Source organism: Macrobrachium rosenbergii, chromosome 56 (assembly GCF_040412425.1).
Source record: "Macrobrachium rosenbergii isolate ZJJX-2024 chromosome 56, ASM4041242v1, whole genome shotgun sequence".
NCBI lineage: Eukaryota > Metazoa > Arthropoda > Malacostraca > Decapoda > Palaemonidae > Macrobrachium > Macrobrachium rosenbergii.
Window position 1 is genome coordinate 20644812 of NC_089796.1, and position 144179 is coordinate 20788990.

Below are 144179 nucleotides of genomic sequence, written 5' to 3' on the forward strand. Positions count from 1 at the left end.
TCTGTGAAGTTATGAATCATAAGTATTTATAATGCCTAAAAACTATTGATTGATTGATTATGAAATTTAGGTCTTGAAGACCAAGTGCCAGAACCCACCATTATTATTCATTATTAATCAACATTTCCTTAGAATTCCAATGACATTATTCACATACATGTACCAAACCATTTGACACAACCGAACTGAAGGGGACAGCCTCATAAGAATTCGTTTCTACAATAAACCTTGCCTACTACTGTGACGAAACTTGAAACATTGCCCATAATGAGAAATTCTAGACATTCACTTGCTCTTCTTCAACTAGGTTAATTTTGGATTTCAAATCAACTTCTAGTTTCTGCATTGCATCAGGATGACAGTTTCCAAAAACAACTGGCAATGTTTTGAGCTATTATTAAAAAAGTTTAGATGACATGAAATGACCAAATAACTTCTGATAAAAATGGGCAAACACTTTTTTCAGTACATAAACCTTAGGTAGCTCGAGTTCTCAGCACAAAATACAGCAAGAATACTAAAGGGTCATGGTAGCAACCTCTTCGGCCCATACATGAATTGCCTTCAAATTTAGTCAAATCTTTTGATCTTTATCAACCTATAAAACTGCCCTACTTTGTTTTGCTGCAATTCTGACCACTGAGTACCTTCAGGGCTGCTCTGTAAGGATCAAGAATTTAAATTGGAGTGGTATGAATTAGGCAACTTTTTAGAGAAAAGGAACCAAAACAACAAAGCTATTATAAATCTTTCATCAAAACTTCATTCATTTTTATATCTTGTATCTCAGGATTATATCTTGTATCTCAGGACAATCATACACAAATAAAACAAACACATTTATTTCAGGTACACACAACATAGGGAATGTCAAAGTCTTACATGTACCTATATTTAGAACTAAACAATTTGTCCCTATCTTGATCATGAATCTTCTTTTTTGATCCTGATAAAACATTTGTTTAATGCAAGATCATGTGTTACTGTATTTCAAATAAAATATTTTACATTATTTTATACAAGGAATCATGAACTCTGTATCTCAAACATGCTATCTTTAATGTGTGCTGAAATCATTAGTTTACCTAAAAAAATAAGTAATAATCATAATCTTATTTACAGTATGCTTACATGACAATGCCCTCTCAAAAAAAGGGATGGATATCAACTTTTACTCCTTTGTTCAGCATTGATAACAAACAAAAACTAAGAACCTAAGGAGAAAACACAAGGGATGGGAATCAACAATCCTAAGGTTTCCTAAGGACTCAAAAGAAACCTACAGATAAATAGACCAGACTTGAAAAAAGCATTATACTGTATATGTAAAAAATTATGTTTTGTTAAAACACAAATCATGATTAACAGCCTTTTTACAATCTGGGATACTATGTTACACAGATCTGTGGCCACTTCCATTGTGAACTAGTATTTCCTAAAATTTCCCATCTGGAAACGGTCATTCTGGTCCATGAGGGACATCGCCATCGAACTTATCGACTGTTGGTTCATGTGATGATGGGGGTTGTTTCGGACCATGTCCATTCCCATGTTTCCGCTGCTTCCTCTGCTGTCACTCATGCTGGCACTGCTACTTCCGCCCCATCTGCAAGGATATTTTTCCACCTTACAATTAAGTGAGAAAACTAGATTATCAAAAAACTTGATTATGACCAATTTTAACAAACTGATATTTGAAGTTTTGAGCTAAAATAATACCAAATTCACCAAGTACATGACAAGACACCCTAAAAACTCCATGAAACCTCTCACTAATAACTCACAGCAGCTAAATTACCTACAAAATTGAACTAATTTATTCACTAATAACACACTTGGTTCACCTCATTACCACTCATCCCGTCACACAGCCAAATTCACAAATACTGACTTATCCTACACTACTCCAAGGGTACTTCTCCCTTATAATAGTATCCTTCCCTTAGTGCAATACTCTTTGCTAATCAGCACCTTATCATAATGAACTGATCCCTTGCTAGCACCCTGGACATGACATTCTATTTATAAAATTAAACTTCCAATTAATTTCATTTTTATATATCTTTGATGGGATTAATACTCTTAACACTGGTAGTAGGGAGAATATTTTACCTAGAATTACAGTAATGCCAGACCCTGTCACTTCCCTACAAGCAGTTATATATGTAAGCATCTGATAAAAAACTGCCTGAGAGAGAGAGAGAGAGAGAGAGAGAGAGAGAGAGAGAGAGAGAGAGAGAGAGAGAGAGAGAGAGAGAGAGAGAGAGAGAGAGAGAGAGAGATATTTAGTCTGAATTTTAACCGTCCAACAGCCATTTGAAATTGTACTGCATTTATATAAAAATCATGTAGTTGGATCGGCCGTAACACAATATGGTATTTAAAATATCGTAATATCACTTTCATAACACAAACCCAAAATGTAAGGCAATTTCTGTTCAAAAGTTTTAAAACAATTCTTTCAATTCTTAGCATACTAGTCTTGCACCAATGCAATATCCAGATTTTCTGGCACAATACACGTCGATGCCTCTGGAATTAACGTTTGCTACTACTTTTCAATATTAAGTATGTCTGCAGTCGAGATGAAAAGAAGTCACATTGTCAAATAAAGCTTCACATAGTCAAGTGTTACTGATCTTTCGTACTCTCAGTTTATTACTATTCTTTTGTGTTCTCAGTTTATTAATTACTCTTCATTTCTGCACATCATATACACGTAAAATTTCCTTCACAACAATCGAATCAATAATGATAAACACTTCCATCATAAATGGCAATGACCTTATTCTTTGTTATTTATTCATAAAGAGTGCATTTGCAATGGTAACACTACCTGGACCCTTTAGTTTGTACAGTATCCATCAAACACCACAAACTTTGTGAACCTGCTGATCTGCAGCAGATCTGTTGGTCTATGTTTTCCCAAGCTCATTTCCTTCTGCTTGAGTCACTGGTTCTTCACGTACTTTAAAGCCTATCATCAAACTGTTCCAACCTTATAGTAGGTCCTCGCCTTACGACGGGGGATCCGTTGATTTCCGCCATAAGTCTACGTTTCTCCGTTATCGACGCCATAACTTGATGTTGCATCAAGTTACAGCGCCGTTAACTTAATGCCTATTCTTACCATTAGCGTCATCAATGGCTCTTGCCGCGCTGTAACTTGATGCAACATCAAATTATTGTGCTGTAAAACGCCGCTAACGGTGCTGAAAAAGCGCCCTATGATTGAATCTGCCTTAAGCTGGCGACGCACTGTAACTGCGAATATTGACAAAATCCCTTATTCCCATATTTTTTTCTTGCTCTAAGGCCAATATAGAGTAAATATACTTCATAATTTCCCTATAATTTCAGCTTTGTAAAATAAACTTCACGACTGTCAGTTTCTTTTTTTAGTCTTTGGCAGCCCATTATTACTTCCTATTATGTTATTTCTAAGTTTTGTCATTTTACATTTACATACTGGTTGGTTGCATGTTGTTGTTATTAATGCCAGCATGAAAGGTGTCCCTGCTATCTGTGAGATGTTTCATTTTGGACTGCATATAATGGTGGTTGTTTGTTCTAAACAATGGGTGGTAGTTGAGTAAAAAGAGTATGTCAGCAGACTTGCCTGCCTTGGCACTGATGTTGTGGGTCTGCCAGTCAGCAAAGGAGTCTTCTTGTCTGATGGACTGCTTTGCCTGTTCAGTGTTCTCCCATTCTTTCCGCACACGCCTGTAAGATGACTCACTACTAGCCATGTATGCTTATCACCTACCTCTGCCTGATGCCCAGCTCCTAACCAAACCCATTCCACTCTAGTTTTGTCTGGAGACCAACAAGGGTATCTTCTCCCGTCTCTGGTCATCTCAACTATTCAACTGCTTCACCCTCTGCCCCAAGTACCCCTCTCATGCATTGTACAGTATACTGACTGACCTGCCTGTTAAATTCTGTCTGCTTCATTTCTTACATGCTTGCAGACAGGCTTACTCGTTCATCTACTTCCTTGCAAATTGCCTAGTGCAGAAAAAAGGGGGGAGGAGACTAGGACGACGACTCCTTTATATTTCAATTTTCATGGGTTTTGCACCGATCAAGTCACACAAGTTACGGATGGTCTGTCTGAAGATGTGCCAAACCCCTCTAGCTTTTTCTCTTCACCATTTCACAACCTTCAGAGATGTACACTTCCAGAATTTCTTGCTACTACGTACATCTCACCTTTTAGTCTGATTATAGTTATACATATTCTAATCAAACTAAAACTAAATATGAATGTCCTACCTTATTCTTTTGGTTTCATCAACTCCTTAAGTAAACCACTTTGAATTTAAGAGCCTTGATCCTGGGCATACCAGTTTTCAATGAAGGATATTCAGCAATTTGGCCTCCCACTTGATAGCAATTCAGGCATTTATATGATATATGGGGTTGTCAGTGGTTGTTGGATACACAGCTGAGGGCCTAGATGGTGATATCATTGCAAGTGAGATCTTTATCGAAAAAGACTCATAAGAAACTACATTTTCATAACCAAAAGTAAAATTTAAATACATAACCTATGGCAAAGTACACTTTGCAAAAGCAGACGGTTAGAAATGGCTGACAAGAATTTCATCCAGGGTTTATACACTTTATAAACACTATATTGAATATCTTACAATAGTAGATTATCTCTAATCACAAAGCCCATCAACTTAAATTGACCTGTTTGTCATAAGAATTAAAAGGTAAAATTTCCTTTTATTTATGTTGAACCCAGTGAGACTGGCAACATAACTCATACCTAGTCCAGATGACAGTGGAGAAGTAACATGGAAGAAGAAACAGATATTCAAAAGGAAAAGTGGAAGGAGCCACAGAAAACAAAAGCATACAAAGAATTACACAGGTTGGTAGCAAAAGGAAAGAGGTGGCTGCCATATTCAGCAGTAAACTTATTTCCAGGATGAACATGAAATATGAATGAAAGAATGGATGCATCCAGCATTACTGCTCAAATTAAGAACAGAATTTAGTTCCTTCAAAAAAAAAAAAAACAGGACCTGTCAAATTTATGGAGAGTGGCACTGTCCTGGGTTAATATACTGTTGTCATTTACTACATCATTTTTATCCGCTTACAGATATTCATTTTTATAAGTGAAAAAAAAAAAATAAATAAAAAAGGCAGTTTTGGATATATGGAGCCTCTTACTAAAATCCAACTTGTTGCTGTATAAATAATTATCATCAATTTCGATTAAAATGAAAATGTGGCATTTTTTTACAATCTTTGCCGTATTTCTTAGTAACCTACAACACTATTAGGGTGAGTTGTGGCCCTTAAAAAAAAAAATAATAGTTAAGGATATATCTCTTAAGCTATCATCCTTAAATGGGTGCCACTAGAATCAAAGTGAGATTTCTTGATGAGCTGCTCACAAAACACAAGCTCCTACTGCAACATAATTTTATATTTATAGAAACCATGATGTACTGTCAATCATAAAAGATTCACTATCCATACAAGTTCTGCTTGGTATAAACCTAAAAATGGCATACAAGACTTTTTTTTTTTTAAAAGCAGTTATACAAACTGTCGAGCCAACAGGGTTAAGTAAAATCAACTTTATACCAAAGGAATGATATACATCTCTTGTAATCTCTAAGAAAAAGCTCACAGATCAAAACTTATCAAATGTTTATATGACTTTGAGATAAGCGCTCTGCAAAAGACAGTAATAAACTTCTATACTAGAAGGGAATTCCCTAAACTACAAAAAAAATGTTATTTGAAATTGAAAGAAAATATAGAGCTGTCTGGGAGCAAAAAGTCACTTCATAAAACTGATTTAAATACAATACGGAAAAATAATTTCAAAATGGCAGACCTAAAACCCCAGGTCAAAAAAGCAATCGACTTAATATCAGTTGAGAAAATGGCAAACACAGTCAAGCATTCAAATAAGCTGCAAGTAGATGATACAACAAAAGACATTTGTACAGATAAATATAAACTCATTTATACAAGCGATGTTACATCACCTGGTGAGGATTTTTACGCTATTTCTATACTGTAAATACTTGAATATTTCCAGTACTTTTACCTTTATTGAACATTTCTTTCTACTAATAAGTTTTTAAACCACATCTAATAGAAAATAGATAATAGTTCCTCAGTTTTCTCTTGTGCTCTCACATTGTGACACATTTTGTACACATGCACAAACACACAAAAACTGAATGAAACACACATAACAGGAGGCTAAGAATGGATCCAAACATCCCCAAGGGCGAAGAGAGTACTAAGATACACATTAGCATTAGCACCAAGACTTACATTATGGCAATTATTGATTGACAAAGATGGCACAATCAAGTCAGCTTTGACAGCAACAGCAGGAGTAAGATGACTGTGTAAACAAGTTAGTTGAGTAATAAAGTGTAGATATACGAAGTGCATACGGTGAGAGAGGTACAGAAACAGACAAGAGGACACCAATCCCTGAATTATTATTTACAAAAACATAGTAGGTGTTATCTTATTTTGTAGCTTTTATAAGCATAACTGGCATTTACTTCTGTGTAAATGCACCTATACAGCCTTAGGTATTTCAATATGACAATCAAGAATTCAGGAATACAGTGGACTCACAAAACGCACCGACTTACCTTAGGCGATGCTAGGCTGGGATAATTAACTATGCACAGTCCCATTATAATGACAAACTGAATTAGTTGCTTAAAAGAGGTTTGGAATTATTTCAAAATACCGCACTTACAATTACTCTTGTACGTAGAAATTCTCAATGAGTATCCTGGCTATATTTGTTATACAAAATTTTGGCATTTAACTTGGGAGTCCACTGGCAGTCTTCCTTATGCATGATACAATGGAATAGGGAACATGAAAGTCAAAATATGTAGGACTGAATCCAAACTGGGACAGATGAAGTTAAGGCTGGACTAGAATTAAATACCTGCAAGGATGCTACGTAATAAAACTAGACAACACATAAACATAAAAAATTGGGAAACAATCACAAATGCAAGACACATCAGAAATATTAGATACTGAAACAGAGAAATAAAAAATAGCAACTACTGCAAAAGCAAATATAATGAAGTGAAATTAAGAAAAAGAAAGTAAAAGCATAAGTAAAAAACTACAGTTCAACAGATCTGGTTCCATAACCCAAGTAAATGAGGGGCACTTTATTGTAAGGAACTCTCTTGGACTTGGCCCTGTATATACAGTACAGTATAAGGAAAATCCTACATATGATCTTTGCATGTTAAAACAAAAAAATCTGAATTCTAAGCAATCTGTAAGCAACTGTTTTATATCCAATGAAACCAATGAGCAATACCAATTGGTAGGAAAATGCCTGATTAAAAGGGCTCATTACAAGCAAACCAAATCTATTTTACATCTACAGTAATCAAGTTTTCTAAGAGGCCAAATGTACACAGTAATCAGCCTGATAAAATTATCAAATGTTGGAGACACATTTTCATTTGTATACAGTATATAAAACTCAGTTGCAAGGTTACCAAGTGGAAGAAACATACAATTAAATCTTTTAGTCCTCATCCTATCACCCATTCACACTATCCCTGACATTGTACAACCACCAATCACTCATTAGTACCTGACACCACACAGTCCTCTCTCTCTCTCTCTCTCTCTTGCACTGCATCAGCAACTAGATACATTTTAATTAAATTTTGTAAAAATAAACACCTGATTAAAGAAGCCTCTTCCTCTCCTAAATCCAAAATGTCCTCTCATGGACCCTCTGTTTCCGAAGTTATTCTCTTGAAGATTACCCTTCCTTTTGAAGTTGAAAAGACAGAGTATTAGATCATTTTGTAATATTAAAAGCAACACGTACACTATCTTTGTGGTTATTCATTTAATGCAGAAGTCTTGGACTCGTTTTTAGTTGCCCACGTTGTGATAGTCCAAGCCAAAGAGTTTTTTGACTGAAACCTGACAAGAAATCTTAAAATCCACAAAGCAATTAGGAAATAAGCTAAAATATAAACTAATATCACAACAAATGATGAGAGTAGCAATATTCATAAGTAACAATAAACAAAAACTCAAGGATGTGAAAAAATACCAATATGCCATAATCACAATTACCAATGATGAGTGAGAGTGGTTGGTTTTTAATCCTTAAGTGAGAGTGGTTGGTTTTTAATCCTTATAATATGCTGAGTAGGTTACAAGCAGATACCTCTTAGCCATTTTTTTAAAATTCATATTTTCAGCAACTTCAAATAAACTGAAGTGGTTATGAATAGATTCATGAGCTAGCAACTATTTAAAGATGATTTGTCTTTACCTTGTCCTACAAATTTGGCTCAGTTAAGTTTTCAAGATTCAGAATAAGGAGGACTATAGTAAACGACAAAATTACTAAACCCCCACTAGCACTTTCAAACAAAGCCTTCATCTGGTGGGGTAAACAAACCTTCCCACACATTTAAAAGTTAACTAATTTTATTCTTAATATTTTTCAAAATATCTATATTTAAAGTAAGTGTTTTTGTAAATAATATAACTGTAGACAGAGCACATAATGCACAATGAGTAAAGTAGAATCTGGTAAAACTAAACCATTAATTTACTGGCCTCTACAATTCTAAATAAATGTCTATCCTTCGAAGACAAATGTAATGCCTTTCCTTACCTCATAAAATATTCACTCCTCCTCATCATTTCCTACAATGGCATTTGGTATTCTTTTTAATAAAAACATCAACACTTCATTGCAACCTTCTTATACATATAGCGTACTGTACCATCACTGGATGTAAAGTATTAGAAAGTTTTAGTAGAGACTGACATGCAAAAAGGTTGGGTACAACTGCATCACTACAGCAACCTAATTAACTCTTTGGCTTGAATAACTGATCAATAATTGCAACTCTTGAAACAAGTGCTTGAAAATTCTACATAGTAAATTGAAAATTAGGCCTTCATCCCTCACACTGAGAAAAAAATATTACAGATCTAGTCACTCACACTTCATTTTTCCAAAATCACTTCAAACACTATGAGCAGTGCAAAGGAAGTTAGATTATTTTCCCAACAAACTCATAATTTACATTAATAGACATTCATAGTCTTCACAAATCCTAGACACTCCATTCCCAGTCCAAAACAAGATCCTTTTATGCTGGTTGGATAGCTGTACACAGTTTTATGTATGCATTCCTCAAGGACACGAGATCCCAGGCAGGTAATAACCTCCCTTGTGTGTAATGCTAGCTGACAACCACTTCTAATTTCATTCTTTAAATGTACCTCTCACAAGTCATGCAACCCACAAGTCCAATTTCATTAACCCTTTCCCACTTGAACACTTGTCAAAATTGGGAATCATAAGGAACTTAATTTTTCCTACTGTGGACTTTTCTCTCTCATTGGTGGGATTTTGCTGTCTTGCTCTGCCAAGTTGAACACTATTCACTAAGCAAAACATTGTAAGTCGAGTCAATAGTCAATATTTCATTTCACAACAAAATGCTACCTTTGTTTAGCCAGCACAATGCTTCCCAGTTCTCAAAATGTCTCTGGTAGTCGATACAGGGCTTGGATAGTGTTAATTACCAAGTGTTAAATGTGTAAGGTATTTTCTAGTTACTGCACCTTTCTCTGAATTTCAATTTTTTTGCCAATACATATGTTTTATTAATGTTTACCCTGCCAATACATATGTTTTATTAATGTTTATTATGGTACGCTATAAACATTTTGAAGAGAAATAATTCAGTTCTGGCTTTAGGATAGTTATTTTCAACTGTTTTTACCTAGCACACTAACTGAGTTCAATAGATATATGGCACAGCATTTATGTAACTCAATGTTTTTATTTTAGGGAAAGAAACCTTTGCCTTCTGTTATCTCAATGATAACAAACAGATTGTGTTCAGTGCTTGCTAACCACAGGAATGCTTAATATTGTATTCTATTCCATGTAAAGTAACTAACTGTATGTTTCTTTTGTCAGTTTACTTACAGCTTGAATTTGACTTTATCATTCAAATCTGTTTTAGTAAAGTTTTTAACAAAACATTCTAGAAACAATTGAAGTTTATTAACTTTGGTATTTCACAGATTTTTACAACAGGAAAAATTCTATAATTACCATTAAATTTAGTTATTTTCACAATCATTTGCTTCAAAATTTTGCACTTTATACTTTTTATCTTTTACTGCTTCTTACTGCTATGTTCAGCATACACTTTAAGAGCATGTCCAGAAAGGCCTTAAAGGTTAATAGCTGGCATTGTACGCACACCAAATTTTGACACCACTTGTGACTCCAGCAAATTTTTGAGGGTTTGGTACCATTTTTCTGAAGGACATGTTGAAGCAACAGCCAGACACACTAGATTTGCCAAATGTAAGAGCTGCACACAGAACTTAAGCTGGACATTTGGTCATAGTTTACGAGACCATACACCAGGACAAAAAAGCAGACAAGAACCCACAGGTCTCAGTCATGAATTTTCCTCTTCTGGCTTTTTGGATAAAATTTCAATGTTGTTCGTGACTCCCACAGTCGCTAAAGGGGATTGGCCATATATTTTTTTTTCTTAACAATCATGACATTTCTGCCATTCCTTAAGGATCTCGTGCATAACCTTCAAGCCATGAAACTTGAATCAGTGACCCTTGGGTCTGTGACACCATTAAAAAAAAAGCCATTTTGATGCAATTTTCAGAATTCTACTTCTCATATATTAACTACTTTATGTCCATGAAATATAAACTATGAATTATCTTTGTATACAGCTACATGAAATAACAGATTTTTTTGGTTAGTCATCATTTGCATATGATTTTGTAAAATTTATTTCTAAAAATACCCCTCAAAAACAAGGAAAAAACTTTTACAAGAGTCTACATTATACAGTATATAGATAATTTTGACAGCTCTTGCCATGTTATATAAGGAATTTTATTGTAATAGATACAATAATAATACACAATTTGATTGTAATAGATAGAATAATAATGTAGTAGGGTTTTAAAGGTAAATAACGTTTAGAGATACAACCTTTAAACGTTTTGACATAAATTGAATACAACCATAAAGAAATAGTATCAGGAGGTTATTTTTTCATATTTAATCATAAATAATCATCCCTAGACATATTTTCATTTTTCAAGTGCCTGGTTCCCTTTGTTGCTTCTTCAAGTGGCAAATTACTCTTCTAAAAAGAGGTGGGTTCAACTTTTCTTAGCCAATTCTCTATCTTTCTGATGCCTATTCTTTTTTGATTCATGCCCAAGAGAGGCCAGCAGAAAACCACCTATTCTCTCCATGACATGGTAAAAATTTGCTATAAACGTTGATAAACAGGATGAATACATAGATATGATCTTCAGTGAAAAATATGTACCAACCTTATCAATGTTTTGTTAAAGCATGAGGCATGTTTCTTCTCTTTACTGACGATAGAGTTGCCATTCACCATATTTCCTGATGTCTATTTCTATAGTAGTGATTGCACTACATTATAATAACCAATACATTACAAAATGTATGCATCACTGATAAAATATTTTGTAAGGATTCGTAAATGCCATATGAAGCTACACGAATTTTTCTAAGAAAACAAATTTTTTTGGATTCCAGTTTTTTAGCCAGCCAACCCCCTTAAGGATGGCACCCTTCTACCTTGACATTACATCAGAATTCTCCACCTGGGAATGATACTTCTAGCATCCTTCAACCTTAAAACCACCTCCTAAATTTCAATATGGTCCACTTTCCAGATTTCTTTCTTGGCTAAGCTCTTAATTCTGTAGAATCATACCAGCATCAGCAAAACTTCACCAGAACCCTTTTCTGTAACAACTGTGAGAGAGAGAGAGAGAGAGAGAGAGAGAGAGAGAGAGAGAGAGAGAGAGAGAGAGAGAGAGAGAGAAATGCCTGTTCTCGGAGATATGTATCTAATATGCTCCAGACTTTGTTGCTTAAAACACAAGGGCAGGGAAAACATATTTTATAATTATCCCATATGCTATTCAAGATTTTCCTCAATCCCCAAGAGAGGAGGCTTTTTCATGGCAGATAAGAGCCTTTTAAGCTCATATTTTCTTTTTAAATATAAAAAAGAAATCCCATATCTAAGAAGGTAACTGCTGTCTGGCTCAGGTGATTCTGAGGTTCTGTTAATAGATCTCCGTTTGTAGATTAAAGAGCAGAAGTTTGAACCATATTTACTTCAATGGCATTCAGACACAATCTTGAGTTCACTGCCATCCTTAGAGAGGGCATTTGGAGATATCATGCATCCCTCTCCCACTTTTATTCTTATGATGAAAAGCATAAGAATTCACTGGGAGGGGGAGGCAATAGTTGTGGTGGGCCTCATTCTTCAGAATGAGAGGAATAGAGGGAGTTCTAAATTTCCTCTACATTATAACTTCTACCACTTAGCACTGCCTAAAAAGTATGATCGATTATACATTAATAAGGGCAGCTTCTCTTCTTTGACATAAATCCTCATCAGTTTGAATGGTTAGGTTATTACCTTGGTACTCTAACCTAAATTCACCATCTTGTTTTTCAACACAAACCTATTAATCATCCTGGTATTATGCTCCTCCCATGCCCACACTCATTCTGTTCAATATCTATTAATACAACAAAATGAGATATGCTCAGGATCATCACACAAAGGTCTGAGGAAATCTAGCAGTCAGTACCTTTTTCCTGTTACAGCAGCCAACTGCAACTGGGGTTCCTTCTTGGAAATTAGGCATCCCATGACTAGTGGATTTGTATTTAAAAATTTTTCTTCAAGTAAATAAATTTTTTCAATATAACAAATGCCTTGTATCAGATGTCCTATTTTGCACCCCTGTTGATTACTCACAACTACACACTAAAATAAACAAGTTGCGAGGCTCTTACCAGCCTCAGCCCCAGATCACTGGGGCACATGCATTATACAGCCAGCAGGCCAGCAGAGGATCAATATCTTTTTGGATCGGGAATGGACTGTGCAATTCAACGAGACAATGAACGTGGTCTAATGTACTGAGTATGTATGGAAAAATGATATTTTTCCACATTTTTCCTATCATTTCATAATCTACCTTTATTAACCTATATATATGGATTATGATCTTGAGTTCAGCAGAGGATACATAAGATGTTTCTTAAAACCACTATCATCTGACAGCATCAAAATATCACTCAAAAAGCATTCAATTTCTAGATACTTTGTCAACTATCAAGTGCAGATGGAAACCAAAATACACTGCTACGTGAAAAATACCCACTGAAATACCTCTAAGAAACCATCTACCCCTGATTGAATTCAAACCTAAGTTACCATTTCACAACTCATTAACTTGAACCTACACAATTAATTTCCCTTTTTTCTTATTGGAAATCATCAGTTCCTGTAAAATACTCCACATTCAATTCTCTCCTTAAATTAGAAATAACAGGATTCCAACAAAAACTGAGGAACTGTATTAAATATGTCTCAGATTCTACTCAAAATCTAAACATGAAAAATTAAAATCTAATTGACTGGCAAGTTCTCATCTTAAAATAAGAGTAACAATATTACAACCCCAGAATTAAGTTACTGAAAGTCAATACCCCCTTCACAAGTGATAACACATTATCATGGTTTAGAGAAATGATGAAAGTTTGCATTCTTATTTGAAACCAAAATCTCAAGTAGAACTATTAAAATCAAAATATGAATGAATCTCGCACTATATATGTATACACCATACATATTATTGTAAGTACGGCACACGAGTCAATAATAATTGTCTGCAAAAAGGGGATAATAAATCCTTACATTCTCATGTTACTGTTGTGATAAAATTCAACACTAAAATATTATATAACTATAATAATTTTTATAACAATGGCAGCATACTAATGACAATATCAAAAATGTTATGTGAATAATAACGCTGTAATTGTCAACAACATTACAAGGTTGAACAAACAGACTAAGGAGTTACTCGATTAAACCTAGTTTGCAATAGCATCCTGACAGTTAATAGTAACTCCTGACAAATTAAACAGCATAAAACTGAGTGAAAAAATTCTCAAGGCTCTTGCCAAATCTATAACAATGCAATCCAGAGCTTTTGAATGCTTGAGCAAATTTGTCCCATTGTTGGCAGGTTTTCTTGAAACATTTTATCATATATACCTTAAAAGAAAGACCGAGCCTTTTAAATCCATGAAAGTGCTTTAAAGTATATAATTCCTCAGATGAAGTCCAAAGCTACCACTCATGAAAGGGTAAGTTTCAGAATAGTCTACACCAATTCCCTTCATGTCATAAACTGCAAAATGAATATACAACTGGGTCATTCAACTTCTTACTAATCAGTAAATATCTCCTCCCTAAAAATTTTTCTGAAAATATAAAAAACTAACCAATCTTGCCAGAAACCAGGACCTAGTTTGCATAAGAGGAAATTTATCTCTACCAAGTGCTACAAATCCAGTATTAAGGAAACAACATAAAAGCTCAAGTTGATAAATGCAATATGTAACCCACTTCAAGAACCACTTTTTCTTCAACCTCTACATTCACTCCAAATCACTTACTCATTAATCCCTTCAATAGCAGCCAGACTTTACTACCATAATACCATTTCCAACCTGTCACATGTACCAGGTGTGACCCATTTTCAAAAAGCTTCATTAATTTCCTAATAATGTAGACTGCTTACAACACTGCACCAGCAAAGCTAACATGGTATGTATCTTAAAATCATCTTAACATGCACCTTCAAAAATTATGAAAAATACAGATTCTATAGTGTCAAGACTGAAGATGTTCTGTACTGTCCCCATGACATACATCTTTTACTTTCCCATCCCAAATTCCATGGAATATTTGCTTTAATTCCCACCAATATGAAAACAAGGCTAAACCACTTACCTATCCCCACCAGCTATAGAATTGGACGGTCTCCAGTTTCCTTGGGATCCTCCAGCACCACGCCCCGTTGGTCCAGACGCACTTACACTGCCACCCATCATTGACGAACTACCACCATAACTGCCCTTACCTTCGCTCATGTCATTCATTCTCCAGTCACTGTTACTGCTTCCCCCCATGCTGCTACCCCCATACCTGCAAAAAAAGTGCCAAGCATATCAATTTCAACTTTAAAAAATATCAAATCTATTACTTTGAGTTTTCAACAGTTTAGAGAATAATTAAAAAGCAACTGGACCCCATTCTTAACACCAAAATTACAGGAAAACGATCTTAATGCTTAAAAGCTTAAAAAATGGAATGGAGTTGGGCAGACTGGAAATCAATGTAATCAAAACACAGATTTTGGAGGCCACAAAAGTAAGGGATAAAATAACCATGAAAGTGGTCATGTGGATAAAGGGGGGGGGGGGGGGATTAAGTACTGTGTGTGTAAAAACTTGTGGTTCCAGAGATGCTCAGGATTGCAATATATGTAAGTTTGTCACAACAAACAATGGGAAAGAAAAAAAAAAAAAAAGTAAATTACAGTAAACCCCCGTATTCGCAATCTCACGATTTGCAGACTCACCTATTCACAAATTTCTCTATGGAACTTATATACACATTATTTGCTGAAAGTTTGCCCATTCACGGTATTTTTCACTGAGAAATATTCACTAATTACTGTGTTATGTCATTTTCATGACTAAACGCACTTTTTGTAACAAAACTATTAAAATACTCAGGTACCTAGGTAGTGCTCGAGTTAGGATAATTCGATCTTGCGATGGGGTAAGCAATTAATACCAATACGACAATATTTATAAAATATTTTTAAATTTTGCGCAGGCAGCAGTGTACAATCAGGGAGCGAGAGAGACCAAATTACAATACCCCTGCTTCTTTTCTTCCATCTCTCTATCCCATCTTCTAGTTAAAAAAGTAAAAGAGAATGATAAAAGTATTGTTGGTAACTTTATACTCTTGCGTAAATGTGTACAGCCATAAACAACTGAATGAGAAACTGTTGTTCTGCTTATAACCAAATCGGATAACAACAGCCGTTTTGCTGGTATTTGACATCGTACGGGAATATACAATTACCATAGTTATAGTACAGATGGCTTTAAGTAGAATAGGACTGATATATTTTTACATTATACCCTTATTCGCTATGGATAAAAGATCGGCAGGGAAATATACTGCTAAATTTAAGCTGCAAGTTGTGACTGAAGCTAAGAAAACAATGTTCAAGTTGCTGATGACTATAAATTATCGTGCATCGGCAACATGAATGAAACTCGACAGTAATTAAAATTGAGATAAAGTATTTTAATCAAAACTACTGGGCATGAAAGGACACATATTACTACTACTTTTACACCAATAAAAGATAAATACGTAAAGCTCGTATTATGATGAAATCAAATGAAAATAGTGAACGGAATTTTATTTTTTTTTTACCACAAAATAAACATGCCCCCAAACGGCCGTCATCTATTAACGAAAAAAATAGCTAAACTAATTGCAAAACGAGACATATTTAAGTTATATTTTGACTAAAAAACACTTTGTATTAGAGAAAAATAACATTGCCCCATATAAATAAATTATCTAGAGATTCATTTCCGCTAACTAGAAGCAAGAAAGCACTCTGAACTGAGTAAATACGGCGAAATAAACTTACCACGTAATCGACTTCCAAATCAAAACATTGATCACTATGATCACAATTTATAATACAAATGCAATATAAGAATATATGCAATATTATTGGATACAGTGAATTAAAGCATAACATTTTAAAAGATCCATGGAAAAGATACATATTCGTGATGTTGATGTTTGTAGAATACGATATTATGTGAATATAGAGTACAGTATAATGTAGGCTAGGCTACCGTTCATGTATACAATATACCACAACGTAGGCTAACTCTTAAATTCTTGTTTTGTTATGCAATTTCTCTTTGTACCAAATTATCATAAGTCACTCTGCATGAACCTACAAAATTAGCTGATATTAATAATTACTATACTGTGTATGTATAGAGTTTACTTGATAGTGCAGGCTAGGCTACCATATATGTATACATGGTATTGAATACCCTACTGTAGGCTAGGCTATATGCGAGATATGCTTTTTCCAACAAAGGATGGATTTTTTGGAACCTAACCTGACCGTAAGTAGGATAATACCTGTACAAGCGTTTTTAGTTTTTTTTTGTTTGCACTTTCAAAATAGGCAGTTCTAAGTGTTCGCTGATTTTAGCTATTCATGGATGGGTGTGGTACGCATCCTCTGAGAATACGGGGTTTACTGTATGTTGTGGTAGAAGAACAAACCTTTAAAGAAGATTTTTGCCAACTTGTGAAGCTGGTAATAAGAGAGCAAGGCATAGCAACAGAATGGATGAAGTGAGGAGAGACTGAATGGCTACTGGTCCACAAAATGAGTGCACACTACAGCACAGACATAGGCAAAGACAAGAAATCGAGATCCAGAATTGTGATTTACAGTATGCCAAGATATATGGACAGAATGCAGTTGGAAGATAATGGTTGATATTACAAAATATAACAAAGTTGCTAAGAGATGAGATGAGGAATACCTAATTCAGAATTGTGGTGGACATGGCAATACCAATAAGAGCAAAGCTGGAAAGCCTTGAAATTCAAAAGAGAGAAGACCTAGAACAACAAACATTCAAGCAATCAAGTACACAAGGCACTGGAGAGAAGTAATTTCATGTCTAACCCCATTAATGGAAAATAATGTAACATTCTTAATGATAACTGTCAAGTTGGTCATTTTACCAAAAACTAACGTAAGATCCTCAACAATATTATCAAAAGAATTTTTTTTAAATACCATGTTCCACTATGGGGGGAGGATTAGGATTATGGACCCTTACATACATACAACGTTGTTAGCTTTCCCAAAAACCGTTCGAAAGAACTAACTTACCGTTCATAAAGAGCAATTTTACAAAGATTTTTTATATATAATTTTTCACTTTTTTTTTTTAAGTTAACCAAAACCTTTTGAACTTGAATTACACCAAATTTTCATCTACTTTGCCACTGACAACCATCTGTTACTTAGGCATTGTTTCCTTCTGACGCTAGCGCATCGTTTCCTTCTGACGCTAGCGAGAGTTGCATTAAAAATCTGGATACTCAGTGGCAAGTCTATCAATTCTGGTAGGGCATCACTGTTCTCGAATAACTATTATTCTCAACTTGCAACAATATTTACCTTTCTCTTCCTCTATCTCTTGACGCTGGAGGAGGGGGACCACCTCTATGGTCCCTCTCATCCCTAGAACCAGATCTGTCAACACGTCTGTCATCTCGTTCACGTATGTCCCTTCTCTCATCATATCGCCCACCACCACCAGCCGAACTGCCTACACCTCGCATGTCCTCCCTCCCACCACCACCTCCATGGCTTCCATGACCACCTCTGTCAAATCTTGCTGATTCCCCACCTCTTTCATAGCTCCTGTCTTCATATCTGCTAAGTAAAACACAGAGAAGGGGGGAAAAAATGTAAAAAATCTAAATATTCTTCAAAACAGCCAGATTACACAACTTACTCTGTTGGCAACAGGAATTTATAATTGAAAGCTTATAAAGATAAGTCTTATCATTGTTTACCAACCCTAAATAACTCAAAATGCATTCATAATGGCAGAATGATATTACTTTGAAAAGAAAAACCTCAAACTTCAAAATACTCATGATTTTAGTTTTTACTACATCACATATAATAAAAAATTTTATATTAGTTTTTCCCCCTCTAATGGGTTAGATATGAAATGAATTCTCTGCACCCTAATAGTTTGTTAACTTTTTGCTTGCATTCCCTTCTTGTCCTAATTTTCACCTACTCCTTTTCCGAGACTTCCTCGGTCTCCTACAGACTGTCATCCTGCTACTCCAATTTAGTATCGTTTTCTAACAGTTCCTCATCACCTCACTTTTACGTATACAAACTATCTTTACCTTCCAATTCTCTATCTTTACCTTCAAGATCTCAGTCAATTTTAAGGAAACAGGTCGCACCAACTTTCTGCCACTTCCTAATTTACAATGGATTTCAAAAGTAAATTGGCCATGAATCTTAGCACTCCATCACCAACCCTATATAAATTCTCCATTTTCTTTAAGTGTTATGTTTCTGCACATCAAATGGTAGACGCCTTCTGTATGCTCAAGTCTTTGCTTTGTCTACTTTTGGGATATGTTTATGCACCAGCAGCCTGGCAATCTGTTCTTTCAGGTTGGTGCTACTCTTTTCCGCCTGGCTTATTTGTAACAGTTTCACAGCCTAGTCTAGGTAACATTTCCCTCTTTGCCCAATTTACTTTTCTTAAACATATCAGGTATAGAAAATTTAGCCAATGTATAATCTGCTCAGGATACCTCCCCAGTGATATCGTTTGTTACTTATAATGCCCCGTATTGAGTTCATCAACATACATTTCCCCTTACACCCACCTTCATGATGGTAAATTTTCCTTTTCTTACTTTCCAAACATCATACACTTAATTTTTCTTAGGTAATGTTCAATCCTCACCTCTTAATTTCTGGATCTTTCTAGTATTTTTACTGCCTCTTCTTTAAATAATGCTATTAATGACTTTATGTCAGTTTTATAAGTTTAATCATTATTATTTTATATTCTTATTTTCTGCATCAGTGAAATGGTATGGGCATTACAAAATGTATAAAAAAGCACTTTTAATTTTATGTTTTTATGACAAAACATTCTTTATGTTTAAAAGTATCCGTTTGAGTTGTGACGTCGTAGGACGACAAATGGTGGGAGGATGCAAAATGTAAACAATGAAGGCTTACGGGATGACAACACTGGTGTGGTAGAGAGCGCTCTCTGATGATTAGGTTGTCAATTTTGGGTTTAAGTCTGTCTTTTGGTTTTTTGAACAGGTGGGTGGATTGCGTAACTGCAGCATTTTTGGATGGGTTAGGCTAGGAAAAACTTTCAATTAACAGTACGACAATTGCTTAGATTACCATTAAAAGGACTGAGCAGGTCCTTGCTCAACACCACCACCTGCCATATTTGCAACAGTTGTAACTCTAGCTCTTCTTTGTTCATACATGAACATCTATAGGCTTCATAATGCCTATCTCATAGTTTGCCTTAGTATAGGCAGTCCCTGGTTATTAGTGGAGGTTCCGTTCCCGACAGCATGACGATAACCGAAAATTGCCAATAACTGAAAATTGACAAACATTGGCACTTTTTGGCGCCAATAAGCAGGGATTGGCGCCAATTTTTGGTTATCAGCACCAATAAGTGGATATCAGTGATCAAAATCCAGTTACAGGCAGTCCCCGGTCAATGGCAGACTCGGTTAACAGCAATCAGGTTTTCTGGGGCTTGTCTAGCGACGAAAATTGGCAATTTTTGGTGCTGAAAATCGGCGATTTCCGCTTACTGGCACTGATATTTGGGTATTGGCGCTGATACATACCTAACAGAGGCGCCAATAACCGAAAATCTCTGCTTTTTGGCGCTGATAACCCCGAAAATCGACGATTTTTGGTTAGCTGCAATTTTCGGTTATCATAACACCCTCAGAAATGGAACCCCGCCGATAACCGGGGACTGCCTGTATTGTCGTCGCTAGACAAGCGCAGTAAAACCTTTAATATAAAGACTGTTGCTGTTAACCTCTGGCTCAGAGCAAACTAACAGTTTTCTATATTAACAATTTCTCCACCTTTCCTTCAGGACTCAATATAGATATACATTGAAAAGGACCTACCTCAATATATACACAAGTTTTCACGCAGTGTTATTTCTATATAATTTCCACACAGTAGTGCATATCATTTTCCTTTATATCCATCATGCTGTTTTCCCACTCTTCTCATCCTATGTCTTCCTTTGTAATATTTTCATATATTTTGATAGCTCAACAATGACCAGCTCACCAGCAGCTTTTAACATTTGCTAATCCTCACAGTCCTCATTTGTTTTTCACTTTTAATTCAAAAACAGTTCTTTACACCACTTCAGATATGAGGGCGCGGCGTAACAAGGTGGCAAAGCGCCACCGCGAAAACCGAACTAGTTTTTTTGTGACGACAGCTAAAAAGTACCCCAGCACTATCCTGTACACACACTTTGTCCCCTTATGTTACTGGCAAAAGGTTGAAAATCCCATGCAAAACAAAGAAATTTCCCATAGCGAGTTTCTCACTGCTACATCATAAGATTCGTCATAAAAAGGAGGCAGCGGCAGCCAGTGGAAGTGCGTGGGTGGATGTAGGGCGTGGGTGGGGTTGTCGGTGTTCTTTAACTCCCCCAGCGTGCTGGCGGACCAATCAAAACCTCTCTTTAACCTGCTCACAGTTCTGATTGGCTATCCGCGCGGCTAGGATCATCACATTGTTTTCTCCCTTCCCATCTGTGTGTTTATGTTTCATTGTTAGGCGCTCTACGATTACGCTTTCGTATATTTTTTCAATATTTACCTGTGTAATAACAGTGATTGCGGTATTTTTCATCTGGCGAATAGGCAAGATATCAGTGGCGTAGTGATGTGCATATCAGCAATGCTGATAGTGATTGTAAGTACTAGATGAGCTTAATGATGCTCCGCGTGAGGGTGGTAGTGGTTGTGGCGAAAAGCGAAGGCCAAGAAGGTGGAAACAATCCATTCGTGAAAAATCGTAATGAAGGAAAAGCGTATTACAGTGATGTGGCTAAAAGCCAAATGAAGAACGTAAAATTGGCCCCCATATGCGTGATCGTTGCTTGATAAAGTTAAAATGCCAGTGATAGAGGCTCTATTTAAAGTTTTTGGGACATAGGAAATCACGATGGCAAAGCGGCATGTTACAGAAGCTCGTAGGCGCCTATGCCATTGAAGCGTCGTAGGAAACCCGCGAAGTAAACCAAACGTTCATGCCGTTGTGTACACTGTAATGTAATAGTTCTACTGAGCACCAGTGTGTAAGGCAGGGGTTTTGTCAATTTTGGCATTGGCAAAGAGGCTAGTGTTACTTTAGCAAAGTAACAATGGGGAAAACACAGTGCCTGACCAGCGGTCGAAAATACGGCTTCAAAAATAGTGGTGAAAGCCGGGCAATGCGCCAAGCATATCCGGATGTTATAGCAATGTCCTCTCATTATTCTCGTCGACTTCCTAAGCGTCTGTATCTGGATTGAATCTTCGACAGTGAAGTGCTCACGACTTGTATTGTGCATTTATGAACAATGACCATCCAAATGTTGAAAAAGTGTCGTTTAATTACTATTCTAGTGTTTAGAAACGAGTATAACATTGCATTTGCTGCTCCTGTTGTTGATTCATGCAACATTTGTGATAAACTGAATTCTAGAATCACTAATTCTAAGCAGCTAGGTGCGCCACCAGAGGTTGTGGAGGCCATTGATCGTGACCTTAAAGCACATGTTGACCTTGCTGAAACAGGTCGGAAGCTGCTTGATGATTTTAATGATGACAATGAGGACATCATGGCTCTTTGCTTCGACTTACAGCAAACTCTTCCTACTCCTAAGCTCAGCACTAATGTAGCGTATATAAACGAAAGTTGTGGACCTATAACTTTGCATTCATAATCTACAGACGCCGCAGGTCGTCCTATGTACATTTGGGATGAAGTCACTGCCAAACGAGGGTCTAGTGAAATTATGAGCTGCCTTAATCACTACATTGACCATCATCATAAGGAGAACCACACTAAATTGATACTCTTTTTCTGACAATTGTGGAGGTCAAAATAAAAATATAAATGTAATTCTAGGATGCTTACGACTTCTGCACATGAAAAAATTCGTCAGGATTGAACACTTTTTTTTTAGTGCCAGGTCATTCATACATGCCCTGTGATAGGCATTTTGGTAACATAGAGAAGACTGAAAAGGGAGACTACTATACCTGGCAAGCCTGATTACATTGAGCTTATCAAGGGTGCTATCAACAAGGGCATTTGGCGTCGTTGATGTGCAACAGAAAGACATTTTTGAACTGGAAGCTCTTCAGTCGCACATAACAAACCGTAAGTCTAAGACAGCATCATTGCAGAGTGCCAGAGTTATTGTCTATGATGCCAGCTTTGCAGAGGGATTTGCACTTAAAGTCAGTTACAATGTAAATGACACAGCTGATGAGCATCGTGTTCGGCTCATGAAAGGGAGAGCCAAATACTCAAGCAAGGTGTTTGACCTTAGTGCTGTTCCCTTAACTCGCAAGTATCATAGCCCTATTCCTCTTGCACCAAAGAAGACCAAGGATTTGAGAGACCTAATCCCATACATAGCTCCTTTGGCGGCCCAGGCATATCTCAGATCTGTGGTCGACAGTCAAGCAAGTGCCAGTGCCACCGCCGATGATGATGATGACCTTCCTGACGGAGATGTGAACTCCTTTGAAAGAACCCTTGACTACCACAACTAATAATAAAAACCATAGCCTTTAACCTGAGAACTTTGGGAGCGGATTTTAGTCAGGAGACTGGTAAGTACAGCCATACTTTTATAATGATAATACTAATGATACTAATAATATTAATGAACAATGACAATCATAATGAAAATGTTTATCTTGATTGTTGTCATCATTATTATGATTATTATTATTATTATCATTATTGTTATTATTATTACTATTATTATTGCTAACATTATTATTATTATTCTTATTATCATTACTATGATTATTATAACAATAATAAAAATTATTCAATACAGCTGTTTATTCATTAGTAATAAGCAGAGTATTTTTCCCGTTTTATAAAATTTTTTTACAAAGTCAGGCGCTTAATTTTTTTTCTCTCTTATTATTAATAGTTTTTTCTTATTACTCTATCTTTAATGATTATACAGCATTACTATTATTGAATAATTTTATACCTGGTTTAACATTGTTGCTGTAGTTATTACTCTGTTATTAATACTCTGTAATGTAGTCTGTTTTTTTGGATACGGTAATTGTTTTTGTTTTATAATATTTTCATGGAAATTTTACTCAGATATGTTATAATAATAATTTTAGAGCATTATTAGGATAAATATTTTAGGTTGTTTTCACAAAAACATGCTTTAATTGCCGTATGAAAACATTTTCATTGTGTTCATTAACACTTTACAATCTTACATTACCTCACTTTTTGTGGTTGTGGCCGCTAAATGACAAAACATACTATAATGATTTTTGCATATGTAATAGGCGAATAAATTTCCTTTAAAATGAGGTATGATTCATAGAAATCGTTTGGCTGGTTTTTCTTTTATAAGCGTTTTCATAGTTGGCAAACTTTAAATGCGTTTTTATCATTTTTTAAAAAACGGCGCTTGGCACCTTATTACACTGCGCCACTCATATATCCTCTATTAGCCCGTCTACCATGACAATATCCTCCAGGTTCTGTTTCTTCTCTTCATTCACTTTCAAAATACAGCTTCAGTTATTCACTTCAAGTACCCTTCCTTTCAGCTTTGGTTTTTCCAGCGTTAACTTTTAAATACTGTGCCATTTTTTATTTTTTTCATTTTTCTGGGTGTGCATCAAATCTCCTGAATTATTTAGTGGGGGTGCATATTTAGTGGAGTGCCCAATCAAAATATGGTGCGGTGGTATGGGCAAGAGGGGCCATAAGACCACCACAAAATGGTTCTCTGCTTCCTGGGCACTGGCATGGGAAAATGAGGTCATCCAGGAGATAGCCATTCACAGCTTCATCACCATGATGAATTATGATAAATGCAAGAACACAAGAAAACTACTTGAATCATGCTCTAACTGTGAGGGAAGCTCAAGTATTTTAACTTACTAAGCAGGCACCAACAACCCAGAGAATAACATTGACCCAGTCTCTATTGAATCCACCTCCTCTCTCAAGTGAGGATGATGGGGAACAAAATGAAAATTAATTGCCAAAAACACAGAGATAACTACTAAATGATGTTCCACTTCCTCCATGGCAGCACAATGACAGGATTGCAAAAGTTAACTACACAAACAACAACCCAAGTATCTGGAGAAAAGGCACCAGAAAGCCCACCCTCTTATAGTACCATACCAAAAGAGCCACAAGATGGCAGAGAAAATGATGAAATAACCCTGCTAGATGTACAAACCACACCCTCTTGTGGTGCTGCTCCACAAGCGCCATGAAGCAGTGGAGAAATCAAAGAAATAACACCCCTAACTGTTTTAAAGGACCCCCTTCCTTGATGTGCCCTACCTGAGGTGCTAAGAAACTGAGAAAGTTATGACTAACACTAAAAAAACATAGGACGTGTGCCCTTTTGTTGCGCCAAACTAAGTGCCAAAAGGCAGTAGAAAACATGTTGACATAACACTAATGATCACATGGCTGGGGAGGGTACCTGGAAACATGGGAAAAAAAAAAAAAGAGGTGGTCCAGCGATGGCTGACAACTACCTCACAAGACCAAATGTTGTCAACTGAAAAGAAATCACCAATAGCAAAAGCTAAAGACAATACAGAGAGAAGAAATAACTTATGAGAAATGGGGTGGAAGGAACAGACAACGTTGAAATAGGTTAAAAAATATATAAGACATTATTACTATAAGAACTGGAACAAAACTGAGAACAATTCGTAACATAATAATACTATTACTCTCTTTTAAATTAGGAGCTTTGGCTAAGCTAACCTTCCTACCATGAGTGTCTGATGAAGGTACACAGACAGCTTGTAGAACAATTCATGTTTTCCAAAATGATTGTTTGGTGAGCAAGTCAAATGACTAAACTAATCAGGATAAAAGGCAGGTGTTAAGAGGTACAGAAAAACCCTGCCCCAAGAACTGACCTGGTTCCCTGGCAACAGTGTCTTCCAACTGTTGGAGGGCAATCCTCAACTGTTATAGACAGACAAGGCCACCAACACCTTTCTTCCCAAAAGGGGACTGCAAGAAAGAGTGCACATTATGGGGAATGTGGATTGGTTACTCAAAACTATAATTCAGTCACACCCCAAACAGGTTCTACAATTAGACTAACATCCTCTCTAATTTTAGCACAAGCTTTTCTAAAACAAAAGGGGAGCAGAAGGGTGAGCTGAGGTTGTAAGCTCAAGTCTAGTCAGAGGAGGTATGAGAGTAGGGGAAGGAGGGGGGGGGTAATTAGGAAACAGAAGGGCTGAAAATGAAACAGAATGGGAAGTAAAAGGTCTATCCTTGTCTAAGCAATTGCTTCCTTATTACTTCCTTATACTGTTGGTCAAAGACAACCTGCATGAACAAACTAGAAAGTCACAATGCAGTAAAAATCAGCCAACAGCAACTAGGGTGACCTTGGTGGAGAAAAGGTCAACTAGAAAGTTATCCTGGTCAGCCAAGCAATCTTTTATTTTGAATGCTGCCTGCCAGTGCAAAGATTTAACTATCTTTAAGGGTATGTAACAGCAGTTCTCACTTATTGCTGGTGTTGGTTAACGGCGTTACAGTTTTACAGTGCCTGGCTAATGACATCGTTAACCAGATCTTGAGTGAAGGTAAGCAATTTTTGGCATCAGTAAGGAGGTTTATCAGTGTCAGTAAGCAGTTTACTGGCATCAGTAAGTGGTTTATTGGCTCTGATAAGTGGTTTATTGGCTCTTACGATGTTGTTTATGCCATTTACTACCATAATTATCAGCGATTTTCAGTTATTGCCGATTTTTGGTTAGCGGCATTCAGCCAGGAGCGGAACCCTCACCGTTAACCAGGGACTGCCCGTATATATCCCAAATAAGTTTTTTTAATGTAAATTTTCAAAAGCATTGAAGTTGTTTTCCAAAAAAATTTCACTACAAAATCTCCAACCAAAAAATTTCCCAGTGTCACATACAGTGACCTCTTAGGGTTCTGCATTCCCCCTTACACAATACAGTACTTCACACAGTTCCTACATATAGCACTTTGTTGACTTCATCCTTTTAATGGATTGTAAATTTTTATCCAAAATTATTTACACTACTGTGTTACTCTACTTTTGTACTTTGCTAATCTCTTCCTCTGCTAATAATACTGCTGTAATTTTTGCTTTGCTTTCTCAGATCTTAATTACTTCAAATTTTACTAGTATAAAGGATATTATTTTACCACAGACCATCACTTTTTGATATAAAAGACAAAATACCCTTCACCCTTTCTGTCTGTTAAAATCCATTCTGTGCTTTTTCTTTCTTACTCTCTCCAATCATGCTTTCCTGCTATACATACCAAAAAATTATACAGTAATGATAAAATGTTTGTCATATGAAGGTGAGCGTGGCGAATATAATCCTGCAATCAACAGAAATTATGGCATGAATGCCGAGGACAAAATATTAGTTTTATGGCTCTATCATTAGAAGGTAAACAAGGTGCATTACAATTTGGAGAAAAATAATAGTTACTATACATAAACCTTTTGTGCATACCTTCTCTGTGTTGGCTGGACCTCTATGCGGCCTCTGGCATCTGGTGCTGGACGTTTGCGTTCATCAAAGAATTCTCCACGTCGATCTCTCTCATCTGCTGGACGTTTCAGAGTTGTTCGTCTTGTTTCCTCATATCTGAAAAGACAGTAAACTCCGGCTCATGCTATGGGTTTAGCCTATCTCTGAAGAGGTAATAGAAAGTGTTACTTACTTCACATAAACTGCGACAGCTACATAAAAAGCTACAGCAATCAGCATTATGTCAAGTCAATTTCTTTCGAAAATATACGCTTTTAAGTGAAGCATCAACATATACATGACTGATAATGGTGATTTCTCAAATTTATGACAGAAGCTGGTAAATTATGGGGCACCAACCGGAGTCTACTGTTTATTTGGTCTCATCAGTACAGTAGTATTTTCAGCATTATGTAATGTACACTTGGTTAAAAAAGAAAAGCTCATACTGGAAACAAAAGTATACTGACATCTACTCTAACCCTTACTTCAATTTTACTTAAGTGGAAAGCCTTAGGATATGAGGGTTCTGGGTTAACTGGAAATATGGAATAACTAAGATGAGCCTTATAAATTAATTAACAATCTGCAAAAAAATTACCTAGTTGTTCAAAACAAAAATATTTGGCAACAGTCAAATCATAGGTTAAATAGCTTGCAAGACCTAATTACTTACAATCTTTTTTTTGGTTATGGCAACTTGGTATGCTTGTAGTTTATGCTTCAAATCAAAGCCTTATAATACTAGTCAGTATTCTCTTCAGGAAGTAAAATCAAGTACAATGCAACAATAGTGTATTGCACATGCACATGTTAAGTATATTTTGAAATAAAAATTTGCAATTCACTGCAGATGTCAGTTACGATGGTAAAGTTCCATTGGATACTGTTCAACAGCTAATGACCATCTTGAAAATAGCCATAGTGTAAATACTAAATATTTGATGTCCTCTCCATTAGGGAAATCAAAAGGCAAAGTTACTATTAAACAGTTACATGACAAAATATTAAATTTAAACAGTACCATACATCACATAATGTACAAATTATACATATCAGTTACAGTACAAATTATGGATATGAGTTCTAGTTCACTAATGAACAGCAGTTACACATGGATACTAGGGCTAGCCTATTAGCTTTTAACAATTTACCCAGGCATACACTTATGAGACCTTAATGCAAGTTACTGTTTGTACAATACATGGTTTATTAGTGACTAAAATTTTCCTTCCATGTGTAATAATTTTCACAGGTCTACATTAAAAGAGCTGAAATACATGCACAAGACTAATTTGCAACTGCTTAAGGGTATTGAAGGGATCTCAAAATAGCAACTTTCTACCAATTTGGGCTCAACTGATTTTTTCAAGTTCTCATAGTTTAGAGTCTCAGCTACAGCCATACATAAAGCCAATGTGAAGCATTCTAATAGGCGAAAAAAAAAACTTGCAAAGCCCACACAGATGCTGAAAATTCTGTAGTTTGAGAACTTGCCATCTATTTTACCATTTTGAAACATCTGTTTTTCTCTTTTTATTACGCTTTGTTTTATATTGGTTATCTTACAATATGTTCTCCATTACACAAACAGATTTTTGCACAATGCCAACCCACTGCAAACCTTCATTTTTTGTTTCTGGTCTTTCAGCAATTTTTTTTGAAGATTTTTATGCATTTAGTCATACAAAATAAGCCTTACAAGATGTCTGATCACTGACGGTAAGCAGAGTCTAGAAATACTACAAGTTATTTAGCTAGTATATGAAAGAAGGAAGCAACAGCAACCACAACTTCTGTGAGTAAGATTCCATAAACACCAGCTTTGTTGCCATCACTCTCTTCTTCCTTGTACATGTTTTTGTAAGGCTCCAGCATTAGAATTTTACCACTCACTTAACAAATAGTATCTAAATGTTGATGATAATGATGAATCTGCATCTCTGATGAAGAGGCCTGGAGAAGAAATCAGTGCCTTCAGAATCAGCAAGTATCCAGGTGCCAAACTATGAAGTAACTATTCAAGTATCCAGGTGCCAACCTAAGAAGTAACTGACTAAAAGTGACCAACATAGTAAATGAACTTGACATCACGGCAATTAGTGATAAAGGGATTTTGACAAAGGAAAAATCATTTCTGAGGAAGACCTGTACTCTTTTAGTGAAATGGTTCCATTAGCACTCATTTCTGAGCATAAATATTTGCTAAATATACCAGAGAAAAAGCTATCCACAATGCAGGTTTACTACCGGATCGAACCTCGATAAGCGGTGTCGGCATGCACTAGGGGTGAGCGGAATCCACTATCACAGGCCTTCATCTGATAGATCTCTCTATTCTCAAATTCCCAAATATATTGTTACCTATGAAGAAAATACAAAACGTAGCTTGTAAGTCAAGTTGCAGTGATGTGGTTGCTCTACTCTAAAAGACTTGGCGTTGTGAAACAGTTTTCATGTTGACCTTGTTCTTCAGTGTAAGGCCCTGATACTTCATTTAGGCCAGAAAGAAAAGTTTACCTCGAGCCAGCCCCCTCAGGCATTCTAAAAAGATGTTAAATGTTCTGGTGCTAAGTGAGGAAGAAAGAGGGTACCAAGGGGAAATACAGAAGTCAAATTATGATTCCTAATACCTTAAGGAACCTCCCCACTGTCAGACCACTGACACACAATGTGGCAGCATAACCAACATGCCCCGGAGACCAAGACGAAGAGCAAGAGTGACAAGTGCCAAAGAAGAAAACTGTGGTGCCTTTAGCTGAGGACAGAGAACATGGAAAGGTACTGCTAGGAGTCTGTGGCCTCCTGGAAGGCCTAAGGAGGAAAAGACCTAGAGAAAGCGTGCTGCTCTCTGTCTACAACATTCACTTAATTCAAACATGTGCACCTTTTGGTAACCTAGCTACAACCTTCCCACAGCTCATGCCAGATTGGTCAGAGGAAGGAGACGACAGACACAACCAATTCCTCTCCCCAACATACTCGGCTTCCCTGTACTTATGGAAAGGGGAGTCACAGGGTGTGGCAAAAGTAAGGCTACATAGGAGGGAAGGCATTAGTTCCACCTTTGCGACAAAGGGGAAACCCCTCCAAAAAAAGACTATTAAATTGTGAGTATAATAAAGCTAAGGTAGTTGTTGTAAATTCCAAAAATCTTTCCACAATAGCCCAAAGACTAGCCAAATCTGATTCTAATTTTCCAACTCTTGTCTCCTGAACAAACTGACAAGATTTCATCAAAGAAAGTGAAGAACGTCTCGAGGGAGGAGGATTGCTGTGCAAAGGAGAGACCAACTATCCAACAAGTCATGAACACTACAAAGGCCATTCCTACTATTGCTTACTAGTCTAGTTTTAGGGGAGTCTCTTCCCTGATGTCTCCTATCCCTATTGGCTTCTCACATCTTCTAAGTACTTATTCATGACAATGGCCAATTATACACTCACTACTCCAGTCATCACATGAATAATTCTTGCTCCTGCATTGGTGACCATTGCAAGTCCACAAATAAAGGCAGGTGCTACATCAACTTGATTACAGATTCTAATGAATTTGACAATGTCTTCTTTAGAAGAAATCCTAATTAAACAAAAGCCAATCAATGTCAAAACTATATCCAAAATGATCTAGTCCAGCAACAAAACAGTGAATTAAACAAAAATTTTTCTACCTGTCCTCTGACTACAATAGAAACAAAAAGAAAAAAGATGCATGAACCATGGTTCACCCTGAAAAGGAGGAGTCAACAGATGGAATAACTAGACATTCTAGATAAAATCTTTACTTTATACTGTCACCTCTTGCTGTCATGAGATTTATAGCTATGTTAAGAGAGAGGCGATATTCATTTAAAAAATGTGTATCCACCCAAAAGGGGAGAAAGATAAGCAGCTACTCAGCTTAATACAAAAATACACACATAAAAAATAAAATAAAACGGGATGAAAACTTAGACCAAGGCATAGGTTGGCTCAAGACAGTAAGTTCATTGAAGCAATTTGGGAAAGCAACAAAAGCTGTCAATGCTACAGTTGCACAATTGAATGAGGGTAAATACAGAACTACAAGGGTGGTCATACAAAATGGGAGTATTCATGAAATGCTAAACCACTTGGTTTGACTGACGTGGTTCTACAAAGAATAAGGAATCCCAAGATTGATGGGTAGTATTTAACAAATTTGAGAGTACAATTTGTATGTACAATATTACTAAACTATATATATATATATATATATATATATATATATATATATATATATATATATATATATATATATATATACAACAGCATAACAACAATAATAATAACCAATATGTAATATATATATATATATATATATATATATATATATATATATATATATATATATATATATATATATATATATATATATATATATATATATATATATATATATATATATATATATATATATATATATATATATATATATATATAGATATATATATATATATATATATATATATATATATATATATATATATATATATATATATATATATATATATATATATATATATATATATATATATATATATATATATATATATATATATATATATATATATATATATATATATATATATATATATATATATATATATATATATATATATATATATATATATATATATATATATATATATATATATATATATATATATATATATATATATATATATATATATATATATATATATATATATATATATATATATATATATATATATATATATATATATATATATATATATATATATATATATATATATATATATATATATATATATATATATATATATATATATATATATATATATATATATATATATATATATATATATATATATATATATATATATATATATATATATATATATATATATATATATATATATATATATATATATATATATATATATATATATATATATATATATATATATATATATATATATATATATATATATATATATACTATATATATATATATATATATATATATATATATATATATATATATATATATATATATATATATATATATATATATATATATATATATATATATATATATATATATATATATATATATATATATATATATATATATTATATATGAATATTATATATATATATATATATATTACTATATATATATATTATTATATATATATATTATATATATATATATATATATATATATATATATATATATATATATATATATATATATATATATATATATATATATATACACAGCATAACACATATATAACATATATATATGTAATATATATATATATCATATATATATGTATATATATATATATATATATACATATATATATATATATATATATATATATATATATATATATATATGTATATATATATATATATATATATATATATATATATTATATATATATATATATATATATGTATATATATATATATATATATATATATATATATATATATATATATATATATATATATATATATATATATATATATATATATATATACACTTATAAAAGAAATATGATGGGAACACAAGTCAGGGATTGCCTGAAGTCCCTAAAACTACATTAATGTATAAATGAATAATGTATCAAATAATAATTTTTAACTAAGCTCTGGCACTATGGCAAACATTTACGTCAGTCAAATCTGGAAAACAATACCATCAGAATTCTATGCTCAAATCCAAATGGCCAGAAAATGAACAAAAAGAAACTTTATAGTAAAAGCATCAACTACTCTGGAATACCACGGAACTCGTTTTAGCAAGGTTCACCATTAAATCATTACCCATCACTCAATATCAAGATATAACAAAAGTACTTTGGACATTTTGAAGAGCAGCTGCTACCTAAAGAAGCATTTATAAGCACAAAGTCAAGAGCTTTTGTCATTGCACCATAGTTGGACCAGGAAGAAAAAATTACAAAAATTTATGGTACATTAAAAAACTTATTGCAAAGGATGGAAAATCAGCAACTCAGAAACTTCCAGTTCCAAACCAACAAAAGCTCATAACTTTTCAATGAAAGCAGACTTCCACAAACCTCATTTGCTGACGCCTTAACTCTTCACGTTCCCTCTCCAGTTTTTCTCTTTCCATTCTTTGGTGTTCACGTTCCATTCGCAACAATTCTTGCTTTTGCCGTTCTAACTTTTCCCTTTCTTTCATTAACTTTTCTCGTTCTCTGTTCAGAATAATGTACTATTATAAACTCCTGTTTACTCAAGCTACTATACACACATGTTAAAATAAGATATTACCCCTGTAATTCAGTTCATTACTGATGTGGTTCCACTCAAGTGTGTCTCATTCTTGGCAGTAACCCTTGTAACCATTCTACACTGATGTTTGCCATGACTTTTCATCCATTCCTTATCACACTCCCATATCCTTCATGGAATGCTCAGGAGAGAGACTGAATTTGACTATTTGTCCGGTTAAACTAGTTTTCAATTAAAAAATTAATATAACAGAAAATAATACAGAAGATGAAAACTTTTTAAACTCAAGCACTGACTTACACTACAAAGAGCTTTGGATAATATCTTGCTATAATCTACATTAATCAGCCTGTACACTTCTTTGTAATCTCTCTTGATTCCAGGTGCAAGTTGAAAGTGGAAAATGAACATACAGACTCCTATGCACCTTTGGATTCTCAAATTCCATGGAACAATTCCAGTAGAAAATAACTATACAAACACTCTACATACCTTTGTAATCTCTCCGATTCCATGCGCTGGCGTCTTTCTATGTCTCTTTGACGATCTTCATGCTCACGTCTTCTCCTTTCTTCTTCACGCATTTCTCTTTCACGAGCCCTCATACGCTGACGTTCTCTTGCCTCCACAATCTGCCAGTGTAAATATAGGAAGCCGTGCTACCATACCCCGTAATAACTATGTACATTCAAATACACACACACACACACACAGAGAGAGAGAGAGAGAATTACTTTTAATTTGGTTTGAGTCACATGCATGCGCAAATATACAGAGAAACAGAGAGAAAATTACAATAATTTTTAAATAAAATTTCCTTAACATCAAGCTCCCATAGTTATTCTCATTCAGCTTTATTATACAGTATACTGTAAAAATAACTGCTACCTAGGATAAAAGAAGGATCTGTAAAAGTGAATTACAAAAATTCACTTGCCCTGTTCTACATCTTTCAGAAACTTGCACCAAATTAATTATTTTTCCTTGATATTCTACAGAATGCTTTAAAATATAAATTCCGCATTTTATATACAATTGAAAAGACAAGACAAACCCACTCGCTTCCAAAACCACTGAGTAAACATTTTCTGTGAAAAGATTCATTACACTGCTGAAGCAAAAAGATATTCAAGTAGTATAACACAAAAGATTTCTTAATCAGTCAGGAAAAAAATTGACTTGAGACTGAGACCAAGTAGAGTCCAGATCTACATGTGTGTGTTTTACTTAAATTCTTTAGCAATCTTTCATGTTATAGAGAGTATTTAGTACACACATTTCTTATTTCTTTTACTTTATCTTCATTTATTCACTTCAGTTTAAACTAGACCATTCGGTTTGATGTGTACAAAACATTGTGTCTTGGATAAACTATTACAGTACTCTCCTACTTCATTTCTTTTAAGTCACTATATTTTCCTCATCTGTAATGAAGAAATGTGACTCTCATAAAATGTGTCTGTACAGTCTCTTTGAAACTTTGTATTGTCTCCTTAATTCATGCACATGAATAACAAAATATTTAATTACATGCAACAGTACAGTTAACTAACATTGACAGACACTTAAAGTACAAGGGATGGCATGATATATCTTTACCAACATTGGAATCGATTGACATAATAAAGGATCTGATGGCAATGCCACTTACAATACTGTGACACTCTCACTGTAAGAGTTCCTTATTAATTGAATGCATAAATTACGTAATACACTTACTATTAAGCCAAGGAATCAAGACATGGCCAACAACAACTGAACCCTTCCAGGTGGCCCGTAGTAACTCTTGCTTAAGAGTTTGTGCAATGCTAGAATCTCATTAAATAGATATACAGTATAACTTTGTTGTCATGTCTTTAACCTGTTATGCACCACCAATGTCTCAGTCGCCTGCCCATCATATCACACCTTCTACAACAAACTAACACTTTCTCCTTCTTTCAAGGTTGGTACTGCACTGATCAAGCTCAAAAATACACTTTACTCTTATACAAACTGTAGGAACATCATCTAGCAACACTATGAGCTAAATTAGGGGTAAATGACTTTTTTTTTTTTTTTTTTTTGGTAATGGAAAGACAGTCTGACAAAGGACATCTACCTATCGTCTCATGGTACACTTCAGACGTTCACTGATAAACGATTGATTTATTTTAATTTTGATCCCAATTAACCCGCATAACGAACATTCCAAAGCAAAAGAAAAATGTTTTACCTAAAAAGATATCGATACTCGATGAAGAGATTGACGATGACTACAAGACTCAAAGTAGCACCTGAGAAGCCGCTAATATAGTTAAGATTTATCTGACTCTAAGAAAAACCACAATTTAGATTCGAGCATCGCATTGCCAAAGTAACTGGGCAGAAACCAATAAGGAGAAAAGCCCCCTTCCTTTTCGTTCACCTGTGGAGTTTTTTGACAAGTTTTCTGATGACGAAGTCATGTAGCACATTGTGCAGATGTGCCAACAAGTTTCTAGATGAATATGTAAAAATTTTGCCTAGAATATCACGTGCACTAAAATGGTATGATACAAATATAAATTAAATGAAACTATTCATTGCTCTACTGGCTCTATGTTTCAGGGAATGTTATACGAAAGAATAATATCTTCCCCTTTTATGTTTCATGCATGTAACCTTTACGACATAAAAAATGCAAAATAGATTTTAAATTTTTTCTGATCCTATATTCTTTAATATCTTAACATGTAAAAAAAAAAAAAACATCAATGTAAAAAAGAACACATTATAACGCATAAAACTAGCAATAGACCAAATGACCACTCTGAGAGCAAGAAAATAAGTGACAGTTAACAGATAAATAAAATGTCCATGCTTTCAATGCATTGCATTATATACTTCTATTATTAATCAAAAACTTAGTTGACAAATGCTATTAATGTGAGGTTATGAGAAAAAAAAAAAAATTTTTTTTTTAGATGTGCTAATAAGATGGTCCTCAAAACTATACTGTTAAATCAGCTGTCTTCATATCAACAAGTATGATATTTGTAAAACTCAAATAAGACATCTCTTGTACAATATCTGCACATTACTGTACTTAGAGCAAATGGTGAATTACTTTCCAATTACACTGCTTCCGTGAATCTTGTGCTGTGCTTATGTGGGCGCTCAAAAATGTAACCGAAGTCTGATAATTCGTTAAAGAGCAATTGTACCGCACACAAAATGTAACTAACTGCACTGAAGTTCATGGGACAAATAAAATAACCCAAGCCCCTTACATAGTATAAACCATGAAAACAAAATCACAAAGAAACCCTGAATACCAACAAAATTTTTACATTTACACCGCATTTACAGATGTCTTCATCCTGCTACTTCAAAACCACATACTTTTCTGACTTAATGCTCCTTATCCATTATCATCAGTACATTCTAACCATCCAAATCACTCTGATCTCAAGAGTGTGTGTATGAATGTGTGTATGTAATGTACATTCATATACAATAATCACATACATATGTATCTCTAATAATTACTTCCAGGTTTCCTCATGCCTTTATGGGCAGTTATGTTGCTGTAAGCCCTTGGATCCAGACAGGAAACATATGAACAATCCCTACCCTGTGTTGTGTGTGTGTGTGTTTACAATACATATTTTTACCTAAACCCCCTTTTCCATTCTCAGTTGATACCACAAGGTGTAAACCTTCCAGTTCTAAGGGCACCTTTTCTAGCATGAGGTTGTTACCCCATATACATATACACTATTACACAAAAAAATCTTTACCTTACAGATCATCCAAAACAAGAATAACCATTGGCTTGCCTATATGTACCTTATTGTGTCTATTCATATTTCCAGCATGAAACACTGGTTTTGCATATGATTTTTGAAACAATAAATGGATTATGACTATTCAGAAATAGGAAACAATACAAAAAACTATTTTATGGGACGAATGTTTGTTGTGAATTGGTACAATTATAGGGTAGCTTTACCACATACTGTACACCAAAAGAAGAAAAACTGTTCTAGTTACTGACAGAAACAAGTTGCCCACCATAAGCAGCAAGAGAATTTATTACTACCCCTTACCTCCCCTGGATGAGAAAATAACCGACACAATGTTGACAAAAATGGTCTCATGCCTCCCATGAAAATTTTATTTTGACTTACACTTCTTGCATCAGTAATTCTTACATGTTTGAAGCTCAGGACATCTTGTCCATCATGTCTGCCAGTGCGATGGTTACCTCCCCTGTAATGCCCTCTGTTATCTGGCCGACGATCATATGGACGCATGGGCCTTCCTCCTCGGCGATCCTTGTCACGGGAATGACCACGAGATGAGGACCGACGTAGATCCTCTTTGGATTCTGACTTTCTGTCTTTCTTTTCATCTCCACTTTCACTTGCACTTTCTTTTTTCTCACTAACAGGTGCTTTTACAAGCTCCTTTTCTTCTTTCTTCTTTTTTTCGAGACCTTCCTTTTTAGAGTCTGAAAGCCTTCGACCAGAGCCCAGTGAAGCAGACTTGTTCCTTGTTGGACCTCCTGGTTCACCTTTGGCCTAATAATTAAGAAGCAAACAATGAAGCTACTAAATTTAATATCATGATAAGTGAATCATGGGTTAAAATTGTTGTTACAACTAAACTTAAGCAGTGATACCTAAATCTAATATTCACTAGTTCTTCAACATTTTGGAGTGTGCACATACACTAGGGGGCAATTTATTAAATTAAGACAGGAAACAAAAATATACAAACTCCCCAATATTACTGCTGTTAACTGGTAGCATAATAGTGACTATGTTACTAAAAAATAACAAACTCTAAAAGGGATGGCAAAAAAAAAACAATGAAAACAAACCCAGCAGCTAGGAAAGCTATGAAAATTGCTATTTAATTACATTAATTATTTTTCTCTCCCCATTTGCAAAAGCCTATTTATCTTTATGTTCTTTCCATGCGTACTTTGTTACCTCATTAAGAGGAGTAAAGTAAATCCCTCTAAAAATTAACCACCACCACTACCCAGTTACTTGTATAAACTTCCTATATTCTGTTGTATCTTACAACTAGGTGTTTTACCTTTTCAACTTGAATCATACGGCCATGGAGCTCTGTATGATTGAGATTAGATATACACTTGGCAGCATCATCACTGCTGAACATGGTGACAAAACCATAACATTTTGCGCCCGGGGTCTTGGCATTTGTGACAATTTTTGCACTTGTAACCTGAAAGAAAATTTTACAAAGGTAAAATTATGATAATTTCCCACACAGCACACAAATATTTCCATTTCTCTCCCTAATGGTTTTCAAGCCACTGAAATTCAAATGCTGAACTTCTCCATTATGAAAAAGTGAATGCTAAAACTCTACATTTTCGAAGGCAAAACTTGAAGTCACTCAAATATTTACACATTACATACAAAGAGCAAATGAAAATATCTCAAGGAAATTCCTTACCTTTCCATACTTGGAAAAGACAGACTTTAAATCCTGCGCACGTGTGGAAGATGCCAAACCACTAACCCAGAGATTCTTTCCGCTGGTTGCAGCACTCAGGTTGGTTCTCTTGTGATCTGAAACAATTTACTGAATATGTTTACCCACGAAAACTTACCATGGTTCATCTTTGCATACGGAATTTAAAAATAAATGGAACGCCATAATGAAACTGAAAAAATATACCTGTACTAGTAATCAATAGAGCCTATTAGTCACATTCATGTGGTATAAGCATTTAAAAGACCTTTACTGTCATAATTTCAAACAATTTCAAAAGATGTGTAAGCACATGCATAAGTTGAAAGAAGTTCTTATCCTCACTCTAACCCAATATGGATAGATTCAAATCCCATGACGACAGGTTGAGTTTTGTCTTATGCTTTATCTTATTCAATTATCATATATTCAGTGCTTAAAGAAATAAGCATACCCAAAAATTGAGAGAAAATCACATAGTTACAGATGTTTTTGTGTCTTAACATTATAATTCCACCCTCCCTTACATTACAATTATTTTTGTGGCATTGTTTTAATAAGGTGTAAAAACTGATCAGTAACGAAGATGTCGTTGGAAAGTGTAATTCATGTAATACAAAATAAGACCAAATTATACAATGGACCTGTAATATACTGCGATTTAACTTATGGTCTATCCACTTGATATCAATAATTTTGAATGCAGATGGCTTCAATAAATTAACAATCCAACTGACCCTAACATAAAAACCAATAAAAATATTTATTAATCATATTACAAGCCTAATCAAACCTTTGACAAATTTGCCCCTAAATTTCTTGGTGCAGACAGTATTGTTAGCTGTCAAGTCTTACCTCTTAATGCACTCTTTGAGAAGTCATCTTTTCTAAATTGCCTCAGTTAAAATGTGCTTTTAATTAAGTCACTTTGGCAATCATAGCTTCTCCATTCCACAGCAATGGTGGCAGGTAAGTCATCCATATCAGTGCATTAGCAGTTCTTGGCAAAGAAGAGCCCCTGGTCCACAACTCATTATAAGTCTTGTCTTCACTTACTATGATTTCAGTTAGTTGTATTCTCTGGTAAATATTAAAGTTGTTTGTCTCAAGTACCTCTCACTAACATCTTATCACAGCCTGAGTTATGGGCCTCAGCCTGAATAGACTTGTAATGCATGAACTGATAGAATCTTTGAGAAAGTCTCTTATCAAATATTGGTTGTCCCTGGAAGCAAGAAGACCTAATTGACCTGGAACAAGCCACTAACTGGGGTACCGGATCACTGGAGACCAACAAAATGGGAGTAAAAACAATTATATAGCTACCACAGCAATTACAATTCAATTTTATATCCCCTTGCCACCAGGTCTGTCTTGATGTGTCCAATACCTCCTAGTGGTTTACTTGACAAAAATAAGAAAAATGTGGGGAGCTTAGCCTGCTGAAACTCAAATGAGGAGTTGAATGAGCTGCATCAGCTGGAAAATTCAGAATTCCAATCGTGAATTAGATATGTAAAGAATAGCAGACAAACAGAATGGACCAAAGACAGGGGCAGGGGCAACATCACACAAAAAACAAAGGCCAGAACGGCAGCTGCAGAATCTAGGTACCGGTGACAGTAACAAAATAACAGCAGCAGAGGCAGCTGGAATAGCGGGAAAATGACAGTAAGAACCAAGTATGACAGCACTCACGTCCACTAACAAATTTTTCAAGTCTCTCAAACATCTAAATTCAATGTTTTGCCCATAACAAATGATGTTTAAGAGTATATATGCCAGAAGAACTCTGTCCATAAAAAATGGAGGAAAATAAGCCCAGTACAAACTGTGGCACTGGCAGTATGACAAAATCAATCTGGCAATTACAATTCCCATAACAAAACCTCTGATTACCTTTACTCACACAATATCCACTAATCTTCAAATACACTGAAACTTGGTACTGTAAAAGCCATATCTACTTAAAAATTTACTCCTACAACCAAGAACTGCTGAAGGGGGGTGAGGGATCTCCAGTGAAACAGGAAGTAAAAAAATATGAACATAGGGGTGACATCAATGATGATAAAAAACAAAAGGTACACCATCTCAAAATGAAAGTTCTAGCACAAAAAAATAAAAACTAACCTCCTAGTATATGATGACCATTCATAAACATAAAACCAGAGATTTTAAAAATAAGGCAGTAATCTAGAAAATACTGTGTTAATGCAAAAATGTTTCCTTTAGAAGATCTTGACCACCCATTACTGTATACTAAACTTTTGCTGGTTTAATTATAGTAATGTGAAGTTTGTTTTGATAAAAAATCATTTACAACTTCATATGAGCATATTTTACTATTAAAAATCCTGAGAACTAACAAATAACTATACCATAATCATTAGTATTCAATTTGACTTAAACTGCACAAAATTGTCAACATTACCTTACTATTACAAATCCTGAGAACTGTGTGTCATCCACTTACAACGGATTCGATCTTACGGCGCATTTTCAACGCTGTAACTGTGTTTTACAGCACCTTAACTTGATGCTGCATCAAGTTACGGTGCCGCAAGCACTGTTGATGGTGCTAACAGCAAGAACAGGCATTAACAGCACTTACAGCACCATATGTTGTAAGTGCCGATAATGAGGAAACACCGACTTATGGCAAAAATCACCTTACAGAGCAGTGCTGGAACAGATCCCCCGCCATAAGTCGAGGACATACTTACAAAATGTGTCCATGTTATGTCACAGTCACCTTTCACAATAAGTTATCAAGCAGCCCTATAACCTGACAACCACTATTTCCACTTTTTTTTTTTTGCCAACTTTATAATCCAATGAGTAAACTGGCTCTTACACTGTATCGCACTTGAAATTTATAAAGAACATTTATATACCAAAGTACAGTATACACTAGACTGTAACCTCATTTTCAAGCACTCAAATTAGCAATGACAGTTACATCAAATCATGCTTACTAATATTTTTGTTAAAAATATACTGAATATTGATGCTATACATGAAATTTACTTGGTGCAACAATAAAGCTATGGTTAATTTGCATAATTAATGGTATTCTTATGTCCTTTGGGTTCAAAATGCAATTAGTTGATCCATCCAGTTACAAATATAAAAATACCTTGCAAATGGTTAAGTACAGTTAGCGTGGGGACAGCTACTGGTAAATTTCAGACCCACTGCAATCAAATGGGACTGGCACCTCCTTTGTGTTACACAAATTTGATGAAAAACATTTCCCATACACAAGCTAAACAACAGTACAGGGAGTCACAATCAGTTTATTCTTCAAGTTTCCACAACTCATTCTGTGGGGCATCAGAAATAATTCTAAACAGAAAGAAGGCACACTTTTTTTTTTTGAGATTACGCAATGTGACTAAGGTGTGAGGAAAATACATGCTTTCACATTTACCTTCTGCAGAAATACTACTCTTGAAATATACTGTGCATAACAAATATGCTACTTTACATCAAATAAATCTGGATGGGCTACCATTGAAATATAGCTATAATTTCTCATTTTCGCTGCAGCTGGTACCTTCCCTTTCAGTTTGTCCTGTACTGGAGCTCATATGCGTAGCAAGTGACAAATTTCACTTTCACTACAATTACTGTATAGTACAACAAGCTATGCTTGTGTCAAATAAATGTACTGTACAGTTGTCCTGCATTAACTGCAGGTTCAGACTTTAACTGCAATATATTAACTAAGTGATTTTCCATGTAAATTTCACAACCATGCACTACACCAGGACTGGTTTCATTCAGTAAATAACTAGTAAGGTCCAACTTACTGCTTCATACATGCATTTAAGACCATTCACTTTTCCCCCTGCGTCTGATTACAACCACACCCATGAATGTTATCAATTGCTCATGAAACACATCTAGCTTATGGTGATGGCACTTTCCCATGTCACTCCATTGTGACATTCGTGCCCATCAAACTTTTTAATCTACCCAAATACATGAAACATGTGACTATTATTGGAGACATTGGAAAGAAGTGATACTGACAAAGACTGTGTACAAGTGTCAGACAGAGGGAAGCTATTTTTCCAAAGAATATGCAGCTGAAACTGCTCGAGTCTTCAGAGCTCTGACTCCTCTGCAGCCTTCTCCCTCAATTCCACACTAAGGAAGTCCATGCACAATCTCAAACAGTTGCCAGTTATGCAATATATTTAACTTTATCAACGTAGTGGTTGGAACTCTCAAGGGCTGTTCATCAAGTTAGGTTATCCTAATCTTTAGTGCTCAAAAACTTAGTGGTATGAATTCCCAGCTAATAGTTTTTTTTTTTTACTGATAAATAAGGATAGACACTGCCCCTTTCTGTTTTTAGTTCATATTGTTAAACATTTAGATTTTTATTCTATTGTTTTTAGACAAGAAGGTCAAAGAAACAAAAATTCTCAACAACAGTCAATACTCATTTAATTTGAAGATGAAAAACTGAAATGAAACTTATTTAACTTGCCGAAAGTCATACGAAACTCCTTTTAACAGATGAAAAAGTGAAATGATACTTATTTAATTTGACAATGAAAAAGTAACATGGGTCTTCTACAACAAGTTTATATTGTAGTTATTACACTAAGTTAAATAAATATACTGTACTAGATTGCAATGTAGATTTCAAAGATGTTACAAGAGAATGTTCAATAGGCCGTTTCAAAAGAATTTTTCTTTATACATATTTCCGACAGCTTCAATCATCTCATTATTAACTGTGTACTGGGCACACCCACCGTATCTTTTAACTTCCTCTGACACAACTATGAGAGCAATAATTGATGGCAATTGTAAAGAATTTCCAAACTTTGTCTTTATAAGATTTAACTGACTGAAGACTCTCTCTGCATCAGCATTTGATGTTGGTAAAGATAAAATATGGAGGGCAAAATTTGATAATGCTAAAAATATTACATTACCTTCATCATCTTTCAGATTGCCCAACCCTTTATAAAATTCCTCAATATTTTTTTCATGTCTTATTTCATCTGGTACTGGTACGAAATCTAAACTCCGCCATTCATCATCTAACCTCTGGTTATGTTCGGCATCTATTCTAGGGACTAGTTTAACTATGTCTTGTAAAGATGGCATGGCTATTCTTGACCTGTAATCTAAAGCCTTACTGACTGATAGAAACGAAACCATTTTCCACAAAGGGTTGTCAAGATCAAACCTTTTCCTGATTGAAACACAAGCAGAAATGCAAAATTGTCTACATCTGTATTTAACATCCTGTATCATTTCAGGGTTTTTGAAGGACTCTGTCTGAAACAAGCTGTGAAGTTCTGCTCCAAGATAAAGCTGGTTCAGTGGAACATAGTTACTGTCATTACATGGATCAATATTCATCAGAGGATATTTCTGAAGAATGTGTGGCTGACAAAAAGTACTCAGTATAGACCTATATAATTTTGTTACTCTATCATATATCAAATGGACTGTGGGTGAAGTTTTTTGAAAGACTAAATTAAATTCATTAAATTTTGGCAAAATGAAATCTAAAAAAGTAAAATATAAAAAAATTGCTGGATCCCTCATCCTTTCAACTATCTGACACACTGCTGTTAACTGTTCTTTCTCCTCAATTTGACTAAAGTACAAAGTTAAGGGTTTCCACTGTTCGAGAACCCTTTTAACTGCCTCATGCAAGGAGAGCCAGCGAGTCTGACAAGGATGGAGTATTTTGTGAGGCTTAATGTTACAAAATTCCTGTGAAAGTTTTAAACCAAGCTGCCTTTTTGAATTATGTGCAAAAAATGTATATATACTGCAAAGCAAATCTTCACAATGACGAGGAAGAGTTTTTGCTGCCTCTGAAGAACATAAATGAATAGAATGGCATATATATTTGAATACAGTCAGTCCTGGCAATAATGTCTTGAGTCTACTACAGGGAATTATGTTCCCCCACATGATGTTAGATGCCATCAGCTGCAAACCCTATGAAATTACTGGAGAGATATCATACTTTGTCAGCGTATCTATTAACAGAGGAATATAAATTTTTGTCAGTAGAACCTTGAGCATTATGCAAATTCATATACATCAGCAAGATCTAGCATAGCTGTGGTGATTTTTCTGCTCATGAATGTAAACCCTAACAATTACAGTGCAGGACTGTGTGCTTTACATCAGTTGATTTCATCCATGATGATGGAAAGATTTGTTGGTCCTCAACTTTTTACCAGGCTGTTGTTGGTTTTCCCCATGGACATAATGCATCTATACACTTTGTATCTTCATGGGTAAACCCTGAGCTATAGCAGAGTCGGGGAACATCCTCTTCATCAAATCAACCATCTTGTCAGCAGTAGTAAATGGCAAATTATTTTCTGCTATGAAACATGCAAGTAGAATGGTAGCAATAATCACTCCATTGGAAGTGGTGTCGTTTTGGTTTCCTTCAAGCTCTAATTGTCCAAGGTCAAATGCACGTTCATTTAGTAGATGGGTTTTACTTGTGTTATGTCTTTTGATACATGTCAATTCGGCATTTAGTTCCTTGTGGCAGAATCTGCAAAAAGCCCTTTGTGGGTTTCCTTCAACTGGTTTTAGCCAAGACTGAAAATCTTCATTTATCCAGGCGTCTCGAAACTTGCGCTTACCAGGCTTAATCAACTGTAAGCAATATATCAATGAAATCTAACAATGTGCACAACATTTGAAATAAATAAAATCTATTTGATAATCACTAGTTAGTTCTAATGTATATTTGATTCAAGTATGTGAAATTCTAATGTGAAAAGGCCTATTAGTAATTTCCTTAGGCTCACACTTTTAGCCAAGAGAGTATATATAAGGCATCTTAATTACTGTACATCTTCCTAAAGAAATATAACAATGAAATTATAATGGTGTTCAATCGAGCTTTAGTGCCATACCTATGATGACTAGACTTATATCTTAGGCTAACTAACTGTTGGTTATATGCTTGCATAGACAAAAAATTAATCATATTACAACATGCAATTACATAATTGCAATCACTCATAAAATATTTGAAGCTGCAAATATAGTAGTAAGTAGTGTTATAACTGTCTTATTTTTTCAGAGGTAGGTAAACTGACAACATCTGGAACACAGAGCTCATGTACCATTTTTGCAGAAGTTTAGCAATTACGACTGCACACAGTTTACTTACTTTTAGAGAGAGAAAAAGTGCCTTAGTTTTACAGATCCGTTTGGCTTGATTAACAGTTCTCCTAGGGCTGACCGAAGGATTAGACTTATTTTCTGCGGCTAAAGAACCAACTGGTTGCTTAACAAAGGACCTACAACAGTTTGGAATCGAACCACATTATAGTGAGAAATGAATTTCTATCACCAGAAATAAATTCCTCCTAACTCTCATCATCATCAGCCTGACCAGGGTTCAACTCAGGCCTGTGAAAAGCCAGTCCACAACTCTACCGGGACACTGCCAAAAGAAGAAGCTTTTAGAGAGAACAAATATTGGAAGTTGCAATATAATGACATTTATCGCTGTTATATACATATTCATTTAGGGCAATGTCAACTGACAACTAAATCATGAGCTCTATCATCTATTGACTAGGCTAAAATCTTATGTTATATGCATTCAAGTTGTGAAATCATTAAAATCCATTCCTTTCCAAAGTTTATGTCAATGTGACCATAGAATAGAATAATCAAATTGATTATACACGCACCCTCAACCATTTTCACATGCAAAAATTGCAATGTGTACTGCAAAGCTGTCAAGTTCAATGCTGTAAAATAATTTGCAACCAAATGGCAGTATGCATGTATTTCGTATAACCTTTAAGAAAATATACCATAAAAACTAGCAAAATAAGAAAACTCACTAGTATTATGAAAAAGAATAACCGTGGATTCTGCTAAGGGCAAGATTAAAAATAATTTAGAATAGGTAACTGATGGCAGGTTAGCAATAGAGCCAGTTTGCACCAAGATCTAGTTTATCTAGATCTTAGTTTGCAATGAATCAACAGTCATGCAACAATAGCTGATAAACATCCAAATGCATCCACAAATTAAAAAGAATATTTATAATTTATTTCTACAGAAATTTGTGAGAGACTTATATGATTGAAAAGTAAAAAATTTCATAACTTATTATCAGATTTTAACTAGCATACACTTCTTATCAGATTTTAACTAGCATACACTTTTTTCACTAAAAATTGTGGATATTTTTACATGTGGATTCCACACTCCACTCCTAATCACAATGTGGACAAGATAAGCCGTATTAGTGATGTAACTTCCACACTTTAGCAGCACTGGTGATATATACATTTATGCAATAGTGTGGATGAAATCAATGTATATTTATGTAAACTGTTTATTCACAAATGAGAAAACAAAATTTTGGCTTAGTAATCAGATAAATAAATAGAGAAAGTGATCATTAAAACCTACACAAAACCACAGCTAAACCAAATCATGAAATGCCGTAGAAGTCAGAAGTGGAGTAAATCCCAGCAACTTAAATCTTCCCCTGGGCATACTACCAACTTCAAAAAGACTTCCTGAAGCAGTTCATTAAAAAATAAATGACAAATTTGTAAATTTTGGTAATCTGGATGGAAAAAATTTAAACCATGTACCTTGGAGAGGTAAACATGACAATGCAAGTACACACTTTTACAGGTTTAATACTGAAGAGACAAACCAGAAGACCACTGAATGATAAAAAGGCCACTGCTCCTTGGTGCCAATGATCAACCTCTCTTGGCCCCCTACACATCCATATGATACGTGAATTATGAACAATCACCCATAGTGTTAAACATTGCATCTACTCTTACTCACATTACCTTTACGCCTCTGTCTGGTATTCATTTGTTAAAAGTTCAATACTGCACCTAACCCAAATAGAGATGGCAATTCTTCAAAGCCCATGAGTGCCATTGTTTCTTTATGCCAGAAAATTGAAGTTCTTGATGTGATGCACAAGAAAAAATGATGTAAAGAATGAACCAGAATGTTCAAAAAGAACAAGTAATCCTTAAGGGAAATCATAGATTGAAAAAGAAAATTCATGCTGCTTTTGCCTGTCCCTTCAGTTGGTTGAAAGAAATGTCTGCAGTAGAGGACAAGTGTTCAGTGAACACAGAAAGATTAGCAAATGTGTTTAATAGTCAAGAACAAAATTGTGCCCAGCTGGACTGCCAAAAGTTGGGTCAGAGTGCACCCAGATAATATAAGGACCTTATTAAAGTCTCAAGGATCAAGTAATGTAAAACCATTTATGGCAAATACAGGATGGCTCCATCAATTCCATAACATTTAGATTAAGAAATGTTAAAATAATAGCAAAATCTGCATTTGTTCATGAAGGGCATGCTGACATATAAGGTTTCTACTGATGAAACCCGATCATTCTGGAATATGCCACTAAATCAAACATCTGATGAAATACTAAGTAAGGGAAGGGGTTCAGAGCATGCTAGGATGATCATGCTGGCATTAGACAGCAACGCTGTGATTTATATGTTCAAGCTACATGATGTTAACCAGGATCACAACTCACAAGCTCTATTTAGTGACCACTGGTTACACAATAAGAGCGCATACATTCCCTCCACTTTTTAAGTTAAAGTTTTACCATCATTGCCTTCCCACATTATAAAAAATGGGACAAATTTTTAATTAATTTGTAATTTTCATAACTAACGAACCTGCGGTCTTAACATTAAGATAAATCTTCTGGCACCAGCTGGAAACTGGTAAAAATAAAACAATAACATCGTATATGTTAGAGATTGGTGGCCTCTGGCATCTGTCACCAACGAGGTGGGTGACACCACCAACCCAAGCTTGATCTCGTGACGCCTCAGTTATTCTTCTACCACCTTTAAGTGAGGACATCTTTTACTTTCTCTCCTCCCTAAGGCTGGTCTTTTTTCTATGCTAGGGATTGCAAATTAAACTGTATTCAGAGCGCTTACCTTTGCCACCCATAAGTTTAAATTTTGTTCTGCATGCCTGTTCTATAAAATACAGTACAGTACTATATATGTACAGTGAACTGTATTTTAGGATGAAAAAATGTACAGTACTACATCGACTTTATATCATACTGTACTTAAATAGGTATGAAGAGTACAGTTACCAGCTTACAAACAATTCAACATACAAACAGTTGTCAAGAACTTAACTAGTTTGTAAGTAGGGTGGTGTCTGTACTTTCATTATACAAGCAGTCCCCGGTTAAAGGGGGGCTCGGTTAATGGCGATCCAGTTTTATGGCGCTTGTCTAGCAACAAAATACGGCAATTTTCGGTGCTAAAATTGTCGATTTCACTTATCGCCGCCGATAATTGGGTATTAGCGTAATACATACCTAACAGGCGCCCGATAATCGGAATCGGCACTTTTCGCTACCGATAAGCCCCGAAATTGCTGGAAAAGCACCAGAAATTGCCAATTTTGTTATCATCACACCCCCAGAATGGAACCCACGCCGATAACCGAGGACTGCCTGTAGTGTAGCTGCAATGGCCAAATAAAAACCAAAGACAGTCCTTGCATTCTGCTTGTTTCTCAGAAGTTATAAAAATTCTTTGTGTAGCAAGAGAAGTCCATGAAAATGGATTTGCCAACATGATTGATGAGGAAGCAGAATAACACTGTGGAGGCCATATTATGTTTAAACAAATATGGAATTAGAAAAAACACAGTCTCATGAACACAGAAAATACAATTCAACCTCTTAAATCCGGCACTCCATGGTCCGGCAACTCCTATAATCCAGGACTTCTTTAAATAGGCCACCATTAGTTCTTGAGGGGCTAGGAGGGAGGCGTCAGTTTTCAGTTTTCGGATTTTTTTTTTTATTTTGGAACTGAAGCTTAATCCGTAAATACACAAGTGCAAAAGTTTCTAAAAAATATACAGCATATTAATGAATTGCAATTAGTGTATATGGTCGTGTATCCAATCTCATGTAACAAGTGGTCATTAAAATTTTGTCCAAAAACATGACTTCATCACATGCATCGTGTATAGCGTGAGATGTATTTTCAGTAGATTAGACTAGGCAGGCTTTCTATGCCTGTCTCAGTTTTGGTAGATACCACTGATAATGCATACAGTATTACATATTGGCTTATAACTAATAAATAGGCCTAGAAGGATAAATCAGACTTACCAACCTTGTGACTTGTTTAAGAATTCATTACTATTTCTTATAATTAACAAAAACACTTACTACTGTGTGCAAAACACTGACATAAACAATAGCAAGTATTGACATAAACAATTGAATGGAAAAACAACTGTTTGCTAATGTCAGTTAATGTAACTAATACACATTTATTAAGGGTTGAGTTATAGCTGTTCACTTCTTAAAAATTTTCAAATTTTCAATGGTGACTTCCACATATAAAAATAAATCTTTATTCATCCTTCACGCAATGGAGGAAAGTGTTATAAAAGTATGCCACTAAATTTATGATTGTAGCTGTGGCTGAAGAAACGAATAATGTGCAGGCAACAAAACATTTTGGAAGGGGCAAAAGCAGCAACTGACACTGTCAAAATCACACCTTTACTTCATTTAATTTACTGATTTATAAATACAGTTGCATTTTTAAACCCAGTGTTGATAATTTATGAAAAAATGAATCTCTGAAATGTGTTTCATTTAGCAACTAATGGGTAGATTCATAAAGAAAAAGGATATACTTGCAAAACAGAAGGAAATCCTTCACTTCATTACTAAACATTTCAAGCAAGCTTCTACTTTTAGAGCAAAAGCATATCCTTATAATCACATAAAAGTAAATGGTTATACATAAAGAAGACCCTTTTACTTCATATGAGCATATGCTTGAAAAAGCTGAGTCTGGTCAGTAGCAGACTGCGGATTGAAGAGAAAGGATTGTTCTGTCGATTCTCAGCACGATGGCAGATTTTGTGGATGTGAGGCATGTTAAACAATACATGCCCTGTTTACCCCACATGATCGTGATTTCAAGATGTTATTCCGTTTTGAAGAACAAAATGTACAGTGGCTTCGCGGACAGATTTTTAGGCACCAATGAAGAAACTCGGGAGGCGCCTTGTCATCTTTCCATAGAATGAAGATGTTTGCGTTACCTCAGTGATCCTGGCTATCAAAAGGTATCGAGTCAAGAACTTGGTGTTATTGCCAACGGTATCGGACTGTGAATACAGTAGTTGATAGCACAATTGCTCATGCGAATGAATGTGATAAAGTTTCCAACCAACAGAGAAATAGTAGAGGCAAAACAGTTGCAGCAAAAGGAAGTATAAATTTCCGACAGCTATTGGTGTCATCGATTAGGACGCATCGCGTGGGATACTGAAACCAAAGCTGCATGAGATGAGTACGTAATCGGTGGTACAAGTCTACTTCTGAATGTTTAAGCCCACTTGCAGATGCCCTGAATGTTCAAGCCACTTGTGATGCCAAGAAATGTTCACTAGTGTTGATGTTAGATTGGCTGATCCGCGACTCAGGATATGGAGAAATGCACAAGTGTGTTTACAATTAAGAATAGCTAATGCTGTGCTACTTAGTGATGACGGATATGGGGATAGAGCCATGTCTCATGACTCCATAGCTAAATCCTACATCCCCTGCTGAGGTAAAATATAACAAGCTTTTCAAAAGAGAGTAATAATTGAACGATGCTTTGGCCAACTGAACGCGATTTCCTATCTTACAATAAGTTTGGTCGCGTGAAGTTGGAAAATGTACCGAAAATAATCGTTAGCTGTAAACGTGCTCCATAACATTGCAAAAACTTTAGGTGATCCTGACTTGAGCCAGCTGAAGGATACCAGAAGAAGATGAAGAAAACCATGACAACAATCGGTGATGACAACAATCCGGATGAACTTCAGCTCTTCGCCAACAGGGACAGAAATCAGGAACACCTTAAGCATTGTAATATACAACTTTAATAATTAAAAATAATGTTACAACTACAAGGCATTTCTTAACCAAAATCACTATTTATGAAATTAATAAGTCACATTTTTGAAAATGAAATAACATTTTCTGTTTAAATTAAAAAAATTAACTCAAATAACAGTTTTTCTGTTTAAACTAAAAAAAAAAACTCAAATAACAGTTTTGTTGTTTAAACTAAAAAAACTCAAATAACAGTTTTTCCTGTTTAAACTAAAAATTAACTCAAATAACACCTTTGGATGAAGTTTTATTTTTACAACATAAAATCGTTTTGATTTCCGTCAGAAACAGTTTTGGTGTTGATTTCTCAGAGTTGCTGCATCATTTCCAACTTCTTTCAGAGTACTGTTGCTGCACTATTTTCGTTTTATACTGCCGCAAAAGTACTAGCGTTGGAGTTCTTTAGTTGTCATTTTTCTAGTTTCATCTGTTTCATACTTCTCTGTCGCCACTTCTTTGTGGCAATGGTGGTTGAACATCAGTGAGACTACTACATGACTGCTCATGAGTTGCTTCACTCTCGCTTCGCTGTAGAATTGGTTCATTTCTTCTTTTCTGAAAAGAATCTCCTTCCTGAATACCAATCTGCATGCCTCCTCGAATTTTTCCAATCATTGGATTCGTGTCACCTTCCATAGCCTTTAGCATACTCTTCTCACAGTCTTATGATAGCTTTATTAACTGTTCTTTTCAAATCCGTTTTACGCTTTAGCCTTGTTTTCATATTGTTTATTTTTTTCAATAAACCTTTGGTGTCCAGCGGCTTTCCAAACGTTGCTTCGTATTTCTTAATAAGATTTTCAATTGCTTCATCCTTCTTACGTTTTAGGTTGGGTACTTGTGATTTTTCCAAAATGACAGGAGCAGCGGCAACTTGTTCAGAAATGAACTGCAGTTCGTTAGTAGGATTTGTTGCACTTTCATTATCACTTTCGCTATCTGAGTAATGCATTTTCACTAATACGAAAGCCTGCAAAGAACGATAGAACGTTAAGAACTTTTAAGCAACCTAATAATGTGATCCGTACAAACTGAAGTCCCACTGAGTAATGCATACGAGGGGTGATCAGAAAGTAATGACAGTAGGACTCAGCTGAGAGACTATAAGCGCTGGGAGGGAGGGGAGCGAGGGGCAGCAAGTGTTGCTTGTCGCATCATGTTTGAGCCTGTCGCCGTTTGCCTGGGTTACATTGCCTTGTTGCTCTGTGTGATTGCGTCAGTGTTGGTTTCCCCCTCTAACCGGAAACATGGATTTTTCGAAAGACGGCAAATTATAGGAAGACAAACAAAATCTAGTACACACATACAGTAACATCTGATGTAATTAACAAGACTACCTATTTAGTGGAGAAAATGTAACAACAATCACAACACACCTTCAGTCAACAACTGCCAACGCAATAAATACTAAACTCTTTCTTATCTTGACAGCACAAATGAAATCTACTGCTTCAACATATAACTAAAGCGCCCCTGACAGGTCAGCCTTTTTACTTTGCTTGACGCATATCCTCGCAAGTAAAGGTAATCATTATGAATATGGAAAGAAAGATTTGCTTATACTTCTACCTTTTGCTTCAGAGAATTACCTTGTACTTCTACCTTATGCTTACAAGGATATCCTTCATTTTTATGAAGGTAAAATGCAATCAGCTGTTGATGATTTAAAGAATGCAAACTACCAGGATGCAAATGGCGCCTGATCAAGTGTTCATGAATTATAATACGATAAGATGATAATGCTTGAAATATAACTGCATACAGTATGTAAAACATTATTAAAATGAAAAATTTTTTAATTTGTATTTTTCATAGCTAACAAACCTATGGTCTTAACATAAGGATGAATCTTCTAGCGCCAGCTGGAAACCAGTAAAAAACATATAAAATTGTAGAACAAGATATTGGTGGCAATGGGGTTTGGCCAATCAGATGAGAGAGGAGGCATAAACCGACCTCCCCTAACCCCAGAGCGCCGTGATGAATCCAGCTTCTTCCAGCAAAGGGAATCAATCTGATGGTTGGCAAGAGGTGGGCAATATACATTAAGACCATAGGTTTGTTAGCTATGAAAAATACTAATTAATTAATAATTTGTCATTTGTTCATACATGGAACAAACCTGGGTCTCAATGTAACGACAGACTCACTTTTGGCAGGAGGAAAGGAGTCTTGAACCAACTGGAGGTTCAGCACACCAAGTCTCATTTCCTGGTTAGGCCAAAGCAGAGGAAGGAGTTGTATGCCTCTGACTTGTCAAATAAAAAGTTTATCAAAAGGTCAGACTACTGGGCTAATACACAATGTGGAGGAACATTGTATAAGTGTAAGTGTAAGTTGAAGAGCTGTATCTGTTAGGACAACAAACCTACGTTAGCCACCAACTTGTCTGTCATCATTCCTCTCTCCCTTGTCAGAGAGAGGAAGGACTAGCTCCTGCAAGGAAATATTTGTACTGTATTGAGATCTCTCATGAGGCAGACAGGTCTACATCTTTTAGGTGAAGAACCAACCCCAAACCAGCCCTATAGCCTTTGATGGCAGACACAGAAAGATGTTTCTCCCTCTGGAGAAAAACTAGGAAATCTGCTATTTACTGAACATAGTTCCAAATGGATAGAGACCCCATCGATGACACCAATCACAATAGATGGCCCATCTTCCCTGGTACATGGCTGAGGAAGATCTCTGAGATAGCCAGACATCTCTGTCGCTGCTCTGCAAGAAAAGCCTCTTGCTCACTGGGGATACTGGATAGTCTCCAGCTGTGAAAAGATAGGGATCCTACCGACTAGAGATCTCTCGACATGAGGCTGACAGAGGAGGCTATGCCATGGAGGGATCTCTCTGGGAACTGCTGAGAGCAGGGCAGTGAATCTGGGAATCAAGCTGAGGCCACCAGGGAGCAAGATGGGTCATTCTGAGACTCCGGGAAATCATTACCCTATTCAAGATCTGACAGATCAGGGGAAAAGGGAGGGAAGGCGTAAACTTCAAGGTTGTCCCAAGAGTGTTGAAGGGTGTCCACTGCCATGGTGAAGGGGTCTGGGACAAATGAACAGAAGAACTCTAGCTTCCTGTTAACCTTTGTTGCGAACAGATTTATCACTGGCCTTCCCCAAAGGAGGAAGAGCCTGTCCATGGTTGGTACTCCTGGTGGGAAATGTCTTCCCCCCCTGCAAGAGATGATATCTCCCTACCCCTCTCCTGGAACTTCCAAAGACAAAGTTATGGAAGAATGGGAAGGATTAAAATCTTCCAAGAAAGATGAAGCAACTGGAGGAAGATTGGGCAAGGACGAGGAACGAGGAGGAGTCTGAGAAGCAGCCATTTAAGAAAAGAAAACCCCTTCCAAGACGGCACCTCCAACTTTCTCCTATGCTCCCTTTTCTTGGCAAAAAATCCTCCACTGCTCAGGAGGCCAGGAACAACATTCAGAACAGGGATTAGTATTTTACAAACATTAGATCTATATCTGCTGCAAGTAGAATGTGGGTCAGTCTCTAAGGAAGCAAGGGTAACCACCAACCCCAGGCTGAGATGAGTTATAGGTTTGCATGATCAAACACAAAACAAATCACACACAAATAAGTTCAAATGCACAACACACATAATAGCACTAATTCATGACACAAAAGGCAAACCAAGGCAGCTAAACAGGCAAGGAAAACAGCGGCTTCTGTAGGGAAAGGCAACAGCATATCCTTCTAGCAAGGCGATAAGGAAGGAACTGGATGCATCACGGTGCTCTCAGGTTAAGGGAGGTCGGCTGATGCCTCCTCTCTCATCTGAATAGCCTAACCCTGTTGCCACAAGTACCTTGTTCTACAATTTTATGCTTTTTTACCAGTTTTCTGCTGGTGCTAGAGGATTTATCCTTACGTTAAGACCTAGGTTTGTTCCATGCGTGAACAGTATGATTATTCTGAATAAAACTGTAGTATTTGACTCTTGCAAATGGTTATCTGTCGGTTACACACACACATACACTGTGCAGGTTTAGAGAAACAAAAAGTGCCATATCAGAAATTGACAGTGCACTTATAAAGTGGTTTACGCTCTGACGTAGCAAAGGTGTAAGCATTTCCGCGGAGATGCTTAAGTAGGCCAGAATTTCCATAAAGAACTAAATCTAACAAATGACAAGTCATTATTCATAAGCTGGGAAGGCTTTGTTTATAAAGGTGGTTTTTTAGGCCTGATTTCTGTCACTAAGGGTGCCAGTTTTAAGAGATTGGACTATACATCTTTTCGTAAACAAAAGAATTAAAATTCCCAATACAGTAACCAAGATCTACTCCCTTCACAATGACAAACTAATAGCGTAGATTTCCCATCACAATATTTCTCATGAAGAAACCTGTACAGGCAGTTCCCGGTTTACGACGGGTCCGGCTTACGACGTTCTGAGGTTACAACACTTTTCAAATATACTCGTCAGAAATTATTTCCCGGTTTACAATGCATGTTCCAGGGTTACAGCGTGATAAATCGTCGATCCGGCCGGAAGAAATATGGCTCCAAAGCGGCAGAATAATAAAAATTTGGAGGGTTTTTTTATGAAAAACTGATAAAAATGCAGTTTACATCGTTTTCGCACGCCGATCCGACGGAAGAAATATGGCTCCAAAACGGCAGAATAATAAAAATTTGGAGGGTTTTTTTTTATGAAAAACTCGATAAAAATGCAGTTTACATCGTTTTCAATACATCCAAAACATTAAAAGTAAGGTTTTCTTAGGATTTTTGATGATTTTCGATGATTTTTCGGTTTATGACGTGGCGGAAAAACGGAACCCCCGATGTAAACCTGGGACTGCCTGTATTGACAAAAAAATACACAACTTCATCTGCTGCCCCTAACATCTCAGATCTCCAGTAAGAAGTCCTTTATCACTGGTATTCCACATTCACCTAATGATGATGATGATCCTTATACAGTAATACGATGTCAAAGATTCATATTGTAGCATAATACCCACTTCAACATTTTAGTTTAATCTCATTATGTGGGCACTGGGACAACTTTATCGTCAATATACAATAATAATCATCGAAAAAATATATAATCTCATGTGAGTGCCAATATTAATAACACATACATGGAGTTTACAATCATATGCAATCTCATGCATACATGCTTGGGCTTGGAATTAATTCATTGCATATAATGAGAAAACTGCATTTCTTATCCAACTAATTTTTGTACTGTTCAATCTGCTGCTATTCACATTTTTGGGCCATGGCATCACTGTATCACATCATTACCATATATGTTCTTGTTTTCATTTGTTACATCATGTTCCAAACTTAGCAACAAAGTTTGAGAAATTGCTAATGCTGTTCCTTTAAATCCTAGCCATCACCACCTCAGATTCCTTGGTCTGTGGGTTTTTTCTCCCCAGCCACCTTCAACACTGTGTTCAATCAATCATCGGAAAGTTGCTATCCTACGTCATGTCTCTGCCCTGGCCCTAAACCTGCAAGCATCAATCTGTTACTGTTCCTCCCACTGCAACCCATCCTGCTGTGAGAGCTGCCCTGGACAGAGCTCATTCATCCACTAGTTCAAAGACAGCTTTGCTCACCTGTTCACTAAGAGCCGTAATATCACTACTCTGCCTATAACTGATGTCTCAGACCAACCTTCCACCCATGAATGTTCTGCCCACTGGCTTGGTCCTGTCAGTCTGCAAGTCACTTGTGCAGCAATGTCAAACTCTACATGACTACTACAAGTTTTGCCTCAAGCAGCAAGTTTTCTTGGCAATAAATTAAAATTATCATCCTGATTTGCACTACACTTAGTAACTTATGTCCAACTTTTGGGTTGGCTTTACCCCCTTCAGCTCTACATCACTGGATACAATTGACCACATCCTACCTCAGACCTGGTCACCATCACCACCAGCCCAGACTCCGAACTCATGCACTGTTGCCTTCCCAAGGCTTGAGGAGACACTGCTCACAGAGCCAAGTAGTCACTGCACCCCTCACTAACTCTTTCCTCAATGACAGCATCTGACGAGGTGCAAGAATAGTACTGTATAAATCAAATCTATTTGGCACTAGTGAAACTCACTTTGGTCGTATGTCTTGTCTAGGATATCTGTAAACTTTCAAATTTGTAGCCAGTTGACAACTTTTTTTAGATTCAGTTTCAGGATTTGAAAAAATCCATATTTTGCAAACTATCTTTTTAGTAGCCCAGACATGAAGTTCATTGACACCTTTCTTTCTTTGGTTCAACAAAATAGTAGTTTTATGCATTTCAGCCTTATACATCCTCTGCTTCTGTCTCTCTTCTTAAAACTGTGAAACAAGAAGTGGCCATCTGTCTTGCATCCACCATTGATGGGTCATGCAGGCAATTTTTTGACTGGTTATTTTCTCATGAGATGGATGATCCTGTTTTAAGGCTCTGCATGCTCAGAGAAGCTTGTAACTACTGCAACTCCTGTGTGAATTTCTCATGAGGTTCCCATTTTTAGAGCACATCATTACTTCATTGAGATAAGAACCAAGAATTACAAATGCAGAGGTAGGTAAAACCTCTTCGACCCTGGAGGTGTAAAATGTTATGAATTTATTTGTAGGGCCTACCTCAACAAAATGTTTAGATGCATCGACTTCACCCTCTCCTCACAAAACTCACTGTCCATAAAAAAAATTTGCCAGTGTGCCAACTTGGATATCAATTGTTCCACAGCCAGGTCTGCATTCATATTGATTTTATAATCAAATCAGACTTTATGACTTCTTTTAGTTCTCAGTCATGTTGAGTGCAATTTAAAATGCCAGTCTTTTTCTCATGGATTCTAAAGCACAAAATCCCTGAGTTAAGGAACAAAAAAAATATAGTCAATGAAAATTTCTAATCTTAAGACTAGATTTGTTCCAAAAAATGGACACAATGTTTCAAAATGTGAAGTCACCCAGCTTTCCAGTTAAATTCAGTCTAAAAATGAAGAGGAGCCAGCATTTGGAAGGGAATTTTAAACGATTCCTAGTACTCTAATTCTGACACATAATTTAAATAAGATTTTCTTCTGCATGGTTCTGATGTAATGACACAAACCATAAGCACCCTGGTCCTCATATGATGGTATTGCACTTCATCTTGAAACTGTTTTGTTCTGATTAGATTTTAGGTTTCGTGTTGAAAGTCACTGAGAGTAGATGTGCTTAGCATATTCCTCTAAGTTGGCATCATTATCATTGTCACAGAAATTAACAGTAGCACTATTTTTAACATTAGCATTGTCACAGAAATTAACAGTGGCAATATTTTTAATTATCTCAATCTGTGAAGGCTGCTTCAATCTCCGCAAGAGAATCCCAATCCCCTTATAATCAGGGCAGGCAGTTTTTTTTTTTAAAACACTCATTCTGACTATGATGGCTAGGAAAGTTTGATTACACTTACATTTTTGTTAATTGACTTTCCAACTGATTAAGCTGCATTGTCAATACAGTATGTTAAGGACAACAACCGCCAGCGTTAAGAGAAAATCCGCGTAAAATTGGTATCCCCCTCTAAAAATGTTTATAAATAACTATTTTGATAGTTCAAACACCAAATATACCTTAAACTATCATCCTAAAACCCTTTAATATAATTTCAAATCATCTTGCAACATTACCCTTAAAAATATATGTGGCGTACAAGCTACCTGTGAAAACCAAACTCAAGTTACCCCTTCATTCAAGCAAAGACACTTTCTCTCAGTCAATATTGAAGCTTCCCATTTTCTTTCTTCAGATACGGGAAACATCGGGAATTCACAAGTAGAGTTAAATACTGTACAGTAATTAATTATTTAAATAAGCATTAAAAAAAAAAAAAAAAAAAAAAAAAAAAACAATTATAAATACAATCAAGTGATAAAATTTTCTCTTCTGTACGTACATGTTACAATGACTTACTCTTTTTCAAATATTTAATATTATTGTAAACACAGTAAAATATTGATAAAATGTTATTTCATTTACAAAATCTTTTTACACTATTATACTGATCTGTTATCATTGTAATATGTATAAAAATACCGATTGTCCCGACAATTGTAATGTTTATGTTCCGAGAATCGGCTGATATAGCCTACAACGAAAGAATTAGGAAAATATTTTAGTTGCTAAAAGAAACAAATGTATTAATGGAATTATTATTTTTAATTTTGTACATAAAAGTTTATGATACAGTAATCCATATTTCAATGAGAGAGAGAGAGAGCGAGCGAACTGGTGTTTACAATTGGGGACGAGACTTGACAGGCTGGGGAGGAGAGTATAACCTTGTGTTGCTTATGTATGAAATTTGAATTTTAAATATTTTTACGGTGATGAGAAACATCAACAGTGATAAAATATTCTTTTGTGTACTGTTATAATATGTGTGATAATCATAGAGTCAATTAAATTTGTAATGAAGTACAGTTCAGTAAATCTGAGAAAGAAAAAATATGGCAAACATACCTACAGTAAAAAAAATTGCAAATGTCAAGACGATATATTTTTTTTTTTTCATATGATGATAATAGATCAACATAACAGTATACAGTAAATGGATTTCTTTTACTGATAAAAATGAGAGAGAGAGAGAGAGAGAGAGAGAGAGAGAGAGAGAGAGAGAGAGAGAGAGAGAGAGTGTGTGTGTGTGTGTGTGTGTGTGTGTGTGTGTGTGTGTGTGTGTGTGTGTGTGTGTGTGTGTGTGTGTGTGTCAACATTAGTAGGCACAATGGTAGGCTGTTTTGTGATTTTGCAGGATTTTAATTTAGCATTTTGCTATTTTGCTGAGTTTACATTTTTAATATTAATATTTGAAAATTAGTAAATCATTTCTTTATAAAAAAAAAACTGTATTTAGTCAATAAAATCTGAAAATACACTGATTAGTGAATATTGCTCTACAAAAAAATTTGCGAATTATTTGGAGATAATTTTCACAGAAAAAACCACAACTAACTGAAGGCATGATTGCTGATCCATGATCTGGAGAGGACCCACTGTACCTGGATGATCTTTGTTGATGTAAAGCCAGACAGACTTTTTGGGGCTCTTTGTTTTCTTTCTTTCTCTTTTTCCCCTGTCCTTATCCATAACAGTCTCCCTTGCCTGGGCACCAAGGCATCACAGAAGGGAATGTCTTCCCTAAAGGCCCAGAGAAAAAAGGTCACACTAGTGATTTACTATACAGTAGCTTCTTGGTTTCATCTCACAATCTCCAATAAATTTACTAAAAAATTCTTCTTCCATCATTCAGACTCATTCAGACGTAAATTCACTCTTCAAGCAGAGTGGACTAATAACGTCCTCTCGCAGCAGAATATGAGGAAGAAGGCGTCAGTCACTTGCTATATGCCATCGTGAATTGTGTCTCATTTGCTCTCTCATTTGTGTTGCTTTTTTGGGAACTTTAATTGCATTTTGGCTCCCAAGCATAAAACACTCTTCTGATAGCAGTGTTACAAAGAAAAGAAAAGCCATCTCCATGGAAGTGAAAGTTGATATAAAACGATCTGAAAAGGGTGAAACACTGTCGGATATCAGCTGGGCACTCGGGTTTAGTCGTACTAATGTGTCGACGATCATCAAAGAGAAAAAGCGCATACTTGAACATGTGAAAGGATCTGCTCCTATGAAATCAAGTGTGATTACAAAGCAGTGTAGTGGTCTCATTACTGAGATGGAACGATTATTAGTGCTCTGGCTGGAAGACCAGCATCAGTGGCATATCCCAGTTAGCCTCATGTTGATTCAGGAGAAGGCTAAAAGTTTGTTTGAAACCTTGAAAAGAGAAAAGGGGGAAGGGAGTGAAAGTGAAGAGTTTGGGGCTAGCACCTTCTGCTAGTTCTGCCTCTCCAGACTCACTTGCCCCAGTATCTCCAGCACCTTCCTCCATCCAGTAGCCTAGTCTAGTCTGTCTCACCTCCATTTGCAATGCCCAGTATGCAAGCCAACCACAGGAGTAAAGGTAAAGAATTGTTTCTTTTTATTTACTGTACTGTAAATGTAAGGATAATATTTACCCTTGTACTGCATGCATGTGCTCAGAAATTGTTTTCTCTTTTTTGCATTTTCTTGTATTTTTACTGATTCACGTCATTACATCTGCCTAAACTCCAACTTACGGAGAAAACAGTTTATGTCTTTGCCATAGGAACGAATCTCATGAAGTTAAACCAAGACCCTACTGTAAAGGAAAAGAACTAGTAGCCTGATTATAAAGAACAACCCAGCCACTTCAGCACAGGGCCCTGTGAATAGAACCAATGTGGTCTACTGGTGCAGATACCCAGTCCGAGAGTGCCTTAGCACTTACATCGGTATGGCCACTATTAGACTTTCCAACAAGATCTGTCACATTCAGAGAGGCCATATGCAATCATGATAAGAATCACCCTAATATTAAAATAAAATGAAGTTATATTATTCCAATACAGTGTAGAATTATCGATAATGTAACAGACCATTGCTGCCTTCGCCTTCTGGAGGCCTACACTTTCTTCCTCCCAACAGTGGCATGTAGAATGCCGCCCGCTGGTACCCGAGCCAGTGAGCATACCAGTCAGTGCCACCCAACCTGTCTCCATGTGCATGCAAGAATGAATGGAATACAGAGTTTAGGCCAAAGGCCAAGCGCTGGGACCTATGAGGTCATTCCGCGCTGGAAGGGAAATTGAGCGTAGGTAGGTTTGAAAGGTGCAACAAAAGGAAAACCTTGCAATTCCACTATGAAACAATTGTTAGGCAAGGGTGGACAATAAGAAAGACAAATATGAATAGAGGTACAGTAAAAGAATGATAGGGGTTGCATTTAGGGGCTGAAGGGATGCTGCAAGGAACATGTAGTAATGCCTACAGTGCACCCCCTGAAGTGCACTAATGGTACTAACCCCCTACAGGGCAAGCGGGGAAGGGTGCAACCATCAATGTCAGGGAGAAGGCTTTGCTCAGGGGCACTAATCCCCTAATAGCCAATCAGAACTCAGTTCCCATCCCCACAAATGAGCTGGGACCCTTTATATACCAACTGATGAGGCCATTCTAACCAGAACAAACCCATCCCATCCTAAAGATCGGCCAACGATATGGTCAGAAATGCTGACTCCCTTAGAAAACTTCTATGAAGATTCTCTTCCACTCAAGAACAATGTTGAGATTTTAATTACTGTGTGCTAACGTTAAACTCTACGGTTATATCACGCCATGTTTAACTTCTGCCGTCATATACCCAAATATAAAGTGACTATATTCAGAACTACTACATTTCCCCTGATCCAGATTATGACCATCTGCCAGCTCTTAGCAGATGTCAGCCTTGAAGAAAAGAGAACAGTAAGAAGAATTTAAAAGACTGTATAAAATAAACTTCACTGATGCTGCCATTCTTTTAAACATAACATGCTTAAAAGAGGGTCTTCTCCCTTCATATTATTATTATTATTTTACAAACAGGTGTCAGCCTACAACTTACGCGACTTTACAACTGTTTCAAGCCGTAAATAGTCAAGTAAGACTGCGCCTACAAGCAAACATTTTGTAGTCTAAATGCAAATCATCATACATTCAACCAGGATTACCAGATTTATGGCTTGTCTAATAATTTTCGTTTCTTTTAATGAACCACCACTTACTATTTCATGCAATGCACTCCCATAAACAAGTACTGACATAAATAACCAAATCAAGAAATGGTCATTTGCTAATGCTAGTTACCATACTTATAAAGTTTATTAAGAGCTGCTTTCAGCTGTCTTGTTAAAAACTTGCTTATGCCAATTTTAAGTAAAAATTAATTTTTATTCATCCTTTAAGACAGTATACCACTAAATTTAAGCTGCAGGTTGTAGGTGCTGCTGAAGAAAGAAATAATCTGCAAGCTGCAAAACAGTTTGGTATTGGCAGAAAAACATTCAAACCTGGTGAAATCATACCTTTAATTCCCTTAAAATTTACTGTTTGTAAATAAAAGCAAATTACATTTTTAAAATCTAGCTTTCTTAATTTACAAAAATATGTCCTATATTGTTTCATTTAGCAACTATATAATGGCTGTGAAGATACCTGTAGTACTGAAACAGCTATCACTTGACGTGTGGCAACGAAGACAACGGTAAACATGAACAGGTGCTGACTTTGCAAATGTCAACATTCCCAGTGGAAATGGCATATGATTGCAGTGTTTGTATACAAGTATATATACAAAAATATCTGCAAATACAGTGAATGGATAAAGTAAGTTAAACAATATTTTTTTATATAATTTTAAACACTTGGGCTGTTGTTAAATGTTTGGCAATGTTTAGTGATGTAATGCTAACTTGATTTAAACATCACATGCTTAATTACACTAAAAACGTTTTCTGAACACGCCCGACTGAGAAAGGGGTGCATCTTATGTGCTGCCAAATGCAGTGCTATATACTCAAGAATTATACAAGTAACACTTCACTAAAATGGATTACTGATGGATGTAGTTTTGTATTTGAATTCTAAAAAATTTTCAAAAAGTTTATACTGTCCTGCATCTAGCTCTTATGAATATTCATTCAGTTTTCTAACAAATTTATGAAAAACATGACATTTTTATAATAAAATAAAGTTTTATATATACTTACCCAGTAATTACGCAGCTACAGTTTTCCCACATACAGCAGCCTAAATTGAAATTTCGCTGGTAGCGCTTCAACTGCTCAGTGTAGGTGCACAGTACCGGCCCTTAACGGCAATACTAGGAACGACTTAGCTAACCGCCTCATTCTGTTTTATGCCTAATGTCCATCTGAGGGGAGGAGGGAGGGCTCTGATCATGTAATTACTGGGTAATTATATATAAAACTTTATTTTATTATAAAAAATGTAATTTTTATACAAGTGACTCACCCAGTAATTACACAGCTGATTCCACATTGACAGGAGGTGGGATACATGGACATATTCTACTAAAAAAAGTCATACATTGAATTTGAAATAGAAAAGTTGATAGCATTGAAAACAATGCTTGTCATTTCCTATCAGTTAAGAGAGCTACTGCAGGTGGATAATGCCTCTGGTTGGTGCTCATCTTAACTTGTAGTAGCGTGGCAGTAAAGCCAAGGGTCGCCTCCTACTTGGGGGGAACTTTGCAGCTAGGGAAGTGCTCCGATGGCTAGCAAAGCATGATATGTACCTGCCCTTGCCCTGGGCGCAGCACCAAAATAAAAACAACCGGATAACACAGACACCTACACTGAAATAAAACCACAACCCATCCACTGAAAGTGGTAGGTGCTCCAGGTACATTTATACCCCCTGGCTCTCCAAACTCAGCACCTTACTGAAAAGGTGAAGAGATAGCAGAGGAACATCCTGCGCTTCCTTCCACTATGCCATGCCAGTCACAAAATATGGTCTCCAGGTATTAGAAAATTTCGACACTGTTTAAGCTTTCATAAAAATAGTGAGAGGCAAAGATCGCTTACACTTCCGGTAGATCGGTAGTAGAAGGGACGTGAAGAGCATATAGCGTCTGAAAACTTAGGTGGTAGAGGCTGTTCTGACATCCTTAGCTTCACTTCAAAGTAGGTAAAATGCCCTCCAAAAAAGATGGAGGACAATATGTCTAGACAGAGGAAGAGATGGGTTCTTGCCATAACTCCCTAGGTTATGGAAGGTCCTCTGATTTCTGGTTCAGCTCAGGGAATTTCTGAAAAACTCAACTGGACAGAGAGCTCTCTATACTACTTCTGAGCTGGGGAGCACTACTGGGTGCTTGTAGCAAGAATTGGAGCCAGAGGAGCTGGGTGCCAGGTGAGCTTGGGTAGGGAGCTGGCAGAATACTTGGAACATGAGATGGCGCCAGAGGAACAGAGTGCTAGGCAAGCTAGGAGTTTGGGAGCTAATGGACACCCTGAGCATTACCTGGCACCAGAAAAGCTGGGTGCCAGGTAAGCTAGGAGCTTGGGAGCTGGCGGACACTCGGAGCATGAGGTGGCGGCTGGCACCAGAGGAGCTGGGCGCCAGGCGAGCTCAGGGTTCGGGAGCTGGTAGACACTTGGAGCATGAGCTGCCACCAGGCTGTGGCTGGTGCCAGAGGCAAGTTAGATGATGAGATTTTGGGTGCTTCTGGAAGTCAGGGGAGTCCATAACAATCTAAAAGAAAAAGAACAGATCCAAGTCTTGGATGGGACCTTGAACTAGACTAAAATACCCAAGGGTAACAAACAATCCAAGTCAATTTCTTCCTTGCTTGGCTGGGTAAAGGACTTGACGAGGAGCAGAGATTAGGAATAAATCTAGGTCCCTGTGCTTAAACCTGAGTTAAGCATAGCTCTATACTTGTAAATGGTAGGGTACTAGAGAACCTAGACCTCCTCAGAAAAGAAGTAAACTGCCATTGGGTCACAGATGTCTCAAAAGGGCAGATGAAGTGTCTGAGGTAAAAGTTACGAAAAACTGACCCCTTAGTCTGGTAGATGAAGCTAAAAGATTGCCTTTGCATACCATAGTCTTTGCAACACGTCTCAAACCCTTTTCGACTGACAAGCCTCTGGATCGCCTGAGGCCTGTCCAGGCAAGAGCGGACCATCTTTGGCGGTATCTCTTGAGGGAGGTTGACGGAGGAGAAATGGCTTGGGAAGGAACCTGGAAGGTCCACGAATGATCGTCACATATTCAGGAATCATTCTTTATACGACAGAATGTGTTACGAGAGTCCTCGGAACATTACAATGTGCCTGGAACTTATTTAGGGCTTCCCTGAACCATAAGAATGTGCAAGGTGAGGAGAACCAAGAAGGATCAGTCTGTATATGGCAACTTCAGTCTGTATATGGCAACTGTTGCCCACACTACAGCATTTGGGACCAGAGAATCCAAGGGAGGAGGTGAAGGGTTCTTGTGGTGACAGACAGACCCAAAGTCGTCTTGCCCCCTAGAGTTCGCAGATCCCAAGAGACCAGGGGATTGAAGGCCCATTTGGGAAAAAGGACACTCTTCCAAAGGCTCGATACGACTGCCAGACCTTAAAAGCCCTGAAAAATTCATGTTGCCAGAATACTTGACTGATTTGCCCACCGAAGTTCTTTTGCTGTTGGAGGATCACGGCACAAACTGCAGACAAAATGCTGACTCGCTGTCAACTCTGCGGCCCATATGGACTGACAGTACCTCGTACCGCCTGAAGCATATGCGGAGTTGTACATGGAACAGAACTTATATCTGGCAACATTAGAAAAAAAAAATGGGGGGGAAGCAACATCTATAATCCACCAAAATCTAGGCACAAAAAAACCAGAGGCCTAGTTAAAAAAAACCAGGCTGTTGCCAACTCTGTAGGTCAAAAACAATCCTCTCAAAAAGAAAAAATTAGCCCGTGACCAGGTGTTAGGTACTCAGAAGTGGAAGCCGAAAGAGTGCAACTGGTGCCAGTGCTTTGGAAGAGGGGGTACCTGGGAGTCAGCGACAGTGCTAGCTGGTTGGTAATACGAGACAAAGCTGAATCTAGGTGTGAAGTTGGACTGAAGGAGTGACAAGAGGGAACCACTGCAAAAATGTAGGAAGGCTGAGAGATGAAGCAAACCTCCCTTCCTCTTGACAGGAAGCAGAGAACAGCAACTGTAAGTTGAAGCTGAAAACCAATACTGAGGACTCTACAATGATGGTTGTGCTCTGAAGAAGAGGAGCAGAAGATCTGTGAGCATCTGAAGCTTTGAGTAAGCACCCATCTCCTTCTGCCAAGCGCTCTCTTTGGCTCACTTGGCGCCTGCTTCGCCACTTCAGCCTTCTGCACCCGACCGCTTGGCGCCAGCTTCTGGGCACTCGGCGCCAACTATGGAGCGTTCGGCGTAGACATCTGAGCGCTCGGCGCCTCTTTCTTCTTCATCAGCTCAGGAAGACTCTGTTTTATCCCCGATAAAAGAGTCAACTTGAGGAGCTCATTGGCTTTTTGAAAGCAAAAGGCAGTTGTTTCAAAGAGAAAGGACACCTTATACCGTCTCTTCGGACATCTCCATCAAGACGCCTTTCCAGTGGCTGACAAACACTACACCTTCATCAAGACGCCTTTTCAGTGGCTGTCTGCTGATACCTGGGTATAGACTACAGGTTCAACTAAGGGGGGCAACCATCGGGGGGAACCGCCTTGGACTCCCTTCAACCACCAGTATATCTTTTCCCCAGTGTGGGGAAGTGGGACTGTGACTTTAGGTCTAGGAGATCCGAGGGGCCAGATAGCCACCTCCTCCACTACACGCCCAGTAAGACGCCTTTCCAGTGGCTGTCTGTTGATTTCCTGGGACCAGCAACAGGCTCAACTGAGGGGACGACTAACTGTATGTAAACCCCCGACCTCCCTTGGATCTCCTTTGTCTTCTCCCCAGTGTTGGGGAGCGGGACAGGGACCTTTGTCTAGGAGCATCGGGGGACGAGTAGCCACCTCCTCCACTACACAACACTTCACTGTTATATCATGGTTAAATTTATGATAACCGAAAAACATGGCTGGCAAAGGCATGGAAAGGAAGTGGAGCCAGGGGTGGAAACAAGTGGATAATATAGGAGGGCTAATAGCAGGAGGCAATTGGCACCAGGTGGACATGAGCTGGCGCCGGGTGCTGCGTGCTCTGAGCTGGGTCCAGGAGGCATGGGTAGAGGGTAGTGGTGGGCGTTTCACTGATTTATGGTAATCGCAGTTACCAACTACTTCCATGAAAAATAATCGATTAGTAATTGATTACTAACTACTTTTTTATATTTATATAGCAATTTCTGGTATCTGAGCAGATGATAAATGTACATTTCTAAAAAAAAAAGATAAATTATTAAAAAGTAGTTCACCATAGCCGTCTGCACATGCACGCCTAAGGATACTCCTATCACATTATGCTGGGTTTGTATATTAGGAAAAATACAAATTACTCATGAATTTGTCACATTATCAAAGAGTAGTTTTAGCAATAAAGTATCAAAGCAAATCCAACTCTAATATTATAGAGCAATGTGTTTTTATTCTCAAATTAGTGATCGAATCCAGTAGCCGATTACACCCATCACTAGTGGACACAAGTGGCCAGTGCTGGAGGCTAGGACCTAAAGATATGGAATATTCACGACTGCCTGATACCAGGAAAAGCACAGCTGTACGCCACGGCCATTTGAACCTTCTCTGTAATGTTCCAAAATATGGCCGTAGCAAGAACCGTAGCCGAAACTCGGCTGTCGAGAACGTTTCTTCTCAAGGCTCACCGCAGCCAAACATTTGTACCATTCTCTCCTTACTACGTTCCAGCCACTAAACTTTTCAGTTCTCTGCAAAGGAAAGTGTGACGAGTAGCCCAGGCCCAGTAAACAAAACCAATTACAAACGTTTTGGTCCTAAGGAATGGCAAAACATCTAAGAATTACTTCAAAATAATTTACTGGAGGCTTGCGAGATAGGTCTGATAAACAAAAAATATTTCGCAAATGTTTGGCCTACAGGAATGGCGTAACATTCAAGAATTACTTTAAAGGTAATAATTTACCAGCGGCTTGCAAATAGCCAATGGCCAGTAAACAGCTCCTAAAAGCAATAGTTTGGCCTAACGGAATGACGTAGCATCCGAAAATTACTTTTAAGGCAATCACTTACCAGTGGCTGGGCACAGCCTATGTCTAGTAAATAAATCATGAATGCAAAATTTTTCTCCTAATGGAATAGTGTAACATGCAAGAATTACTTTTAAGGCAACTATTTACCGGCAACTTGCATGTACCCTAAAGGGGGGTTTACACAGTCAAATGGTTTGTCAAACCCGGTTGTCGAACCTGCCTGTCAGACGGTTTGAAGAGGTGTCAGTCAAACCAATTGTACGTCAAACCTCAGTGTGACTCGTGTTGTTTGTGAAGCCTCTCAACCAGGACGATTTGATTGCCATTGGCTTAGCGGTGGCACTAAGAAGGAAAAAAAGAAGATCAAAGTGGACGAAGGACTGGTTGCTAAAAAGAGATCAACTTTCTCACACCAACTTGCTTGTTGATTTGAAATTTGAGGCAGATGACTGGCGTAATTATTTGCGGATGGATGAAGAAACATACATTGATCTACTGAGGCGTGTCACCCCTTTCATTACGTATGAAGATACATCTATGAGAAAGGCCATAACTCCACATGAAAAACTGAGTGTCACTTTACGTTATTTAGCAACAGGCATGTCACTTAATGATCTGAAATTTTCAGCTATCATTTCCACCAGCTCTTTATCATCAATCATACCAGAAACGTGTGATGCTCTCTACATGGTTCTTAAAAAGGACTATCTAAAAGGTAAGAAATACTTTTTAACAATTGTTTATTTCTAAGTGTTTATTGAAAACATATTATGACAGAGCTGAAATGTAGTAAAGTAAATCTATATTGGTAGTTAAAAAAAAAAAAAAAAAAAAAGTAAACTTGGGGGCATGTGCTATGCGTTATTAAGGTTAAAAATGTGCAAAATAGTGCGACATCTCAAGAATTATTGGTGTTGCTACTGTTGTTGCTACTACAAATATAAACAAGAGGTATTTGCAGGGATTGGTAGTGGTACTGTCTCTTGGGGAGTTGAAATAACTTCTAGATGAAGAATTCAGGTTTCCCATTTCTGCCTCAAATGATACATCATTAATTAGCTCGAGCTATTATTGCAGTACGCTGGTCCATTGAATGTATTCTACGGCATATATATATATATATATATATATATATATATATATATATATATATATATATATATATATATATATATATATATATATATATATATATATATATATATCATATCACACACACACACACACATAAATATATATATATATATATATATATATATATATATATATATATATATATATATATATATATATATATATATATATATATATATATATATATATATGAATGTCTTTTCCTGTAATACTACAGTGTAATATGAAAAATAAGAAGGCCCATAAAACACTACTTAAACGTTGAAACCATATATTTCGGCACTTGTTTCTGTGCCCCCTGTTCACTGGCAGAATATGGACAGGTGGAAAGTTACAAATGGTATATATACAAAACATGAAGGTGTGCCTAGGCCTCCGATGTTAAGGAGGTGTATGCTTTCTTAAGAAGGAGGAGATTGACCAAATTCCCTAGTGGTTTTGAGCCGCATTAGCTCCCTTCGCTTGGCATGCATGGATCTGGCGGTCGCGCTTTCTTGGGTCATCTTCTTCAAAAGGGGTCTGAGGATTAAGGTGTCAATGGCGCCCGATTTCCAATGTCCTCCTGACAGGTTCATGTTGTTGGTTTGATTGATGATAGCAGATTCCAGCATCTTTTTTTTGTAATGACAGCTGTTTTCAAGAGTAGCTGTCCTAGCATGGTAGAAAACAGAATGAGGTGGTTGGCTAAGTCGCTCCTAGTACTGCTGGGGCTGCACCTACACTGAGCAATCGGGCTGCTACCCCAAAATTTTAATTTAGACTGCCATATGTGGAAAACTATAGCTATGTAATTACTGGGTAAGTCACTTATATAAAATTTTACATTTATACCTATTCAAAGCTCGAGTCTGAAAAGATCCTCAATAACCTGGGCACTTAGGGTAGAGGTAGAGATAATCACATTTTCCCCCCAATATTCTAAGTGTTCAATGTTATCTTTCCATACGAACTGAAATGATATACTAAAGTGCCTCTGAAAAATTCCTGGGTTACGAAAGTGCTGATTGCGACAATTACAGGACAATATCCAGCTGCCTGGTGTTGTGCTATCTTGGGTTGCTGAAAAGTTGATCTTTAAACCCACATACACATACTGTACCTTTGAACTTGTACTTGGGTACCTATGATGTGCTTCTGGTTCTGACTAGTTAAACTTAAAATAATCTTGGCAACATATATTGGTCCAAATTTATTCAAACCAATTCTTGTGCTAAGTTGTTTAACCATAAGGTCCACATACATGAATTTTTTTTTTTTTTTTGTGAGGTGCTCTTCAAAACGACTTTCAATGTATTTGGTCTTGACAAGTGACATGACTGCTGGTACCATTATGCACACAATAAAACTTTGCTACCCTTGACAAATATTTGGAAAGGATCAGTGGTATAGTTAGTTGGGTTCAACAATGACATCCAGCAAACCTTAAAACCTGATACTATACTCTTGATCTCAGTAATTTTCCATGGGAAATTGAATTTCATAATTCTCAACTTTACATTTTCTTATATAAAATTTGCCTACAAACTAGTTAGTTTGCATGGCCTCCATATCACTGAAACAATTTCCCAGGGCCTGTTATGGTCTGTCTATTCCAACAATGATAATCAAGTTTATCACAAATGGAAGACCTCTTTTATGACCAACTTCCATAAGATTATAATTCAATTAGAAAACTCAACAATGACCTTACTTTCCAAGACTTTAGAGTTGAGAAGCCACTATGACAAACTGACCAAAACAGAATTCCTCATTCTGGAAACTGTAAAACTGTGGAATGGTCTTCCTGGCAGTACAGTAATGCTGATATCAATTATCACAAGCTTTAGATCAACATTATTGTATTATATGTATATAGTCACCTTTGTGCTAATTTAGAACAAACACTTGGGCCAGCCCTGAGTTACCAATATTAACTACATGGTCAGCTTATACATAATTGGCAATAATAACTGAACTATGCTATTTTTTTTAAATATTGAATTTTTGTTTACTTTCACATAAGGTCCTCTTATTTGAAACATTTATATATGAAATCTAATACAGTGTAATTCACCACATGGCAACCTAATTGAGAGGACCCAGCTTGGCTTTGCCAATTCAGTGGGAGTGTTTTTGCTAGGATCTTTCCTTTCCTAATTATATTTTTCAGATGATTAATTATTTTGGCATATTTTAAAATGATGGCTCCTATTCATTAGTGTAAAATCACACCATATCTGCCCGCTCCTAATCATGGTGTAAAATCACACCATATCTGCACAAGCTGAACACATTTAACTGAACTGGTAGCAGCATTTTTTTGCCTTGTGTGTGATGAGTTCAATATCCAGAAAGACAAAGACAAGATTTGTAAATATACTTAAACTTTGCAGCTATGCTAAGTGTATGACAAACTAATTGGGGAGTACTGTTACCAAGAAGGTTCAAACCATGAACACATGAACTTTAATGTTGCTGTTTACTTGTCAAAGTGCAAGTGTGTTGTCAATGCCTAAATGAACCAACAATCGCCAAAAATTGCCTGTCAGCTATATTCACACAGCTCTTTTAATTTTACTCACCTTATTCTCTTTATGCAATAGTCTCCTTCAGTCCATTACCTTTGCCAGTTACAGTAACAATGGTTTTTTCATTCCTTTCCCAGTTGGCTAATTTAGGGGTTTTCTGTCTAAGCTATTACTTTCCCAGTTCTGTAAATTAATAAAGTAAATTCTACTTAAGAGGACTGGCCATTAATGATTGATCTTAAATGTGTTTATTCCTGCTTTTTCCTTTAATATTCCATATGAATTTAGTATTCCACTGCTAATTTTTTTACCATGATCGGAGGAGAAGTACCAAGTGGTCGCCAGCCTCCATCACTATTTCTTTACTCCATCATGATCATGCAAGTGGATGTCCTCCATGAGGTGGGATTTTGAAGTTGCACATGTAGTGCTCCTCTTTCTCTAAACCATCAGAGAGGGTATCAGTGCAGACTCCTTTGGTCAGGGCAGACATCTCCACCAAACATTGAGACTGCAGCCATTCCAGGACCCATTGTAGTACCTTGGACCATTCCAGGAATGTCCACAGATCATACTAATTGAGGCACTCCTCTGATATACAAGATGGTTTGATTTCATTTTATGAAATTTAGGCAGTCAAGCCAAGCACTGGGGCTGCTCCAAGATGGCTGTATGGGCCAAAGGCCCAAGCTTTGAGAGGTACAGTGAAGTGACTATTCTCTGTATTTGTCCAACTCTTCAGAAGGCTGATGGCACTGGCTCCTGATCAGGTCATAACTAGCCACATCATGAAGGATAGGAGTTCCTAGGGTTGGACTGCCAGCCAAGTTTTTTGTTCTGCCTACTCCTTGAGCGATAGTTTCTCCCTTCTTCACGAAAGAATTAGAGAGCTTTGCTTCCCGTGGTCTCTACAGCTCTGGCAACCCAACTACAAGGTTTCAGTTATGCAGGACTAAAAATAACCCTTCGGAGATCTGCAGGATTCTCTAAGAAAAGGACTCTTTTACATAAGTTTTAAATTGGGTGTGCGATAATTTCAGTGGCCAAAATGTGGAAAAACAGCGAAAGTGAATTATTCGCAAGCCTTCAACCTGCCAGTGGCTAAACCCAAGTATTACATTATAAGAACATCAGGTTTTCAAATTGATACACAATATTTTAGTGGTCAAAATGTGGAAATAGAAGGAAAGTGTCTTATTCACATGCCTTCCACCTGCCAACTGATAAATCCTTTCATTTCAAGGGATATGAGGCTTCTTATGGAAGGGCATGGTAAGAGTAGGTTATACCTGCACCATAGGAGCCAGAGTAATTTTAGCTGCTTGGCCAATGTCTGAGGAGATTCTATAGGATTTTGGAATGTTCACTTCAGGTACATTATCTTTCAGTGGCTCCCTAAGTCATTGTGCAGGATAGCCCAGGCTCCTTATATCCAAGACCAATTACTTTCTTTCCACAGAGGCCGTAGCCCCCAGTTGAATGTGGCCTGAATTTTCTATGGTGCAGTGAAGGGTAAATCTATGGAATTCTCTCTGAAATGTGCCTCCACACTACTCATCACTGGGGTGCTGTATTTCAAAATGAGCTTACCATAAAGGAAAAGAAACATCGTTTTGGAACTTGTCCAGCCTTCTGTCTTCAGTGGATCTTCAAAGTATGCTGCTTACCAATTTCTAAGACCGTTTCCACTTCCCAGAATTTCTATTCAAAAGAACTGGTGAACAAGAGACATACCAAGAAGGCCCTCAGGTTCCCTGAAATCTCCCAAAACACATCAAAGACAGTTAAACCTAGACAATTTCAAGGCAAAATACCACACAACCTCTTACACAAAGAAAACATGGATTTTAGCCCTCAAAATTGTTTTGCTATAGGGGGCTGGAGATAGGTGTTGGCTTCTTCCTTGGATGAAGCATATCACCAGGGTCCTGGGTGAACTAGGCTACCATCATGGCAGAGTCTTGGTTCAGCAAAACTTTCAACCCTGATATTGCCTACCCTTCCAGGTCGACAAGGCCCCGATTGTTCAATAAATCAGTGACCCTCATATCTATTTGAATTCTGGGCCTTGCAGTGCAAAGTGAGATCCATCAGGTAGCAGGTTATCAAGGAAGAACCCTACAGGTTTCCATAGTCACTCCTTCAATTCCTTGCATGCACTGGGAGGCTGAAAGCCAGTCATAAATCTAAGTCTGATCAACAAGTTCCTACATCTGACAGCCTTCAAAATAGACAGTGAAGTTATGAATGAAGTCCGCCAAGAATAGACTTCCTGGTCTGCCTGGACATTCATGATGCATATTATCACATGTAAATTCACCATGCCTTGAGTTGAGAAGTATTTACGATTTGTCAGCAAAGGGAAATGTATCAATTTTATATCTTGAGTTTAAGCCTATAGACTGTCTTCATAGTGGGTTGTGGAAGGTGTTGCAGGACTATCAATCTTGGACCTCCAGATCAACTGAAAGAAGTCAAACTTCATAAACTCAGTGGTAAAATCTATCTTAGCCAGGTTAGAGATACAAGGAAGGTGGCGGTATGCCCTTTTGAAGACAGGGTCAAGAAGCAATTCAAGGTGATTCAGCAGTTTCAAAGGAGCTCTTACCTAAATGACAAGCCCTGTCAAGTTATTGTAGGTCACCTGTTGTCATAAAATTTGCACCCTTCCCAGCCTTTTCCCCATCCACTCACTTCTTTTTTGTTGACCAGATGGTGATCAGATCCATCCATGTCTGAGGATTACCCAGTTCCAACCTCAAGGGAAAAACCCTGAAAAACCTGGTGATAGCAAAAAATAATAAATAAAATGCAGATAGGCAATCCCTTAGCTCTTTCCTGGCTGGATAGGCTAGATGTTCTTGGGTGCCCCAATCCAATGTTGGGATGCTTGCCTCCTGGATCCCCGAAGCAAGTGGAATCTGGCCCTTAAGAAAACATCAAAATAAATTTTCTAAAATTACAGACTATCATCTTGAGGCTCCTAGCATTTACACTGTCCTTAAAAGCAACACCCAACACCCTTTGTCTTCTAGAAGCACAGACCTTCGGTTGGGCTGAGCAGCATAACATGCTGATAATTCCACAGGTCGTCCCAGAGGTTTAAAGCATCGCAAACAATGCCATGGGTCGGAAATTACAAAAGGTATGGTCTTTATACATCGACATCTGCCAGGCCCTGAGGAAGCTGAGCAGAATGGTGCATTAGGTACTTGATGCTTAAACTTGTGGCAAAGAGGTTGACCAAAGGCATGTACCACAGCCTGCACCAAGAGGGGGTGGGATAATAAGGTAGAGTTGAGTGAATCTGGATGTACATTTTAGAAGTTGGTGGCAGAGCTCATTGAGTCTGGGTGTATATGCCTTTACTGTACCCCTTTTTGGAAGTTGTGCAAGTTGACAAATGCAACTCTTGTCCTATCATTGGTCTAACAGCAGGCTGCCACACTAAAGGAAGCTCCTAAAGCAGCCTTATTTCCACATATCTATGATCACATGTAGTTTGCAACTTTATGCTTGGGTTGAGTGAATGATCAGATGGAGAATCTGCAACTTTATTCTAGGGAACTGCTTAGTATCAACTCCTAGGAGGCTTTTCAGACATCAATGCGCTGGCCATAGCCAAACCAAGCAAAACTTCACTACCAATCTTTACCTAGGAAAGTGGGCTTGGATTACCTGTTAGTGACATCAATGGAGTCCAATCCTGTCAGCAAAACTATCCTGGTGATGAGTGTTTCATGCCTTTCTGTGGTTCCAGAAGTTGTCTGCCTACTCCAATAAAGATTAAACATCAGCTCTCTCACAGGGCTTTGATCAACATGACCTGGACTTGAATGTCTACGAGAAATTAATGAATTTGTTCAGGAAGTTTTGAAAGTCAAGCTCCAAAAACTCTCCACCCACCTTCTGTTGGCACTGAAAAGTATTTTACGTCCCCCATATAAGCACCTGCCTAGAATATACCTTGCTGATATGACCCTAAGCCTGAGCTTCTGGCTTTGGCTTCAATGAGTCAGCCAACTTCAGGTCTTGTTGAGGAATAATGACTATTTCCTAAAACAGGTCCTCTATTAGCCACTCTTCATCTGACTTTACGGTCAAGACTTGTCTCAGTGGCCTGAACATGAATGTTGGCCAGTTTGCAGTCTTGGCCTTGTTTTGGGCTTTACCCCATGAATGCTGTGAGTATCTTCCCGAAGATAAGCCTTCAGGCCTTTTAATACACAACTCTGTCAATTATAAAATAAAATAAAAGCATCCAGAGGAATATGTTTTCCTAACTTCCTAGCAACATCAACCCAAACCTGCGGAGTATGTTCTCCTAACTTCCTACTAACATCGACCCGTAATTGTCAACCATTTGGAGTGTGAGTGTTTCATTTTACTAAGATGTGCCATAATGCTCTTATCCACAGATTTTCAACCTTATACTGCTAGATTAACCATTAAAGTGGGTTATTCTATATTTAATGGGAAGAGGTACCTACACCTACCTCACAACTCATAATCAACTAAATGCATCATTTTTCCTTACCAAATACATATCATAGTTTTGCCTTTCCCATGGTAACAAGTGCTCAAGTGCATATGGGGGCCATGAATAATGGCCTCATCTTGAGGCAATTTGCATGACCTATGGTATATTGTTTGCACCTAAGGGAAGCTCTGAAGCTTTCCTCCCATCTTACTGGCAATTCAAGTAACAGGATTTATGGGGTTGAGAAAATACAGACTGTTAAAGCACCCTTCCATAAAAACAGTCATCAAATAGGGAGTGGCTTCTCTTCTTTTCACAGAAAAATATGGATGAAGTAGAGGAAGGATGGAGCATGCAGTAAGGATTTACTGAACCGTGACTATGATGAACATATCAAAGGCAAAAACTTGAAAACTTAATACTATATATAATTAATGGGTTCACATGAAAAAACTTGTCTTGTAACACCAATGTGTCTCCAATATAAAGATCTTTGGTTTATGAATGAGAAAATGGCAAATGCTCAAAACAAGTAATATTATGAAACAGTGCACATTCCCAAGGAGTTCAAGTTGTCAGCCTACTGATCTCAAGCCATACAGTCCTTACAAAATTATCAACTTGACAAAACAGATCAATTCTCTTATGTACATTACCTGTATAAAAAACACCTGAAACTCAAGAACGATAACAAAATTGACAAGGAGACTTTCCACACTCACCCTTCTCATCCTTTTTGTCGTCCTTTCCTTTATCATCTGGGCCACTGAGGATAGGAAATGTCAGAAATCAGATCATCGCATTAAGAATCCATCACCTTATCTACAGTATACTATTATATGGTTCAATTACAGTATTCTCTAAAACTAATATCTAGGTTATAACATTATCATTCATAGCTAAAATAATAGAAGATGCATTTGTGAACAAGGGATGGAAGAGAATTATCCTCGTTAAGCAATGCTGAACTTGTTTTTTTTTTTTTTTCGAAAAGTCGGACGGCACCAAATTATTAATGTGCTGCTTCACGGATCAACCGAAGTCGTTGGCTTCTTGTGTACACGCAGATTTTCTCGTTTGTAAGTCCACTAACGCCCACAATCACTTTTGCAAAATATTTTTTTGCGAAAAACCACTCTCCAGTGTTATAAACTATTAACACTGCATACAAAATTGAAATGTATTAATCTCCATTAAAAAAACTTTTCAAATGATACTTAAATAGAGTTGTGTCATTTTTTTTACTCTTCAGCAACAACAACAACAAAAAAAAAATTCTCACAAATATAAAATGAGAAACCACCTAAGTATATTCTGTGGTCATATCCATACAAAACCAGACACTTAGTTTCACAATTTTAATTCACCAGACACCCACCATAAAAGTATATTCCCAAATCTATTAAAGCTTCAGTTAAGTGTGATTTTGTACACCACAATCCCTTGAAATATGCTTAATGCTCTGCTTTCCAATACGAAAAATTGTTTCCTCCTGCCCTAAGTATTGTTTCCTTCTGCTATAACTAGGGTAAAAAACAAATCTACATAGGCCTCATCGCCCCTGCATTACAATTCTTACATAAACTTTTCAACAATTCTGTGCCTGACTAAATTAACTGTCAGCCACAGGGTACCAGTTTCCATGGTAAAGTAAGCTACTTTAACCTTAACAGTCAACTCAGACAACTGGAAAAAGGCAATCCTACCATCCTTTTTCAACTAACCTAAACAGTCTTATTTCCAAATTCCTTAATTTCTCACGGTACATAACGGCTGTAATATATTGTGTCCCTATAAGTTCCTGTCTCTGAAGAAATGACCAAAAATAATTTACGAGTTTATACTTCTTCAACCAGATTCATGTTCAAAACTGCCATTTTAACCTTATTCTTGATCTTAATTACTGCGGCTCCTCGCAACTTACATACTGATTATATTTTACGGGACAAAAATTCAAAGGCTTTCACACATACACACAAGTAGGCATACATACTTTGGACCTTGTACATACAAATAGGACTCATTCAAAGTAAGTGTCAACACAGTACAAACATTAATATTGGGTTACTAGACAAACTTGATATGATTATTATATTTAAGGCACATTCATATGATTAAAAAATATTGAAATTACTCAAACTTCTTGCACTGGTTTCACTCCTCGCCATGTGGAAAAATCAAATACACAAGAAAACTATGATAAAGTGACCGTACCTCTTGAACAAGCATTAAAAACAAGGAGACATATAAAGTAACCTGATTACGAAAACACTATCAGCCAAGTCAGCTACACTTTGAAGGCATAAAGCCTGTTCTATAGTTACGAAATAAATACTAGACTGAGACAATATTTATGGTGTAAGCACTGAATAGCCAAACATACAAATTTTCCTACTTAAAATAATTTCCCTAAGCTACAATTTTGTGTTAGTCAACATCAAAATCAACTTGTTATTCATACCTACTACTAAACATACTGTATTTGGCATTACACTAAATAGCGACAGCAACTGACAATGAACTGGAAATTAATTTATGAATTATTTAAACTTTCTATTCCCTTGGAAACTGCCATCACTCTTACATGTTCCTGTTATTCCATCTAAACAATCCTCGCGCTCCAATTTCCCACTAATTTTTCCAATTACTCCATCCCTCAACTAAATCACTAATTGCTTCACTCTTGACACACAAATGTTGTCTAGAAATGAAAAGCTAAACTAGAGAGAGAATGCTGTACTGCTTTTCAACAGGATATCTGTCTAACCTATAATCACCAAACTCCCATCAAGGACATAACAAATTCATCAGAAAAGGAAAAAGTTTCATCTTAGAACATATTCACTGATGGGTCACTTTTACATCATGGCAAAAATAAAAGAACCATTCTTAACACTTTTTTTCTACAAAGCAATGAAGCCACTTCCATTTGTGCCCTTAACTGATTTCACAATCAAACACTTAATCAAGTCCTTCTTGGCTTATCAATATGTCTTTTGTAGAGACAAATACTTTCCCATGATAACTGTGAGCTTATAAATGAATTCCGTAGGTGCAGTATAAAAATTTGGCGAAACAGAGAAACTACCATATTTTTTCTACGGCACTTTGCCTGAGATTAAGAGAAATTGTAAAAATTAAGAGGCAGATAATTAATAACTTGCAAATATGAATATGCAAAAAATCTACAACAAAACGGCTCATAACAACAATGAAAAAAAGTATTTATTAGAGATCAAGCTCAGGTTGAATAACAAGGGTGTTGGAGGAGCATTAAGAGGCTTCACAAACATGATTAAAAAAATTTAAGGAAAGTGCACCATCCACAAACTTAAACCTGCCTAACTCGCATCATCCAAATTAGCCATTAAGTCCTTCTACATAGCTAATATACCCCAATTCTTCACAACCAATTTTTCACCAGCCATTAATGTCTAGAGTGATAACCTGTTGAAAAATAAACTAACCATTGTTATTTGTACCATAACTGTATACTCCTTAGTCAAGTGTCTATTTGTTCTCTGCCTTGTTCAATATGCAATTATTCAGTACTGACATAAACTTGCTTGAAATTTCCCTTACTGTCACCTAGTACAGCAATAACAAACAAGAAACTTTTTACATTAAACCAGACTGGCAGCATCTGGTTCTTCCATCTATTGCTCTGCTTTCTTTTATCATAATTCAAAACACCAAGTATATAAGGTGTACATTTATATCCTATACATCACTAATGTCTAAATATTCTTAAAATCATTAAGTTCTGAAACCATTCAAAAATACTATACCTCAAACTTACTAACAGTACAAAACTAAGCACCCCAAAGAGTAAAATTAATTTTATATTAACCACCTATCGCTTTTTCAACAATCCGTAGACTCCCAATATAGAAACAATATTTCCATTCTCATATAAACTAACACAGTATTACAGTAAAAAGGTATTACATGTTTAATATATCTAGCTCAACAATCATTAAACCTTAGAACTAACCAATAGTAATCCATGGCTAATTTCCTAAATTTGCACTTGAAAAATTAATAATGAAGGTAACATCAAAAACAATATCTACCCATATTCTACTGGAAAATTTATACCAGTGCAGTACATTCAACCAAATTCAACAAGTACCTACTACTGAGCCGTCACCTAATGTCGTCCTTTCAAACAAAATTCCTTTTCAACAAATTTCTTCTAAACTACTAAAAGTCAAGAGTGAAATATAAAATCATAGGGTAGCTTCTTTATATATATATATAAAAAAAAAAAAAAAAATGTTGACAGGGAGGGAGAATAAGAACAATGTTGGACGATATATAAGGTGCTGCTGCCTACATCCACAAGTCTTGAATGATGGCAAGCGATTGTGTATTACTGATAGAACGTAGGACTAGTGTCTGATAACTGCTCTAAACATGTATATTAATTATATTGCAAAGGGATATTCATGCCCCATATGGTTTCAGTAGCTGCTGACTACTGACACTATCATCATACAAACCCAGCACTGAGGAACCAACCTCTTGGGCTTTTCGTTTTCTTTTAAGTCTTGAGAGTCCGTAGTATCCTTCAGGTCTGCGCTGCCGACGTACGTGCCAACGCTGCCTTCGTTGTTCATTCTGTCTGTGGGAGTTGAGTCAATATGAAGTTGTGGCTCTCTTCTGGCTGGTGGCTGCACTTTAGCAACAATGACGATTACATGCCAGAAGCGAGTCACAGCTGGCTCGCTAGATGAACCAGGAGTGGAGTGGGATCCGCCAACTGCTGCTGCATCTGCCGCTGGTGTGGACGTCCAGGTGGGAAGTGGAGGGAGATGGGATAAACAGGTGGTAGCAGGAACTCCAAGACCTCTCGCACAGGTAGACTTCTGCTGCATCTGCTGCTGTACCTATGGTGTAGATGGGGGCTGCTGCTTCTGCCGGCCACTTTATTCAGATCTCACCTTGGTGAGACAAGATTGCATGCTGAAAAACTACTACTGAGAGAAGCTACAAGATTTCTTGTAATGATGAGAATAATTTTGTGCAACTGAAGGAACAGTTAAGCTGGTGCTTTTGCTGTGCTCCCACCACCTCCACACACACCATCACATCTCCTGCTGCACCATCGAAACTCCCATGGACATCCATCTTCGCTGAGGGTTCCCCACACACCCATCATCTTCTTCGCATTCTGGCTAAAATATACTCAGAGTATCCTAGAGTATCCTTATGTGGACCCGAATCTCTTTGCTTAAAAAATTTTTATATCTATGATTCACAATTGAATGCCCATCCACGGCACTTAGTAAAACTTTAGGGGAAAAAAAAAATTGGGCAACAAACCTTCAGGCTCACACACAACAGATGAACAGTCTTGAGGATGAAGGACGTGTGAGCAGTTCACAGCCTTCTTCAACCCTGCTGATAGGAAATGGAATACTCGCGGCTCTTCTGAGATCCCCCATCCATTCGTCCCAACAAATTAAATCTTCTTTCTCTGTCTTCAACAGGTTAACTCTTTATATTATTACAAAAATCATATGCAAGGACATGCAAGTCCCACTTTTAGAAGTCCAATTGGATATTACTCATTGCATTCTGAAGATCAAGACCTGAACGTCTTGCTCACATACCTAAAGAAAGAGATTCGTAGACTCATGTCTGCCATCATCAATCCATTTCTGTGACAATGCCGCTGCCTTCAATCAACTTCTCCAGGTATATCATTCACACAGGTTCTGGCCGTTTTGTGCAGCAACATCATCAATCATATATGCACATTGTGACATTGTGTGAGCCTTCAGTTTGTGCCCATATAACTATACTTAACTAATGTATTAAAACTAAAAACAAAAACACCAAAAAAAAATGGCCAGATAGAGAACTTACCTTTACTGTCAGCATTTGATGAGTCATCCTGTAAAATAAAAACAGGCAGTTAACTTTTATCTCATTCACAAACACGGTCAAGTACTAAGTTAATTACCAATCACTATTCCCTGAAACTGACATGAAGGGCAGAGATATGTGCTCAAAATCTAAATCTCAGAGAAGTTTTCTGGACTTTTATCAAATCTAAATGAATGTTTTTTTTCTCATACTAAAAAACTTTTATAAAATCCAAATCAATGCTGTTTTCCCTCATACTAAACATTGCTAACAGAATATAGCAAAATAAAAGCAATAAATCTACTGCTAAACTTCTCTAATAGAGCAAAAGTTAACTTTAATGATGGAAAAAAGCAATAAATCTAATTGCTTAAGTTTTCTAATAGAGCAAAGGTTAATTCTATTGATAGCAAAATAAAAGCATTAATCTACTGCTTAAGTTTCTAAGAGCAAATGTTAATTTTAATCATATGGTCTTGGCAAGATATTACTTACATCCAGTCGCTCAGAATCATTATTAAAATTAATTTCATCTTCGAGCATTTTGTCCTCATCATCCAACATCAGATTGATGGAATCGTCCTCCATATTAATGCCATCACCTTCACCACGAGCACTTCCTTCTTCCTCTTTGTTTGGTTCATCATCCTTGGATTCTGCTATTTCCTCCTCCTTGACCGATATCACACCCTCCTTAGAATCATCAGGCACATTTTCCATTGGCATTTCCTCCTCTGTTTCTGGAACTGAAAAAATGAAAGTCAGTTACAACCAATGCTGCCATTCCTTACAAAATGATCAATAAACACATTACCAAAGCAAGGTATTCTTGTGTCAGGACAACAGTTTATGTTAATGGCATAGAAAATGCTAAGTAGGAAGAAGAAAAAAGTCTGAACTCAAATTGTATATCAAATTTTACTACTCTCTCTCCTTGTGCAGTTCTGTTACATCTCTGGCCCTTAACCTTCAAGGCCAGCCTAATATACACTATATTAACAAAACACTATGGCCAAGCGAACTTAATGTCTGTCAATTTTAAAATAATTTAAATATCAATGGAAAAAGAGAGATGCAAAATGCTCTTGGGGTAAAAAAATCCTAAAAAATTATTTTTACCTACCAAAGGAAGCTAAAGGTAAATATTTGTAACCCCACATAGGGCCTCTTTGCCAAGACACTGATAAAAATTACCAGCTAATTTTGGTTATAAATTTTCTATTTTTTTTACTGATATTAAAAGATGACATTTTTATTGATTATATGTTAGTTTTAGAAGTTTATTCATTATTATTATTTTATTTTTATTTTCTGCATTGGTGAAATATGGGCATTTTTGTAGCAAAGCATTCTTTGTTTAAAAGTATCTGTTCGTGTTGTGGTGTCATAGGACGACAAATGGTGGAAGGGAGCAAAATGTAAACAAATGCAGGCAGGAGTGATGAAAAGACTGTGGTGCAATAGAGAGAGCTCTCTGACGGTTAGGTTGTAAATTTTAGGTTTAAGTCTGTCTTGTGGTTTTTGCAGTCATAAGCTGGATTAAAAAAGGACAATGTGAACAGGTGGGTGGATTGCATAATTTTAGCATTTTTGGATGAGTTAGGTTAGGAAAACTTTCAAGTGGTAGCAGAGCGTGGTTGGTTAAAAATGGATGGATCTGATAGTAAACTTTGGGAGATGAAATGGAGGAGAGGCTGTCCGAGATTTAGTGGGACACAGGGCAGTTATAAAGGATGGAGAGGACATTATAAAGGACGGAGAGGACAAGTTGAAGAGTGGCTTGTAATGTGTGGAGGTGAAATATCCAAGGATAAGAGATAAGAATGGGCTTAAAAGTAAAGCTTTAGAAGTAATAGAAGGTATAGATAGAGATGAACTTAAGGATAAAGGGTTCAAAGATAATCTTGTCCAATCTAGATGAAGGGTATCTAAAAGATACACTAATGTAAAATTACAGTAAAATGAAAAACTATTTTAAAATACAGAAAGAAATCTAGTGAAAAGATGAGAGATTTTATAATTAGGTATGGAAAGACTGAGTCAGAGTGTAGTAGAGCAATAGGGAAGAGCATGCTTGAAGGGGAAGCAAAAGGTTTTTATGTACTAGAACAAGCGAATCTCACAGAAAATAAAAAACAAATGGTATTAGCAGCTTGTGGTCAAGGAAAGCTGGAATATAAAACAGTCACAGATATAATGAAAAGAATATTTGAGGGATTAGGGAATAAAGCAGGGGGAATGGTTGGGGCCAGAAGACTGCGAATTCTGGGAGAGGGAGGGAAAACCAAAGATACCGGGGGTAGAGGTGGAAGAAATCCTATAAATAGTGAGGGGAAAGTAACACTGTGTGTGCAATATGCAAATCAGAATGGCACTGGGCTAGAGATTTTCCTCAGAATTTTCAAAATAAGAAATCAGAAACTGGACAACAAGAAAAAGAAGTTTATATTGGAGAAGTTAGTAAGAATAGAGGAAGAATTTTGGGAAGATGCTGATGTAATTTTAGACACAGGATGTTAATCAACAGTTTGTGGGAATTGTGACTAGCACACACTGTCATGGTTTTAATTGGGAAGAGTTGAAGAGAATGAATGATACTAAGAAAGAGTCTAATAAAGTATTTAATTTTGGTGAGTCATCATACACGTCGAAAGGAGTAATGGAAATACCAGTGATATTAAAAAACAAAAATATTTGGAGACAAATTTTGCAGGGTAATGTGCTGTGGTAATAAAAAAAAAAAAAAAAAAAAAAAAAAAAAAAAATGGGTATGACTATAAATTTAAAAGAGAAATGTGTTAAAACAGAAGTATTAAGGGAAATGAAGGTAACGTTAAGAGTAGACAAACAGGGCCACTTAAGACTACCAATTTTGATGAGGAAAGTAGATGAACTGTTACTGGAGGGATGGAAGGGAAAGAGTCTAGGGAAATTAAAGGTGCAATGATGAAGTTACATCTACAATTTGGTCACTAAAGTGGAGATAAATATGGAAGCTAACAGAAGCACAGTAGTGATGGTTTGAGAGAGAAAGAAAAAGACGAAAGAAAGAGAGGAAATAAAAGTGTTACAAAGAATGGCGGTCGTACTTAAGTTTGACCAGTTTGAAGAGCACAAATTCCCTGCGCAAACTCTGGATCCAGAGAAACTGGAATCCGACATAGCTACCAAATTCACAAAGCTACGCTAGCTAGATTAATAAACAGGATATTGAGTACTTCACCAACGAGATACGCCAGAAAGAAACGCAACGAGGTGCAGGAAACCAAACAGTTTGAGACAGACGACGACAGATGCTCACAATACGCCTGAGATTGAAACTGACCTGGGACAGTGGGTAGGTCATTTTTCCACACCGCCCCACCGCATCCGTGGGTCGGCCGCCACTAATTATATCAGCGCCCAAACAAAGTTTGAAATTTTATATCTCGGACGGCTCGAATTTTAAGAGATAAAAGCTTTTACAGTGTTTTGGTAAGTCATTATAATGAAAACACTTTTTGATGGATGGTTTGCTATATTTGGAGCACCTTCTAAAATATTGTCAGACAACGGGGGAGAATTTAAAAATGGAAGATGGAATACTACAGTATTGGCCACAGCATCTGAATCTCCATGGAGCAATGGAAATGTGTGAAAAGATGGTAGGCATAATCAAAGAAAGCTTACGAAAGACGAATGATGATGATAAAGTGGATTGGTCCATAGGAACTGCTTAATATATAATGGTGGTTTCTCCCCTAACCAATTAGTATTTGGAAAAACCCTTCTTTGCCAAATTTAATGGGAGAAAAAAATTCAAAAAAACCCTTCTTTGCCTAATTTAATGGGAAAGGAAAGTTCAAGTCCTGCAAGCAGAGAGAAAGGTATGGACGAAAGCATAGCAAGGGATACACTGAATGTAATGCATAAGGCCAGAGAAGTGTTTATCAAAAATGAGTCTTGTAATAAAATAAGAATTGCTTTGAACAAAAATGTCAGATGACAAATTTCAAGAAGCAGTAGTGGGAGATGAGGTATTCTACAAGAAAGAAAATGAAAATGAATGGAGGGGACCTGCTCAGGTAGTGGGAGTATCAGGTAGAACAGTAGTGATTAAATATGAGGATTCTCTAAGAGAAGTAGCTAGAATACATGTTACTAGGATTCAAAGACTATCACCAGAAAAAGAAAAGGTACCTAAAATAGATAAAGATAAAGCACACACTGTGAAGGACGAATTCTGTGCATCAAAGGAAGGAAATATAGATGGGCAGGAAGGAAAGGAGATGATAATGGGCTGGAGAAGGAATACAGATATAAAAGAGACTACAGTATGGAAAGAGATTTGGCAGAGGAAACAATGGAAGATGAAGGGGAAAGTGAGGTAACAGAAGGAGAATTAATAGAAGAGATACCCAAATTCAAAAAGGGAAATAGAGTTAGAGCTATAACAATAATACAGGACAAGTAGAAGAGTGGACTATCTTAAGTCTTGCAGGAAAATGATAAAGCAAATCTTGGGCTGATTTGTACAATGTAGAAGACTCACAGTCAGGGGACAAGGGATGGGTTAACTTAAGATATTATAGTCATGTAGAAGAAATTGAAGATGAAGAAGATGTTTGCTAAGATTTGAAAATAGAAGTGTGATTGAAGCTAATGAAAAAGAACTGCAAAGTTGGAGAGAAAACAAGGCATATGAGGAGGAACATGACGGACAAAAAGCTTTATCTACAAGAGGGAATAGTAACTGAAAAGGTAAAAGGAGAGAAAGGATATGTAAAGCAAGATTGGTAGCTAGAGGTTTTGAAGAAATGGCCAAATGGGAAAAAGACGCTCCTACATACAATGCCGAAATTTTAAAATTTTGTTTGACAATAAAATTGAAAGATTGGAATTGTTATACGTTACATGTAAAAACTGCGTATCTACAAGGTGATGAAATACGAGAGGTATATTTAAAACCACCTAGTGCAGATAGTTGGAGTGGATTATGGAAATAAAAGAAAACTGTTTATGGGATCAAGGATGCAAGAAAAAAACTGTTTATGGGATCAAGGATGCAGCAAAGACATGGTATTGTAAGGTGGTTAAAGTGGTGGAGGGGCTTAAGGCGAGAGAAGTAGATTAGAACCTAATACATTCTTTTGGAGGAAACACAATAAATTGAATGGCATTTTATGTACACATGTAGATGATTTTTGCTATGGAGGAACTGAAGGATTTTTAAAGGAAACAATTGGGAAATTGAAAGGGAAATTGCAAGTAAGAGAACAAGAAAGTAAAAGTTTTAAGTATATAGGAGTAATAGTAGAGCATGAGGAAAATGGAATTTGTCTTAATCAGTGGCAGTATATAAATTCTATAAGAGAACCAGAAGCCAGAAGATTTACAGAGAGTATTAGGACAAAAGGAGTTAACAATATAGATCAGTGGTAGGACAGTTGAATTGGGTATCACTACACAGCATGCCAGAAATATCATACAATGTTAGTGAATCAAGTACAGGTATTCCCCTACTTACGATGGGGTTAGGTTCCAAAAAACCCATCGTTTGTTGAAAAAATCGTAACTCGAATATGGCCTAGCCTACACTAGGGTAATTAGTACCATCTATACATATATGGTAGCCTAGCCTACACTAGACAATATACTTTATACATATATGGTACAGTAATTATTAGTGTCAGCTAATTCTGCAGGTTCAATGCAGATTGACATGGTAAGTCAGTATAAAGAGAAATTGAATAACAAGGCTTAGCCTGCACTTTGGTATATCATATACAGTAGCCTAGCCTACATTATACTGTATTCTATTTACACATAATAACACCGTATTATACAAACAATTATACAAACATCAAAACAACGAATGTGTATCTTTTCCATGGATCTTTTAAAAAGTTATGCTTTACTACACTGTCTCCAATTGTAAATATTCTTATATTACTTTTGCATTTTAATTCCGATCATAGATATCAAATGTTTTGGTTTGGGAATCGATCATGCGGTATATTTCGCCAAATTTAACTCGGTTCAGAGGGCATTTCTTGCTTCTAGTTAGTGTAAATGAATCTCTACATACTTTTTATTTATATGAAATATATATTTTTTTCGTTATACGAAGTGTTTTTAAGTCGAAATATAACTTAAATATGTCTCGTGAAATTAATTTAGCTATTTTCTCTTGATTTCATCATCATACTATGAGCTTTTCGTATTTATCTTTTATCGGCGTGAAAACAGCAGTAATATATGTTCTTTCATGCCCAGTAGTTTTGATTAACCCTTTCCTGCCCAATTGACGCTATATTTTAATAACCCCTACAATTTCTTCTTGTCTGACTGATGTAATTGTGCGAAATTTACCGACATTTTTCGTACGGTGGTAGGGGTAAATTTTTTTTTTCGGACATTTGGTGGTTTCCATAGGCTAAAGCATACCTTGACCGTAACTCAGGTGCATCGCGCCAGGCAAGCAGTGCCTATACTGCGCGCAATTCCCGGCATAGTAAATTTCCACAATGAAATCAGTTGATCCTACCCACGCTTTCTCAGATCTTACATTTTTTTTTTATAAAATGTAGGATTACATTATTGGAAACACTCTGTTTGGTATCCTCTATTTTCTATAAATTTTTTAGTTCTCTACGCGCATGCGCAACCATGGCGTAGTAAAATTTCACAATGACATCAGCTGATCGCACCCACGCAGGCCTGACAGGCCACACTTCTGTCAGAGACCATGCGACGAGGCTGGGTAAACACGCGTGGCTGCTTACATATACAGCGCCAATCGAGAACAGTTTTAACATGCTTTCGCAAAGTTTTTACGGTAAAACTAGCTTGAAATTTGTTAGTGCATCACATAAGAGATGTCTGATTTTAGGCAGGGCTCTGAATCTCATTTTTCATTATCATATATATCGATATTTAGAGAATTTTTTGGCTTTCATAAAAATAATTCATCCACCCAACTGTTATAGCTTTGAGCTACTTAACTATAAATGTTGACAACGGGTAACATTTTTTTGTTTGTTCTCGAACAGCTTATAACGTCAAAATGAAACTGTTGCTGTTACTTCAGCCATTTTTCTTTGACTCTCACTTTATTCCTCAACCTTTCCTCTACATTTTTTGCATATTTACAAAGTAATTTCTATGAAAAATCCGAGGTAGGGCTCTTCAAAAAAATGTCTAGCGATAATTTCACCTTATGCCTGGCAGCGCGCTTCTGTTTTTACCCACTTTTCTATCAATTTTTCACCAACTGGACTTATTCGTTTTTCATTTTTTTATATGTCGATATTTAGAGAATTTTTTGGCATTTACAAAAATAATTCATTCGCCTAACTGTTATAGTTTTTGAGCTACGAACAATAATGTTGACAACGGTAACTTTTTCGTTTCGATTTCAATTTATAACGCTAAAATGAAACTGTTGCCGCTACTAAAGCCATTTTTCTTGACTTTCCTTTATTCTTCAACTTTTCTCTACTTTTCGTGATATTTACAAAGTAATTTCTATGAAAAATAACCGAGATAGGGCCTTCAAAAAAATTTTCTTGCTATAATTTCACCATAGGCCGGCAGAGCGCCTGTTTCTCAAATCTCTTTCTATCAATTTTTTCACCAACTGGACTTATTCGTTTTCCATTTTTTATATGTCAATATTTAGGAATTTTATTGGCTTTCTCATAAAAAAATTATTCATTCGCCTAACTGTTATAGCTTTTGAGCTACGAACGATATAATGTTGACAACGGGTAACATTTTTTTCGTTTCAATCAATTTATAACGTCAAAATGAAACTGTTGTCGTTACTAAAGCCATTTTTCTTGACTCTCACATTATTCTTCAACTTTTCCTCTACATTTTCAGATATTTACAAAGTAATTTTATGAAAAATAACCGAGATAGGGCTCTTTCAAAAAATCTTTTTCTAGCGATATAATTCCTCACCATACGCCGGCAGAGCGCTCTGTTTCTTGGCCTTTTTCTATCAATTTTTTCACCAGCTGACTTATTCGCTTTCCATTTTTTTATATGTCGATATTTAGAGAATTTTGTTGGCTTTCATAAAAATAATTCATTCGCCTGACATTCATAGTTTTGGGTTACTTAACGAAAATATGGAAAATAAATAAAGATTTTTTTTTTTTTTTTTCGCAATAACTCACATTTTTTGTATTTAGAGGGCTGGGACTTTATTCTGACTATTCCACCATAAAATATAAACATTTAGAAAAAAAGGACAGCAAATGAACGTTGTTGGCATAAAATTTTATATTTGCTGAATTTTGAAATAATTATTTTTCGCACTGTCGAAAGCGCTTCCCAGACACATCGGGCTCGTGCTCCTCAGTGATGTGATAACTATACAGATATGAAAGGGTTAAAATACTTTACAATTTTATTTGCGGTCAGGTTTCATCCATGTTGCCAATGCGCGATAATTTATAGTCATTAGCAGCTTGAACATTCTTTTCTCAGCTTCAACTACAACTTGCAGCTTAAATTTACGGTAGCAGTATATTTCCTTGCTGATCTTTTCTCCAAAGCGGATAAGGGTATAGTGTAAAAATATATCAGTACTTAACGTCATTTTTAACATAACTATGGTAATTGTTTAACCGTACGATGGTTGAAATACAAGCAAAACAGTTGTTATCCAATTTGGTTACAGGCAGTCCCCAGTTATCGGCAGCCTCGGTTACTGGCGATCCGGTTTTACGGCGCTTGTCTAGTGACAACGATAAGCAGATTTTCGTCACTGATAACCGGTTTTTCGGCGCTGATTGCCTCTTATCGGTGGCGCTGATCACCAGTTATCGGCGCCGCTAACCGGGGATCAATGCTATTATCGCCGATTTTCGGTCGTCACGTTGTTGGGAACGGAACCCCGCTGATAACCGGGGACTGCCTGTATTGGCAAAACTACAGTTTCTCGTTCGGTTGTTTATGGCCGTACGCATTTTTGCAAGAGTATAAGGTTACTAACAATACTTTTATCATTCTCTTACTTTTTTAACTAGAAGATGGAATAAAGAGATGGAGAAAAAGAAGTTGGTCTATTGTGTTGGTCTCTTGCTGCCTGATTGTAACGCATCTGCACGCTTGTTGCCTGTGCCCATCAAAAATTTTAAAAATATTTTCTAAATATTGTCGCATTCGCATTAATTGCTAACTCCATCAGAAAACTCGAATTATCGTGAAGACTTAATTATCGCTACTTGTGCACTACCTGTATTTACAAACGCACAAAAATTGGCAACCGAACACTGACCTATTTTAACTTCCAAAACAACAAGCGCAAGTGAGGTCGGCTCATTGAATTAATGTACCTATTCCAGCCTCTGGCCAATGCATCGTAGATAATCGCACACTGCCTGGTTGTACGCTGTTGCTGCACCAGTCGCTCCGAAATTTAAAAAATAACGATTTTCAAAATATTGTCGTATCGATATTAATTGCTAACCCCATCGTAAAAGCGAATTATCTTAACTCGAGCACTACCTGTAAAGCTTTTAAAGAAGGAACGACTCAAGATATGAAAAAGCTGATTAAAATAGTGAGAAAAACTAAGAGCATAATGGGAGAAGTGATAATAAGTGAGTTAGAAGAAGAAAAGATTTATTGGAAAGCCTATGCAGATGCTTCATTTGGGAATACAGTATTGAAGATGGTTGTACACAATTGGGTTATGTGATATCTTTGACAGATGGTAAGAGGAGAAGTCCCATATGGTGGAAATCCAGAAATCCAAAAGAGTAGCAAAGTCCACCTTTCAAGCAGAAGCTCTGAGTGTGGGGGAGGCCATAGAAGGATTGATATATCTCAAACACTTGTGGGTAGAGACAGTAGGAGGGAGAAAATTAGAAGCATTGGTTATATAGTAAAACCCTAATGACTGCAATAAAATCAAATACTGGAGTAAGTAGTAAGAGATTAAAATTAATATTGCAGCAACAAGAGAAACAATAGAGCCTGGAGAAATAAAGGAGGTGAGATGGATAAAAGAAAAGCATCAAACACCTGATGTACTGACTAAAGCTAGAGTTTCTGGGGAAAATATTAGAAATTGCATAGAAAGTACAGAACTGGAGAATAATGGAGATTTGAGGGGATTAGGATAAGAAGAGGTTGGAGGGGAAGGAGAAGGAGATAAGTGTGATTATATGTTAGTTTTATAAGTTTAAATATTATTTCCTTTTTATTTTCTACATTGGTGAAATGGTATGGGCATCACTCCCGTTGCAGTGGCAGGGCCTGTCACCTCACCCTTTGCAACTGCCGTGTTCCAACGAATTTTGAATTTAGGATGCCGTCACTTCCAATCCAGTGGGCTGGGGCTGTCACCCCCGTTTGCAACTGCTGCGTTCCCACGAATTTTGAATTTAGGATGCCAAGCAAGCATGAATCATTAGCAAAGTAATTACTTGGTAAGTTACTTATATAAAAATTATAATTAAAGCTAACATTATATCTTAAAGCTAACATGAAGTTTTCATAATAAAACTTATATTGTAATACCTACCTGAACACCTGAATTTGCCCCTTAATCCCACTCAGCCTGAATAACTCTCAATTGTTTATCCCACTAGTGAATTTTAACAGGCAGCACTCTACGCTGCAGGTAAAAATCTTGTCACTTGAGCTACCATAACAAAACGGTTGGCAACACTGACACAGGTGTGCGCCAACACACCCCATTTTTGCCAATTGCTTTATTCAAGGTCAAAATTGATGTGGGGAAAGGAGGGTGGATCATTCAGGTGTTCAGGGTTAGCATTACAATATTAGTTTTATTATGAAAACTTCATATTGCAATATACTCCCTGAACACCTGAATTCACCCAATTAACAACATTTAGAGGAGGAGGGATCAATTCTATTGCACGCCCCTTTGACAACCACAAAGATCGTAGTTCATCAATCTGCTTTGCATAAGATATCCATTTAGTCATACACTCACCATATCAATCAATGCTTTCAGTGAAGAGACATGTTGGACAGTACTTTGATTGACAGTCAGGTCAGTACTCTTGGTCCGTTGACCTCTCATGTATGGAGGAGAATGAGGCAGAGTGCAGAGCCGCTGTCCCTCCGGGAGAACCATCTAAGTTTGCAGCACACCCCTTTTTTACAACTGCAGAGATGGCAGCTCACTGATCTGCTCTGCATAGGATATCTATTTAGTTATACACTCACCTTATCAATCGATGCTTTTGGTGACGAGACATGCTGGAGAGTACTTTGATCGCCAGTCAGGTCCATACTGTCTCGTCCGTTGACCTCCCATGTGGTTCTTCAAAACCTCTCATGTATGGAGGAGTACGATGAACCTCCCATGTGGCTATTCAGAGCCTCTCATGTATGGAGGGAAATGAAGCAGTGTGCCAAGCTGCTGACCCTCCGCCATGCAGGTTGCGGATAAGGCCTGATGACCAACAAGCGAAGAAGTATCTCAGCGCCGAAGAAAGAGCCTAGCCTACTAGAGCAGTCCCTTGAACTCTCGTAGAGAAACTATCAAAGACTACGATACTTAAAACGTACTAAATCTAAGTTCATGTGATTATACTATCACTGTTGCCTAAGAATTCTAAAGACTAAAGGAATTCCTCTATCTGGTTAACCTAAGAATCTTAGCACTAAATGAATACCACCTCAGCTAAATGAACGCACCCTGGGTAATAGACTTCACCGCTACATGTGGACTAGGAGAATAACCCTCCGAACCTTCGCACTACGTGAATACCACCTCAGCTAATTGAACGCACCCTAGATAGTAGACTTTGATTATATGTTAATTTTATAAGTTAGTCATTATTATATTTTTATTTTCTGCATTAGTGAAATGGTATGGGCGTTACAAAATGTACAAAAAGCATGTGTTTAATTTTATAAGACTTTTTATAGCAAAGCATTCTTTTACATTTAAAAGTATGTTCTGTGCCATCATAGGGAAGTGCTAAATAAAATGCGGAGGGAGAAAATGTCAATAAACGCTGGCGGGAGTGTTGAACAAATGGTGGCAGGGTAGAGAGAGCTCTGAAGGTTAGGTCAATAAAATTGGGTTGTAATGGTTTTGTTGTTGTAAGCTGGATTATAGTGAAAGAACAACAATGAACAGGTGAGTGGATCGCATAATTGAATTATTTTCGGACGGGTTAGGAAAATTTTCAAACTTTGCCTCTACAAGCGATGAGGCGAATCGAACGTCTCTTAAGTAAAAGAAGTAAACACTGAGACGGACTTCCAAGTAGTTGCCTCCAGAATAGAAGGCACTGAATAATTCCTTAGAAAGGAAGATGAAGTGGACATACTCCGAATACTGTGCAGTCGGGGAAATACAGAGCTGAGGACAACAAAGAAGAACCCTGAGAAGCCTGGGAAATCACCTCCCTCAGAAAGTAACTAATTGGATTCTTTGACAGCGGACGGGAAGGATTCCGCTGAGAGACAATGAGTGTACGCAGAAGCAGACGGAGTTTCTCAATCTTTGATAAATAGACTTTAATGCTCACACTAGATAAAAGACATCTCCACTGGACTGCCGGTAACGAACACTTGCAGATAAAGAACTTTAAACGAACGAGGCAGTTTTAACCTCCAACACTGTCTTTGCCACAAATTCCGGACGAAAGACAAATACATATAATTTCTTGCATAGGAACCCAACCTAGAAACTGCCTAAAGCTCGCCCAACCCTCTAGCTGAAGCTAAAGCCGTAAGAAAAAGCAACTTCTTAGTCAGTGTCTCAATGTTATAGCTTCAATGGGTTCAAAGGCAGGGGAACACAAGAAAAGTATTGAAGTACTTCCCACAAGTCCCATGGAGGGGCCCGAAGTCGGCAAGACACGCTCACCAAGACAGGATTCAATCTTAAAAAAGAACATAATAAATCATCGATTATCTTACTACTAGAGATTTTATGAAGGTGGAAAACTAATTGTACCTCTAGGAGTTGAGTGGTAGTCAGCAATCGCCGAATACGAAAGACCCTTGACTTTCCGAAGGAATAAAAGAAAATCAGTTATTTGGCTATGGAAGGTCTAGAGATGGAATGACCTTCCTTATGACAATAACTTCTATACCTTGTCTAGCTGAACCTGGTAAGGCTTAAGGGTTGACTTTCTCAAGCTGAAAGAAAGCTCTCTAGCCACAGCTTTAGGAAGTCCAGACTGTCTCGCTGCTCTCTCTACAGTCGCCCTACAACTAGGTACAGCACGCGAGAGTTTGGATGATAATGGCGGGAATGCGGTCGTCTGAGAAGAACTTTCGCATGGGTAGGGACATCGGAACTTCCGTAAGGAGCTCTAGGAGTTCTGGAAACCAAGGGCGTTAGGGCCAGCAGGGAGCTGTTAGAGTCATAGACATCTCGACACTTACGCAATTTCCTTGTTGCCTGATGAATGAGACCGGATGGAGGAAAAGCATACACCTGCATGTGATTCCAATTTGTAACGTCACATTGGTGCCTATCGACATGGGGACCACCATTCGTGAGAAATAAACTGGAAGACGATGGTTTAATCACGTCGCGAATAAGTCCACAGTTGCTGGCCACTTCCGGAGAACCTGACCTATTACTTCGTGAGCCAAAGTCCACTCTCCCCCCCAAATACCTGACGGGAGCGACTTAACGAATTGGCCAGTATGTTGAGACTCCCCGATATAAATTGGGGAAGAAGAGACACTTTTCGTTCTTCGCACCCTCTCAGGACTCTCTGTGCTAGAGTATTGAGTTCTGTTGATCCTCTCCCCCCCACCCCAACTTCTTCAGATACGACACAGCAGTTACGCTGTCGCTAAACTTAGCCACTACTCTGTTGCGCACTAGGACTGAAAACAACTGAGGGCTTCCTTTACAGCCTTGGTTCCCGAAGATTTATTGACTCCTTTTGTTCCCGAACCCTCTCAGAGGCCTGAGGCCTGGGTTTCCTCCAAGGTCGTTCCCCAACCTTGATCCGAGGCATCAGTGTATAGATGAACGTCGGGAAGAGGGGAGTCGATAGACCTTCCCGGTGTCAGATGCACTTCTTCTGACTACCACAGATGATCCAACAGGCAAGAATCGCTCCCGACTATAACTGCGTTCTCATTGAAGAAGTCCCAGCGATTCCTGAGACATACCTGAAGAGAGCGCATCCGGAGACGAGACCCTGGAATTAAAAGAAAGAGCGACATTCTCCCTAAGAGGCTTCTCAAGCTGGTACCGGCCGTTCCCTGTTGAACAGGAACCCTTCTACCTGCTGAAGGACCGACTGGATCCTCTCCAGGGTTGGGAAAACCCTCAAAGGAAGAGAGAGAATCCTCCTACCTAAATAGGTTAAAGATTCCATAAGAATTCCCTCTCTCATACTATCTCCTCTAGAGAGGAGGCAAGGATTAACCAATCGTCTAGATACCTCAACACTCTGTACCCTTGATGATGCATAATTGCTGACACCGGAGACACGAGTTAAAAGCAACGTTCGTCATACTGGCTACGTCATCTTCCTTGAACAAAGAATTAGTCAAGGCTAAGGTGTTCTAAGCAACCCCTCTTATGAACGTCCAGATACTGAGGGGGAATACGACCAAGATAGAAATTTCGACATTTCTGTTCCAAACGTCGCAGACGAAGCCAAAGCATTCGCCTGGTAAGCCAGTCCCATCAAGATAAATTTATTAGGCTGCAAACAGCCATGGATCTGAAGGGACATAGCCGTCACTCTTTTAGAACCCCATTACAGTAAACCTGACAGCATCCAGAGGAGTGTGCAAGAGCCTCAGTCTGATTGCGCAACACATCCTCAAAAGCACCTGCTTCCCTAAGAGAAGTCCCTACGAGCCGAGACGAAGCCGGAGACCTAGACAGGATTGCTTCAACCAATTCATTGAAGACTGAATTGCGAGGGTACGAACATACATACTCAAGCATGTCTGTAATCATTACTGCTGGCCAGAGGACATACTAAGCCTGCCAGAATCTCCTGTACCTTCGGATAAGAATCCTGTTCCGCAATGTCTGAACGGTCTAAGACCTTCGAAGGAGGAGGAACTGAACGAAGCCCAGACAATAATGAAGAGCCCACAAGCATACCACCCTAACCAGAATGCTGAACACCCACATCTAATCAGGTACCCGGAGCTGAATCCGCAGTGTTGACCCGCCGGGAAGAAGAGAAGGCTGAACCGAGAAACCCGGAGCCGATTCCCCATTATTACCAAGGGGTAGACGAGTGAGAGTGGCCAAACCCACATTGCTAAACCCTCGGGGAGGATGCGCAAATGAAACCACTTGCGGAGGAACGGAAGAAGATGAAGAAGGAGGGACAATGAAAGAGGTAGAAGCTACCCTCAGAGTTACCGCTGTGGAAAATGCAGGCGATGAAAGCCGCAGACCGCTCAAAGAAAGTACCGCAAGCCCTGCCAAAACCGTGGAGCGTAAACCCGAACTGGAAGCGACAGACAAACCCTGTGAAATACCTGATACTACCGGAACAGCCGCTTGAAGCGAAAGCAAGGGGTTGCGCATGCTCGAAGGGATGGCACATGAAACGCCTGTGGGCAAATTCTGCCGAAACTGTGTTTTCACCAGTCTGAAAGCTCCTCCTACTGGAAAAGACTGTACTGAGGAAGGAAAGGCAGGTGACAGAGGAATAGCAGACGCATAAAAAAAGTTACGTGAGAAGAGGAAAGCCAAAGTCGAAGAAGGAGGGAAAACGGAAGATGCGGAAGCCGCAGGAAAGACCAGAGCAGAAGGAAAAAGCAGCAGCGGAGAATGTGGGAGCAGGAGATGGAGCGACAGATAACCAGACTGTACTGAGGATGGAAAGGTGGGAGACAGAGGAACAGCAGACACATAAAAGAGATTACCTGAGAAGAGCAAAAGCCAAGAGTCGAAGAAGGAGGGAAAACGGAAGATGCTGAAGCCGCAGGAAAGACTGGAGCAGAAGAAGAAGAGACCGAAGGAGACTAAAAAAAGGAGCCAACAGAGAATGTGGGAGCAGGAGATGAAGCGACAGATAACAAAGAATAAAACTTAGAACAAAGGGACAGAAGGTACACCGAATCCGTCGCCCCCTCGATAATCCTGAAACATATCCGACGTGAATTGTGGACACTACTGTGTCACATACTCTCTAATGTTAAAGAAATCATAAAAAAAAAAAACAACAACAACTCTCACCATAGGTCTGTACCCATTTGAAAGACCCAGTAAATCTGCCTTATATTCCACCACATCCAATTGCAGGTCCCACAAACTACTTTTAGAAGCCGAAAGGACACACCAGAATCCGCCTTACTAGATGGAGGAGTAGAAAAACAGACAAGGGGGAAACTACAGTAGAAGATTCAGAAACAGTCGAGGTGAATTAGGAGTTAAGAGCAGAAGGATTCTGCACCACCAGAACTGAAACATTGACTTGAGACTTTGAGCCAGATCAAGAAGAAGCAATGAACACACACACACACACACACACACACACCACCACCACTCGAACCCGAAACCGGAACCCGTCCAGGAGAACGACAGACCTTTACTACCTTTCCTCACTACCTAACCCAGACCTTATCCTCCTTTATCACACTGAGATCCTGATCCTGACCAACATTATCAACATTAAATTTATCAATACTACAAGGGGGTGGGGAGGGGGACCTCACAGCCTGGTCCGCGCTTGAGGGGGCCGGAGAACACCCACGGAGGCTTTGTGGCGGTTCTCCATTACCTCAGCACCTGCTAGGGCTGGGTTCTGGAACAGGCAGGGGAGCTGAAAAGGTACAGACAAGTTAACATCCTAACACTACTACTATCCTTATCTGAGAAATATTGAAAAAGATTAGCTATTAAATTTTCTATACTACTTTGCACTCCTATCTCTATCTGTTTGACTACCTCTGAACTCGCTAAATCCATCAACTGGTCTGCAGGAAGCTAAGCCTGAGATACTGAGGCAACTAAGAATCTAACCGACATTTGCTGTCCTCACTAGCTAAAGACTTCGATGGCGACGAATGTAATCCTCCATCTTTGTGCCTTCCAATGGAACATTCATTGCAATGAGTCTGCACATCACACTTTACCTTCCTACATACCTGACAGAATGTCTATCGTGTCTCAAGGTACTCATCCGTCTCTTGCAGGAAGAAGAAGCGATGAGCGCCAGCGTCCACCGTCGTAGGGGCAGTCGAGGTCAACATCGAAGCCGATGGTGTGGTAGTAGAAGCTGAAAAAGTCCATGATGAACAACCAAGACTGGGAACCAGCAAGTGCAAAACCAAAAGATGTTCCACATTGAAGATATCCAGAAAATCCAGGAGAAAAACTGTTAAATACAATCCAGGTCTTCACCAGAAGTCCAAATTACAAAGAGAATTTGGGCAATAGGATCAAAACCTCGCACTGCAGAAGAAAACAACCTTCCAGCAGTGCGAACAAAAAGCAATTGATGAAAATGGGGCGTGCTGGAACACACCTTTATCAGCGTTGCCTTGCCAACCGTTATGATCGCTCAAGTGACAAGATTTTACTCGCAGCGTTGGTAACGCTGGCTGTTAAAATTCCCACTAGTGGGATTAAGGGCGAATTCAGGTGTTCAGGGAGTGTACTGCAATATTATATTTTAAGAGATAAGAACCAAAAATAGCACCATTCCCTCAAGATGTACTTGGAAAGGGGGCTGGAACAACTTCCCTCAGGAAATCTTACAGGGGACTATTATTCCACTCCCACATTGAGCTGAGGTCTGGGTGTTGTCATTTAGGGTCCATTCAAGCAATCTGAATGCTTTCCTAGAAAAATTGTTCAACTATCATGGGCCGAAATAAAAACTATCATGACTAGTATTGTATGATTAGCACCGCCAACACTGCAGATCAATCAATGCATGCCTTCCATAAGGAGTTAGTAACTTACTTTCAGTTTTGATATTTGTGTTATTTTCTTTTAATTCTTCCTCTTGTTCACATTTTCTTGCCTCCTTCTCTGTGTCATCAGCACTCGGGCATTCCTCTTCCTCCTCCTCTTCCTCTTCATCTACCTCCTCTTGATCCTCTTTATCCCCATTTAAATGGTTCTCAACATCTGATTTGTTCATTGACTCTGGAAGATATGTGCAGCATTAATACTGTATATACCTGTGTAATAGGCAACTTCTGGAGACATTTTTATGCCAATAATTATGAAGTCAAATACTACACATAGTATGCTTTGAAAAATTTAGGAATTTTGGAACTAAGACAAGATAAGGTTCATGAATGCAATATGTACTGACATGTCACAGTACGAAACTAACAACAACAGTAGTACACTAACATCATTTCCTTATACCATGTATTTGAGGTAATTAGCCTATTTTCCTAGACAGACAAACCTAAGTACGTTGTACTTATGAGTAGGTTCATATTTTTGGTTTCAAATAAAAACTATAACTGGTGTATCCTTCAGTGAAAGGTTGTACATTTGCTGCAGCTTTTAATTGGGTCGCATCAAGATGTGTAAGCAGGTGTAGCTAGTGGCATTACCACTACTCCACTGGGATTTAAAATATATAGTACCCTGGCTTGTATACCTAGGAAAATGACAATTTCAAGTAAAATTTTGCAATTTACTCCTACAATAATACAAAACCTATAGGTGAACCAACGAATAATACAAAACCTATAGGTGAACCAACGAAGTCAAGTAAAAAAACGGGGCCCCCAATCACCTTACACTATTTCTCAAAGGAAACACAGATTATAGATACCCTTTCCTTCAATCCTGATCTGTTATAATCCCCTGTGGTATTTCCTCTTTTCTTTCTCTTATAAACAGTCAAGTTTAGAGTAGATGGTTCTTTTGAAAATGTCAAGTTATTATCAGACATAAAGATACTGTGAGCAAAAATTAAACCAAGTCTGAATATTAACTAATTCCAGTTAACTCTCTCTTTCCTTTAAGTAAAAATAATTTCAAATAATGCAATTCATAATTTTGGAATGCATTTCTTCATATAATCTATGTATTTTTTTTTATTTGTGATGGTTATTTTTTCTTAGGGGATTTTTTTTTTTACATATTGCCAAAGTTTGTCTAAACGTTAAAGTACGGATATCCTCTAACGAAAAGAATTATCAGAGGTCTACTAACTCAAAAGCTATAATTGTTTTCCTCTTTACCATTCCCTTAGGGCAAATGCAGATTTGGCAACATGTGAGGAAAGAATGACACACATACACACAGATTCTTATCAAAGAAGTTTCCATGGTATGGGAAAGTTAACTTGTATAACAAATAACAATACTTACTGCGATTAAGCTTGATAGGTGAAGGAGCTGGTGAGTTGTTATCAAATGCCACTTCATCAGGGTTTTTTCCCTCTTCTACAAGAGCCTGGAATTTTTATTAAAAAAAATTATTCTGACAATGAAACTATCATAACAAAAAGTAGCGCAAAACCTTCAGTTCATATATTAAGGAAAACTACATAAAACTGCAAGACAACTGATCAAGGTAAAAACAAGTAGCTATTGGTTAAAAAATCAGATTGTAAATTCTGGAATCTAATTTTTCTAAGATAAAATGCATTTTTCATAGACATAGAAACCTGAAGACAACTTTTACACGGATTACCTTGGCAAAAGCTAGTTCAGTTGAAGCTTTTTAACAAGTTACCTAAGTACCAACCAGTGGTGAAGGAGTCAAGGTAGCACCCATTCACAGACTGTCAACCCTCATTTACTAATTCCGCAAAGAGAACATATACAGGTACAGCTATAGGTGGGATAAAAAGTCTTCAAGTCTATATAACTAAGAAAAAAAAAAGGCAATTTATCTTAAAAAAAAAAAGGGGGGGCACTTTGATCCCACAAGAATACATATAATTTTTAAATGGCAACTCAAACCTTTCAGTCAAGTGCATAATCAGAAGAAAGATGAGTTTTGTAACTTCTGCAGATCCCACAATTTCCAATGAAGAGGCAAAAAAGGCAATGTGTCAGTTTGGTCTAGAGAGAACAGTACTGTATTAATTTTCAGTGGAACCTCAACCTCCTTCCTGTTATCTGAGAGAGCCAGCTAGGTAGGCAGCAATATCATCATAACCTGACAACAATGATAATGCTCTACACCTGCCAACCATCCTTAATGTGTAACTAAACTCCATTGGAGCAGTGCAGCAGGTACAAGACCTTGGGGAGGTAGACAGAAGAAAAAGATGGGAGGAGTGATTCAACTCTGCTCCAACACTGACCCACTAGTAAACTTTAGGAAATATGCTTCTGTCTAACAGAACTCTTGCAACTACTACAGGTAATTTGCTTCTGTCTAACAGAACTCTTGCAACTACTACAGGTCATGTAAGTATCCACAAACTTGTGAGCTTCATCCTTGAAGTAGCATGAAAAGGTGGTGCCAGAAACTTGCCCTCATAGGCTACCTAGGCAACTGAGAGGTTCATAATGAATGCAAGGGATCGGGCACTGCCTAACTTAATGGGCTCTCAGCCAGGGTAGAGGATCATCTCCCTCACCAGAAAATGCATATCCCTGCTTAATCACCTTATAAAACCAGAGAGGAACTATGTCCTTTATCAAGATTTTCTTCTACCTGCCAGTACTAGAAAAACATCAAGACTCAGGCATAAGATACCTAGTTCTGTGCACAGTGCCACTGCTCTCTCAAGGGGGTCAAAAGGATCTTGTTGCTAACCTCACCAAAGAAGTCTGGGGAAGAGATTGAAAATCTCTTGAATATTTTGTCAAGAACTAACATGTTTGGAGTCTCCATCACAAACTCAAGAATAAACAAGAATGAGAATGATCCTTACCTCTAGTGTCTGGTTTGGTACAAATGACCTCGATACTTGCCTACTAGTTTTGACACAGTTAAGGGTACCAGAAAAACAACTCCTGAGTTACTATCCTGTCCGAAGCCCACCTCAGGGGCTGACATGGACTAAAGTATCATACTCCACTACAGAGGCCCAAGTCGTTAGGTGGGTAAAAGCACCTCATGGGCACTTAGATCTCAACTGTGGTTGACAGATCCATGGCTTTTAAACGGAAGACTCGTGAAAGATACGAGTGACAGGCTCCCTTACTACAGAAAAGGAGGGAACAAAGACAAAGAAACATGAAATCTGCTGATAGTGGCTCCTTCTGGAGAGACTGTTGACACCAACTGCACAGAATCTCCCAACTTCCCCTGGTAAACATCTGCTGTAAACCGTGGGACTGATACACATCTGCTATAACCATTAGCATCTGAACAATGCTGCAAGAAAGGCCTTCTCCTGGAGAAGCTGCTGGACAGTCTTCGGCTGTGACACCCTAGCAAATACTAAAGTAACAAGAAGGCACACTCTGGCACAGGACCTGTCTTCCAGAACATCACATAACCCAGGATAGACAGGAAACCAGTTACAGGAGACATCCTTTACCAGCTCAACTTCGTGACTGGGAATCTAACATTAGTGGGGATATCTCCATTAAAAGATGCGTTTTTGTTTCCCTGTAGGAACAGAGCAAATTTTCAAGGTAATCAGCATATTTCCTTGATATACAAACTTGAAGTCTTTTTATAAAAATCACACTTCTAATCATTCCTCAATTGCCTTGCTGCTAAAAGAAAATGTAAGTTGTGTGGATGCATGTGTGAGAGAATATCCACATCCATGCGCAAGAGGACCAACAGGTTTAAAAACCTTATAGACCTGATCCAGCTTTTGCAAATATCCAGTAAAAGGTGAGGGTTTGTAACCTCATAAAAACAGACAGTAATAGAAACAGCCATGGTCATGATCATAATCGTTACCTAACGTGCAAACTTGTGTTACACTGTATTAAAGTACATATGGTCTTTCCAAATATCCAAATTTTGCTTCCTGAAGACACTTGGGATCAGTTTCAGAACATCTGGGAATGTTAAGATGTTCAATTTGCATAATCCCCTAGTGCTGATATGAGAAAAACGACACTTTTATAATACTTACCAAGTAATTATATAACCATTAGTTCACTTACATAACCATTAGTTCACTTACACGGCAGCTTGAATTCAAAATTTCCCGGGTAACACTTCAAACGTCTGTGTAGGTGACCAGCTCCCCCCCCAACCACTAGCAGGAATATTAGTAATGACTTTAACAAATAACCTCAACCTGTTCATGTCTTATGTCCATCAGCAGGGTGAAGGGTGGGCTCCAATCATCTAATTACTTGGTAAGTATATCTAAAACTTTATCTTATCATAAGTGTCTTTTTTATATAAATAACTTACCCAGTAATTACATAGCTGATTCCCATATTGATAGGAGGTGGGATACATGACATATTCTACTCCAACACATTAATATAAGTAATGAATTTGAAATAGAAAAAACTGGTAGCACTGAAAAACAATGTTTGTCATAACTTATCAGTTAAGAGAGCTCCTGCAAGTCTATACTGCCTGTGGTTGGTGTTTATCTTTAGCCGTAGTGGCGTGGCGGTATAGCCGTGGGTCGCCTCCTACTTAGTGGGAACTTTGCAGTGAAGGAAGTACTCCGATGGCTGGCAAAGTATGATAGGTGCCCGCCCTTGCCCAGGGTGAAGCACCAAAATAAAAACAACCAGACAACACTGTCACCTACACTGAGATAAAACCACAACCCATCCACAGAGTGGTGGGTGCTTCAGATACATTGTAACCCCGGGCTCTGGAAAAAACTCTACACCTTATTACAAGGTGAAGAGACAGTATGAACAAAAAATCCTGTGCTTCATTCGACGATACCACGCCAGTTACTAGAAAAGGTCTCAAGGCACTGGAAGATTTCCACACTGTTTTAACTTCCATTAAAATTAATGAGAAACGAAGATCAATTACATTCCCAGTGGGTTGAAGGCAGAATGGATATACAGGGCATAAAATGCATGCAAGCTAAAGAGGTAGAGGCTACTCTGATGTTCTTAGCTTTACTTAAAAGTTGGAAAACTGTTCTCCTAATTCTGAGTGTGTCAAGTTACAGGTCCATGAGGACAATACACTCTATTCAGTAGATGAAATGAGTCTTGCCATATCACCATATGTACAGTAGTAGAGGATGGTCCTCTAAAAACTCCAAATGGACAGAGACCTCCCTATTCTCCACAAAGCTGGAGAGCACTTTGGACATTAGGAGAATGATCTGACGTCAGGCTGTAGCTGAAGCCAGAAGCGCTGGGGGCCAGTTGAGCTAGGACCTCTGGGCTGGCGGGAGCTTGTGGGAGGTGGCGGGCGCAAGGCTGTAACCAGCGCCAAACGAGCAGGGCATCAGGCGAGCTGGCATCATACGAGCTAGAAGCTCGTGGCTCTGGAAGCTCTATAGCTGGTGTCAGACAGCAGCTGTTGCCCGGCGAACTGGGCGTCAGGCGAGCTAGAAGATCGGGATCACCTGATAAGAATGCGAGAGGCAGAGGACGATTATACTTCCAGTAGGACTATGCGGAATAGAAGTAAAGGACAAATGAGCCTGAAAGCTATGGAGGAAGAGGCTGCTCTGATGTCCCTGGCTTTCATTTAAAAAATAACAGCTTTCAAGATGTGATCTTTGTCCGATTCTGTTCAGGCAAAACCCGAAGACTGTTAGCTGGACAGAGGGTTCTCTCTTCTTCAGAGCCAATGATGTCCGTTAATTTCCTAAGGGAGAAAGAACAGATCTCGAGCTTGAATGGGTCCTTAATATTGGCTAAATTCCCAGGGTAGACAAGGAAAATAGCGTCTTTCTGTGAAAAACCCTTCTCTATACAATGGCTTGGATCTCACTAGTGTGTCCTAGTCGAAGCCAGAGACCACTCGGAACGGTGTCTTCCGTGTCAGGTTGTAGACAAGAGGAACGCAGGGGATCAAAACAAGGGACTCGTTGGTCATTCAGAATACATCCGGGTTCCAGGAGACCAGATTCCTTCCTCGCTTGGACGCGTTGAAGACAAGATGTCATCAAAAGTTAGGCCCCTGTGCTTCAACACTTAAATAAGCCTAGTTCGATAACCCTTACTGATGAAGTACGAAAGATGTCGATCTCCTCAGGAACAGAAAAGGTGTTCCGAAAATGGGCCATAGAAGTCTCGCAAAAAGAGGGTAGAGACTGCAACCTCAGTTTCGAAAATGGCCCACTTAGTCTGATACAGTGCTAGAAGAATGTCTGCAACCACAATAGTTTATGCAATACGTCTAGCAGAAAAAACCTTGTACTGATAAGCTTCCTGAAGCTTCAAAGTCTCTTTGAGGTGGAAAATAGGACCACAGTCAGTCTGCCCCATGGACTCCACAGTTCCCATCAGACCAGGGGATGCAAGATCTACCCAGCGAGAAGAACCTGTCATCAGTTCGTCCGCAAGAACTTGAAATGACTTAAATTGAAAACGAAACCGATCTGTTCACAGTAGAGGTTCTCTTGCTTGGAGAGAAAATGAGAGAGGAAGTGAGCCTGTCTTCTCTATGTATATATGCTAGGACTCTGGTCTCTTCTAGAGAACAACCACAGTCCAGGTGTAAACTAAGGTCAAGAAGCACTGTTAGAGCTCTCCAACATATGTGAGAAGGTTCCATCACCCAGGGAGCAAAACCCAGAAAATTCCCCAGTTCCCTCATGGACTCCTCAACCAATATCCAAGGTGTAAAATAGAAGATTAGGTCTGGGCTTAGATGATGATGGGAGTTCCCTTCCTAGTCTATGTATGTACAGCCACCATCGCAGGCCCCACTTAAATCTGGGATATGGGAAAAGGACAACGGTGTCGGACTGTGTTTCCCTGACCCAGTTGTAATCAAAATACTTCAGTCAGGACAGTCGTTCTAAGCAAAGACGAGGAGCGAGGACTCGCATGAAAACCTACAACACCGCAGAGAGGTTGAAGCAAAGGTCCCCAAACTAAGAAACCCTGTCTCAGAAGACAGGCCTTCTGGCTCATCTCCATCCTGCAGACAACCAAGCTATCTTGCAAAACATCATGCAGCCTCGAGGACTTCTGTGCGGATCAGCTGCCAGCTCTGCATAATTTTGATAGCTGTGTGGACAAGTGGATATCCTATAGACTTGACGACACTGTATGTAGCGGAAAATAATATCAGCAGAGCATACCGTAAACCCACTTATTCGCGGATTTCTGTATGAAACATATATAATGCATTATTCGGTGAAAATCTGTCCATTCACAGGATTTTTCACCGAGAAATTTTCACTAATTACTGTATTTTCATCTCATTTTCATGACTAAATGCATTTTTTGTGATAAAACTATTAAAATACTCAGGTAGTGCTCGAGTTGTGATAGTTCACCTTACAATAATTCGACTTTGCAATGGGGTAAGCAAGTAATACCGATACGACAATATTTATCAAATAGTTTAAAATTTCGCACAGGCAGCAGCATACAATCAGGCAGCGAGAGAGACCAAATTACAACAGACCACCTTCTTTTCCTCCAACTCTTTATCCCATCTTCTGTTAAAAAAGTAACAGAGAATGATAAAAGTATTGTTAGTAATATTATACTCTTATGTAAATACAGGCAGTCCCCGGCTTACGACGGTTCCGGCTTACGACGTTCCGAGGTTACGACGCTTTTCAAATATATTCATCAGAAATTATTTCCTGGCTTACGACGATGTTCGGGGTTACGACGTCAGACGCCGATCCGACGGAAGAAATATGGCCCCAAAATGGCAGAATAATCATAATTTGAAGGTTTTTTTATGTAAAACTCAATAATAATGCAGTTTACATCGTTTTCAATGCACCCAGAGCATTAAAAGTAAGGTTTTCTTATGATTTTGACGATTTTCAACGATGTTTCGCCACGACGCGCGAAGAACGAACCCCGTCAGTAAACTGGGACCGCCTGTATGTACAGCCATAAACAACCAACTGAGAAACTTTTGTTTATCACCGAATCAGATAACAACAGTGATTTTGCTTGTATTTCCACCAGCATACGGTAAAACACAATTACCATAGGTTATAGTACAGATGACGTTAAGTAGAATAGGACTGATATATTTTTACATTATACCCTTATTCGGTATGGATAAAAGATCAGCAAGGAAATACACTGCTAAATTTATGCTGCAAGTTGTAGCTGAAGCTGAGAAAACAATGTTCAAGCTGCTAATGACTACAAATTATCATGCTTCGGCAACATGGATGAAATTCGACCGTAATTAAAATTGGAGAGAAAGTATTTTAATCAAAACTACTGGGCATGAAACAACACATTACTGCTATTTTTACGCCGATAAACGATAAGTACGTAAAGCTTGCATCATAAATGAAATCAAGTGAAAATAACAAACGAAATCTTGATTTTTTTTACACAAAAATGGCCCAAAAGGCCAACGTCATCTATTAACGAAAAAACCGCTAAATTAATTTCACAACGAGACGTATTTAACTTATATTTTTACTTAAAAACACTTCGTACAGTATAGGAAAAAAATAACTTTGCCCCATATAAACAAAGTATCTTGAGATTCAGTTAAGCTAACTAGCAGCAAGAAAAGAGCTCTGCACTGAGTTAAGCAAAATAAAACTTACCGCTTAAACAATTTCCAAACCAAAACATTGATCGCTATGATTGCAATTTATAATACAAAAGCAATAAATGAATACAGTATATACAATGTTATTGGTTACAATGAATTAAGGCATAACATTTTAAAAGATCCATGGATAAGATGCATATCTGGTACATTGATGATTGTATAATACAGTATATGAGTGCAGTATGATGTAGGATATGCTACCGTATATGTATATGGTAGGCTAAGCTAATTCTTGTTTGTTATTCAATTTCTCTTTGTATTGAATTATCATAAGTCACTCTGCATGAACCTAAAGAATTAGCTGATATTAATAATTACTGTACCATGTATGTATAGAGTATACTTTATAGTGTAGGCTAGGCTACCATTATGCACAGTATATATGGTACCGAATACCCTAGCGTAGGCTAGGATGTATTCGAGATATGTTTTTACCAACAAACGATGGGTTTTTATGGAACCTAACCCCATCATAAATAGGATAATACCTGTATAAGCATTTTTAATTTCTTTGTGTGTGTTTGAACTATCAAAATAGGCAGTTCTACATGTTTTTAGAAGGATTCTAAGTATTCGAAGGTTCTAACTATTCGTGGTGTGTGTGTGTGTGTGTTACACATCTCCTGTGAATACCAAGGGTTTACTGTATAAAAAACTTGAAAGGGTTCATAACAGCCATAAAAACCTGCGGTTCATTGTCAGGACCTGACTACTAGAAGTGGCTGCTCAAAAATGGATGCTAGCAGCCTGCGGGCTGCTGCAAAAGTCGTCTTCCTTGGGCGAATTTTTTTTTTTTTTTTTTTTTTTGAATATGAAAAGGCTTGAAAATCCAAAAGTCGAGGCTAAGTCCCCAAGAGGACTCTTGCGACAGAGGCTGTGGTTAAGGAAGAGGAAAACAGTTCCGCAACTGTGTGATTCTCTAGAGGTGAAGAGCACCACAGCTCTCTCTTCCAAAATCGACGACAAGAGCAGACATTTATAAAATCAATCCAACTATCCTTGTCCGCACCAGGCAGTACTGGGCAACAATACGAGGGTATAACTCAGAAAGTTCTAGGGAGTCTCCCAGCTTCTTAACCAAGGTTCCTGGTTCCAGTCAAGAAAATCCAGACACTAGACAAAATCTTTGACAAGGAGGATACTTCCATTAAAGAACTAGAGGGAGGAACGTCAAAGACATGCCTTTCTCTCTTCCGGACAAAAGCACTCCTCAAAAAACCCCTGTCCGCAAAGGACAGGGCTGCAATACTAAACAAAGTAGTAACATCATCTTGAACTCTAAGTGGAGGTGGACCAACTGTAGAGTTGTGAGCGCCATGACACCAGACATGGCTCAATACCTGTGACAAAAGTTCCTTCTGAATGATATGGATGGATAAAGACCCAACTTTGTAAACCCTCACCTGGGGTGTAAAGTCATCCACCGCACCTGATGACCCATACACCTGTTTAACCCTTTAACGCCGAAGCCCTATTTACAAAAACGTCTCCCGTATGCCAGCGGCGTTCGGTGAGTTAGCGCCGAAGCGGAAAAAAAGTTTTTTTCAAAAATCACAGCACGCTTAGTTTTTAAGATTAAGAGTTCATTTTTGGCTCATTTTTTTGGTCATTGCCTGAAGTTTAGTATGCAACCATCAGAAATGAAAAAAAATATCATTAACATATATAAATATTGGAATATATGACAGCGAAAAAAAAAACATATAATTGTATACAAATCGCGCTGTAAGCAAAACGGTTAAAGCTAATGAGTTATTTTCTTTTTAGTTGTATTGTACACTAAATTGCGATGATTTTGGTATATAACAAATTTTAAAACGATCAAAGCAACACAGAGAAAATATTATCGCAAAATGATGCATGAATTAAGTAAGCAGCGGACGTAAAAAATGCTTTTTAAAAAAATTCACCATAAATCGAAATATTGTGCTAGAGACTTCCCGTTTGTTGAAAAATTAAGCTAATTGATTGAATATTACTAGACTGTAAGTGTTTTAGCTTACCATTGCAGTTTTCGACCATTTCGGTAGAGTTAAAGTTGACCGAAAGTTGAATTTTTTCTATTTATCGTGATTTACATGAAAATATTTCAAAACTGATAAAAGCTACAACCATGAGTTATTTTTAGTTGTATTTTATATGAAATTGCGCACATTTTCATATATAAAACTTTATGTAACGACTAATATAAAACGGTGCAAATATTACGACAACGAGACGAAAGAATTTCTGAGATGTTCGGCCGAGTTACCGCACAGACGTAAGGAAAATGTTTTTTTGAAAAATTCACCATAAATCGAAATATTGTGCTAGAGACTTCCAATTTATTGCAAAATGAAGGTAAACGATTGAATATTACTAGAATGTAAGAGTTTTTAGCTTACAATTGCGTTTTTTTGACCATTTCTCGGTCGAGTTAAAATTGACGAAGTTTGAAATTTTGGCAGTTATTGTGATTTATGTGAAAATATTTCAAAACTGATAAAAGCTACAACCATGAGCTATTTTCTGTTGTATTCTACATGAAATTGCGCATTTTCATATATAAAAGTTTATATAACGACTAATGTAAAACAATGCAAACATTACGACAACATGACGAAAGAATTTCTGAGATGTTAGGCGAGTTACCGTCTTGCGTAGCGTCAGGAAAAATTTTTTTTCAGAAATTCACCATAAATCGAAATATTGTGCTAGAGACTTCCAGTTTGTTGCAAAATGAAGGTACATGATTGAATATTACAAGAATGTAAGAGTTTTTAGCTTATAATTGCGTTTTTACCATTTCGGTCGAAAGTTAAAAGTTGACCAAGCTTGAAATTTTGGCAGTTATCGTGATTTATATGAAAATATTTCAAAACTGATAAAGCTACAACCATGAGTTATTTTCTGTTGTATTCTACATGAAATTGCGCACATTTCCATATATAAAACTTTATGTAACGGCTAATATAAAACAGTGCAAACATTACGATAACGTGCGAAAGAATTTCTGAAGCTGAACGACGTGGAAAAAGTTTTTTTTCAATAATTCACCATAAATCGAAATATTGTGCTAGAGACTTCAGTTTGTTGCAAAATGAAGGTAAATGATTGAATATTACTAGAATGTAAGAGTTTTAGCTTAAAATTGTGTTTTTACCATTTCGGTCAGTCAAAGTTGACGAGAAGGTTGAAATTTTGGCAGTTATCGTGATTTATACGAAAATATTTCAAAACTGATAAAGCTACAACCATGGGTTGTATTTTGCTGTATTGTACATGAAATTGCACACATTTTCATATATAAAACTTTATGTAACGGCTAATATAGAACAGTGCAAAAATTACGACAAAATGACGAAAGAATTTATGAAATTTTCGGCTGAGTTACCGCCTGTGCATAAGAAAAAAGTTTTTTTTCAAAAATTCACCATAAATCGAAATATTGTGCTAGAGACTTCCAATTTGTTGCAAAATGAAGGTACATGATAGAATATTACTAGAATGTAAGAGTTTTAGCTTACAATTGCATTTTTCGACCATTTCAGTCGAGTCAAAGTTGACCGAAGGTTGAAATTTTTTGAAGTTGACGTACGGAACGTCCACTCGGCACCCAACAGACAATTTTAGTCGACGTATGATACGTCCAGTAGGCGTTTAAGGGTTAATGAGCTCCTCAGGCCAGATGAATATGATAAACTAAGTGCCACACTCACATGAACATCAAGATATAAGGAACTTGAGAAAGTCCTATTGGGTAGTAATATTCATTGGTAAATAGGCCATATCAGTAAGAGTACTGTACACTGGTAACAGATTTTAGTATAATTTTCATATTTACCATATCGAAGAGACTAAGCAAAAAAAAAAAAAAAAAACTATCAAAACCTAGTACCAATAACAAATTTGCAATGATATTGATCCCTATAAGAATACAAAACCTTAGGTGGAGACTGTCTTAAAGACTGGAGTCCTTAGGAATACAAAACCTTAGGTGAAGACTGTCTTAGAGACTGTAGTCCTAAGTTAAAAACTACTCTTAGAGACTGGAGTCCAAAGTTAAAAACCTCTGCCACATCCAAAATAGCCTGTACCAAAGGATAAATACTGTACTTGAGGAATGGTCTGTCACTACCTACAATTACTAGTTTTCTAGTTAAGCACGCTGAGGAAATAATTTTACCTAGTAATAAATAACTTTAATGGCCTACCACAATGTTACACAAGTTTTTTTGCTTCATAAAAAATCATGCTTAAAATCAGTAAAATTTTACTTTAAACTATTACCACAAGTTGGATTTGAAAATATAATTTTCCTATAATGTAATGCGTGCTTTGAATGTTACTGGTGCTCATTTTGTTAGCAAATGACTTGACCACACCTAATCTAACCTAAGATACTAGATCCTTACCCTAGTTCCTGAAAATCATTCGAAAACATTCCATAGGCTTACCTTAATCTGAATGGCACTAGGCCTATCAATGGTGTTAAGAGTCCTTGTAATATCACAATTTTTAAAAGTAAATTGTATTTTTCCTAACTGTACAAACCTGAGATCCTTTACATTAGGAATTACTTACATCAAATCTGGACACGGCCGGTAAACTCTTGCACAAGGTAGTTAGGCATTAACTACCGCCAGGTAGGCGGGAACAACCGCCTGACCTGATGTAAACATTACATTTTGCCTTTCGGCCCAGGTTCAGATTGAGGGGCAGCAAGAGGTGGGCATAAAAATGTAATGTAAAGGACATCAGGTTTGTAAAGTTAGAAAAATTCCATTTTCTTTTAAAAATTGTTATTTTTTCCAACACAATATGCAGTACAAACCATCGGTCCTTTACATTAGGAAGACTCACTGGTTGGAGGGAGGAATCTGAGTGAGTCTCTTGAACTGACTGGAATTCTGAACACCTGGGCTACTCCTGGTCAAAAGAGCGAGGAGGCGTACCGTGCCTCTGACATATTGCTCGGAGTGTAGGCACTTCAAGATCAAATGTCAGATATCTGGACCTTTACGCATGAGTGAGGTATCGTAACTCATATGAAATAGACTGGGAAGAACCTAAGTCCGGGGCAGTAAGAAAAACCCAAAAAATGGTTTTCCTTATTACCAGAGTTTCCTTCCTCCCCTAGATCCAGCAAGTATTGGTTCGAGCCCTATTCTCATCCCAAAGGAGGAGATGTAGGAGGACAGGGAAGAAGGAAGAGAGGCCAATCACTCTCGGTATCCTTCTCACTTCCAGAGCCAACACCTTAGGTGAGATGCTACTAGTCCTCTTGAAGGAGCCATGTTAGAAAACACAACTTGTTGAGCAGCCACCACAGGGCCAAGGACAAAAGGTTCCAAGGGCCTAGAAGACAAGAGTGTGGTCTATGAGACCACACCTTGCTTCCAGACCGACAGAAACTTCCAGAATGCAAGGGATGAACCAAGCCATTGACTTTGTGAGTTCTCGGGTGGAAAGTACCGGTATCGTCATCAGCTGCTGAGTACCTCCTTCAATCGCTTCATGAGGCCAGGAGAAAGATGTGTCCTTAGACACTTCTTCCTTGGGAGACTAGGGCCTTTTCGGAAAGTAACACGGCTCCTTAATAGGACAAGGTAACGATTGCTCTGGATCATCCGTACAAAGTCCAAGGAGGGGGGGGGAACAAGAAGACTCGAGCCTGACAATAGATGCCAATGGATTCAGAGTCCGCTTACGACATCCGTGGAGGAGTCGAACTATTGATCCCCTTCACCTGTTCTTCCATCTTCTACGCCAAGGCCAGAGTGAGATAAGAGATGGTCCTAGAGGACACATCTCTGTTTGACAACTCTTGTAAGGGCGCGTGCAGAGCACGGGGCAGGAACCCTAAACAAGTCACATGCCACCCATGGAACAGTTTCCTGGGACAGCAAAACCGAAGAAGCTTCTCATCAGTAGCTAAATCTCGACTAAGGGGAAAAAGGCTACTTCAGATAGAAGACTAGGTCGCAAGGGCCTATGTTCTTCACAAATGAAAGGGAGAGAAGCAACCATTGGCGGAGAAGACGATGAAGTCCAGACTTGAAGGGCGACTCTGACCCAAGAAGTTCCGTCAACGACACCCACCAGCGAAGACGGATCCAGTCCCTGGGACAGTGTTGCAGAGGACTTCAAGAGATATCTAGCTACATCCACTGCTGCTTGGCAAGAAAGCCTATGCTTGCAAGGAAAGCTGGAAGGTCTCCCAGTCCTGAACGCACAGGGATGTACTGCCTGAGGAACCACTTCTTGCGTAGCTGCTACAGGAGGTTGGGTCAAGCAGCACTCTTCTCGATGCCTCGGAAGCAGAGCTATCAGGTTGGACAAAGGGCGAAGTCTTCCAGCATTTGTCTGTAACTCGGAGTGAGCAATGCTTGTGAACCCCTAACCGAGCAGACAAATAGAGGGAAAAACGTAGGTAACGATTTTTCCCAAAAAGACAGCATGCCTCACTGTAGCGGTCTATGGGTCTGGCACAGAGGAGCAAGAAAACTACCGACTTTGTTGTGCAGGGAAGCAACAGAAAGAACGTAGGGATCTCTCAGTCGAGCAGTCTCTTCGTGAATCTTCGTGAGCAAAAGAGTGAAGAGCACGTTCTGTCCCGATCACTCAAACCCGAGGCCGAGCTTGCCTACCAATACATCCCCACCGGCAATGTATCTGGCTAATTAAGCTATCGCGTGCGCTATAGAACACTCGAGGACCTGCAAATGTCGACAGATTAAACAGGAGGAAAAAACGATTCCCTCTTGTCTGTCAACGTATGCCACTACAGTACTGTGGATTTGTTGTTCAATGAAATCAATGATTGTCGCTAAACTCATCCTGAATTCTTGGAAGGCCAAAAGGCTGTCTTGAGTTCAGGATGTTGATGAGAAGGTACTAATCGTCTTGGTCACAACCTTCAAGACTAAGTCTTAAAGGTGTGTGCCTATTCCTCGATCAGTGAATCTGGAAGTACACACACGATGTGAGGAGAATATGCAAGCATATTCGAAGGTCCTTCAATCAAGCATTAGCCTAACTCTTTCCTCATACTTCGAAGAGGAAAGAAGGATGGAGGAATGGAAGCAGACCTCCTTCATTCTCCACCATGGGGATGCTTCTGCAAGATGACAGGATACCAAGATGATTAGCTCTAGCTGGGCTGTCATTTCCCGAATAGGGAGCACGGGAGAGAAAGCGAGATGGAAGTTAGGAGTTGAGGGGGGGCTGGCTTGAACTCAAGGTCGAGCCAAGATGACTCAGACCCAAAGGTGTTGGCCATTGTCCAAAGGACAAGACTGTGGCCTGGTACGAACCTTGATTACCGCAGTATCTGGCAAATCTCTATGAGAAAGGCAGAACCAAGTAAAGGTTCGTTCCTAAGGGTCGAGCCAACTTGGGACTTACAAAACCGGAGATTCGAATTAGGACAAAGGCCTTCTTAACACCAGAATTGTCCACAGATTGCCGTCTGGTATAGGAAGACCCACCCTCAGACAGCAACAGTCTCCAGAAGGCAGGGTGCTTTCCAGGGATGGTCATATCCGAGGAGAGAGCCTAAACGTGAAGGATCATGGAGCCATCAGGAGACTGCCTCGAGGAAACCAGCGGGTGTCCTCCAAGATTGCCGCCTCTCGTGGAAGAGAATACCCTTCATGGCAAAGAGAAGCAGAGAGAGAACCCAGTCAAGGTGAAGCAGTTAGAACAACCTGCAGTCAGCAAGACCTCCGAGGAAAGAAGAATTCGTACTCTATCGAGGAAGGGGAGGAGCTTGGAGTCTCGACCTGAATGGAGTCCTTGTCCTAAGAAAAGTATTCATCTGGTCAAGAGTGCTCTCGCAAGCAAGGACCGCGGTGGCCCCCGAAACTCTATGCCCCTTCGGGAACTACAAGGGTTGTGAGTGACGAAAGTTATTCACTGGGGGAGCCGCAGCCCTGTCCCGGGGATCCTCACGCTGATGAATCGGCGTGAAGTTCTCCAAGAAACGAGGGCGATCGCAACTTGAAAAGGCAAGACCCTTGCTGTTTCCGAAGCGTGAAACTCCTGTACCTCTCTCCTTGGAGGTCAACCTTGACAGGTCCCAAGAAACCCTCCTTGGCTTCCTGGTTGTACAGTGAACCCCCGTATTCGCGGGGGATGTGTACCACACTCCCCCGCAAATAGCTAAAATCCGCGAATACTTAAAATCCCTCTAAAAACACTTCAGAACTGCCCATTTTGATAGTTTAAACACAAGACAAACCCTGTAAAAATGCTTATACCTGAGTGTTTTAATAGTTTTATCACAAAAAGTGCATTTATTCATGAAAATTATATGAAAATACAGTAATTAGTGAATATTTCTGTGAAAAATACCGTGAATGGGCGAATTTTCTGCGAATAATGGCTAAATATGTTCCACAGAGAAACCCGCAAATGTGAGTCCGCGAATCATGAGAACGCGAATATGGGGGGTTTACTGTACTACCAGACAATTGGGGGACCGACACCCAAAGTACACCAGGCAGCTGAACTCCAAAGAAAGACAAATTCGTTGGAGCGCTCTCTGTCCGTCTCGCACCTCTCAGAACAACCGAGAGGAAAAGAAAACAAGTGAGGAGAAAGAGTACCCCTACCTGTCCTAAAACAGTTGTAAGTCAAAATGGATGTAAGTCGAACCTTAGAAAGTGACAGACATACTGGGTAAGGCATTATAAAAACCTTTGCTACATAAAGTACCTACATAGTACTATAATGTACAATCATTATTTCAATCTTTTTACCATAATGTACTTCTATTTATGTAACGTATATTATGTACAGATGGGCATAGAAATACGGTTGTAAGTACAAATCGTTGTATGCAGAATAGGTTGTAAGTCAGATGGCACTTGTACTTTTAGTGTTGCTGATGAAGGAGGTGGTATTGTTTAATGTCGGTCAATTATTACTAACCTCATACCTACCCAAGATGCTTGGGGGACCCTTGGGGAACACGGGGTTTTGGTTGGGGGGAAATCGTTAGGAGAAAGACCGGACTGCCATGCTGTTGTTAAGGACTGGTTCCGCACAAGTGTAAGTCATTAGCCTAGGGAGCTACATGTTCAAGAAGGGATTGGCTATGGAAACCTATTTTACAAGGAATTATACTAACCCAGCGTACCCTAACCTAAACTTGCAGGTCGTGTTACTTAGCCAGGTGGCTCCATCCCCAACCCCCAGTGAAACTACACTTTTTACCAAAAGCTCCCCCACAAAAGTTTGCATGCACAATAGTATTCCAGGGTGGCCAGCACACAAAAACATATCAGTTCTGATGTTAATTACAGGGTAAAACTTTTAGTTGCACAGCCTGATTCCCGCCAGTCGCCGACTGGGACAGTTTCCTCATACACAAACATAACCTTTCCTATAATGCTGGGTCCTGACCTAATCAGATTGGTAAAATTTTATAAGTTGCAAATAAGACTAAAGCCAGCCAGTTTTGCACGAAAAACCATTTTGGGTTTTTCACGCAAAAATGACTGGTTACAATTTTGCCCTATTAGCTATGGAGGGGGGGTTATTCTTACCTTATAAGTTGTAAATTTTCTAATATTTTTATTTATCATTTGTGCATAGTGTTTATGGGGTTCAAAATAATGAGAATGAAGAGCTCTTTTCAAAAATGTACGTTACAATTTCATAGTGTGTATTGGCAACTTATTAAATAATACCACCAGGTCTTACCTACCTAACCTGACCTGGCCTGGGAGGCTTTGGCCCCCGGGCCCCCCAAAAAGGCCATAACCTGTCCTGATTGGTGACTGGCAGGAATCAGGCCACCCAAATTAAGTAAGTTGGTAGATCTAAATAGTAGCTCCACGGTGGCCGTTTCCTTCTAACTTGACTTTTTCTAGTTTTGTGTTGCTAATTATGGATTTACCTTCAATTTTTGTCGCACTAATGTAATTAACCTGTAATTAACCCCTGAAGTCCAGCCAACAAGGGGTTTCCATACACGATCTTCACAAGACAGAGCACAGGTGTGTCTGTTTCGAACGGTTCATATTCCGTCCAGCAAGTGCAATAACTTGTTAACGTATGGGTACCGAGGCCCCCCCCGGGCCAGTACTAAACACGGCGAAGGGACATTCCATTTGGCCGACAACAAACAAATGCACCGCCGGTATCAGAAGCGCTGAAAGTGTAGAAAAAATCAGTTTCCAAGATAAAAACAGGCGCGGAGCTAATACTTAGAATTACCATAAAGTTTTACCAATTACAGTCGACTGATAAAAAATAAGAGTCAAGTGTCAATAACCGACCAAAACAATATAGCCTGGGGAAAGTCAATTACCTTGTTGCGGAGCAACCCCAGTTCTACCCCTTTTGTTTACGTTTCTGCCTTCTAAGAATACGATATTTACCATCATTTTCAAAATGTTTCGACGTTCATCCCCAAGGGCCGGGACTAAAACACGGAGCCCATTTCGCACGGAAACTGTTAATTAGGCTATAAAACCGGAGAGGTTAGCCTAGGTTATGACGCACCTCCATATCTGCCACTGATTCATTTTTCATATGTAAGCTAATTTTTTAGGATGGTCAAATACTGTTGGATATATCTTAATGGTGGGGGGGAGAATTCCAGTTCTGCCGACTGTAAGCCTAAGCCACGTTAGGCCTAGTACTTAAGGTTTCTCTACTAACTAGAAAAGCATAAAGCAATTGCATGACAAGAGGGCGTATGCAGAACCCCAGGTGTGCTAACAATAAGCTACTACACACACTCTCATTACATATATTTCATGACACCAAGATGTTCTCGGACGTGGTGCGTCGATCACAATCTCTTCCCAAACACTAGCTGTGACCTCCTCATGGAGACCTTAGCAAATCACGAAATTTCACTTAAAACACTTCCACAAGACAATTACCTTTCTTAACCTTTCGATAAGGACTGCCTTGACACCATTTTTATCCAACCCGCGTTTCTCTAACTCTGTTTTTAGATCAACGACGCGCAAATCTTCCACTTTTCTCCCTCTAACTTCGGACGCCATTTTCACAGATGACGACACAAGGGTTGATCACCGAAGCTCGATCAGCAATGTTGCCAGAAGCCCCAAGGCAGCGTTTTCAAATTTGCTTCCCAAAATTTTGCTATTTTTTTTTATTTTAAATCAATCTATGTAATAAAAGGGTATTATGAATATATTCGGAGGATGGAACGGTTGTACACAATTATGTTGGCCGTAAATTTCTAAGAAAGGTAATAAAATATGGGTTTTTCGGCCTCGTGCGTTGGAAATGACATCAGAAATAGTACCTTTGACCAAGTCCCACCGCTCTACATTACTGACGAGCGTATGAAAAATACATTTTACGACTATGGAAATTAACCGCCAACACCGTCCTAGGCTAGGTTTTGTTGGGTTATATTAGGTCTTATCACGGTCTTGGACCGTGGGCCTTATCCTCACTGATGTATTCTTTAGGGGAACTTTAAATGTATGATGTAAAACGACATTTTATGACATTTTTGTTTGGAGTTAGTCTTGTTTATCTAACTTCAAAAGAAGTCATGAAATGTAGGTTTTACACCGTACATAAACATCACATCAGAAATCACATCAGAGAAGGTAAGACCTATAACAAAACCTTATTGAACCTAACAGACTCTGGCGGTCAATAAGTTCCAAGGTCGTATTTTTTCACAGTACGGTTGTTATTACATCAGAAATAGCAGTCACGTGCTTTTATATTTAGGGTTGGAATGAAAAAGAATGGCTGAGTCTGGATCAGAGTGAAGGTATATTCGGACATGGACTCATATACAGTAGTTCTGGTCGGTTGGATTGAAAAAAAAAAAAACAATAGACCTAATTGGTGTGACCCACGGTCAATATACCTAGACCATGGCGTGACCTAGGTCGACCGGACATGCGATTACTGGGGTTTAACTTACCGTAACCGAGTATTTGGCGAGAGGAAATTTTTGGATGCCTTAGAACACGCCAAACAACTATTATTCTACGAGAAAAATCATAGTAGAACAAGTGAATGACAAAAGGATGGCGTCTAATTTCAAAGAAAATTTGGATAAGGTATATTTTACTATAAGGCTGACTTGCAGTTTAAGACTTTGGCAGAACCCAGTGGAAATGATTGGGCCAGCAAATAATGGTTTGCTAACTTCGGTGGTAGGATTTAATTTACCCTAGAAATGACGTATATTTTGACAGAGCATTAAAGTTCAAAAACAATTATATAGGAAATGTTCGATTATATAAATGCTAACTGAATTTGTAACCCGTGAACAAAAGGTTGGTTTGGTCGACAGACGATGGATGATTACCGCTTGTGGAACGAACATACCAACCTATTTTTTTCTGTATGTGATTATAAGCGTATTGTTTGGAAAACAGTGACATCTGTACGTGCGATTGCACTAACGTAAACTGGGCAGGAGAGACGGAAAGTGTGGACCGTTCTACAAAGTATTTTTTTTTTTTTTTACAGATGATACTGATTTACTATAGAGGGGAATGAAGTGCCCTGCAGGCAGAAAATAAAGTATAGTGTTAAAGAAGGCCTGTCAAAAGCCTGTGCTCTTGGGGATGCCAAAGGCCTTTTTCCATTTAGTTTTGAACACTAACTTCATTGAAAGTCTTTTAAAACATTTATCTTTGCACAGCATAAGGTTTGGTCGTGTAAATAGTGTTTTAATTAGCCTTTCAAACGTCACAGATCATTGTTAGAGTACAGTAAAAAAGACGTTCATATTATATATATATATATATATATATATATATATATATATATATATATATATATATATATATATATATATATATATATATATGTGTGTGTGTGTGTGTGTGTGTGTGTGTGTGTGTGTGTGTGTGTATGTATGTGTGTGTTTTGTGTGTGTGCGTGTGCGTGTGTGTATGCATATGTGTATGGGTATGTGTGTGTGAGTTGTTTCAATGAAGTGGAGCACAATGATTTTTTGTCGCTTGTACAATTTTGTGTGACTTGCAAATTTTAACATAATGAAAGATGAAGAATAGTTGCAAGTTAATTTTTACTTGGTGCTTTCAACCAGGTAAGCCTCGCACCCTTAACACTAAAGGGTACATAAAAAAAATACCTACTACATAGTCCTACTTTCTAAAAACACTGTACCGAAATAGAACATGGTCTTATGTAAACAGCTCAGAGAAACCAAAATAAATAAATGATTAGAGAAAATTTTGATAAACACATTGGCAACAAACAATGGGACCAAAGGCACGAGATCGCACCCTACCCATGCAAGCGATATAAGCAAGATATGGTAACAATGATTCTTGGTTCCCGGATGGAGGTGTTGTTTGCAGTGCAGTATCGTACAAGAAGGAAAAAAATTCTTGTGTAAAAGTAGTAACATGGCAATGATTCTACTGTAATCTGAATTTAAGTGATGTGTATGTAATGAAACTATATTTAATAGCTAAATTAAGTATTATATTAGAGCTTATACGCTTTATGCATCTATAAACATTTATAAACATTTGTAAACTATGTAACGCTCCCTTGTTATGATCAAACACTTGGCTTCGGCACCGACACTTGCTAATCGATTTGTTGACACATCTGCGTTAAAACACGTGACAACTATCGTCATGAAAATGGAATTTTTGTCTTTTTTTTCTATTTGTACAACATGTGTGATCCACTCCGTCATTTCAGAGCGCGAAAGCTTACCGTTGACTTATTTTTTAAGCTAGCATACTTTCTTTACTGGCCTTCATTATTGTTATTTTCATATCGTCGCTGTCTTTGCTGTCGCTTGAATGCTAAAGAACGTTTAACAGCATTCGACTTTTATACGTCGAAGCTGTTAATTTTGCTGTACCTTAAAATTCCACACAAAAGTCACTGAGAACAAGTGCTGTACCTTGATGTTGCTGTAATAGGCATCATAATTATCAAACCTTACAGTGGTTATGAAACATCTCATCAACTATGTGGGCCGCGAGAATTTGACATCTCTGGCGAGGCCGGATCGATATGGGTGTGTTCCAAACCCATTGCACTTTTGTCAAATCACTAAATTTATACTGGTACTTGGGTAAGTAGTCGACAGCAGAAAATCTGAACTGTCATAGAACACAGCACATAAGTCAGCTGAAAATCAGAAGAGTAATACTTACGAGAAAATGCCTACATGACTCGGAAAGTCTTATATGTTACTTCAGCGTTCATATACACACTACGTTAAAAAAATCATTCTTCTCCCATGAGGTGACCTATAATGCTGTGTGCTCGTCACTCACACCATCTCATATGCAAATTCAAACGTGCTTCAGAGTTCAAATTTCTTCTCTCTCTTTGACTTACCAGTTACATCTACACAAACTCTCAAATAGCACAAGGATGCGGAGACCCACCGCCTGCCTTCGGAATGTGCAATCAAAGTGATCGTTATGACCGAGGTCTAAAGGTTTTTTAACCTATAGACTGTGATTAGGACATGGTGGTACAGCTCTAGGGTTGAGCTTGCTACGTTTGGGGAACATTCCCAATCTTGACATTCAAGAAAGCCATAGTCTTATTGTCATCCTTTTCAGCTGTGAATTGAACCGAAGTATCAGCCCATTCAAAAGTGTTGATATTATCAGGTAAAATGGAATTAGCCAGCCTACTTTCATAAAAATTCTTGTAAATGTTATAAAGAACTGGTTAAAGGCAATTTCGCACTGCATAATAAATTTGTCTAAAATATTTATCGTTGAAATAAAGCAGGTGTCTAAGCAAAGTGTAATTAACCATAAAATGATACTGACTGGTAGAGTAAAGTTATATCTCTCAAGTTCATATTTCAAAAAATCTAGAAAGTCATCAGCAAGTACACAGGTAAATAAGCTGGTTACGTCGAAACTAAGCACAATTTCGTCGCCCTTATTAACATAATCGACAGAATTAATTATATATGATTTAGAAATTGTGGATATTAACATTTGTAACATTGAGACTAGTAAATTGGACAATGGACGTGTGACACTACCGCCTGGGCTGATTAAAGGTCTCATAGGATAACTGGGTTCATGGGTCTACATTACCGGATAAATAGGGAAGACATGTATTATATGAACGAAACTAGTTATTAACCCTACTAGATTAGATACAAAAGGTTCATATGTAGCATCGCTTAACAAATCATTCATCTTACTTATATAACCTCCTTTCTCGAGAATGACAGTAACACTGAGGTAGATACAAAAACTTTCTGTAACGCTGTTGTTAATGGCATTGATTATCTGATCCGCAGCGATGCTGTTTGTTGGCAACAGTTTTTTGCTGTGTCATGCAGAAAACTAATCACACCCATAAGGAATCTTGTAAAATAATCATTCCTATGAAAATGATCTTTCGAGCGGAGCTGGAGGAATAATTACAGGACTCTCATTAAGCAAATGCATTTTTAACTATTTTCCCAAGATATTCAATGTAGCTCTAAAATCTTTTGCAGATGATAGTCTATGGGAAAAAAGCACGTTAAAAGAAGAAGAAGAAGTCTATATATAGACTATCATTTGAAATGATTTTAGAGCTACATTGAATATCTTGGGAAAATTGTTAAAAATGCATTTGCTTAATGTGAGCCCTGTAAATTATTCCTTCAGCTCCGCTCGAAAGATCATTTTCATAGGAATGATTATTTTACAAGATTCCTTATGGGTGTGATAAGCTTTCTATATGACACAGCAAAAAACTATTGCCAATGGACAGCATCGCTGCGGATCAGATAACGCCATTAGCAACAACGTTAGAGAAAGTTTTTATCTAATTCAGTGGTCTAAATCAAAGTTTATGCAAAAGTAGTATTTCGATCAACAAAAATTTAATCGAAAAAACATGCATCCAATATAGTGAAAACAATAACTTTATTACTAGCATCGGTTTAATCAAGACAGACCCGTTCTTTCTTCATATTACGAATACCAGCTCAGTTATTTGATACACCGACTCAGGTTTGCACACAATTACCTATTTAGCCTCATTGGATTGTTACTCTTTCTATTTGGCGAACGGTGTATTAAACAATAGTGTATTTTATGATATCTTGTAATAGCTGTAAACACCATTTACAATTTACTTATTTTTATTTTATGCAAAACTTCTAGTCATATGTAAACATATGTCGGGTGTCCATTTTTCTTTAACTGTTTGGTCATTAAAGTTCCCCGAATGAGGCCTGATGGAGAGGGAAAATGCTGGGACAAATTCAACTTAAAATCTGCATTGCCTATTTTCTTTTGCTCTTCCACTTTCGGTAGAGTACATCGATATATTTGATTTTCGTGAATGAGAATACAAATGAACCCATGAAGGGAGAAAGGTACAGCTGATGCTTACCGGCTGGCTGTCTTCTGCAACTGCTTCAGCTAGCGCAAAGAAGAATCTCTGCACTAGTGAACCGAAGTCCTTGAGTGAATCTGATCTTTACACACTTGAAGCACTAACTTCATTTTACCTCCTTTTTTTCCAGAGGTTTTTAGGAGACTTCTCTTCATTTACTAAGACTTTTATTACTTTTATGTCACTTTCTGATTATCAATTATGCACAAGAGATCAGATTTACCTCATAATGTTAGACAGAGAAGGAAAGAAAATCGAGATGGACAAATAACAAACAGGGTCATGCAACAACGGCGTAAAAAGTCAATGAAAAATGCCTAGCATAATACTATGCAGCAGCTAAAGCATAACCCAAACTATTTGATGTAAAGAAAACAAGAAATGGAAAAAATTAAATAATAAAACTAAGAATAAAATGCAAGGCCAAAATTTAAATGAAACTTGTTACCAGAATATTAAGCGAATGACAACACGGAGCTGACTTCATCGATGACCACTGAGGAATGAAACAATCCATACTCACTTAAAAAAAAATACTCATATACTATTTTTTTTTTTTTTTTGTACTTTACCAACACAAACAAACAACATTAAATTCCAAGGAGAACAATAGCTAGCATTACAAAAGATGACGCAAAATAATCTTAAATGAACGCAACAGGTTTTCAAAGTACTCGGCTAATCTCGCTCTCAAATCTCTATATCCCTTTCATAAAGGGTTTACGTTTTGGAGTTTCTATGCGAAGTTTTAGTGATATGCCAAACTTGCTTATATATAAGGTAGTCTCCCATTAAGGTTTAAGGGTGTGCTCTGGCTAACTTCTAAGAGACAGGCCTATTAACGAGATGACAGCTCTTATTTCACTGGAGTTCTCTTTTGTCGTTTCAACAGCTGCAGCTGAATTGGGGTTATTCTGGTGCTTAATCGGGTTAGTCGCAGTTCATTTATTTATTCAGAAGCAATGTCAAGGTATACAACATACCTTGGGGAGAAGTCGGTCTAAATGTACGGATCAAGGCTAGGGGTTAACAAAGTTAGTTGGAACTGAGAGTTGGCTGAAATCACTTCAGGGACAGCGAATACTTAGAACAAAGAAAATTAACAGTTGAATGGCGAGACCATTAGGCCTTAACGGTTGAAAGTCTGCCGACTCATGGTTGGACTACGTTAAATTAAGGGCACTTAATAAAATTTGGAATGGAATAAGGACAACAGAATGAGATAAGAAATCAACAAGTAATATATGCGCCGAAGTTTCTTCGGCGCAATCGAGTATTCTGTAGTGTATGAAACTCTCAGCCACGGCCCATGAAACTTTCAGCCTGCCATGGTAGCCTGTGATGTTGCGGTGCCAGATGAACGATCATGGCTAACTTTAACTTTAGATAAAATAAAATAAAAAACTACTGAGGCTAGAGGGCAGTAATTTGGTATGTTTGGTGATTGGAGGGTGGATGATTCAACATGCCAATTTTCAGCCGTCTAGCCTCAGTAGTTTTTAAGATCTGAGGGCGGACAGAAAAAGTGCAGACAGACAGACAAAACCATCTCAATAGATTTATTTTACAGAAAACTAAAACGAGACACCATACATAGAATATGAAACATATGGCATAGTGACTGAGATGCTTACATTCCAAATTCCAACAGAAAACGGAATTTCGAGGCATAGCAACTAAAAAATAAATCCCTGATTGCTATTATTCCTATTTAGGGCTACAGCCTACCTGTATTTATATTTATCTTCAACAATTGTACTTTGCAGAATCAATAATTTCATACACCTTCACAAAAGGCTCACCAGCAGCATGTCTAACTCACCTAAACTCACTCTCTCGCTACCTCTTCCAGTCCATCTGTATGTCACTTTCTACTAAGGGATTCAGAACCGATGAAACACGGTTTTTTGGCAACAACTTTTTACCAAAGCATCGGATAAAGCTGAAAGTTGGCAAGTGTATATTTTAACCCTACCTAATTTTTGCAAATATTATTTAGAGCCTAAATTCGATAGTTTTGATGTTTATAGAATAAAATGAAGTCACCGATGCCAGGGCCGAGAAAATCACTGACAAGGATCCTAAAACAATTCGTGACGTAAACATAATATGACGTCATAAGGCTCCGCCCATCCACCAGGTAGGCGGTGAATGGATATGCTTACACAATTTAGGCTTCGACAAATTCGATAATGGCAAGTAGGATATGGAATTGTCCCCGTGGTTGCAAGACTGCATTTGTGCTACGGCTTGCCACTTTGTATTGAAGCGAGAAGACTGTGGCAAGATTTACTCTAGTGTGAATAGGTAATTATTTCTATAGTGGGTAATGGTTACTTGGCCACACTAAAAGTGCGGGCAGGAGCTGTTAGACAACACGTCATTTTCTGGAAGAGTACTGGGAATCAGACTGTTCAGACATTATCCATGAGAGCGTGGAACCAGTCATCATTGATTTCGCTGGCGACGATGAAAACGTGGATGATGACCTCCTCGAGAGTGACGACGACGAAGACATTTTGTAAATAAATTGTGTATAGTGTTAGGCGTTTTATTTGTACCTCTAAGACATATTTATTAAAACACAATGATTATAACAATATGTTCCTCATTCAAACTGATTTCAATATATTTTCCTTTCCATGCATATCAATATAAATCGTGTTACATTTGATTGATATTAAGCAGGTAAATAATAGCTTGCCCTCAAAATCTTCACTCCTACCATTACCTTTTATTTGCAGCGAGTATACGAGCGCTGTTCAGGTTGCTATATGATACAAATAAAAAAACAAGAAAAATAACAATGAGTTACATTAACTGAAATAAAACAATGGCGTTGACTTTACAACTCTAACAATTGAGGGAAATGAGGTATCATTGCTTTTCATTTAAATTTACTTCTAGTGACCGCTCTGATATGCTGCAAACAGAAGGCTATAGTGTCGAAACCCGAGATAAACAAATGGATTATCTTTTGTATTCCCGCCCTGAACAGATGCAGATCTAACAAATGAGCTATAGACTGGTTCATTATGTGGATGAACTACTTGCACTGAATTATTTGTAAAGTAGAAACATTACGAATATCAAGAAAATGGAAGAAATCCAAGCTAACAACTTAGTCCTAACAACTGCTGTGGAAGTTGCAATGAAACCTCACAAAATAATAATAATAATAATAATAATAATAATAATAATAATAATAATAATAATAATAATAATAATAAAATTATTGAGAATGATAGTGCTATCAAGGACGATGACAAATCCTGCTCGCCATCATTGATATCGCTGAAGCCTTGTATGGGCATTAAAAGGCCAAGAGGGGAGACAAGGTCTGTCTAATTGATGTCGTTGCCTCCTGCCTGGAGTAACTATGTAGGCGATGACATATCTTCGAGTACATGCTCATTGCGGCAATTCACCTGCTGATGCAATAAGGAAGTAGACAAAGCTCCACCTACATGGGGATATTTGGGGGAAAGTGAGCAAACCTTCCCTTTCTCTTGGCCTTGGGTGCAAATATCAATTAGTGAATATGCCATCGCCATAGTAGAGCCACAGTGAAGAGACGTTTTCCCCATATGTAAACTTCTCTTCACTGTGGTGGAGCCTTATGACGTTATAGGTTTAACGTCATTATTGTGTTCAAAACCCTTACCTGCGATTTTGATGGCTCTGGCATAGAAACCCACTTTTACTCTGGTAAGTACCAGAACTATTGAACTTAGGTAGTAAATAACACTTGCAACAATTAGGTAGGGTTATAAAATATACACTTGCCAACTTTCACCTTTATCCGATGCTTTGATAAAAAGGTGTTGCCGAAAAACCGTGTTTCATCGGCTCTGAATCCCTTAGTAGGTGTCCTCTATTCCTTCGAATATTGCAGGGTCTGTGAAAAGAGAGGGAGAGAGAGAGAGAGATTTTACAGTCTTTTCATGTTATATCGCGATTTCGTTATGCCATAATAAATCACTATGATGCCGGAAGAGCTGGAGGCCCCAGCAGCTGATGTAAACAATACGATGTCGGTGTTCCTTTTCATCGGCTTTGATCAGAGGGAGGGATACACAGAGCACATTTTGGACATCAGTTATTATTATTCAGGGCGAGTACACGGCCATGAGGAATAAATAAAAACCCAGCAGAATAGAAGTCATTTCCTGGAACAAGAGAAAAATATGGTGTGGAGAAATATACACTAATTTCATATGCATGTTCGTATACTGTATGTTGGGTTGGGAGGTGGGTTCGTTGTTTAGACTTCCCGCCATTCAGCCCTGGGTAAGTTTCTCTTATTACTGGTCCCGAGAGAGAGAGAGAGAGAGAGAGAGAGAGAGAGAGAGAGAGAGAGAGAGAGAGAGAGAAAGAGAGATGGGTATTATTTAGCACACAAAGACGGAACTATGGAGATGGAAGGAGAGATTTTGATTTTAATGGACTAAAGACCAGATTGGAGAGAGAGAGGGTATTTAGCAAACAGACTAACTATATGGTGTGCAGAATGAAAGCGCCTTCGTCTAAGTTTCAGGGAATAGGGTCGGAATCTGGCTTCTCAAACTTTTCTTATATTGCCTTCAATATTGTTTTTATTGTTTAAACACGTTTGCAAGAATGATATTCCGTCAATCCAGCTTTGTTTCACTGAAGACAGGAAGTCATGGCAAGGAATGAATCAAAACCGTACAGCTCACCAGTTTGTGTACACTCTATTCAAGATTATTATTATTATTATTATATTATTAATATTATTATTATTATTATTATTATTATTATTATTATTATTATTATTATTATTCAGACGATGAACCCTATTTATATGAAACAAGCTTACAGGGGCCATCGACTTGAAATTCAAGCTTTCAAAAAACATGGTGTTTATCAGGAAGAAGTAACAGAAGGTATTAGAAATAAAGATTACTTGTTAGAAAATAAAAAAAAATATTGAACAAATTAATAAATGAATAAATAGATAAGAATTTAAGCAAAACATAAGAATTGTTTTAGGGTACTAATGCACTGCATCTTCGTTTTGACCATTCCAATTGCACAAAATCCTCAGGGAGACTGATCCACAGTCCAACGGTGTGAGGAATAAAGGACCCCTGGAACTGAGAAATTCGACAGCGAGGCACATTAACTGCATACTGGTGCAGCTGTTCAGCAAATCTGGTAGCTCTCGGTAGGAAAAGGGGGACCAAGGATCAATTGTGAATGTAAAAGAGAATACAACTAATAAAAAATTGACAAAAAATAGACCATCCGTCGATGAACACACGGCTGTATCACGGGACACATGAACTCCTTGCACTTCCTGATGGTAATTTTATTTAGCGTTTCATACAACAAAAGCAGTAATTGTTACAAAATCTTCAATATTCTATAGTCAAAACATAATATAATGGATATCCTTCCACCTTAAGTGACTTCACGCAAGACTGCTCCAGTTAACCAGGCAGAACTGAAGGTTCTTTGCATAGTCGCAGAATCAATTAACAGCAGCTGTCCGGCTGCATTACTCTGTAAGAGCCCGTCGCCGTCGCTTCCAAACATGTGTGTGGTCGTCAATCGTCATCCATCGGAGTAGACAAGACAAAATAAGAGCATTTCGTTTTCTTTCTCTGACGGAACGCGACTTCAACCATACAATATTTCCGTCTGTTTCTCCCAAACCATTGTTGTTTTGATGTATGTACAATCACCACTACTTGCATTGCCATGCAGGCATTCTAATCATGTACTCATAATGTTCCAACGAATCTCCTGTATCAAACGTTTCTGTTTGTGAAGACGCCAAACGCCTCTCCATTTCACATATATTATGCTACCGCATTGTATTCATTAATCTGTCTCGAATCTCATGCAATTGGCCATATGTAGAATTTCCTGGCCTTTCCATTGATGTATGTTCTAACACTGTACGTTTATGTCTATCAATATCGCCATCTGTTTGTCTGCCGACAAACACAGATGTCTGAATCTTTTACCTCTGTTTTCACCTGTCTGTGTGTAGATGCTACTTTACCGCTCGCACACGTCAATAACATCTCCGCAGATTCTGTACATAAAAGTTTACGGGCTGCTCTAGGAGCAACAGCCCGTGCTGGCACAAGGCCAGCTAAACCTGAAACAACACGCACATAATCTCAGTAAGGAACTACCAATAAACCAGTCAACACCCAGCCAGTATGTCACTCAATCTCCTGTCCTTACAACTCTCTGCCTTTTGCTGTATTTGTTCCCATCTGGTCTCTTCCTACCCAGCTGTCGATCAATAACTTGGCTTAGTTCCAGTTGTCTCCTCTCATTTAAGTGTAAGGCGTCCGGTTTAGCCCACAAGTCTGGAAATTACTCTTTGCCTGAATTCTTTTAAATATAATAATAATAATTTATGGTGTGCATATGTTCAATTGTTCACATGTATTTTTTTTTATCTTTTGCGCTTTAATTATGCTCACTTTGTGGTTTTAAGACCATAGGTCCACACGAAACCTTTTATATTCCTTTTAACAATCTATTAAGTGCAAGATACCGTGATAACTTTAAATCCGGCTTAATTTAAACCAACCACTTTTTAACTGAGGCGTTCTAGTCTGTGGGTGTCTGCTTAACGAGGCAGTTCAAATTAAAATACTCAAACAAAACAGAGTATAACGCCTTAATTTCTCTTTGAAATACAGCACAATATCAGTGTATTTTAATCACTGGATTTTTCCACTATAAGACAGTGGTGGATCTAGAAATCTTTCATTGGGAATACTTAGATTATCATATATATATATATATATATATATATATATATATATATATATATATATTATATATATATATATATATATATATATGCTATATATATATATATATACACACACATAAATAATCAACACATAATCACGTGTGGAATAGAAATAAATCTCTGACTCACATCAGGATCGAAGTGTCTTCTTTCAGTTGAAAGGCAGGAATACCCACTATGCCATACACGTTATGACCTTGCATGGCTAGTAGGCCAGCGCTGGCCTTTCAACTGAAAGACCTGGGCTTGATCCTGATGTAAGGTCAGAGATTTATACAGCAAGGGCATCAGATCGCCTCTCCTTTCTTGTGTTTCGTTCTTCATACGTACATTAATCACGTCATATATGTTACTTGTTGATATTTCAGATTCTTTATGTATCTCATTGTATACATCATTGTACGGCCTGTCCGCCGATATATGTACCTGCCTTCTACATGTTCTGTACCGTATTATATGTCTTTTTATGCCTGTTGACAAACACAACCTCTGTATAGACGCAGTGGTGGGTCTCAGGTCGCCCACTACCTTTCCGTCCGCTTTCTGTATTATAAATACCTGTCGAGAATAATAAAGGATCAGTCTTTCACTTCTGACATTTCTTGAATCTCCCCCTGGCTTGACACGCAACCAGACGAGGTCACATACGCGGCCTTGAAAGATAAACTGATGCAATCTTACTCCATGCCCGTGACTGAGACAGCGCAGCGCGCACTCGACCTATTATCCCAGCCCCTCGGAGAAGCATCACCCAGGGAAGCCTGGGATGAACTATGGGGCTTGGTAACACTGCCAGGCTGCGACGAAAACGGGAGGAGAAGGACGGTAGATTTAACAAAAGTAATCTTCCTTCGGCACCTCCTGCAGGAAATTAGGCGCCAGATAAGGGATGCAGACGCCCTCAACATGGGCGCCTTGGTCGACGACGCCCAGAAAATACACGAGGCCACCAAGGCCTCGAAAAACGCGGCTGCCCTTGCAACTGCCGCCCTGGGAGCCTGCAGCCTGACGGAGGAGAACGACGACGACGACGACGACGGAGACATTAACGCCGTTTACAGGAAGAAGACACCATTCAAGGAGCACAGTGCATGGTCAAACCCGGCACGGTGCTTCTTCTGCAGAAAGTTCGGAACCACTGCCAGAAACTGCAAGCCTCCCTGTTCCTTCATAAAAAACGACAAAAGCGGCCACAAGTAACAGCTGTGGCCAGGAAATCCAACTCTCCCCAACCAGCAGGTTTCTTCATCAGAGACGAAATTTCCGAACGGCGCCTGCTGGTAGATATGGTGGCAATGCAGATGGTTTTCCCACCATCCAGGGAAGGTTTAGAAAAGATACCTGACTCGACATCCGCCCTCATAGCAGCAAACGGAATTCCCATCCCCACGTATTGCACGACGACCTGGACTATCTCAATTCTGGGACGCAGATACCACTGGCCTTTCGTCATCACAGATGTAAAGTTCCCCCTGCCGGGCGCAGTTTTCCTAGGACACCACAGACTTCTAGTCGACGTCGCAAGACAACACCTCCTTGACACAGGAACCTGCCACTCCCGTCAGCCCTCCACTGGACCTGGAATGCCCACCATGTGCTCCACAGCCCCCAATGGCTACACGTCCCTCCTACAGGAGTTCCCAGACATATTCAAACCAGAGCTATGCCAGTCACCTGGGGCTTCAGCAAAGCACAGCATCTTCCATCACATCACCACGACAGACCCACCAACCCATGCCAAGCTCTGACGATTGTCTCCCCAGAAGTTACAAGACCGCCATCATCATGCCCTTCGGGAGCTACACATTTTCCTATTCCATCTTCGGTCTCAGGAACGCAGGTGCCACATTCCAGCGCCTAATGGACACCATCTTGGGGGATCTACCTTTCTGCATCTGCTACGTTGACAACATTCTCATCTTCTCCAGGTACCCAGAGGAACATCTTCACCACGTCTGCGCCATCCTGAAACGTCTGCAGGTCAGGTCGACAAGTGCAGCTTTGGGAAAGAAAATGTGGACTTCCTCGGCCACAAGATTTCCCTGGCAGGAGTGCACCCCATGGCCTCTAAATTAAAAGCTATAGAGAACTTCCCAAAACCACAAACCATCAAGGCCCTTCAGGAGTTTCTCAGGATGATAAACTAATACTGACGTTTCATTCCAGACATCACCCTCACTATGTACCCCCTGACGTCAATCCTGAAGGGCAAACCGAAAACACTGACCTGGGAGGCTCCGCAGCAGCAACAAAGAGAGCCCTCTCCAGTGCCACTACCTTAACTCACCACAACCTCACTGCTGCCCTCAGGTTGACAACGGATGCCAGCAACATAGTACTCGAGCAGCTAGTGAACGGTACCCCCAAGCCCTTGGCCTTCTTCAGCCACAAGTTTTTGCCAGCAGAGACCCGCTACAGTCCCTTTGACAGAGAGCTGCTGGCTATCTACCAGGCCGTGCGACACTTCAAGTACCTCCGAGATGGCCCACCCCACCACCGGAGCCCTGGATGCCTCCTCCAGGAAACCTGAAGCCGCCCACACACTCGTACTGGACGAGCTGACCAACGAAGGACCAGCCAACGTCATCCTTCAGCCTGACTACCAAGGATCAGCCGCCGTCATCCTTCAGCCCTCGAGCTGGCCACCGAAGGATCATCCGATGTCATCCTTCAACCCGCTCCTGTCCTCCTTGAGCTCCTGCCGGCCGGCGCAGCCCTTCAGACTCCTACCCGCCCCTAGCCCAAGCCCACAACTATTGTCGGCAAGACAATTTCCACATTGATGCCTCACTTGGGGAGGGGGGGAGTATTGTAAGAGCCCGTCACCGTCTCTTCCAGGCACAACCGCACAGCACCCTCCGCCTGAGCAGTCGTCTCCGCAGCCAGGCCAATTAATCAGACGTTACCCACGTCTTGGGGGAGAGTATTTGTAAGAGCTCAACACCGTCTCTTCCAAACGCGTGTGTGTTCGTCAATCGTCATCCATCGAGTGAACAAGACAAAACAAGAGCATCTTGTTTCTTTCTCTAACAGAGCAATTAACTACCATACAATGTTCCGTCTGTTTCTCCCTAACCATTGTTGTCTTGAGTTATGTACAATCACCACTACTTGCATTTGCCATTGGCATTCTAATCATATAATCATAATGTTTCACTGAATCTTCTGTATCAAACTGTATGTATGTTTGTTTGTGAAGACGACAAACATCTCGCCATTTCATATATTATGCTACTGCATTGTATTCATTAATCTGTCTTGAATCTCATGCAATTGGCCACATGTGGAATTTCCTGGCCTATCCATTGATGTATGTTTCATCACTGTATGTTAATCATGTCTCTTGATATCGCCATCTGTTTGTCCGCCGACAAACATGCCCGAATCTGTACCTGTCTGTGTGTAGACGCTACTTTACCGCTCGCACATGTCAATAACATCTTCGAAGATTCTGTACATTTATCTCAGTAAGGAACTACCAATAAACCAGTAAACACCCAGCCAGTGTGTCACTCAATCCCCAGTCCTTACAAAGTTAGCCATAATCATGCTTCTGGCAATGGTATAGGACAGGCCACCACTGGGTCGTGGGTAAAGTTTCATGGGACGCGGCTCATACAGCCTTATACAGAGACCACTGAAAGATAGATCTATTTTCGGTGGCATTGCCTATACGCTGTACAGAAAACTCGGTTGCGCCAAAGAAACTTCGGCGCATTTTTTACTTGTTTTCAGTATACATGCAATGCTCATTGCGGGTCATACGTGTTGTAAGGAATTATAAATGTAATAGGAAGGGAACTGTGAATAAAAACCCCGCCATGTATTTAACATGAATATCTCTTGAAACAGTAAGCGATGTTATACTCTTTAATATCATAGTTTGATAATACCACACTCTAGAAACTGTTGTATTGATACGATGAATTTTTTTGTTTTCAAAGAAAATAAAATGGTATGGATTTGGGCCAGCTTCAAGAGTCCTGTTGCTGTTTCAGGCCTAGTTGAGCATCTGGTGGTTCCCCCAAACCACCAGCGCTCTCTAGGCCTTCATCTTTCATTCCGTTGTGATAGGGATTTGCTCCAGCTTCGAGAGTCCTGTTGCTGTTTCAGGCTTAGTTGAGCATCTGGCGGCTCCCCCAAACCGCCAGTGCTCTCTAGGCCTTCATCGTTCGCTCCGTTGTGGTATGGATTTGGTCCAGCTTTGAGAGTCCTGTTGCTGTTTCGGGCCTAGCTGAGCATCTGGCAGTTCCCCCAAACTGCCAGCACTCTCTAGGCCTTCATCGTTCGCTCCGTTGTGATAGGGATTTGTTCCAGCTTCGAGAGTACTGTTGCTGTTTCAGGACTAGTTGAGCATCTGGCGGTTCCCCCAAACCGCCAGCTCTCTCTAGGCCTTCATCGTTCGCTCCGTCGTGGTGTGGATTTGGTCCAGCTTCAAGAGTTCTGTTCCTATTTCAGGCATAGTTGAGCATCTGTCAGTTCCCCCAAACCGCCAGCGCTCTCTAGGCCTTCATCGTTCGCTCCGTCGTGGTGTGGATTTGGTCCAGCTTCGAGAGTCCTGTTCCTGTTTCAGGCCTAGTTGAGCATCTGGTGGTTCCCCCAAACCGCCAGCGCTCTCTAGGCCTTCATCGTTTGCTCCGTTGTGGTGTGGATTTGGTCCAGCTTCGAGAGTCCTGTTCCTGTTTCAGGCCTAGTTGAGCATCTAGCAGTTCCCCCAAACCGCCAGCACTCTCTAGGCCTTCATCGTTCACTCTGCCGTGGTGTGGATTTGGTCCAGCTTCGAAAGTCCTGTTCCTGTTTCAGGCCTAGTTGAGCATCTGGTGTGGATTTGGTCCACCTTCGAGAGTCCTGTTCCTGTTTCAGGCCTAGTTGAGCATCTGGTAGTTCCCCCAAACCGCCAGCGTTCTCTAGGCCTTCATCGTTCGCTCCGCCATGGTGTGGATTTTTCAAGCCTTGAGAGTCCTGTTCCTGTTTCAGGCCTAATTGAGCATCTGGTAGTTCCCCCCAAACCACCAGCGCTCTCTAGGCCTTCATCGTTCACTCTGCCGTGGTGTGTATTTGGTCGAGCTTCAAGAGTCCTGTTCCTGTTTCAGGCCTAGTTGAGCATCTGGTGGTTCCCTCAAACCACCAGCGCTCTCTAAGCCTTCATTGTTCGCTCCGCTGTGATGTGGATTTGGTCCAGCTTCGAGAGTCCTGTTCCTGTTTCATGCTTAGTTGAGCATCTGGCGTGGATTTGGTCCACATTCGAGAGTCCTGTTCCAGTTTCAGACCTAGTTGAGCATCTGGCAGTTCCCCAAAACCGCCAGCGCTCTCTAGGCCTTTGTAAGAGGTGCAAAAGAAACGAGCAGGTAAAAGTTACTGCTGGTTTATTACAGATTCAGGCAGTTTATATAGCAGCCGATTGGTGCCAAGCCGCGGAAGACAATGACATTGAGCATGACCTGAGGTAAAAAACAATTAACAATAATATCGGCGAACAAGTACAATTTACAATAAAAACATACAAAACTCCAATATGGATACAGTCTTGATGCCCCTGCGAATAAAGAAACATAACGATACATAATTTATGACAGTTGGACAAATACATATAAAAGTTGAAATGGTAGAAAGCGCTGACCTGGCACGTTAGGCGTGACGAATTGAGTGCGAAGAAAGGGAAGTCACCAAAAAACTTGCTCGGAGACTTAATTAATGACGCCCTGGTTAGCACTCCGCTGAGCGCCATGTGGTGACTTTACACCTTCATCGTTCGCTCCGCCATGGTGTGGATTTGGTCGAGCTTCGAGAGTCCTGTTCCTGTTTCAGGCCTAGTTGAGCATCTGGCGGTTCCCCCAAACCGCCAGTGCTCTCTAGGCCTTCATCATTTGCTCCGTCATGGTGTGGATTTGGCCCAGCCTTGAGAGTCCTGTTCCTGTTTCAGGCCTAGTTCAGCACCTGGCAGTTCCCCCAAACCGCCAGTGCTCTCTAGGCCTTCATCGTTCACTCCGTCGTGGTGTGGATTTCGTCCAGCTTCGAGAGTCCTGTTCCTGTTTCAGGCCTAGTTCAGCACCTGGCAGTTCCCCCAAACCGCCAGTGCTCTCTAGGCCTTCATCGTTCACTCCGTCGTGGTGTGGATTTCGTCCAGCTTCGAGAGTCCTGTTTCTGTTTCAGGCCTAGTTGAGCATCTGGTGTGGATTTGGTCCAGCTTCGAGAGTCCTGTTCCTGTTTCAGGCCTAGTTGAGCATCTGGTGTGGATTTGATCCAGCTTCGAGAGTCCTGTTCCTGTTTCAGGCCTAGCTGAGCATCTGACGGTTCCCCCAAACCGCCAGTACTCTCTAGGCCTTCATCGTTTGCTCCGTCGTGGTGTGGATTTGGCCCAGCCTTGAGAGTCCTGTTCCTGTTTCAGGCCTAGTTGAGCATCTGACGGTTCCCCCAAACCACCAGCGCTCTCTAGGCCTTAATAGTTTGCTCCGTCGTGGTGTGGATTTGGCCCAGTCTTGAGAGTCCTGTAACTGTTTCAGGCCTAGCTGAGCATCTGGCGGTTCCCCCAAACCACCAGCGTTCTCTAGGCCTTCATCGTTTGCTCCGTCGTGGTGTGGATTTGGCCCAGCCTTGAGAGTCTTGTTCCTGTTTCAGGCCTAGGTGAGTATCTGACGGTTCCCCCAAACTGCCAGCACTCTCTAGGACTTCATTTTTCGCTCCGTCGTGGTGTGGATTTGGCCCAGCCTTAAGAGTCCTCTTCCTGTTTCATGCCTAGGTGAGTATCTGACGGTTCCCCCAAACCACCAGCACTCTCGAGGCCTTCATTGTTTGCTCCATTGTGGTGTGGATTTGGCCCAGCGTTGAGAGTCCTGTTCCTGTTTCAGGCCTAGCTGAGCATCTGTCGGTTCTCCCAAACCGCTAGCGTTCTCTAGGCCTTCATTGTTTGCTCCGTCGTGGTGTGGATTTGGCCCAGCCTTGAGAGTCCTGTTCCTGTTTCAGGCCCAGGTGAGTATCTGAGTTCCCCAAGCCGCCAGCACTCTCTAGCCTTCATCGTTGCTCCATCGTGGTGTGGATTTGGCCCAGCCTTGAGAGTCCTGTTTTCCTGCTTCAGGCCTAGGTGAGTATCTGACAGTTTCCCAAACCACCAGCACTCTCTAGGCCTTCATCGTTGTCTCCGTCGTGGTGTGTTGGCCCAGCCTTGTGAGTCCTGTTCCTGTTTCAGGCCTAGGTGAGTATCTGACGGTTCCCAAACCACCAGCGTTCTCTAGGCCTTCATCGTTTGCTCCGTCGTGGCGTGGATTTGGCCCCAGCCTTGAGTCCTGTTCCTGTTTCAGGCCTAGCTGAGTATCTGCCGGTTCCCCCAAACCACCAGCGCTCTCTAGGCCTTCATCCTTTGCTCCATCGTGGTGTGGATTTGGCCCAGCCTTGAGAGTCCTGTTCCTGCTTCAGGGCTAGCTGAGTATCTGACGGTTTCCCCAAACCACCAGCGCTCTCTAGGCCTTCATCGTTTGCTCCGTCGTGGTGTGGATTTGGCCCAGCCTTGAGAGTCTGTTCCTGTTTCAGGCCTAGTTGAGCATCTGACAGTTCCTCCAAACCGCCAGCACTCTCTAGGCCTTCATCGTTTGCTCCGTCGTGGTGTGGATCTGGCCCAGTCTTGAGAGTCCTGTTCCTGTTTCAGGCCTAGCTGAGCATCTGGCGGTTTCCCCAAACCACCAGCGTTCTCTAGGCCTTCATCGTTTGCTCCGTCGTGGTGTGGATTTGGCCCAGCCTTGAGAGTCTTGTTCCTGTTTCAGGCCTAGGTGAGTATCTGATGGTTCCCCAAACTGCCAGCACTCTCTAGGACTTCATTTTTCGCTCCGTCGTGGTGTGGATTTGGCCCCAGCCTAAGAGTCCTGTTCCTGTTTCATGCCTAGCTGAGTATCTGACGGTTCCCCCAAACCACCAGCAATCTCGAGGCCTTCATTGTTTGCTCCATTGTGGTGTGGCTTTGGCCCAGCGTTGAGTCCTGTTCCTGTTTCAGGCCTAGCTGAGCATCTGTCGGTTCCCCCAAACCGCCAGCGTTCTCTAGGACTTCATTGTTTGCTCCGTCGTGGTGTGAATTTGGCCCAGCCTTGAGAGTCCTGTTCCTGTTTTAGGCCTAGGTGAGTATCTGACGGTTCCCCCAAACCGCCAGCACTCTCTAGGCCTTCATCGTTTGCTCCATCGTGGTGTGGATTTGGCCCAGCCTTGAGAGACCTGTTTTCCTGCTTCAGGCCTAGGTGAGTATCTGACGGTTTCCCCAAACCACCAGCTTTCTCTAGGCCTTCATCGTTTGCTCCGTCGTGGTGTGGATTTGGCCCAGCCTGAGAGTCCTGTTCCTGTTTCAGGCCTAGGTGAGTATCTGACGGTTCCCCAAACAGCCAGCGCTCTCTAGGCCTTCATCGTTTGCTCCATCGTGGTGTGGATTTGGCCCAGCCTTGAGAGTCCTGTCCAAACCCTGTTTCAGGCCCAGGTGAGTCCCGTCGTGTGTGGTTCCTCCAAACCACCAGGCCTCTCAGGCCTTCATCGTTTGCTCCGTGCGTGGTGGATTTAGTCCTGTTTTCCTGCCAGCCCTAGGTGATCCTGTTCTGCTCTTTCAGGCCTAGTGAGTATCCTGTTCCTGTTCCCCAAACCACCAGCGCTCTCTAGGCCTTCATGTTCTAACTAACTCCCCGTTCAGTTTCAGGTGTGGATTTGGCCCAGCCTTGAGAGTCCTGTTTTCCTGCTTCAGGCCTAGGTGAGTATCTGACGGTTCCTCCAAACCACCAGCACTCTCTAGGCCTACATCGTTTGCTCCGTTGTGTGTGGATTTGGCCCAGCCTTGAGAGTCCTGTTCCTGTTTCAGGCCTAGGTGAGTATCTGACGGTTCCCCCAAACCGCCAGCACTCTCAGGCCTTCTTCGTTTCTCCGTCGTGGTGTGGATTTGGCCCAGCCTTGAGAGTCCTGTTCCAGTTTCAGGCCTAGGTGAGTATCTGGCGGTTCCCCAAACCGCCAGCGCTCACGCCTTCATTGTTTGCTCCATCCGTGGTGTGGATTTGGCCCAGCCTTGAGAGTCCTGTTCCTGTTTCAGGGCTAGCTGAGTATCTGACGTTTCCAAGGCACCAAGCGCTCTAGGCCTTCATTGTTTGCTCCGTCGTGGTGTGGATTTGGCCCAGCCTTGAGTCCTGTTCCTGTTTCAGGCCCAGTGAGTATCTGGTTCCCCCAAACCGCCAGTGCTCTATAGGCCTTCATCGTTGCTTTGCCCGTCGTTCTGGTGTGGATTTGGCCCAGCCTTGAGAGTCCTGTTCCTGGATTTGGCCCAGCACTGTCACTGTTCCTTTCAGGCCTAGGTGAGTATCTGGCGGTTCCCCAAACCACCAGCGCTCTCTAGGCCTTCATTTGTTTGCTCCGTCGTGGTGTGGATTTGGCCCAGCCCTTGAGAGTCCTGTTCCTGTTTCAGCCTAGGTGAGTATCTGACAGTTCCCCCAAACCACCAGCGCTCTCAGGGGCCTTCATTGTTTGCTCCGTCGTGGTGTGGATTTGGCCCAGCCTTGAGTCTGAGTCCTAGGTGAGTATCTGGCAGTTTCAGGCCTAGCCTTGAGTATCGTGGTGTGGATCTGGCCCAGCGAGTCTGTTCCCCAGGCCAAACTGCCAGTGCTCTCTAGGCCTTCATCGTTTGCTCCATCGTGGTGTGGATTTGGCCCAGCCTTGAGTCCTGTTCCTGTTTCATGCCTAGGTGAGTATCTGACGGTTCCCCAAACCACCAGCGCTCTAGTATCTGGACTTCATTTTGCTCCATCGTGGTGTGGTTGGATTTGGCCTGTTTCAGCCTAGCTGTAGAGTCCTGTTCCTGCTTCATTGTTTGCTCCATTGTGGTGTGAGCAGCGTTGAGTCCGGTTCTGTTTCAAATCCGGTTCCCAAACCGCCAGCGCTCTCTAGGCCTTCATTGTTTGCTCCGTCGTGGTGTGGATTTGGCCCAGCCTTGAGAGTCCTGTTCCTGTTTCAGGCCTAGGTGAGTATCTGACGGTTCCCCCAAACCACCAGCGCTCTCTAGGCCTTCATCGTTTGCTCCGTCGTGGTGTGGATTTGGCCCAGCCTTGAGAGTCCTGTTCCTGTTTCAGGCCTAGGTGAGTATCTGACGGTTCCCCCAAACCGCCAGCGCTCTCTAGGCCTTCATTGTTTAACTCCGTCGTGGTGTGGTTGGCCCAGCCTTGAGAGTCCTGTTCCTGTTTCAGGCCTAGGTGAGTATCTGTGCGGTTCCCTCCCAAACCACAGCGCTCTCCAGGCCTTCATCGCTTTCACCATCGTTTGCCGTGGTGTGGATTTGGCCCAGCCTGAGCTGAGAGTATCTTTTTCCTGCTTCAGGCCTAGGTGAGTATCTGACGGTTCCTCCAAACCACCAGCACTCGGTTCTAAGGCACCATCGTTTGCTCCGTTGTGGTGTGGATTTTGGCCCAGCCTTGGAGAGTCCTGTTCCTGTTTCAGGCCTAGGTGAGTATCTGACGGTTCCCCCCAAACCGCTAGCACTCTCTAGGCCTTCATCGTTTGCTCCGTCGTGGTGTGGTTGGCCCAGCCTGAGAGTCCTGTTTTCCTGTTTCAGGCCTAGGTGAGTATCTGACGGTTCCCTCCAAAGCGCTCCATAGGCCTACATCAGCGCTCTCTTGGATTTGGCCATCTGTTTGTTTCAGGCCTAGGTGAGTATCGTTCCCCCAAACCGCCAGGCTCTGTGGCCTTCATTTTGGCCCAGTCGTGGTGTGGATTTGAGAGTCCTGTTCCTACTTCAGGCCTAGGTGAGTATCTGCCGGTTCCCCCAAACCACCCAGCGCTCTATAGGCCTTCATCGTTTGCTCCGTCGTG

At 38.7% G+C, this 144179-nt stretch overlaps 1 protein-coding gene across 15 annotated transcripts; it reads right to left on the bottom strand.

Moving 5' to 3' along the window:
* Positions 1–826: 826 nt before the first annotated feature.
* On the bottom strand, positions 827–121288 carry LOC136836700 (SAFB-like transcription modulator). Of its 15 annotated transcripts, XM_067101198.1 has the most exons (18): positions 121090–121274; positions 102958–103042; positions 101585–101770; positions 84190–84440; positions 83695–83722; positions 82345–82447; positions 78546–78589; positions 39147–39262; positions 38763–38912; positions 37847–38239; positions 34188–34327; positions 33518–33658; positions 27780–27788; positions 27402–27536; positions 18226–18486; positions 14925–15119; positions 7717–7807; positions 827–1606 (listed from the first exon to the last, which is right to left on the bottom strand). In XM_067101198.1, exons 1-18 carry the CDS (start codon positions 121213–121215, stop codon positions 1592–1594), a joined length of 2469 nt encoding a protein of 822 aa, XP_066957299.1. In that variant the 5' UTR covers positions 121216–121274; the 3' UTR covers positions 827–1591. The 15 variants fall into 15 exon arrangements, with proteins under 15 accessions (XP_066957299.1, XP_066957302.1, XP_066957295.1 ...); XM_067101201.1 differs by lacking the exon at positions 27780–27788 and having other exon boundaries at positions 18226–18483; positions 37871–38239; XM_067101194.1 differs by lacking the exon at positions 7717–7807 and having other exon boundaries at positions 37871–38239.
* Positions 121289–144179: the final 22891 nt, after the last annotated feature.

Bases quoted from the DNA above. Each gene is read 5' to 3' on its own strand.
- LOC136836700 (XM_067101190.1), bottom strand. From the start codon at position 121,215: ATGGCGTCCGAAGTTAGAGGGAGAAAAGTGGAAGATTTGCGCGTCGTT. The intron at 39,263-78,545 runs GTGAGTGTGGAA...AAATTGTTTCAG, and splicing joins CGACAAAAAGGATGAGAAGG to ATCACAAGAGAACCAACCTG. The intron at 38,913-39,146 runs GTAAGGAATTTC...ATTTTCTTTCAG, and splicing joins TCTTTTCCAAGTATGGAAAG to GTTACAAGTGCAAAAATTGT.